General features: G+C 40.8%; 3 protein-coding genes across 5 annotated transcripts in view; 1 reads left to right on the top strand and 2 right to left on the bottom strand.

The window, feature by feature from the left end:
- The window catches only part of FBXO34 (F-box protein 34), a 54,641-nt gene extending 6,074 nt beyond the window's left edge, over window positions 1-48,567 (top strand). Inside the window, exons 2-3 of one of the 3 annotated variants that reach the window (XM_084877492.1) lie at window positions 40,673-40,764; window positions 45,379-48,567. In XM_084877492.1, coding sequence (XP_084733618.1) covers window positions 45,389-47,500 — 2,112 coding nt within the window. In that variant the 5' untranslated portion in view covers window positions 40,673-40,764; window positions 45,379-45,388 and the 3' untranslated portion in view covers window positions 47,501-48,567. Of the gene's footprint in view, window positions 1-8,793; window positions 9,179-40,672; window positions 40,765-45,378 lie in introns of all 3 variants that reach the window. The other 2 variants (XM_084877490.1, XM_084877491.1) reach the window with 2 other exon arrangements.
- Window positions 48,568-56,693: 8,126 nt separating this feature from the next.
- Window positions 56,694-86,564, bottom strand: ATG14 (autophagy related 14). The gene is made up of 10 exons (XM_084877519.1): window positions 86,311-86,564; window positions 74,492-74,554; window positions 73,148-73,190; window positions 71,693-71,774; window positions 69,392-69,629; window positions 66,380-66,609; window positions 65,276-65,393; window positions 63,794-63,884; window positions 63,628-63,713; window positions 56,694-59,877 (listed from the first exon to the last, which is right to left on the bottom strand). Exons 1-10 carry the CDS (start codon window positions 86,529-86,531, stop codon window positions 59,571-59,573), a joined length of 1,479 nt encoding a protein of 492 aa, XP_084733645.1. The 5' UTR covers window positions 86,532-86,564; the 3' UTR covers window positions 56,694-59,570.
- Window positions 86,565-88,810: 2,246 nt separating this feature from the next.
- On the bottom strand, window positions 88,811-114,245 carry TBPL2 (TATA-box binding protein like 2; the record flags this gene model as incomplete). Its single annotated transcript, XM_084877573.1, has 7 exons — window positions 88,811-88,887; window positions 96,666-96,760; window positions 102,901-103,068; window positions 106,938-107,029; window positions 109,437-109,524; window positions 110,535-110,992; window positions 114,192-114,245. 7 exons carry the CDS (start codon window positions 114,243-114,245, stop codon window positions 88,811-88,813), a joined length of 1,032 nt encoding a protein of 343 aa, XP_084733699.1.
- Window positions 114,246-144,179: the final 29,934 nt, after the last annotated feature.

Below are 144,179 nucleotides of genomic sequence, written 5' to 3'. Positions count from 1 at the left end.
CCTTGACCGGAATCGAACCCGGGACCCTTCAGTCCCCAAGCCGACGCTCTATCCACTGAGCCAAACCGGTCCCGGCTAGGGCTGTGTTCTTGACTAGGAATTGAACTTGGACCCTTCAGTGCAAGAGCTGATGTTCTAACCACTGAGAAATACAGGCCATTGTGACCTGCTCTCTTTAAGCTTATAATTTAGTTTGGGTTTTAGTTTAGGTATTGCCAGAGAAAGCTTCCTAGGTGTGGGTCTTGAATTGGGCCTTTATTTTAGGGTCCAGATTTATTTATTTTTAATGGAGTGTGATTAGAAGTTATTTTTTTAATTTTTTAATTTTTGATTAGAAGTTACGATGTAAAGGAACAGTAGTAGACAAGGGTGGGACCCAGTTTTGGGAGGAGTGTGAGCATTATGCTGTACCCATGATAATTTAAAATTTTTAATTGATTTTAGAGAGAGAGAGAAGGGAGGGAGGGAAAAGAAGAAAGATTTTAAGCATTCATTGGTTGATTGACTCTTGTATGTACTCTGTGACTGGGGATCAAACCCAAAACCTTGATGTATAGGAACAATGCTCTAACCAACTGAGCTGTTTTTTGAGGAGGGGAGTAATGTGAAAAACTGACCTTTCAGTTAAATTCTTACCTCCTTTGTCATCTTTGGGATTTATTTATATAAAAGACCTCTTCATCTTTTAAATTCTCTTCTCTTAGTTCTTTGCCTCTGATTTCTCAGTTTTGCTGATAATTCTCTTCCAGATCCAAACTATCTAAAGCACATGTGTCAAACACAAGGCCCGCGGGCCAAATCCAGCCCGCCAGGCCTTGCAATGTGGCCCGCACCGCGTTGTCATCACTGCACTCCGCTGTCAGTTTATGACATTGTCAATTTATGACTGTTCAGTAAACCATTCGGCCCGCGATTTAGGCTGGATTTTAGATTTTGGCCCCTTCTCTGATTGAGTTCGACACTCCTAATCTAAAGCTTTGTTCTTGACTCTGTGGTATTTCTTGTAATCATGCCTCACCTCTTAGGGCTTCTCCATTATAATTCTTTTCAGGTTATGCCTACATCTGTATCCATAAGCTGTTAACTCTTGTTAGGCTCCTAACTTAATACAATGTTTCTTTTGTATATCCCTGTTTACTTTAGCAAGAGCATTTGCTCTAAGAAGTTGTAGCAAATGGGATTTATTGGGAAAGGAAGATATGTAAACTTTGAGTGGACTGAATGGACAGTTTAGACTAAGTTTCTTAGAATAAGAAAGATACAGCAAAGCTTGCCTATTGACACTGTGGACTGTGTTGTTGAAGCAGAATGCTGCTGCCACCATACTTTGGCAGAAGTTTTACTTCCTTAGACAGAACCATCATTATATATTACTTTCTGTTCTCCACTGAGGTTTTATGTCATATGTAAAACCTCAGCTTCAAGGGCATCTGGAAATTGTAGTTTTTAGTTGTCCATCCTCTATGACTTATAGGAAGTCCATATGAGAATAGATTGGAGTAAGTACAGAGTGAATATTCAGTACACTCAGTTTGTGAAAACTAAACTAATTTTCCTCAGATCCCCTCAATGTGACAAAGTTAAATCTTCTATAATTTTGCTGTTTCAAAGCATAGACTTAGGTCTTTTATTCTAGTTTCTTAACACATTGTGGATGGATCATGAGAATTTGCCAGCTTTGTTTAGCTCCACTTCATATTACACAGTAGTTTACAAAGTGTCATACTTTAAAAAGATATTAGCTTGTAAGAACATGTAATAAATAACTTCAACATGTAGTAAATAACTTCAAAATGCAGTGGGTATTTAATTTTAAAGCGTGCCGTTAACATTTATGTAAAATGTATTTTGTGCTTGTTCAATAGAAACTTAACTGGCCACTGGGTAAAGCTAGCAATGAAACTACTGGTCCGCAGTATGTTAAGATAGAAACAACTGAAATTAACTGTACCATTTAGATTTTTTATATTGTGATAATAACAAAAAGCCCAACTCAACTCACTGGCTGAAAAGTCCAAAGGTGTAGCTTGATCCACTGTACTTATGTGATCAGAACTTCATCTTCTTCTTTCTGCTTCTATGGGGTGTTGGTCCCTTTGTGGTTACAGCATGTTTGTCTGCAGCTGAAGCTCCACATCCTCATGCCATGAATTTCAGAGGAGGGGAAGGAAGGGTGCTTCTATAGAAGATGTAGGGCAGGTCTCATGATTATTTTGCTCCAAACCCCTTTGGCTTATAGGACCCCTTTTCTGAGTTATATTTTTTTTAAAAAAATTAAATACACAGGACTACAAAGGAAATAGTTATATTAAATGTATATTTGGGCCGAAACCGGTTTGGCTCAGTGGTAGAGCGTCGGTCTGCGGACTGAAGGGTCCCGGGTTCGATTCCGGTCAAGGGCATGTACCTTGGTTGCAGGCACATCCCTGGTAGGGGGTGTGCAGGAGGCAGCTGGTTGATGTTTCTCTCTCATCAACATTTCTAGCTCTCTATCTCTCTCCCTTCTTCTCTGTAAAAATCAATAAAATATATTTAAAAATATATATATTTGGCTTCCCATCGAGATGGCGGTGTAGGTAAATGTGGTACTTACGTCTTCCACAACTGCATCAAAATTATAACTAATCTACAGAACAGCCATCATTCAAAACTATCTGAAATCTAGCTGAATGAAAGACCTACCACTAAAGATGTAAAGAAGAAGCCACATTGGCATTCCTCATAGGAATACTTCTTTAAAATATATATCTCCTCAACAAGGGAAACAAAAGGGGGAAAAATGGGACTGCATTAAACTAAAAAGTTTTTGCACAGCAAAGAAAACCATCAACAGAATGAAAAGATAATGCCCTGAATGGGTGAACAAGTGTTGGCAAGGATGTGGAGAAAAGGGAATCTTCATGCATTGTTGATGGAAATGCAGATTGGTTCAGTCATGGTGGAAAGTTACCTCAAAAAATTAAAAATGGAACTGTCTTATGACCCAGCAATTCTGTTTCTGGGACTTCCCCTAAAGAAACTGAAACACTAATTTGAAAGAATATATGCACCCCTATGTTCATTGTAGCATTATTTACAATAGCTGAGATTTGGAAGCAGCCCAAGTGTCCATCAGTATATGAGTGGATGAAACAGCTATGGTACATATATACACAGTGGAATACTATTTGGCCATAAAAACACAGAATATTTTACCCTTTATGACAGCATAGATGGACCTGCAGAACATTATGCCAAGTGAAATAAGCCAGTCAGAGAAAGGCAAGTACCATATGATTTCACTCATGTGGAATTTAATGAATAAACTGAACTAACAAGCAAAATAGAGATAGACTCATAGATAGCAGTCTGACAGCTCTGGTGGAGGGGGGCCCTGGAGAAGGTGGGTGGAGGGATAGCAAAACAACAACAAAAACTCATGGACATGGAATACGGCATGGTGATTGTGGAGCGGGGGTGGGTGGAGGTGGAAGAGGGTACGGGGGATAAATGGTGATGAGAAAAAAAGTACAGGGTGTTTAGAAAGGAATAAAAATTAAAGAAGAAGCCACATTGAAACTGGTACAGGGAGCAGAGGGGAGCAGGGTACATGGAACAGGCTGGTCCAACATCCACATGTGACAGGTAAAAACCAGGAGGAATATCTTGCTGTGGAGGTTCCTTGAAAGGAGCAAAAGGTCCTAGCCCCACACCAGGTCCCCCAGCCCAGAGTTCCAATGCCAGGAAAAGAAGTCCCATGACTTCTGGCTGTAAAATCCACAGTGATTGTGGCTGAATGAGATGGCAAGCTGCTGGAGTCCCAGGCAGTTTTAAAGGGTCTGAGCACAAACTTGCTTGGGCTCACTCCCTCTGAGTTCCAGCACTGGGGCAACATGTCAGAAGGCATTGGGGGCTTGTGGAGAAGAACTGTCTGGTATCAGAGCAGCTTTCTCCTAGCTGAAGTGCTGGCAGAGGCCATTGTTCTTTTGAGAACTTCCCCCACAGAGCCAGCAGGCAGGTACCAAAACTGAGACTCAATCAACATATCACTGTTTGCCTCACAGTGGTGATTCCTTGAGACCCCCCCCAGCCCCACCCAGTTTGTGGGTCCATTCACGCCATCTCCAATGGCTTTTCCATATAATGGCCTGTCTTGGCTCATGCTTCAGATTTCCCTAAATTCTCAAACAAGCAGCACCTGGCCTCAGTGTGCCCTGTACTCTCACTAAGTGGTCCCAGGCTCAGTATTAGTGGCAGCCCCCGTTGGCTGGAAGCTTTGCTTCACCTGGGCACCTCCAGCTTGCTTTCTAACTCATGCTAGGTGGTCCCAGGTAAAACAGGACTGTGGCTGACCGTAAAAAAAGACATGGAAACCATAAAAAAGAGCCAGTCAGAAATGAAGGCTACACTAACTAAAATTAGTGTTTTATAGGGAATCAATAGAATAGTTGAGGCAAAGAATCAAATCAGCGATTTGGAATGTAGGAAACAACACACAATGAGAAGAGCAAAAAGGAAAAAAATCCAAAAGAATGAGGATAGTGTAAGGAGCTTCTGGGACAACTTCAAGTGTACCAACATATTATGGGAGTACCAGAAGGAGAAGAGAGAGAGGAAATTGAAAATCTATTTGAAAAAATAATGACAGAAAACTTCTCTAACAAGTCCAGGAAGTGCAGAGTTCCAAACAACATGAACCTGACAGGCCCACACCAAGACAATCATTTAGAATTGAAGGACAGATAAAGAGCTTCCCAGACAAGAAAAAGTTGAAGGAGTTTATCACTATCAACCCAGTATTACAGTAAATGTAGGGTTGTTTTTTTTTTTAAGAAGAAGGATAAAGAAGAAATATGAACAATAAAATGGCAATAAATACATACCTATAAACAATTGAATCTAAAAAAAAATGACCAAGCAGAACAGAAACAGACTCCTAGATACAGAGAATTTTGATGGTTGCCATATCGATGGGGGATTGGGATGGGAGAAAAGTTGAAAGGATTAAGAAGTACAAATTGGCAGTTATAGAATAGTCATGGGAATATAAAGCACAGCATAAGGAATATAGTCAATATTCTAATAACTATGTATGGTGTTAGATGGTACACAATTTATTGGGATGATCACTTAGTAAGTATATACTATTGGAGTATATACCTGAAATTAATATAATATTGTATGTCAACTATAATTGAAAAATAAAAACTGATTTAAAAAAAAATCCCAATCCACACTCCAGTATAACACAAAGGATCAGATTGTCAGTTCTAATCATGAATTAGAACTCTTGCCCAGTGTCAGGCTTCACTAATAATTTCTAGGAGAGGGAATCAAGAAGCCGTTCTGTTAAATGGAGGTTGGCTCCTGCGTGACGTGATTTCCCATGATCTTATCATGGCTGACCTCTTCCGAGCCAGTGAGTTGCATGTCTATTACAGGAAGAGAGTACCTGAGAGCCATCCTTAACTATATAGTTTTTCTTCTTTGACTTATTAGTATACAAAACATTTGAAAAAATTCCTAATGATTGAACTATCTTTGATTTGTCATGATATTTACCATTTTTAGGTGTTTTGAAATTTTTAATAAAATCCTGGATTTATAGTAAAAAAAAAAAAAGGAATATATAGTTAACCAAATTATTTTTTTAATTATATGATTAATATGTGCTTTATTAAATAATATTTTAGTCCAAATAATATTAAATAATATTCTTTATTAAATAATAACTTAGGCCAAATAAGTTTAATAAATTCCAAGTAGTGATGAACCAGTCACTGAGAATATGGATATCTATTTGGTTTAGCCAGCATGGGCCTTTCCTGGAGCTGGGGATGAGGTCATTGCTACCTAAGCAGCATGTTGGGAGAGAAGTGAATTCACATCCAAGGATTACTGGATGCTGAGTAGCAAATAGTATCTGTCCATTGTGTCATACTTAGTCCCCTCTCCCTTGTACTCTTAGTTAACCAATTAAAGTTTTAGTGAGTCTTTTACTTGGATTTGTCTTTTCCTGATTAGTCACTCAGGTGGCATTCTAGGCCTCCAATATGGAGTATGTGTGATAGACTATTGGGTTACAAAAAGAAAAATATTTGAGCTGTTTATTTTTCTTGTCCTATTAGTATTGATTTTTGCTTTTGCTTATCTCTATGTAAAATATAGTGTACTAGAGGCCCGGTGCATGAAATTTGTGCACTGGGTCGGGGAGAGGGGGTCCCTCAGCCCACACACACACACACACACACACACACACAATATTTCAGAGAGGTAGAGAGTCTCTTGCATACCCCCTACTGGAGATTGAGCCTGCAACCCGGACATCTGCACCGACAAGGAATCAAACTGTGACCTCCTGGTTCACCTGGTTCATAGGTAGACCCTCAACATTTGAGCCACACCAACTGGGCCGTGGCATCACATTTAAAAGTAGCTCTTGAAACTTTTTGTAAGATCCTATACTCCATCACATGTCTGTGGGATTGTCTGTGACAAATCTGGTGCTCAATTAGGCAGTTTTCTGAGCCTTGCTTTCCCCTTTCCATTTCTCTAAGTGTAATCATCCATTATAGAAAGCCTGTTAGAGTAAAACCTCTTTGGACTCCCAGCCCCTCTACAGTCTTTCCATTTCCTGAATTCCTGTGGCGTATATTGAGTACTCGGCCAATTAGCACTTCATTATTCAGTATATTATTGTTTATTGCTCATTGCTTCATGTGTATTAGTCTTATAGGATCAGGGGGAGGCAGGGCCTCAGGGGTCACTAGGCTGGGGCTTGGCAAACAGTGATGGCTGCGGACAGCCCTCTCTGCCTTTCAGCATTTCCAAGTCCCCGTGCTCCAGTGCAGTAAACAATGATTGCTGCGCGCTCCTCTGCAAAAAAGTCACCTTCGCTTTTGGACCCGATGGCCGACAGGCCAGCTTCTCCCCGTAGGCATCTGGGTCCCCGGGTGTCCCTAGAAACTGGACTTCAGGATGATCGGGAGCTTCTTTCCCTTTTGATTGAAAAAAAGCCACGCGCCCAGTTGCCCGCCACCAGCCGGATTCATGTGCCTCCGTACCTCAGCTTTTCAGCTTTTTAGCGCTTGTGCTCCTTTCTCTTTCCTTCTCCTTGTAAGACTTCCGTTCAACCAGCTTTCCCGTGGTTCTGGGTGATAGACCACGTCTTTTAGTTGTAGTTTTGAAATTGTTGTGCATTAGATTAGTTGTTTACCTTTGCCACCACCTTGGTTTCTCCTGGTTTTTTTTATTTTTATTTTTATTTTTTATTTTATTAATTTTTTACAGAGAGGAGAGGAGAGAGATAGAAACATCGATGAGAGAGAGTCATCGATCAGCTGCCTCTAGCACACCCCCTACTGCGGATATGCCCGCAACCAAGGTACTGTACATGCCCCTGACCGGAATCGAACCCGGGATCCTACATTCTGCAGGCCGACGCTCTATCCACTGAGCCAAATCGGTTTCGGCGGTTTCTCCTGTTTTGTTTTGTTTTTTAAATTCTGTTTTGTTTTCTATTTTGCTGGTTAACTTAGACACCTTCTAGCAGATTCAGTTGTAGGAGTTTGTGTATTAAAATGCTCATTTGCTTCTTGAAAATTAAAAATATTAATATTTTTAATTTTCAAGAAGTATTATTATGAAGTATAATTTGTAATGGTAAAATCACTCTTGGAACAAAAGTATTGATTATCTGGAGTTTCTGAAGGTGAAATTTGAGTTTAACAAAGAAGTCTCAAAGGACACATTTGCTCTATTGTCTAGGAACCAGGAGAGGTAAACTTGTTTCCCAAGTAGGGCAAGAGATTTTATTTCAAGTTCAGTCATCAGAATTATTCTCTTTACTTTCTACCCACCAGTTACTTTAGTCTGTAGTTCAGGCATCTTTGCTTTGATGAAGATTTCTACCTCCATGACAGTGCTTTAGCCTATATGGGATACTGCAAATGAGTATGAAAATGGATCAATTAAGTGTTGAAAGCCATTTTATGTGTGAAATATAATTTAACAAATTCTTGTGAAAAAATTCATGACCTTTTAAACAATGAAAGCAATCTACTAAAAAAATTCACTCAAATGAGAAATATGCCAAAGAATAAAATAATACTATACATAATTTTTTATTATATTTGTAAATTGTACTTATGTTGAAATTTAAAAATATATATTATAATACTATTTTTGTGTTCTATGAAAATATTTGTTGCTCCATATAGACCAAATTTTTAATCAAGAACCCCCCCCCCCCAGGTCAATGGTGTCCCGCTTTACCAATGTTAAAATCTGGTCACCTTACCATTGGGAGTTGTGCAGAAGGCAGCTGATCGATGTTTCTCGCTCATTGATGTTTCTGGCTCTCTCTTCCTCTCTGTAAAAAAATCAATAAAATATATTTAAAAAAAGAATGGTAAAGGATCTGAGATTTTACTGTCTAAATGTATTTAGTTAGCCTGCCACAGCTTTATGGATGTTGATAGAAGACACAGATTTTGTGTTGGTGGAGGGCCCAGAGGCAGAGATGAAGTACAGTATCACTCAGAGCAATAGCAGTACCCAGAGTATTAGCATTCATTTGTGTCATTGTCCCAAGATTCAGTTCCCACAGGACACTGCAGAGAGGACCAGTTAACACTGGTTCAACTAGTAGATTTTGTTACTGGAGAAAACCCTCTGAGTTAAGGGATTTCAAATATTTTATAATGCCATCTTTTGCTCCAGCTCCAGAAGAGAGACAGTAAGTATGCCTGTTATTTGCTCTTTTTTTTTTTTTTTAATATATTTTATTGATTTTTTTTTTTTTTTTTTTTACAGACAGGAAGGGAGAGGGATAGAGAGCTAGAAACATCGACGAGAGAGAAACATCGACCAGCTGCCTCTTGCACACCCCACACTGGGGATGTGCCCACAACCAATGTACTTGCCCTTGACCGGAATCGAACCTGGGACCCTTCAGTCCACAGACCGACGCTCTATCCACTGAGCCAAACCTGTTTCGGCTGTTATTTGCTCTTGAGGAAGCAAATTTCCAACACTGTTTGCTGTATGGGCATCCGTAAAAGTATAGTCCAGAACAAAGATCAGACTGTGCCTTGCTTGCGAGATATAGAGACTCATGAAGAATTATTTCCCACCACTACTATCCTGTTCTCCACCTTCTTTCTGATACATCATTATTTTTAGCTCTCTGATTACCTTGGTAAGTACTGTGTATTTATTTTATTTCACTAACAATAGGTGATATCTTTTGACTTCCTGCTTTGAAAAAGGAGCATTTTAGTAAGGGATAATTTGGCGTGTTAGAAAACCACGTCAATCATAATTTAACTGAAAAAGGAAAATTTCCCCCAGAACTTAGAGTTCAGGAGGATTCAGGTGCTCAAACCTTGCTTTAAATAATTGGTCTTTTACTATGTCTGCTTTCTGTCTTTTAGCTTTATTTTCAGGAACTTCTCCTTTACCCTTTCTCCCACCGGACTTGATTCTAGGCTGTGTGTTTATTTCTGAACAAGTAACTATTGCAAGGTGGAAATAACTAGATTAGAATAGGGCTTGGTTATATGCCTGCCCTTGGGGATGGATGTGGGATCAGCCCCATTTGAATCAGTGTATTGGGGATGGGGAGAAGGTAGTTCTCCAAAGTTAAAACAGGATGCCGTTATCTTCCCATGTCAGAGTTCTCAGTTGTAGGATTTGTTTTTAAAACTTCCTTTATTTCTCCATTTGTATGAGCTTTGGGGACCGAACCCTCAACCTTGGCATATTGGGATGATGCTCAAACTATACAGGGCAGATATTTCATTTTTTTAAAGGTAGTGTAAAAGTTCTAGTATCTCCTGTTTTCATACTTATCTCCTCCTGATGCCCTCTATCAATCTGCGCTTTATGGAGAACTGCTGCTCAGCTGGTGTTCTGTCATTTGCTTTCATTCTCCTATCTCTCCCCCCCCCCTCCCCCACTATACTCCTATCTTACCTAATAATAGAGAAACATGTAAATTGACAGTACCTGTGCTACGCCCACAATCAGAGTGAGTATGCAAATTAGTCCAACAAAGATGGAGGTTAATTTGCATACATACCTGGGTCCTGGGAACCTCCTTGGCATCCAGGTCACTACCAGCAGGCTGTTGGAGGGGCCCAGCCTGCGATCAGAGGGGTAGGATGGGAGGAGGGGGTGGGCGCTTCCCAAGCTTAAAGCCTGGGGCTTAGGATGGGGCTGAGCCTGCGACCAAATGCAGACCATCTGGTAGTCAGCACTGGGTTGCCCAGCTGCAGCCTGGCAACCCAGCACTGACTGCTTAGGTGGCTGAGACCCAGAAAGTGAGTCAGGGTCTGATCTGTAACCTCAGTGGAAGCTGTTGATCAGTGTACTTACCTCTTTCTCTCCCTCTTTCTTTCTGATCTTCATCAGCAGCAGGCTTTTCTTTCTCTCCTAGCCTCCGGAGGCTGCTGTTAAAGCCCTGCCTCTTTGATCAGGCCCAGAGATAGGCCTGGAGATGCTGACTGGCATAGGAACCAACCAATCAGAACCAAAGTTGAGTGCTGTGGGGGACCAATGGCTGCCTAGGAGGCAGCTTCTGACACTGACTAGCATAGGAACTGACCAATGAGAACCAAAGTGGGTGCTGTGAGGAGCCATTGGCTGCCTAGGAGGCAGAGCTTTTGATGCTGACTGGCATAGGAACCGACCAATCAGAACCAAATTGGTCAGCAGAGGCGGGCATCAGGGGTGACATCAGGCCTTCAGGAGAGGGCAGTTAGGGGTGATCGGGCTGCCAGGGAGAAGCATTTAGGGGCAATCAAGCAAACAGGCAGGTGAGCAGTTAGGAGCCAGTGGTCCCAGATTGTGAGAGGGGTGTCTGACTGCCAGTTTAGGCCGGATCCCTGGGGTTGGGCCTAAACTGGCAGTCAGACATCCCGCAAGGGGTCCCTAATTGGAGAGGGTGCAGGCTGAGTTGAGGGAATCCCCCCTTCATGCACGAGTTTTGTGCACTGGGCCTCTAGTTTCCTATATATCTCTTTTTCTTTTATCATTTTCTTTTTTGCTTTGTTTTGCTGGGGTACATATTAAGGTGAGACTGAAATATTTTTATTATATTCTTAAACTGGGAATAGAATTCTAGATTGAACATAATTTTCTGTTAGAACTTCAAAGGTAGTATCCTTATTGATTTTGATGAGATGTCTTAGGCTATTTTAATTCTTGTTCCTTTGTAGATAAGCTGCCTTTTCTCTGAAAGGTTGTCTTTGTTTGAAACTTCCCAATGATATGTCTTGGTTTGGGCCTCTATTTGTTTGAACTTGGAATGGTCCCTACTAAGGGGTAGACTTCTGCAAAGTCTTCTTCTATTAATTTATTAATATTTTAGTTGTGGGAAATTAATATTTCTTTGAAAGTTTCCTCTCTTTGATTTCTGTTTTTCTTTTTGTTCTGGAGTTCTTGTTAGTCAAATGCCTTCCTCCTGGACTGATGTTGTGTTTCCTTTGATATTTTTTTCTTCTTGGTTTTGGTCTGTTTTCTTGATTTTTGTCTCCACAACTTCAAATCTTATACTGCCTTAAAATTTTTTGTTTTTCTAAGAGTCTTTTTTCATTCTTTTTTGCCTTTTCACAGCTTCCTATCTTGCTTTATGGATGTAGTATCTTGACTCTGAGGATTTCAATTAGAAGGCTTTTAACAAGTTCTATTTTATTAATTGTTTCTTTGTCAGATTCTTGTCTCTTTCATGTTTCAGATGTTTGATACTGATTTAACTAATCCAATGGAAGAATGAAGCAATATAAAACTGATTGGGACTTCAGTACCTAGATAGGGTCTCTCAACTGGTGAGCTTTGCATTAGGATAAGCAGTTAGGGAACCCCATTATTTTTGATGATGCCCATAATAGGTCTGTTAATTCTCTCTAGATAGTTTATTTTCGTTAAAACAGGACCCACCAGGTCCCCCTCTCCCCCCCCCCCCCCCAAATAATGTAAAGTCTCAAATATAATTGGGTTTGTGAAGAGGCTTAATGATCTAGGGTTTAGAATTGTTCAAATAGTTATCTTTCCTGTATTTCAGAGTAAAGTTTTAGGGTAGGGTACAGTCTAGCAGAACGCAGCCCAGACATTGGAGCTAGCTGCTTGGGTTCAAATCTGGTTTTGCCACTTAGTTACACGTAAGTTACTTAAGTTACTGAACCTCTCATCGCCCCTTTTCTCATCTGTAATTGGACAATAATAATAGCTACCTAACTGGTTGTTATGAGAATTTAGTTAAACATACATATATTAAATGCCTGGCATATAGTTAGTTCTCAGGTGTTAATTTTTTCCTTTTCTCCCTGCTAATAACAACAATTATGTGATTTGGATATGGCAGTGATTGCCCACAGCAGAAATTTTGGTACGCAGTTGTCTTTTTTTCTTTCTTTCTTACTTATGTGTTCATTGGTTGATTCCCTCCCCTTCCCCCCCAAAAATATTTTTATTGATTTCAGAGAGGAAGGGAGAGGGAGAGAGAGGTAGAAACATCAATGATGAGAGAGAATTATTGACTTGCTGCCTCCTGCATCCCCCCTATTGGGGATTAAGCCTGCAACCTGGGACTCTCAGTCCCCAGGCCACTGCCCTGTCAACTGAACCAAACCAGCTAGGGCTCATTAGTTGATTATTGTATGTGCCCTGACCAGGGATCAAACCTGCAACCCTGACTCATCGGAAAGGTGCTCCAACCAACTGAGCCACTCGGCCAGGGCAGGGTTAGGTCGTTTTAGACTGTGGTTTTCTCTTTAAAACCTCAAAAGAACACTTGGTAAGTGCTGAAATGTATATGTGCAAATGTTTTCATAAAAGTTGTTAAAGGTCCTCTTATTCCCCCACTGTCAAAAAGGATCTCAGTAAAGATAACTTGATAAAAAAAAAAGTAGTCTTGGAGCACAGCCAGAAAACTAGGAATGAAAAGTACGTGGCCAGAAACTCACACTTATAATCATACGTGCTCAAGATATTAGGGAAGTTTTGTTACCATATAAAACACACTGACAGTCCTAGTTTTGGGATTTCAGAAATGTTAAAAGTTTCTTTATAAATGGATGTTTAAGGAAGGACTGGCAGGAGGAAATTACTTCTTAAACATTTTTATTATTTTTTTTTTGCTTTGGTATGACCCATTAGGCTGGAACACGTGAGCCTTTCCTTGCCATACTCTCAACTGTCTATTTGTAAAATTTAGGTGAGTTAAAAGAGTAAAACTCTTTAGTGGTTCCTACACTCCCCTTGTTCCCCCAAACTTGACCCTTTTTGGAACTACAGGTTTTAGTTTAGATTACTTACCTTGTTTCTCCCCCTCCCTTCCCCCCCTCACATGAGTGGAGCAAGTCCTTGAAATCTATTAATGTTACTCTTTTGTCTTCAGTAGGGAGTTTTAGGTAAAGGCAGGTGGCCAGGGAAAGCATAGCCATTCTAAAGAGTTAGGTTGGGTCTGTTTGAGGGCAGCAGGGTGTACAATTTGAGCCACTTGGGCAGGGCAGGTTATGAAACAGCTGGTTACAACAGGTGAGTCATGTCACAAGTACTCATAGTTCACCATTTCTTGTTCCCCACCTCCGGTTGCTGTCTGGTAGATAGTACAGTTCAGAACATAAGCACTGGGTCAGTTCTGGGGTACAGGAAGACAGAGCGGCAGGGGGCACCATGGGGAGCTAGAGACCAAGCAAAGGGACTAGGCTAAAAGATGCAGATGTAGCTCCAGCAGCAAGGAAGGGCAAGCTGGAAGGGCAAAGTTGCATACAGAAAATCTGATAACAAAATCCAGAGACAAATGGTGGGGGGCTGAGGGTGGTGGTGTTAGAGAATAACCAAAGGACTTCTGTGTATGCATATTAGCATAACCGATGGACACAGACACCGGGGCTGTGGGGCTTGCCCAGGGTGGGAATGGCTGGGGGTGGGGGGTCAACCGGGGAAAAAGGAGACATATGTAAAACTTTAGACAATTAAAAAAAAGAAAAAGTAAAGGAGTAATTTTTAATTTCTTAAGTGATAGTTTCTTTCATGAGGCCTCAAAATGGTTTATTGCACATGTGTCAAACACAAGGCCCGCCGGCCAAATCCAGCCCGCCAGGCCTTGCAATGTGGCCCGCACCGCGCTGTCATCACTGCACTCCGCTGTCAGTTTATGACATTGTCAGTTTATGACTGTTCAGTAAACCATTCAGCCCACGATTTAGGCTGGATTTTAGATTTTGGCCCCTTCTCTGATTGAGTTCGACACCCCTAGTTTATTGGTAGGCGTATTCCCACCAAACCTTTAGGTTTGAATAACAGGATATCAAATGGAGGTGACTTTTGGAATTCCTTCATCTTGAATCAGAAGTTTGGACCTGGAAAATGGCTGTATGCTAGTTTGCTTCTGCTTGGTGCAATAGGAAGTTTGTATGATGTTAGGATAGTTAGTAGGATAGAAATTAGAATACCTTTGCACACATCAGGTGATTTGGTAGTATTTGTTTGGGAGAAAGTATAGCTGGTTCTTGAATAATGATATTTTGTTTAGTGTCTTTTTGTTATGAGATGCCATAGGAACTTAACTCTTGTTTATATTAATTAACGTATGGTAAAAGAACCTATTGAGGATGTTAAGTGTAGGAATAAAGGAGTCTTCTCAAGGAAACTCCCTTTAGTAGTTATTTTTGTCATAAGTAACGGTGAGTCTGAATACTAAAATAGACTTTATAATTAGAAAGTATGCTAACTGGTTACTTAGTAGATATGAGAAACACATTTTATGGTGTTTCTGTGGTTTAGAGATGAATTGATTATAGGCTAAGAATTTGTTTGTTTGTTTTTTTCTTAGCAAGGTTCTTTCTAAATCCAGTCTAACCACTCTGGGCAAATAATACGTCATAGTATAAGCGATTTGCCTGTGATTTGAACTAGATCCATTTTCTTTTTCTGATGAATAATGGAAGTGGTAAAGAGGTTAAGAGTTGTCAGAGCTTGTGAGTTAATCATGAGTCAAAATCTTACCATCAATATTTGCTCCTGTTTCTTAATTTAAGCAGCGTAGTTTCATGTTCCTGTTCTGGAATAAACGGAAAACAAATAGTATATTGCGCATATTGGAGCAGAGTAGAGTATAAGAAATAGTAAAAGACATTGTGCATTCATTGCCTGGAGTTAGAAGGTATCCTATACAATAGAAACCACTCTTAGGATGTGACATGGGAGAAAAGCAAAAATGAAACAATTCTTAGCTCCTTAAATTTCAGCAGTTTGTTTGGAGATACATTTATAATAGTAAATATATTTATAAGTGAATTGGACTAGCAAGTTTTTGCTTGGTTGCTGGTGCAATTCTCATGGTTCCTTTCCCTACTGGGAATATAGGTAGACTCTTGAGGAAGGGTCTTGGTTATGTCAACTGGCTTGACAACCTGCTTAAAAACACTTGAGATGTACCTAATATACCCCCATAAACTTAGGACCCTGAATATACCAGGGTTTGGTACTATGATGATATTAAATGAACTTCCTTTTGTATTAGGTTTAAAGTTTGAAAAGCGTGCTATTAATCCATTGGCACAGCTCTCTGAGGTTGAACAGTTTTTGTTGGTGGAATGACTTCTCTACCAGTAGGAGCAAATAATGACGGTAGAGAGGTTCAGACTGTGTGACCTCTTGGGGACGGGTTATAAAAAGGACTCAAATATCATATTGGAAATAAGGAAACTTCAGATTATATGCATATTCTGTTCATTTAAAAATTAAAGACTTTTGCTGAAACCGGTTTGGCTGGGTGGATAGAGCGACGGCCTGCGGACTGAAGGGTCCCAGGTTCGATTTCAGTCAAGGGCATATACATTGGTTGCGGGCACATCCCCAGTAAGAGATGTGCAGGAGGCAGCTGATCATTGTTTCTAACTCTCTATCTCTCTCTCTTCCTCTCTGTAAAAAAATCATTAAAATATATTTTAAAAAATTAAAGCCTTTCCATTTCTAGAAAAACAAAACTGAAAAATACCTTTTAATTTCTTCTCACTGCTGTCCTCATTGTTAGGTATTCATAGTTCTAATTTATCTACATTTGGAAACATGGTTACTTCATGTTAAAGTACAGAGTACTTTAAAAAGGGAGCAGTCCTCTCTTTCCCACCACCCACGGACCTTTATTAACTGTGCTGTAAATATAAATAAAGCTTACTTCCATAGAGTCCATTTCAGCTAACAGTGTAAGTCCCTCTCTATTTACCAGATAGTAATTTTTTTTAAAAAAAGGAAGGTTTTTACGTACTTGAGTGGTATTTGCATATACATTTTGTTTCTAAAATATATAACTTAATTCTAATTCATTTGTAACACAGATGTACTACTAATTATTTACATAAAGGCAAACACAGTAGTCAAATAGAACCATCCTTTTATGCCATTCTCAATTTTTGGTAGCTTTTATTCTTTTGTTTTCTGACATATTTCTGGCTATTTATGAACTATGCTGTTGTGCTAAAGTTATAAGAAACTGGCCATCTTTGGTGAAAAATGGCAGAATTCTACAGCTTTAAATGAACTCACTTAACATTTTCTGATCTCTGCAAATCTTTTCAGGAAAAAGTAGACAGATTTGCTAACATCATTGGGCAAGGGGCACAAACAAAGCACTTTACTTTGGAAGATAGTGACTGTTTTAAATCTTTGTCACTCTCTTTTGAAAATAAAGTACAAAATAGCACCTAAGAGACAGTTGCCAATGGTGCTTTGATATCACTATAGAGTTGAATGTCTCATTTGCAAACACTTTCAAGTAATGTTGTATTGTATAATGGGTTTCTCCTATTAGCTTGTTGAATGTATCTCTCTCTCTCTCTCTTTCTCTGGCTCATCAGTGTTTCTGTGAATGGCTCTGTGAACAAGACTTTACTCACTGGTGGGCCAGATTTCAGCCAGAAGTTCATGATTCCAGTGATGTATCTATTAAACAACTTTTACTTACCCCTTTATAAGTAAACTATAAGCGGCTCTACCAAAGAAAATTTGGAAAAAGTTGGAATAGGAATTTGAACCTAAGTTTTGAAAGTTTACCTTAGAAGGACTTATAAATATATTTTTTGTTTTTGTTTTTTCATGGACTAGCTTTTAAAGAAGTGTTGATTAATTAGAAACTTCAGGAAAGACCTCAGAAGAGCTGAAAATTGAAGTGGTTATAAAGCTAGCTCCCTTTATTGAGTGCTCATAGCATTTTTGCTACGCACTTTATAGTCATGTTTGTTAAAGGTAGAACAGGATCATTGTTGTCATATTATTAGACTCAAGAATGAGGTGTTATTCTTTCCCCCCCCTAAAACTCATTGTTTATTTTTTGAAAATTTTATTCATTAATATTAGAGAAAAGGAGAGAGAGAAACATCAATTTGTTGTTCTACTTGTTTATGCATTCATTGGTTGTTTCTTGTATGTACCCGGGCTGGGACCAAACTTGCAGCCTTGGCGTAGAGGGACCATGTTCTAACCACTTAATACCTGGCCCTGGCATGCTATTCTTTATTTTCCCCAAAGCTCTTGGGATGTACCAATATGCAGGTAAGGTTGAGAACAGTTGCTTTAGGAAGAGTCACAGATTTTTGATTTGGGTCTTTGGGTTGATGGGTGGTTGTGCTTTTTGGAGAGAAACTTTGGAAAAGGGCTTGGTGTGCTTATGTCTGATTGGGGTTTGCAGTTGGAATTAGGATTTGCAGCAAAGTTAGTACTAGAAATGAGTTGTGGGGCATTCTTGGCAGATAGATGGTACTCAAAAGTTTTAGATTAGGTGAAATTGCCTTGGTAGAGCTTGTATGATGAAGACTCCGAATCGTGGGGAAACTTGAAATGTTTTGAGTAGGTGGAAGGAGAGAACAGAGAACAGTGTTCAAAACATCATTTGCAGCAGCAAGCCAAGGAAGAAGATAGGTTCCAGGGGACAGATGTGCCTGGCATATGGTAGGTACTCAGTACATACTTGTTGCAAGCAGAATTTTGTGCATTTTTAGGGAGTCATAGTTTCTACTGGAATATCAGTTTAGGAGGCTGCTCGTGACCTTGGTAAAAATAATTTAACTAAAGTAATATTTCTCCTACTTTAGTCTGGACTCCTTCTGGTCTCCCTTTTAAGTACCTTATCTTCCGCTTTAACTTAGAGTTCTGTAGGGTTTTGCTACAGGCTTTTGGTTCTCCCGGTGTGGTTCCCCAGACCAGCAATATCAACATTACCTTTGAGCTTGTTGGAAATGAAAATCCTTAGGCCCACTCAGACGTACTGAATCAGAAACTTTGTGGATGGGTTTTAACAAACCCTCCAGGTAATTTTGATACTTGCTGAAGTTTGAAACCCAGTGTTTTAAGACCTTTCTCTGTCTATGCTTTCTCTTTAGGCGTTTAGTCTATTATCATGCTGTGCCCAAACTTCCAAATTTACCTCCTTGGTCCAGTTCTTCTGAGGACCAGGTCCATAGATCTAACTGCCTTTTAGTCATCTTGATTTTAATGTCTGACAGTTCTTCTAGCTCAGCTTGTCCAAAACTGAGCTCAGAATTGTTCTCCCAAACATATGTTCAGGCACTATCATCTACGCAGATGTTCACACCAGAAACCTAAGCTTGATCCACATTGTTACCCAAATACTGGTAAGTTTTAAGCACATTCCACTGTATGGGTTCAGGGAACACACACACACACACACACACACAAACACACACACACACACACACATAATTTTAATAATATAATGAGTAAACGCCCTCACTCCCACCTCCCTGTTAAGTGTGAGACAGGAAATACCTTTCAGGAAGTTTCAGTTCTCAGAGCTGCTAAGTGATCAACCTGCCTTGCTGAGTGTGATTCCAGAGATTAAAAGTATTATAAAACATGGTCTCTAAACCCACTTTATTTGCTTAATGAAATAAATTTGTGTATAATTGTGTGGTGTATCTGGTTACTGTAGAGGATGAATGTACAAAACTTTGTCTGTTGTAATTGGTAGGCAATTTCCAGGAAAAGGTGGGCGATAAAGTGTTAAGGATTGTGGGACTTTGGGGTCAGAATGCTTTGGTTTAAGCAATGATAGCACCATTTGCTGTGATCTTGGGCAGGTTACTTTCCTTTACAATGCCTCAGTTTCTTTAAATGGATAATAACCATCTATACTTTAAAGAGTTATTAGGATTAAGTATAATCATATATTTAAGGGTTTGGATAAGCAGTGCCTGGCACATAGGTAAAAGTTCAGTAAACATGAGCTATGTTTTTACTTCCTCTTCCACTCATCACTTAATGCTAGCCATTCTTGAATTCTTTTAGCTACTAGTAGTTCAGACATGCTGTGCCCTTTTTTGCTTTAAAATGCATATATATCAAGTCTTAACTCTCCTCCGATTCCCCAGATTCTGTTAGAGTTCCTTTTTTTATGTTTTCTTAATACCCTGTACTTCTTCACAGAGCTTTATAAACATTATTATTATTTTTTAGGAACAGGCTTATTAGAATATAATTTCACATACCACACAGTTAACCTATGTAAAGTGTACTGTTCAGTGATATTCAGAGTTGTACGGCCATCACCAAAATCATTTTAGAACATTTGATTCAAATCAGGAGAGTACCAGAGAGAATTCCTGTGCTATTAGCAATCACTCCACATTCCCCCCAACCCTCCCAGCCACTGCAACCACTAAATCTACTTTCTGTCTCTGTAGATTTGCTTATTCTGGACATTTCATATAAGTGGAATCATACATTATGTGTCACTTAGCATAATGTTTTTAAGGTTCATCCATGTTGCAGCATGTATAAATACTTCTTTCTTTTTTATGGCTGAATAACCCATTGTATGTATATATCATAATATGTTTATTCATTCATCAATTATGGACATTTAGGTTCCTAATTTTTGGCTTTTATGTATAATGCTGTTATGAACATCTGTTTACAAGTTTTGTGTGGACACATGTTTTCATTCTTATGAGAGCATACCTAGGAGTGGAATTGCTGGATTATATATGCTAACTCTGTGTTTAACTCTTGAGGGAATTGCCAAACTGTTTTTCCAATGCTGTACTGCACATCTTCCAACTTCAGTGTATGATGGTTCCAATTATCCATATCCTTGCCAACATTTATTATCTTTTTGATTGTAGTCATCCTCTTGGCTGTGAAGTGGTGTTTCATTGTGGTTTTGATTTGCATTTCTTTGATGGCTAATGATGTTGAGCAGCTTTTCATGTATAGTCAAGGGCATGTACCTGGGTTTCAGGTTCAATCCCCAGCCCCAGTTGGGGCACGAGCGGGAGGCAAACATCTATGTGTGTCTCTCACATTGATATTTGTCTGTCTGTCTCCCTCTCTTCCCTGCCTACTCCTTTACATTCTCTCTCTCTCTAAAAAAAAAAAAAAAAAAAAAAAAAAAAAAGAAAAAAAAAAAAAAAAAAAAATCCTCAAGCGAGGATTAACAACAAAACTATCAGTGGTTGAACATTGACTCATGAACCAGGAGGTGGAGATTCAATTCCTGGGTAGGACACATGCCTGGGTTGCTGGCTCAATCCCCAGTAGGGAGTGTGCAGTAGGCAGACAGTGATACTTTCTCATTATTGATGTTTCTATCTCTCTCTCTCTCCCTTCCTCTCTCTGAAATCAATTAAAAAAACATATTAAAAATATGAGAAATATCGTAATCTAGTGTAGTGCTTTAACTAAATGTAAATACATTGCTAGATATACTTAAATAGCATTTAAAAAATAATCTGGGTTTAAAACGGCCTCAGTAATGGGTGTTTATTAGAAATGTTTATGTAATTGTATGTATTAAACAAATTTAGTATTTTACATCAGAAAATAAATCAAGCAATCTGATACCTTGTAAGGATACACAAGGGAAAGAATAGTATTTGGATTTATTGCTTAGTTACGATGACATATGTTTACTGCTAAAGTGATGAAATTGTTTAATCTGAGTTAATGTATGTCTCAATTCTAATGAAATTGGCTCTAGGTCTATATTTATGCTTGTGATTTTAGCTTTTACTATGGTAACCTCTCATTCTGTCATTAAAAACTTTTTTAAAAAATCTGCCAGCATTGAGTGCTGTATTTTTTATTTTAAGAACAGCAGATTATCTCTAACATTTGAAACACCAGCCCCCTGTGTCATTAACACCATCATTGTCATACTCATCCATGAAAATATCCTTCAAAATGTATAAATTCGGGTACTCATTTGACATAATATTAAGTAATTTTTTTTGGGGGGGGGATAGAATCTTTGAATTCTCTATTTCTGTATCCCTATACTTACCACTTAATTTTATTATGAACTTGAGTAATTTTATGTTTTTGTATGTTCTTTTTTTCTGTGATCATAGCAGTCAGTTAATTGCAAAGCAAAAGCAACAAAACAAAATATTTCAAATTGCTCTTTTCACAAATATCAAGAGCCAGAGCTCCTGCACTTCAAAGTAGTGAGGGTGAGTTGTGAATTTGATTGAAATGAATCATTTATTAGTCTTCTGTGTTCTGTTTAATCAAGCTCCTTTCTTCTTTTGACCTTTAAGTTGGTTCCAAATACATAATACAGATTGGATTTTCTCATATTTTGTTTTAAAAATAATTGCCTCCCTTAGTATATAATTCAGAAAAGGTTTGCAGCATTCTAAATGTTTTTCTTTATTACGTATGATCATATTCTTCCTATCCTGCCTACCATAAAATCACACCTCCCCACCCCCCAAAAAAGGAAAGGGTTACATGGTCCATTTTTTAGAGTTGAAGAGGAAAATAGAAGCCAATATAAAAAAATTAGTTTTGGGCAGTTTTTTGGAAATGCCATTTTGACACAAGATAAACCTCTGTTTTGCTTTTTGCAGTGCTTTGAACGAGCGCTAAACTTCTTGCATCATTGTCACCTAATCTGCCCAATAAGTTTGAAATTATGGCTTCAGACTTAAATAATGATAAATGATTTTGCCTAAAGTCACTGTAAATAACAAGTAATTTAGGTGGCCAACCCATTTTTCTAGGGTTGGAGCTCTGTGTAGGACTGATTGGGTTTTCAAAATATTTTTATAAAGTCATTTTTTATCATTGTTTAGAAAAATATTTTTTTTGAAAAATGGTTAAAATATTTTTTATATACTTCATGACTTTTGGTGGAAATTATCATAAATGGTTTCTATTCTTAGAGCAAACTAGGGCAGTGGATGCTGAACCTATTGAAGAACTTAAAGACTTTGGGGTTCTATTAAAAATAGCCAATCTGAGAAGACCCTCCCTTTCATTTCTGTTTGAGCAATAGATTTCTCTCATACTCGCAGTGAACTAACCTAAGATATAAGTTCTAATTGCATCTGAAAAAAAATGTTTAAAAAATGAGTCTTGAAAGCAAGTTGTTGAAATTGTCTCATAATTTTTTTTTTTTACTGAATATCAATTCAGTAATGGAATTTCTCTAAGACCTGAACTTTATTTTCCATTTTTCTCCATTTACTTCTCAATGCTATATTTATTTATACTTTTGCATTGCTGTGATTAAAAAGTCCTCTCTCTGATTTTTGCCTTTAAGCCAGTCAATGAAGTATTGACTAATGTTAGTAATAGAGATTGAATGCATTTGATAAAATATTGACGTGCCTCAAGGACAGATAAAATGCCACATTTTAAACCTGTGTGGTCTAGCAGTACAGTAGCTGTAGTGTTTTATCAAATAAACTTTATATTTCAGCTGAAAAACTTACTTAAATATGTGGGCATTTGTATAATTTATAGTCCTATTTCCCCAATCATTTAAAAGACAAAATAGAGTTAATACTAATATGCTTGAGAGTAAGTCATGAAGTTGAATTACGTTATCAACATACTTTGAAAAACAACTGCTTAATGTTTTGGACTTCATTATGATTAGAGACCATGGAGACAGGAAAGCCATAAAGGAGAATAATTTGTTTTTTCAGGAACAAGAGCAGTAGAATACCCACAACAAACCAAGCACTAATCTTTATGGTATTACTTATTGCCTTTATTTAATTTTCACCTTTATTAAATGTTTGTGAAATACTTGGTTTTTCTCTAGAGTTGCAGCGCCAGTATTTAAAGGTTTTCACATAGTTGTTTCTAAAAAATATCCTTTTGAAAATTCCATGTTATCAAATCTAGTATCCAGTGCATATATTTTAAGTTTACAGATTATACAAGGAGATCATCTTTGTGCTTTAAAACAGGCCATATTTAGGTTTTAGCAAATGGAACCTTTCTTGTCCAGTGCTTTTCAAATAGTAAAAATTTGTATTGTGTTAAGGAGGAAGAGAATTTAGCATTTACATTAGGATAATTTTTTCCTATATCCTATTAGCTAATTCCAAGATTGTTTAATATGGTATCCACCCATTTCATTTGGCTGCAACCTTTGCTCTCATGAAAGTAAGACTGATTGTTCTGAATTGCTGTGTGTATGTGCTTTGGCACAGTATGAAGGTGCCCTTAATAACATTACCATTGTCTTTAAAATAGCTTGCAGTTATAACTACAAATAAAGGGTGTGACAGGAGGGCTTGACAGATAATGGTTCTTTTTTTCCACCACTAGTGTTTAACAGATCTCTTTGTACTGTGAGTCTTTTGTGTTCCCCACAGGACCTACTGTATTATATGTATATTGTTCCTAGTCAGCTAATACGTTTGCATATTTGTCACTATCACTTTGATATGTCTATTGTCCACCCCTTTGAATATTTTTCGTGGAGGCAAGCAAAACAAATTATGTGGGGAAAAGTTGAGTGGCTTTGCCTCTATTGGCATTTTTTCCTACTTGCATGTTTTAATACTTATGTGCTTAAATTATTTTGTATGACTCTTGTCCTCCAAACATTTGTTTACTTCGGTCTGGTTTAGTTATTTGGGAATGGCCTTTAGTTTTAAATCCCTTCCCTTTTTTAGTGCACAGTAGTAATGCTTTCTTTACTGCATGATTTCTTTTAAACAAGGAGTTTCTATAGAAAAAACTTGCTGGCTATTTAATGGCTCTGTTTTAGATTGCTCAGAGATTCTGTACTGACAATGAAAAAAGAATATTATTTGTACCATACTTTATTCTATTTTAAATAACTATCAAATGATGTAAGAAGAGGAAGTAAATACTCATAATGAAGAAATCAGAAAAGCTTCCTTATTACTTCATGAGATTATCTTTGAGTCATGTGTTCCTCAACACCCTCTTTAAGAGAAGGGGTCTGACAATGATCTTCATGACATTTTACTGATTCAGAAATGGAGGATCAGAGAAAACAAGCATTTTGCCTAGAATTGCAAGCACATAGCAGACCCATTTGACAGCATAAAATATTTAATCCTATCTAATAAGAGGGAATATGCTAATTTTTGCCATGCCCTCAAATATGGTGGCGCCCAGTCCCTTCAGCCACTCAGGGCTGTCGGCACAGCTGGGCCCACCCCCATGAGGGTCTGGCCGCTCTGCGTACCTGCCTTCAGAGTCCCCCAGTCCCCTGAGTCCCTCAGCCGCCCAGGGCCAGACTGAGGCTCAGGAAAGCCTTGTATGCGTCTGTCCAGCCACCCAGGGCAGACGCATACAAGGTAACCAGGGTAGGACAAGGCTTGCACTGCCAGCAGTGGCAGCAGCGGAGGTGTGATGGAATGTCGCTTTCCCCTGATCACCAGGTCGCCTCCCGCCCCTGAGGCTCCTGGACTGTTTGAGGGGGTAGGGCGGGCTGAGGGACCCCCCCTCCAGTGCATGAATTTTCATGCACCAGACCTCTAGTATATTAAATAAATCGAACTTTGATGATATTTAAAGTATACTATAGAATAAGAATAACGTCTTTAATTTATCAGGGAATTAATTGATAATAGTCTATAATTCCTTAACATGGATTTTTAAAATTTACTTTTACATTAAGGTTCTTCCATAATTGGGTTATTATCTTCATTTAACACATGATGAAATTGAAGTGGAAGCTTAAAGTGTTAAGTATTGTTAGATGTGAGATTCGGGTTTTCAGAAGAAAACTGGTTTATTGTAAATTAGTTCAGAAGAACCAAGTGATTTAGAATCAAGATACTTCAGGCTAGTAGCATCATCAATTCCTTGTTAGTTTTTTTATCTTTAAAACGAAGAGGTTGAATCAAGTGATCTCTAAATGCCTCTTTACATGCTCTAAAGTGGTAATGCTTTAAAAGCTTCAGGGGTCCATGAACTTTAATAAAAAAATATTAGATACTTGTTTTCACTTTGAAATTTATCATTTTCTGCAAATCAGCTGTCCCTGGGACTGTCATTATTGAAATCACAAATATTTTTATATCACATAGCAGTTGTTGCAGATGTTTTGAAAATACCATTTATGTTGGTCACAATTTGGAAATTATGATAGTTAATAGACTTGTTCTTAGAAATTACTTTATATATTAAAGAAATAAATGTATTTAATATTATAACTTTAAAAATATTTGACAATATGTTTTAATGTTATTGGTTTTCTTTGTGCATGGGTATCTGCTTTAAAAGTATTCTGAGAAAGTTTCTGTATATAGTTTTCATATACTGGCAAAGGAGTTTATGGTATAAAAAGGTAAAATACCCTTGAGCAGTAACTACAAAATGGCCCAAGATGATTCTAGTTGATGTGAAAGAACTTTCTGGATGCTTGGGGTTGGGGTGGAGCTGTGTGGATTGAGGAGTTGCCCCTGTATCCTTCTCTCTCTCAGGTTTCCAGTGTGATGGACTTTGATTACATGGCTTTCCGCTAATACTGAGCAAGCTCCGTAGAAGCCAAGTAGTGATGATAGAAATAGATTTATGATCACCTCTATTTTGCATATCCTTTTTGAAAGAATTAAGTTTCTAAGTAGTTGTTTTGTTTGAGGGAATAGGAAAGACCCTCTTACTTAAGGTTATCCGTTGATGATTTTCTAAGTAGGAGGACTAGCTTGCCAGGAACAAAAATTACACACACACACACACACACACACACACACACACACACTGTACAGAATATTTCTGAAACAAAAGATCAGTTGGAAGGCTATATTACCGCTGCGGTTGTTGTGTGTGTGTGTGAGTGTTTGCCTTTATTCCTTTTTGCTTGCTGGATTCTTGGGTTCTTGATATCTAATGTAGGTACTAATTGAGTATGAGGAAAGAAATACTATAGTAACAAATTCTTTATATTAGTGAGAAGTAGGAGTATACACAGAACTCATAGCTTAATTGGATCACAAAGACTGCTGGAGTCCTGGTCCAGCCCTGAGTCTGTTATTCCATTTGTAATGCATTTATCTTTGGGTAGGGTGGGATTTGCATTCCCCAAGTTACAATGAGTTTCCAGATCCTTATCAGTTAGTATTAGGAGTGACTGTTTTTAGTAGTGATAATGAGGTAGCTATTCCCAGGAGGAGATTTAGTCACTGGCAGAGTTGTCAGAACCCTGAAATAGTTTGGGAAAGCTCAGGATGGAAAAAGCAAGCTGTTTCAAAACAAAACAAAAAACCCAGGCTGCTTTTTTCGGGGGAGGATGAGATATAGGATGGATGGAGGTGGCAAGAAACCAGAAGAACTTCCGTGACGTCTGCAAGCTATGTAGAAGCCGGAAGAGATTAGTATTATTTACCTAAAGCACTCTAGTGTGAACATGAAGTTTTGAGTGTGGTAAGATTAAATTCGTTAGCAGTCACTAATCTGGAAGTATGTTCTCTGTACACTGGCCAAATTTAATTTAACTTTGAGGAAAAAAAAAAATTCTTTTGGTAGCAGCTTGTTTTTGTTACCAGTTTGAGAAAAAAATTAGTATTTTATGCCAAAAGGATATTTCACTGGTATTAGGTGCGTGTATGAGGAGTGCTCATGATCAAACAGGCCAAATTACCATGCTGGAATTCACTAATAATGAAGACAAGATCATCTTTGCCAGGACTAGGCAGAGTAAAGATGAGAAATGTAGATCATGCCTTTATGTATGTTTGTCCCATCTCATCTCAATTTTTAGTGCAAAAGGAATCTTTAAGATTAGGGTTTCTTCATGGCTGCCTGCTTGCCTGCCTACTAATATACCAAGCTGTAAAACTTTGTTTAGTTTTCCTTAAATTCAGAAATGATTCTGTACCAAATCCAAAGAAATCAAATTGATATTAGGGAGGGAGGGAGGGAGGGAGAGAGGGAGAAAAAGAGGGGGAGGGGGAGGGAAACAGAGAAACATCGATTGGTTGTCTCTTGCATGCACCCTGACTGGGGACTGAACCTGCAACCTGGGCATGTGCCCTGACCAGGAATTGAACCCTTGACTTTTGTGCATGGGACTACACTCCAGCTGACTGAGCCATACCGGACAGGGCTCAAATCACTCGTGAGGGAGTGAAAATATGTGTTAGTAAATGCCATGACTGGCTACATCTGTCTGCAGACTGGCTCAGTTCTCTGTGCGCACATTCCTCTTAACCATCCTATGATGACCATCAGCATCATCCAATCTGGAGGTGAACAAGGATATGACATTTATTTATATGAACATTTTTGTAAACTTTGACCATAACTACTTTTCTAGCTAGATAAGAGTCAATGTGAGAGCTCTATAAAGACAGAATAAAACAAATTCTACACAGTTGTGTTAGAATAATATATTGTACATTGCAGTTTATATACACTGAGTGGCCAGATTATTATGATCTCTGAATGCATAATAATCTGACCACTCAGTGTATTTGTGTCTCAACTGGGTGCCAAAAGTATTCTAGACTTTTGCTGGAGATCAACCACCTATTTGCCCTGAGCTTTCTATCAGCCAGTGCAAAGGGGAAAACTGTTCAGGTGCACGATTTATTGTATCTTTGATATCAAATAAATAAGGTACTCAAGAGAAATACACTGAGTGGCCAGATTATGTGTTCAGATATCATAATAATCTGGCCACTCAGTGTACACTGAAGGATTTTAATATAGTGTTGGGAATCATAAAGGTATGAAAGAAATTGAAGTTGTTGCTCCTTTAAGGGAGCATTGTAGAGTTTATTGTGTTTATTTATTAGATTTTCTTACGGGGTTAAATGGAAAGTCTTGCTGACATAAGAAAAGTCTAAACCTATAGAAGATTTTTGTAAGAATTTATTTGAGCCAATCTGACCCTGTGCCTGGAAGCAAGATCTTCTCAACATACTGAGAGTTTGCAGCATCTTTTATGCAACTTTTATCTACCTTCATCTTGAGGGTAGTTACTTTGAAAAAGACATTTCAGAGGTTGTTAACCTAGTTGCACAGAAATAATGGACAGGGCTTGCTTAAGGCAAAGGTAACCTTTTACTAAAGAAGGTATATTCCTGCACCCACCACGACCTGCCCAGATAGGAACTGATGATTAGATCGCCCTGTGAGGTTGAACCTGTTTTTCGTCCACGGTCTCTATATATTAATTTGAAAGAATGTAGGCTAGCAGACGGAAACCCAGTGTGACATTTTGTTCTAAACTACTGAGGGAACTCCTGGAGGGTAAGCCATGACCTTTTCCTGGGCTGGGTCAGATTTGGTATCATATGACATAAGAGAATTCCTAAATAATAGTTGGAATTATAAATAATTTTGAATATCAGATAGTAGTAAGATGATTAATAGTGATAATGAGGCAGCAATAAATGTGTACTGAAGAAAAATTGGAAAATACAATAAATGAAAAAGTTGATTGAGAATGTAATCTGAAAAAGGAATCATGAACTAACACATTCTGAACTTTTTCTGCTAGTTTTTTGTTTTTTTATTTTTATTTTTTATTTTTTAAATGGAAGGGAGAGGGACAATTGGAACAATAGTAGCTACTTGTCCCAGATCTATGGTAATTCCAGTTGTCCATCAGTGGCTTGATTTGTCCACCTTATCCTCTATGAAGCAGGCACTAATGCATCTTCCAATCTTGTGACTTTGGCTCCGCTCTTAACCTCTTCTGCTCAAATTCAGTGGCCCACCTCCATTAGACTGGATTGTTTAGACCAGGGGTCTTCAAACTACGGCCCGCGGGCCACATGCAGCCCCCAGGGGAGTCTGATCCTGCCCGCCAGGTTTTTTGGGCAGTGAGCGCAGCCAAGGTGTTACAGTAGGAATTAGTAGTTCATATAGTCCGGCCCTCCAGCTCTCTGAGGGACCGTGATCTGGCCCCCACTTTAAAAAGTTTGAGGACCCCTGGTTTAGACTCTCATTATCCTTAATTTCACACCAGGCCACCTCATAGTCCACTACATTCTCCTTTGAGAATTGATTGTTACCTTCTGATTAAGGCCAGAGTAGAAAGGTCATAGGATAACAAGGTGGCAACTTGGTAGAAGAAATTGTCATCTCTCAGAGGGGGATGTGGCTCTTCAGACACTTAAGAAACTCCAGGATCCCTCTTTTGAGGTATGTATATATTTTACGTACATTTTTATAAAAGATTTTTGTAGTTCAAGACAATGAAATAGAAATACTGTAGATATATGATAAAGTTCTATTTGACCAAGTTCTATTTGACACTGTACATGTGAAATAGATTAGATGACCAGTTGAACCTTCTTGTTCAAAGTTGTAAAGATAATTATTTCTAAAGACCTAGTGTACAGTAATATTTAATTAACTAAAGTAAACATTTCTACGAAAAGGGCTTCTGGCAACTCCTGCTTATTGCTCCTCTTTAACAGACTCTTCTTCCCTCACCAACTTTTGTGTTTCAAGTAAAGGTGTCATGCCTCCCCCTTTCCCCACACACACCCCCACACATTTTATAGGGTGAAATCCAGATTAGACTCTTTGTATGTGCTAATGGCTGATTGTTTTTTTTAATCCTTTGTAATTTCTGCTGATCTCTTGTCTGGGAAGAAATGTTTCTCTTTTTCAGGATATATGTGAGGTGCGGGTGGGGGTAGTTAGGCCTGTTTTTTTCCATATTGCTATATGCTCAGGAGCAATATTGTGAAGATTTTTTTTAACTTTATTCATAAAAAACCTTTCAAGTACAACTATTAAATCATATTGCACCACATATTTAACAAATCACCTTATGTTTTTTGTTGTTTTTTTTTTAATTCAAAATAGGATTGTCTGGATATCTAAATCCTGTCACTGTCATGCTTGCCATAATCTCTTCCTCAGAAACTGACCTGCACTTACCTTGGCATTATCCACACTATGCATTTGAAATGGGAACTCTGTAAATGAGGGGTCTTGCTGGCATGGTTTGTGGAGAATTATGGTAGAGTTAAAAAAAAAAAAAAAAAGCCCACCCTGGCAGGTGACTGTCAAGGAGATAGTGAATGCCTTCTAGTTTGGCCAGCAACCTCAGAGCAGTTCCTTTTCTCAGTCCTGGGTGGTAAAGCAGCCCTAAGATGGTTTATAGCCCTAAGGAGCTGCTGCCATGCCCCTCACATTTCTAAAATGCCCTAAACTAAATGACACGGTGAATTTTTTGCCTAACTTAGCAGCAGTTTCTTTTTTCTATCAAGGCAGTTAGGGTTTAAAAAACAAACAAGTTTTAAGGTGAGAAAATTAAAAATTATATGTACAGTCATGGTCTTGATTACAACTTTTGTTAAAACTGGCTTACTGTTGAAATAGCAGATGGCTGTGATAAAATGGGAACATGTGAACTATGAAAAAGAAACCAATGCAGATGAAATCATAATTTTAAATATCTCTAATATGATTCACTGAAATGTTTTTTTCTTTGGGTTAACTATTAATACTCTTCCTTTTATTCAGCTTTGACAAAGCCAAAGAATAAAAAAAAGGGACACAGAGCAAATGACCAGGGTGGCTTTGAAATTTACTTATTCAGAGGTTTTTGAGAAATGGATTTTTCAAAGTCAAAGAATCTTGAAAATAAGACTAACTTGAAAGAGCAAGGCTGATATGGGTTTTTGCTGTTTCTATTCACTGACTTGACAAAAATGGATGATAACTCTCGAGAATACCTGGTCCTCTTGTAATAAAAGGATTATCAGAAGGATACTATCCACAGATGCCTTAAAATTGCAAGGGCTTTCACATATATCCCTTCATACCCACTCTACTCCCTTAAAGAAAAAGAGAACAGGCGTCTTTCCTTAGATCTCTTTCACCATTGCCCAAAGTAGGTATATGTGACCTTTTGCCGAGACAATGTGGAGCATGTCTAACAGATCCCAGTGCTTAGCTCAGTGCCAGGCCCCAGTAGGCATTCAGCATTTGTTAAGTGGGGAAATGGATCAATACCTGTTTCCTAACTGGTGCCTCTCAAGTCCATTCTCTGTAAAGGTGCTCCAGGGATCTGTCAAAATTACTGACCCAACCATACTACTTCCCTTTAAAAATCCTCTAATGGTCCTCAGCTACTTAAAGTTCTGCCTCTCAGACATTTTTCTTCTAAATAATTTTTTATATTATAAAATTAATATATACTGTGGTCAGAAACTCAAACAACATTGAAAATAGATGCTTCTAACTCTCCTTCCCAAATATTTAGTTTGTTGGGCATATACTATATTGACTAGTCTCTCCCATTTACCTTTTAATTTTGATATAAATCACACCCTCCTATATAATAAAAGGCTAATATCCACCAAACAGCAGAACAACTGGTTGCTATGATGTGCACTGCCCACCAGGGGACAGGTGCTCAACGCAGGAGCAGCCTCCTGGTGGTCAGTGTGTTTCCCAGGGGAAGCACTGTTCAGCCAGAAGCTGGGCTCACTACTGGCTAGTGCATCAGTGGTGGAGGCAGTAGGACATCCCTCAAGGGCTCCCAGACTGCAAGAGGGCGCAGGCTGAGGCCCCCCCTCCCCTGTTTGAATTTCATGCACTGGGCCTCTAGTACCATAATATTCACCTTTTAAAAGTGTACAGTTTTCTAGTGTTTAAAAGTTATGCAACCATACCCATAATTCTAGGACATCTTTATCACCCAAAAAGGATCTCCTTACTCATTAGCAGTCATTCCTCTCTTTCCCCACTTGTCCTGTCCTGATTCCAATCCCAGTCTACAACCCCATCTCTACCCCTCCCACCCACATACAGATTAGCCCTGGCCAACCACAAATCCTCTTTCCTTTCCATCACTAGGTTTGCCTGTTTTGAACGTTTTCCTACAGATGTAATCATAACAGTATGTGATCTTTTGTGTCTAGATTTTTTTTTCACTGAAGATGATATTTTCAAGAATCCATATTGTATTGTGTATCCATACTTCATTTCTTTATATGGCTAAATAATAACTCATTCTATGTACATACCACAATTTATCCATTCACCCACTGGTGGTTATCTGGTTTGTTTTCACCTTTTGGCTGTTTTAAATAGTACTGTTATAAATTTTTGTGTACAAGTATTTGAATAGCTGTTTTCAGTATTTTGGGGTGTATACATTGGAGAAGAACTGCTGGGTCATGTGTTAATTCTGTTTAATGGTTTTTGTTTTATCTTAATTTTCATGTTTGGTAAATTTTTCTATTATATCAAATAATTTTGATTGTTTAACTTGAAAACCCCAGATAACATGTAGTTTGCAAATGATGACAGATTTTTGTTTCTTCCCTTTGAATATGCTAATCTTTTTGTAATAATCACTGGTATCTTTATTCTTGGCTCTAATTTAGAAATGTCTTCAATAGTTTGCAAGGAGTTTGTTTTTTTTTGTTTTTTTTTTTAAACCAAGAGTGCATGCTAAATATTATTTCTTTTTAAAAATTTGAGATATGCATCTGTTCTTTAAATTGTTAATATTTCAGGAGTATTGGGCTTGCACTACTGTTTCTTCTTTTTTTCGTGGTTACTTCAGTGGATTTTCTTCCCATCCAGATTGTTGGTCACAAAATCTGAAAAACAATCTAAGAACCAATGTTGTACACCTGTTATGCTGAGTTGAGTGATGGTGTAGAGGTGTACATGTTAGAATATAGCCCAGCATGTTTATTTACTTCAGTCCTCTCATTCCTTCTTTTTTCCCCCCTAAGCTCAACAATTTAAACTCTTGGTATTCAGATTCAAGAAACACACTCTTCTAAATGTTTATAGATATACTCCATAATTGGTGCTGCACCTCCCATCTTATTCCTGATAAAAATCAAAGCTTCAGTGAAGTAGCAAATTATCTGTGTTCATAGGGTGCTTATCACCATAGTAACAAGGAGCCAACACATAACCTTGAAGTGGGGCAAAATGCTGGTCCATTGCTTTTCTAAAGGACCTAACACAATCCAAATACCCTTTTATAGATTGGACAAGCATGCCTGCAAAGGTGTGTCTTAACATCCTCAGCATGCACAAGATAAAGCTGAGATGGTTTGTAGAGGAAGTAAAATCCCCTGAGTTGAGATTTCATAATATTACAGAGACTCCAAAACATATTTAGATTTTTTTACTTTCTGCCTGAGGATAATCGGAGTAGCTTCCATTAAGGCTAATTTAATAATCCTCTCCCCCCCAAATCCACATTAAGACAACTGGTCTGGGGAAGTAGAGAATTAAACGAGGCAAAGGTAAAAAGTGATTTTACATTTGGGTCAGATTGCATAGGACCACAGGTAATCTTTGGTTTAAATACGTTGTGGTTATATTTTGAAGTGCTTTGTGTTAGATCTTGCTCTGAGAAAAGGTTTGGAACCTAAATCTTAAAGATTTTCCTTAATAGTTGTGTTTAAAGCTAAGTAAGACTTGAGGAGATGGTTGGTGGAGAGAGAAATAGACCAGGATTTGCGATTTTTTTTTGCCTGGAACATATTCCCTGATTTTTGTAGGATGTCAAAAATATGACTAAAATTTCATGTAGCTGGTAAAATATAGAGGGCTATCTAATTTTTAGTTTAGTAATAGAATTAAAGAGCTTAGGAAAGTCAAAGTATAATTCATTTTGGACTAACCAAATAGTTTTCTTTATGAATAATGATGATTTAAAAAGCTAAATTTAATTCTTATCAGGAAAACAAGAGAGTTTGAGATGCAGGATAGAAAAATTCCCAATAATACAAACTCTGGGACATTTTGATACTAATTAGAAATCTGAGACCTCCTTAAACAATCAGTATAATTTTTATTCAACAAATATTGTGTCTTAAATATAGTGTTTTGGGCCTGGTAGATACAGCAGTGAACAAAACAAAGTCTTCTAGAGCTGTGCTCTAGCAGACAAAGATGCACCAACATGGACACATGTCAGGAGGGAGGGAGGCAGTGCTGCAGAGAATGTAAAGAAGGGAATAGGGAATTTGGGGAATGGGACTCCTTTAAGTGCGCAATCAAGGAGTGCCTCTCTAAAACTATAACATTTGAACAAAAATGAGGAAGGAAGTCAGAGTGACACAGGTAAATATCTGGGGGAAGAAGCAAAGGAAACAGAAAAAAGTGTGAAGGCTCTGAGGTGAGGTTGTGCTCTGTATGTTTGAGGAAGGGAAAGAAACCAGTCTCTCTGGAGCAGAGTAACTACGTAGTAAGCAAAGGGGAGAATGACAGAAAATGAGAAATATTGGGGCTCATCTTAGAAGAAACAAATGAGGGTGTGGCCCAGAAAATGATGTGCTGGAACTTTGTTTTTCTTAAAGGACCTTTCAGGCTGCTGAATGTGAGAGCAGGCCATATGGGGAGCAAGAGCAGAATTGAGAGATTGGTAGGAGACTAATGCCGGAGAGAAACGATAATGGCTTAGAACAGAGTAGTAGTAGTGATGGTGGTAAATGGATTCTGAATACATTTTTAAAAGTAGAGCCAGTGGGCTATAGCAATGTGGTTTGTGAGAGAGAAAAGGAGATCACGGAGGATTTAAGTTGGTTTTTTTTTTTTAGTAATTGGAAAAGTAAAGTTGTTTATTAAAATAGGGAAGATTCTGGGAGAGTGGTGATGTGATGTGCACAGGAATTGGAATTTTTATATTGGACATGTTGAGTTTGAGAAGCTCATTAAACATCAAAGTGGAAAGTTTGATTAGTCAATATTGCCGACCTTAAAAATCAAGTAGCCAGTTATTTTCCCAGCAAAAATGAGTTTATTTGGGAGTGGCAGAGGAATTACAATTTTGGAAATTCAAGCTATGGCAAACCATAGACGAGTTGGGAGAGAACCAAGCAGAGGAACATTATAGAGAAAAAAGGAGGGAGTTGGGAGAGATTCTGATAAACAAAATGTCCTTTGGAGCAGCGGTTGCCAACCTTTGGACCTCACGGACCACCAGTGGTCCAAGGACCACCGGTTGGTGACCGCTGCTTTGGAGAAAACTGGGAGTTCAAATGTAGTGACTTCATACTGGCTGATCCAGGACCATTTTCAATGCCTGAGTCTGTTACTAGGGCAAGAAAATCTCCCTCCTGTTGGAGTCTGCAAGGTGTGGTGAGTGGAAGTCCCCTTCAGGACTTCCAACTCCATTTTAAATAAAGTTTCCTTTATTCAGTTTCACAGGACTGGCCACTTGACATAGTATGTACAATAGGTTGTATTTAGAGTCGTTAGACTAGAGTGTGTAACCTAGACCTTCTGGTTTAATCATTTTAATACCAGGAAAGGGGATAATATGAATGGAAGATACAGGTATTCTAATTTCTGAGTTTGGAATTTTGATCCCTGTTATGACTTACATAGGCACACCATAGTGTGAGCTAGCTTTGGGAGCCTCGTTTACTCAGAGTGCAGTGATAAAAGTGGGTTTCTGGTTCTGCATTAGTATGTGAAATCATGGCTAGGTGGCCATCGTATGATTTCTTTATGCTTCTCAAGATAATTCCAACAGTAAGGAAGTGTCCTATTTAGGACATCAAACTTTTTTTTAATAAAAGGCATTTTGGGATACATCCTTTTTTAAGACCAAAAAGAAAATTCCACAGTAATTTGACTTTTTTTCTGATAAAATTTGCCTAATATTTAAGGAGATTTCCTTTATTCTTCATTCTATGCTAGGAAAAATAACTTCAGTATTGTTTTTCTTTACCTTATGGGCTAGCTTTTATTTTCATGTTATGTTCAATCAAAGATAATTTTTCCCCCCCGTTTGACTTGTCTGGTTTTTGTACCTCTACTAATGTTCCTCCCTCTCCTTCCCCATCTTTCCAAATGGAGCGTGTCATAGGCATTTACCTGTAGTTTTGATTTGTGTGTTTCCTGTAGCCATGCAGGAAATAGAGCTGAATGGTATCAGATAGCCAAGACATCCCCTTTTCTCTTTCCATCCAAATTTAGCTTAAGTACAAAAAACTTAAGAAATACTGTACACATTGATAACAGTGAAGTGACCTCAAGAATAATCTACCATTTTAAAATCTGATTTCTGGGTATTCCTCCTTTTCCTATATTGTCTCAGCCTCCCTTTTAAGTTTTTTTTTTGGGAGGGGACGGGAATCTACATAAATACAAGTCAATTCCTGAAGTAAGACATGTTGCAGAATGTTTCCATAGAGAGAACTTGGTGAATCTCTTTAAACCTTTACTTAAAATGTATTATGTTTTAAATTTTTAGTATGTCAGAAAATGTCAGCGTTTGAAGCAATGGCTACAATCACTACTGTGATCTTGAGCAGATTTCAGTTTCTGGGCTTTTATCTCCTTTTCAGCACAATGTTGCAGATTATGAGGTCCAAGAACATTGAGGGGTGTGAGGTTTATGGTGACATGAGGACCACAAGGGGATAGTATGCAGAGACTGGGAGAAAGGAGCAGCAAGCTGGCACAAAGGCCCAAGATGCCAATGAGCTTCGGAACAGAAAGAGGGCCAACTGAGATGTTTGTAAATACTTTGTAGATATGAAACACTCCTTCACAGCTCAGGTGCTCTTAGGGTTAGGGAAGATGAGTCTGTTTTCTTTTTCCACTGAGCTATGGTTCATTAGCTACAAGGCCACCTTGCATAGGGAGGGTGAAAAGGAGGAGTAGGGCCGAAACCTGTTTGGCTCAGCAGTAGAGCGTCGGTCTGCGGACTGAAAGGTCCCAGGTTCGATTCCGGTCAGGGGCATGTAGGTACATTGGTTGCGGGCACATCCCCGGTAGGGGGGTGCAAGAGGCAGCTGGTCGATGTTTCTCTCTCAACGACATTTCTAGCTCTCTATCTCCCTTCCTCTCTGTAAAAAATCAATAAAATATATTAAAAAAAGAAAAGGAGGAGTAGGACCCACGACTCACAAACTCCAGTTTGTGCATTATGATTACTGTTCCTTCAGTTGTACTAATGGCCTTTTTCTATAAGATTGTCATAGGAAAGAGGAATAGACTTAATGACTAGAAATTTTGGGTAAGCGAGTTTTATATAATTTCTAACTCTTATCATGTTTGGCTATGCTGTTTGGTATGTACAGTTTTGCCACCTATAAATCTAGCACCTAAATCTGATCTTCGGTGTCAGATTTTCTTTTGTGGTTTAGTTATTAACAATTGAAGTATTTAAGGGTTCTGGGTGTGAACTCTGCATGCATTATAATTAATTTGGAGCCAGGGAAGTTAGGATTTTCTGTTGAAGTAATTAATGAAGCATTGTCACTTCAAAAGAAAATTTTGTATCTGTAGAAAATTTACAGGAATAATCAAAACTTGATAATAAGACATAGTTTGTTTCTATAACCCTTAAGGATGGAAAGTATTTTTAAATTTCTTGGTGTGCTCCTCCTTTCTAGTTTAGGTGTGTAGGAATCTGTTTATCAGAAATTTTGGTAGAGCTGACTTTTTTTTTTTTTTTTTTTTTTAAATCTTTGTAAACATGACTCTAGACAGCTGTGTTTAATACAGTGAAGAGCCATGGGGAGACTTTACACTGTTTCTTGTTAGGACTTAGTATCTATGTATTTTAGTATTTGTATTTAAAGGATGTGGTTTGGAACTGAAAATGAGAGAGAGGTTGCAGAGCTGAATGGCTGCATATGTAGACTGTTCTGGCCTGGATGTTATTAAGCAACATGAACGTTGTTTTTACTCTAGTTAAACTGACTAGAGTAAAAACAGTATTAAGTATTAAGCGAAATAACTTTGTTACGGAAGTGTTTGTTTGCACATGGCTAGTGAATAGGATTTTCTTTAAAATCTGATATTGCATAGGAATGACTTAGGTAATTGAAATGCCGGGGAGAGGGGGAAGCTATTACGCAAGCCAAACTACTTTTTACTTCTAAGAAAAGTAAATAAGATTAAAGGTGACCACAGTGTCCTCTGTCACCTTCTCCACCTCCCATCTCTGAGAGAGGAGGGTGCTAAGACCAGGAAACCATGGGTGGGTTGAGTTGCTTAATTGTATCAACTTCCTAGGTTGCCTAAGTATTGATTAGTCAGACACTCATAATGTTTCACTCAAGATGATTCTTGCTGATTGGCTGGTTTCTTTTAAGTCCTTAGGTTTGACATTGATTTCACTCTAATGAATGTTTGCTATATATAAGGCAACACAAAACAAATTACTCATACCTTTCAGGAGTTTGCAGTGTAGTAGGGGAAGGGAAGACAAGATAGACCATGGTAAGTAGTGTGATGAAAGCTGTGAGCATTGAGTTCTTGAAAACCTTGCATGTGTGAGTTTCCAAAGGCCATTCTCTGTATTACTCAGTATCTTTTAACAGACAATAAAGGATTTTCCCATTAAATTGTATACTATTATACTAACCATCTGGACCTCCTGAGGAGGCAAAGTTCAGAATTCCCATGAAATAGCCTTAGAGAATATGAGAGGGGGGTGGGGGGAGGGAAGAAGAAAGGAGGAAGGAAGGGAGGGAGGGAAAGTGAACTACCTGAAAAAATGCCGACCCCAATATTTTGGAGCTCACTTTGAGAAACACCATCTTTTCTGACTTAGGCTGTGTTCTGCTGTTTTGTTAAGGTGCTTTGTTGGGTTGGATGCATTCTGTCAGTGCTTAGATGCCTATAGAAGGAAGCCTTTTTAATGCCTCTGCCTGTATTCACACCCTCCTGATCTTGGCACTTTTTTCTACTTTACTAGCTGGGAAGCAGTTTCTACCTACTTTAACATTTATATTGCTTTCTATGTGATTATGATATGACTGGTTTAATTCACAGTTCTGTGTAGAGGTTACATGGCACTTAAAAATTTGACCCGCCGAAACTAGTTTGGCTCAGTGGATAGAGCGTCAGTCTGCCTACTGAAATGTCCCAGGTTTGATTCCGGTCAAGGGCAGGTACCTTGGTTACGGGCACTTCCCCAGTAAGGTGTGTGCAAGAGGCAGCTGATTGATGTTTCTCTCTCATCGATGTTTCTAACTCTCTATCCCTCTTCCTCTCTGTGAAAAGTCAATAATATATATATATATATATATATATATATATATATTTTTTTTTAAATTTGACCCAATTTAAGAAAAATTGACCCAGTTTGAAAGATAAAGGCTCTTTGAACAGATGGTACCAGAGTTATTTAATTTTATTTAATAAATTTTATTTGTGTTGTAATCGAATCTAAGATTTTATATGCTGTTTTTTTTTTTTGTGGGTTTTTTCTTCTTCTTTTTTTTTTTTTTTTTTTTTTTTGGTAGCAAGGAAAGTATAGATCCAGAAAATTCTTACCTAATTCATATCTTAATTCCACTACTAACTAGCTGTGAGGCTTCAAGTAATTTTAGCTCTGTTATTTACTTCATTTGCAAAAACCTTTGATAGGGAAGGCACCATAGACTATGAGATTTTATATGTACATGTTGCTGGAGTTGCTATCATTTCTATAATGGTTCAGTGAAGAAGGCAGTCAGAAGATGCCCGCTAGCAGCTTTTACATTTGTAAAGAAATAGTGGATTCATTTACTGTATGCTTTCCCCCCCTCTAAAGGTATCATGGGAAGGGTCTTTCAGGGACTATTCTATTTTTATTATTCTGATTTTTTATAAATAAAGAGCAGCTGTTAATACTAATGAATGATGACTCCTTTTTTGGAATTAACAGTCCTGTACTTTTAATGTAGTAGAAAGAAACAGAAAGTGCCTTATCTTCTAAACTGTTTTGATAGGCTAGGCACCATAGACTATAAGTGACAAATTAGAAAGCAGGCATCTATCTGCCTTTCATGTTAGGCTTCCTGTTAGCTCAAAGAAATTCTGTCTTTCCCGTTGCTCGTTGATCAAGTTTATCCCTTCTCAGACAACAGTTAGTGTGGCTCCTTAGCTTTGGGGTTTATCTAAGCACTTTTTTCCCTAAGCAAAGTTAAATTATCCCCATGTCTTCATGTTGGGATTGTATACTATTTTAGTTCAAGAGTTTTTCCAGCTTTTTTGAGTTGAGAATCAGAAGTTACAGACTAAAAGGAATGCTGGAATTACTTGAAAGCAGGATTTTGGAGGAAAGTTGTTCAAGTATTAATTGATTCATTGTTATTTCTCACCTTATTCTTGGAAAGGATTTAAGGTGATAGGTGCTACAAAGACTTTCTCCGCCGCCAAGTTTTGTGAAAGAGTTGCTAAGATTCACTTTCTCACCTTCTAGTTACTCTGCCACTGAGAACTCTGGGTCTGTCTTACTCACAATACAGGGCCTCACAGCAGGGTGACCAGGGATCTCTTTCCCTGGCTAACTGGACACAGTTCTTCATTTGACCTTGCTGCAGGGCCTAACAGTGTCTGTGCCTGCCTTTTATGCACATTTTTCTCCAGATTATAACAGTGATACATTGTGAAATTTTTGGAAAAAGACATCTGTAATTTCTATCCAGAAAACCTTTTCCTCATTTAAATGTTTCTATGACAACTGTCTTATTCCTTTCCTCCCATTCTCTTGTGTTAATCTCTTTACTAGGTGGCAACAACTAAACATCATCTCAAAAAGACAGCTTCTGATCCCCCTGCTCCAGGTCTGCTCAGCTACCTTCGTTACCATCTCACCAAAAGGTACCCCTCTCCATCTAGTTGCTGAACTCTTACTCCTCTCCTTCAACCTCCATTTATAATTAGTGGCTAAAATCCCGCCTGTTCTTTCTAATTCATTTACTTGTCCTTTTTCCACTCATGACACCTTAGCTTGGACTCTGGTTATTTCTCACCTACCTCAGTTTTCCAAAAGCACCGTCTACTTCAAACCTCTTAGGAATTCATTTATCTCCCTTCAACACTTACTTAGCTTTGAAAATCAGGGCTTCTCGACCTCTTTCTACACTTTCAAGACTGAACGTGGTGCTGATAGCCCCCTCTCCTCTTCTCCTACCTTATAACACAGATCACACTCTGTTATAATCGCCTGTTCACTTTTCTGTTCCCTTAAAGGTGGCTTTAGGCCTTATTCATATTGTACAGTTGTCTCCAGCCCAGAGCATGTAATAAACTTTTCATAATAAATGGATAGAAGGAAATGGGTGGCCATTAATATGAAAGTTTTAAAGCTGTTGTTAGTTTTATGGTTCTGGATGCCTTAAAAATTGTATCTAAAAGTGGTATGATTGGCCTTTGTTCACCTGTTCCCATGGTAATGGTTCTGTGGACGAGCTTCCAGAGTGTGAAGTGTGGTGGTAGGGCACAGCAGGAGGGGGTCTGATAGGCTGGAGCTGATATTGCAGGCTGGCTGGGTGGACTCCACCACCTGGCGTTGCGGGGAAGGGTGGGCTTTCCTGTGGGAACGGCGCTGTAGCAGAGATGAGGCAGCTGTTTAAACTAGGGCAGTTGTGCAGGGATGAAGAAGAGGGAGCGTATTAGTGAGTTGGTGATTGGATGTGAGGTCAGGGTGGAGGAATCAAAGTGACTCAACTTTCTGGACTAGGTACTTGATGTAATCATTAACTAGTTTTGTTGGTTTTTGAGATTCTTTTTGATATCCAGGTGAATATGTCTGCTAGGCAGGCAATAGGATATGAAGTTTGGAAGAGCACATCAGTGGAGAGTCATCAGTTTGTGGTCATTAAAACTAGAAGAGGTCACTTAGATATATGGCTTGCGTGACAATGGTCTAGAAAAACAAAACTCTGAGCAACACTGATTAAGGGCAGGAGAAGAAGAGATCTGGAGAAAAAGCACAGTCACAGAAACGGAGGAGTTGAAGTTGAAGAGGAAATTGGGTGATAGGTCATAAAATTTTTTCAGCTTTAAAGAGAATAACAAGAAAACGGGTCTGTCTTTACCTGTCAAGATGAGTGCTTCAGGATGGACTGGCTGCTTGGCTTTTTGTTGAGCAGTTCCACCTCACCCCCATTGAGGCAGTCCAGCACCCAGCCCAGATCTGGAACCCATGGCACTCTTACACCAGATCTAACACATGACCTTTAAAGTTCCATTACAGTCAATCTAGGGTTAAAAGCAGATTTTGGACCCAACCCCAGAAATTCTGACTCAATGGGCCCAGGGATCTTAATTTTTTACAAGGACATTTCTGAGTGTCTCAGGAACAGTCTTGTGTAGGTAGGTGTTATATCTCTGCAGTTTATTTAATTGCAAGAGAGCAGGACTTTATTATAGAGAACTTTAAAAATACAATTGTGATAAAGAGATTGGCAACCATGGAAACCTGGCTGGAGCTTTCTGCAGTGTCTGTTTAAGGGAGGTAGGTGGGGGTGGGAAAAGCGCCACCGTCTGATGTAATCTATTAGAGATGCAGAGTTTTTTTCATGGATCTTTGCAGCAGATGCCATTGGTGCCCTGCTCAGATGGTGTGGTTCACCAGCGATTTCAACCAAAACCCAGAGTTCTGTTTTTTACTCTTAAGTCTTGCCAGGACAGGGTCTTCCAGGCTTGCAAAGGAGCAGAGAGGTTAATATCCTAGGCAATCTTTAACCAGTTGGGAACTCAAGCCTAAATGCCCTATCTTCAAGGGACCGATAGAATTGTCCCCCACCCTCCAGTAGTCTCCCTGATTGCATCACATGGTTTTGTTAGCTTTTCTCCTTCCATGTTGTATCTTTCCTCCCCTCCCTTTTGTTCCCTGGGATCATCTCCTATTTAATCTGCTATAAAACCTTATCTATTAGTAATATGTCATTTGAGCTGACTTTACAGGTTAAAAAATGCAAACAAAATCCTTCTGTTTCTTCTTAATGTCCCCGTCTATCAATTTAGCACCTAAAATAATGTGTGGGGGAAGAAGGCAAAGAGAACATATTGTGCAATGCAGAATGGTACACACATTGCTGAAGTTTAAATTTATCCACAGACATTCTGTAATAAGATCATTATGTGAGAATTTATTGGATTTTTTAGCAAACTCCATGTCTTTCATTTTACTTCGGAGTTGAAAGAATATGGAAAAAACCAGAAAATTGTTGACACAGAAATAGCTCTAGACGTGCCTCGTTGTTTTTTTTTTCATTTACTATTTATTAGTTTATCTATTTTATTCATATATCTTCTTATGCTTGAGTTATGGGTGGTTCTTTTAAAAAATATATATTTTATTGATTTTTTACAAAGAGGAAGAGAGAGGGATAGAGTTAGAAACATCAATGAGAGAGAAACATCAATCAGCTGCCTACTGGGGATGTGCCCGCAACTAAGGTACATGCCCTTGACCGGAATCGAACCAGGGACCTTTCAGTCCTCAGGCCGATGCTCTATCCACTGAGCCAAACCAGTTTCGGCTGGGTGGTTCTTTTATAAGACCAAATTACAGAATATATAATAGAAAACTACTAAAATGTTATGCAGAAAGGGGAAGATCTTTACAGATTTGGGATATAAATTGCCAAAGATCAAAAACAAAGATCTATTTCAGGGATACGTATCTTTTAAAAAACCGGTTTGGCTCAGTGGATAGAGCATTGGCCTGGGGACTGAAAGGTCCCCGGTTCGATTCCGGTCAAGGGCATGTATGTTGGTTGCGGGTGCATCCCCAGTTAGGGGGTGTGCAAGAGGCAGCTGATCGATGATTCTCTCTCATCGATGTTTCTAACTCTATCCCTCTCTCTTCTCTGTAAAAAAAATCAATAAAATATAAAAATAAATAAATAAAGGATACCTGGTGTGCCTTAAATGCAAGATTTCTGTTTACCTAGCTGGAAGATACTTATATCCACATTTCTTCTTTTAGCTGAGACTGGACTCTAGGAGTTAAAAGTTGAAATGAAAGGTAAACTTGTTCTGGATGATTTCATTCCATTATTAAAGCTGATATCTGAAAGCAGTTACCTCAAAGGCTGCAAAGTTATGGCGTGAATGAGAGGAATATGATGAATTGCCCAGTATGTATGTCTTAGACCGGTGTCCCCATGAGTCAGAATAGGTGAAAGTCCATGTTCTTAGACTGCTCTTGCCTCATCCACCAACTTGAGACTGCAGATGTTTATTTCGGTCTGTAGGTTTATTTTGTAGGACACCAGGCATCCCTACAGAACACTTTCTTGTATAGCAGTGGGCTATTTTAACATTTAAATGATGAGATCTTTGGATAGATAATCTGGTATTCTGACCTCTCAGTTAATGTTTCAATGCAGACTCCGAGAGTAAGTGACTTGTCCAAGGTAAAAATCATTCTGTGTGGTTAATTAGTGATATGGAAAGGACTAGAACTCAGGTCTCTGCAAGTAATCATCTTTTTGTCTAATTTTAAAAATGGTTCTCATCTCTACCCCAGATTAGAGAACAAAAACAGGCACTTTTTCTGAATTGGTTCTAAATGGCTTTTAGAATTAATAAGGATTAGATGTTCTAGATTTGATTTACAATATTCGCAGAAAAAAGCTGGCAGTGAGGAACTTATACAAATAGATTATTTAGAAAATCAAGACTAATAGATGGGCAAAGTACATAAGCAAACATTCATATAAACATGGATATTCAAGTGTGGGAATAGCTTAGAAAACAATATAATAATTTTGATAGACTTTTGCAACCAATAAAATGCTAGTTGCAAATGACTTAGAAATAGTGTTAATCGATTAGGAATTCTGGATGAGTTTCTTTCCTAGTTTCCTTTCTTCTATTCTGCCTTCTACCTACTGGAATATATTCGGTAGATTCATATTTCTTTCTTTTAAGCACTAATTTTATGTATAGAATATTGACTAAATATCAGTTTTCTGAAATTCTCTGTCCAGAGTCTAAAATTCGCCAACTTATTTTCTGGCCTATACACCTTGGAAAATGGTTAGTTTGCTTTTGTTATTCTTTAAAAATTAAAAACATATTTCTATTGATTTCAGAGAGGAAGAAAAAGGGAGAGATAGAAACATCAAGGATGAGAGAGAATCAATGATTGGCTGCCTCCTGCACGCCCTGTACTGGGGATCCAGCCCACAACCCGGGCATGTGCCCTTGACCGAAATTGAACCCAGGACCTTTCAGTGCACAGGCCAATCCTCTGTCCACTGAGCCAAACCGGCTAGGCAGCTTTTGTTATTCTTGATCTGTACATTAAAAACTAGCTGAAATGAGAGTTGGTAAAGATTTAGTGAACTGATAGAAAATGTTTCTATTATTTGCTAGAACTATCTGAGTGTAAATAAAAAATAAATAAATTAAAAAATTTAAAAAATTACCTAAAAACAAAATGAGAATCGTAATCAAATGTGTATTTCTTTCCCGTAGAGCCTCTGTTATGCACCTAAAGCCATATTGGAATCTGCAGAAGAAAGCACAACCTCTTCAAATTAGCAAGGAAACTCTGAGACCTTCCATGAGCCACCAAGAGGCTATAAATGACGAAAAATGCACAGCTAACTACATGAAATCAAGTGTCTTTCCTTCCACCTCTCCTGGGAAAGCATCATCTCGCGAGCCTTTTGGGGTCCTTTCTTCAAATGTTCTGTGCAGCATGAGTGGGAAGAGTCCTGTAGAGAGCAGCTTGATTGTTAAAACCAAGAAGAATGCACCATCTGCCACAATTCACCAGGGCGAAGAAGGGGAAGGGCCGCTTGATATTTGGGCTGTGGTGAAACCGGGAAATACCAAGGAGAAAATTGCATTTTTTGCAGCCCACCAGTGTAGCAATAGGATAGGATCTATGAAAATAAAAAGCTCCTGGGATATTGATGGGAGAGCTACTAAAAGAAGAAAAAAATCAGGGGATCTTAAAGAAGCCAAGATACAGTTAGAAAGGATGAGGGAAATCAACAGCAGGTGCTATGAGCCTGAGCCTTTTGCGTGTGGCATTGAGCACTGTTCTGTGCATTACGTGAGTGACAGTGGGGACAGTGTCTGTGCTGGGAGGCCTCTGTCGGTCATACAGATGGTTGCCTTCCTGGAGCAAAGAGCCAGTGCTGCTCTGCTGGCCAGTTGTGCGAAAAACTGCACTAACTCACCTGCCGGGGGGAGGAGTTCTGGGCAATCCAGAGGTGGGCCGCCAGCCTCGGAGCCCTTTTCTGCCCCAGGAGCTTGTGAAGAACCCACGGAAAGGGGAAACCCTGAAGTTGGTGATCCCCAGAGTGAGCCAGTCCGCGTCCTCGACATGGTAGCCCGGCTGGAGTCTGAGTGCCTGAAGCGGCAGAGCCAGAGCGAGCCTGGGAGTCTCTCGAGGAATAACAGCTTCCGTCGGAATGTAGGCCGGGTGCTACTTGCAAATGGCACTCCGGCCGATGAAGGCAAAACAAACAAAGGCGCTTTGGAGGCCCCTGTGTCTGTGGCCCGTGGCCCGTCAAGAGCTGACCATGGTTCTGCGGAGGGGAAGCAGGCCTGGGGTGGGGCTCCTCCGGGCTGTCCCTCATTGCCAGCGGGGGTGAGTTTCCACGTGGAGAGTGCGGCAACAGAGCCAGCCCAGCACCCTGCTGTGAAAAACAGCAACAGGTGTGACATAGAAATGACAGAGGAACCTGAGCCACCTTACCCTCCTCGAACCTGTCCCCAAACCACTGAGCTGCCCACAAAGGCTGTTGATTGTATGAGTCGAGAAGAGCTTGTGCCACAAAATCCTGATCCGCGAAGAAGAGAATCTGTGTGCATTAGCATCACTGTGTCCAAGGTGGAGAGAGACCAGCCTTCTCGTTTAAAGTCCTGTGGAGACCCACTTCCAAGGAGGCTGTTCTTTTTGCTGCCTGGTCAGCAGCAGTCAGACTGTTCCCAGATGAATGAAAGCACAACCCGAGAGTCTCCAGAGGCCAGCCAGCCTGAAGATGCTGCTGAGGGTGACAGTGCATCTGAGGGAAACACGGTTCCAGCCGATTCGCTCGTCCCAGCGCCCGCCCCTCCTGTGGAAAGTACAGTCCCAGTGCTCGAGGCCGCCAGTTGGAAGAAGCAGGTGTCCCATGACTTTCTGGAGACCAGATTTAAAATCCAGCAGCTCTTAGAACCTCAGCAGTACATGGCTTTCCTGCCCCACCACATTATGGTGAAAATCTTCAGGTTACTCCCCACCAAGAGTTTAGTGGCTCTTAAATGTACCTGCTGCTATTTCAAGTTCATCATTGAGTACTACAACATCAGGCCAGCAGATTCTCGCTGGGTTCGAGACCCACGCTATAGAGAGGACCCTTGTAAGCAGTGCAAGAAAAAATACGTGAAGGGGGATGTGTCCCTGTGCCGGTGGCATCCCAAGCCCTATTGCCAGGCATTGCCTTACGGGCCAGGATACTGGATGTGTTGCCATCGCTCTCAAAAAGGCTTCCCTGGCTGTAAGCTGGGGCTTCATGACAATCACTGGGTCCCTGCTTGCCACAGCTTTAATCGGGCAATCCATAAGAAAGCAAAAGGGACTGAAACTGAAGAGGAATACTAAAGTCTCTGAGAGGTGACCGATGGCTGATTTTTAGTACTGCACACCACCACCTAGACTCACTGCTCAAGTGAGTGTTGCCTCTCAGAGCGTCGCTAGGAGAATCTGTACCGGTTCCTTCAGGACTGCTGTTGCTCGGGCATTTTTTTCATTTACAAGCTGTACAGGAAAACTGGTCTCATTGTTTTACAGTGTCGCCTCCCCTTTGACCCAGGGTGAAAGCCCAGGCTGATTCAGTTGGCTGTGAATAATTATGCCTGTTTTCCCAAACAAATCCATCCTCAGAGGACGAAGACTTGCCATCATCAAAGACGGACAGAAAAGTTCACTGCAGATTGTGCTGGCATCCCCAAAAAGGGTTTCCAGAAATTTCTGAGCACTGGCGGACACCGTATTTGAAATAAGTGAGTAGTGTCCTGTGGAAAGAAGAGCAGCAGTCATGGATGAAAAGGATGCTTATGAAGGAGAGTCAGGCACCTTACCTTAGGCCTTGTATGCTTGATCCTGTGAGATTGATGTTTGTGGATGGAGATGGATTTCATGCCCTGTGGTGTTTACAGTGTATATAATGGTGGTGTTTTCACAGGGCTGTGAAAGTGCACATTAAACCCGAGCGCCTTGACCGTAGATGCGTGCTTTTGGCCCCTCTGTATATAACATGATTAAAATCCATTTGTGTGTAGTGGACTCCGATGGAATATCATCACCACAATGCAGCTAGGATAGTGTTGCGGCTACAATTGTGTGTGTGTGTTTTTTTATTGTTTCAAATTTGTATATCCTGTATAAAATATGAATGTTTTGAAAATAAACTATGAATGTTTCCTGTATAATATATGAATGTTTCTGATAAGAAATTCTAAATAGCTAAGAGTACCTGTTGAAAAGATACCAAATAATGGTTTAACTGGACAACCTTAAAATTAGCATAGAGAACAATCCTACGTTATATTTTAGTGATTCAACAAGATTGAGAGATTATATAGTAAGATTATAACATTCTTGTCTACTTTATTCTGTCTGGTTACAAATTTTTTTAATTTCAATAAAAACATGCATCTTAAATGGGACCTGAGTTGCAGATTTTTCCCCCTCCTTTTTTCAAGTAACAAATAAGGATATTGAAAATTGAGTTGTAAGAATTAAAATTATTTAAATTATTGTATGGGGGGAGGGAGAATTTTTTTCTGCTGTTGAAAAGAGACCATCTGTATATAAAAAGCCAGTGACCGTAATGCTGGACCAACCAGTTACATGACACCCACTGCAGCCAGCGAACCGGCGATCAGGGGGTGGAGCTAGCTGGCCAACCCCCTCCCCTCGCAGCCCTTTCCCCTAGCCAGCCCTGCCCCTGATCAGCCTGCAGCCCCCTCCCCCTGGCTGGCCCCTCTCCTGATCACCCCCACCCCCCAATTCCAATAGGGGCTGTCTGGCCAACCTCCTGCAGACCCGGCCCCACCCCAGATAGTCCCCCCCCCCCCCACACGCACACACACACTAATCAGGGGAAGGGCCAGCCAGCCAACCCCCCACAGCCCCTTGCCCAGGCGCAGGCCCCCTTCGACCCCCCACCCCATTTTGGGATGGGGCCAGCTGGCCCACAGCCTCTCCCCACGGCCAGCCCCACCCCTGATTAGCCCCTACCACCCCATTCAGCCTGTGGTCCCTCACCCCAGCCAGCTCCACCCCTGATTGGCCCTCCCAGACACCAGTCGGGGGTGGGGCTGGCTGGCCAACCTCCCTCCGTCTCTTCCAACCCTGATCCATCTTATTTGAGGCCAGGCTGACCTGACCCCACCTATGCATGAATTCGTGCACTGGGCCTCTGGTTTTAACATAACAAAGCTTACCTTTTTACAACCCTTTATCACTTAGAGTTTGTCATTTGCCCAACAACCACTGTATTTCCTGTTGGATGAGGTATTATCTGACATTCTTACAACTTGTCTGGGCTTAATTAGTTAATTGTTCAGAAGCCAGTCAGATGTATTCAGGCCTGTGATCATGTACTGCTAGTTGGGGCTGGGATGTTTTGGGCCCCAGACAGCAGCTGTGGAGGATCTAAAAATTGGTTGGCTTGAAATCACCCACCAAAAAAACCTTCCAACCTCTGTAAGCTCCAGGCTGTGGAAAAGTGACAAATGACCCCGGGGAGGGGCTGATCGGGAAGTGATGAGTGAGGGCTGTACTGTGATGGTCCCAAAAGAGAACGAGGGAAAGGCTGAGTAGGTGTTGGCCAGGTCTGCCAAGCGGCACCGGAGCCAGGTGGAGCAGGAGCCACCTGTGGCGGAGACTTTGGTTTCTCTGCCCTTATCCTTAGGCAGTTTCTGTTCCTCCCTGAACTAAAGTGTTTCTCGATGCTGAGCAGGTCTTCCCTGTTAGACACATAATAATGACACTTCTGATAAGCTGGATTCTGCAGGCTCACTGACTATGACAGGACGGAGGAGAGGCTGAGAACACTCCTCTGGCCTTTGGCCACACAGGAGGCCTTTGTGACACCTGTCCTTGCCCCGTGGGAAGCCCCTGCTGATGTCCACACACTGGAGGGACGGCTGCCCTGGCACCACGGTCTGCCTTTGGGCATCAGCAGTGAGAATGAGGAGAATTTTACAAACCCCAGAACCCAAGATACTTCCGGGGTAGGTCAGGGTCAAGAGTATAAAACTAAGCAAGGCACAGAACCTTTCTTGGCTTGAAGAAGGATCATGTTGTGTTTGGGATCAGATTATTTGACCAGCTCTTAGGAATCAGGAAACCTAGTCTGACCCAACCGAACCTCCACTGAACCAGCCCCTCCCGCAGAGGTGTGGGGATTTGGGGCTGATAAGCTCCATGCTGTGTCACGGCCGGTCTCTTATCGAGGTTACAGCTTTGCAAACGTGGCTGTTTCTGTTTTCGTTTTCCCACTGGGTTTTAGTAAAGTTACTGGTGAGGGTCTTTCCTCATGACTCACCCCAGCTGAGGTATGTTGGAAATGCTTTTTTTCTTTCAATTACACTTAATATACACTATTACATTAGTTTCCAGTATAAAACATTGTGGTTAGATATTTATATAGCTTATGAAGTTATATATGACTTATTTATATGACTAGGAATGTTGGAAATGCCTTTCAGCCTGAGTCCCCTGGGCTGAAGTTTCCAGTGTTTGTCCTCCTTCCCTGTGGTTTGCTCTAAACCGGCCATCTCAACGGACCTTCCTGTTAGGTTTGTTGTGATTCCGAATGTAGCATTAAAGGAGACACGCACATACAGGACTTACAGTACAGTTCGGTGTATGGTAAGTGCCCAGCAAGTTAGCTATCATTGTTGGCTCAGGCTGGACACACAGGATAAATAACACTCTTGCTTGGTTTTTCCCCCGACTCAAGCCATTCCAGATCTGGTTTTCACATGGGACACAAGCTGTGACTCTGAGGAGCTGGCCTGACCCGGAGCAGAGGTCACGGTAAGGACATGGCATGCCCTTCTCCCTTTCGAATGATGTGGCAGGACCCAGTTCCCAGCGCTCTGTGTGACCACAGAGGTGGGACCAAAGGGCAGCCCCTCCCTGGTCTTCAGTTCTCTCCCGAGGAGAAAGATGCTGTGCTTCAGAGCCCCCTAGTGCCAAGCTGGGGGAACTGGCCCAGTTTTTATTTTCTTCAACGGTCACAGGCTACCTCCTTCCTACACCTTGCTGTAGATTTTAGACTTGTACGAGTCAACAATGGCCCTGACCGGTTTGGCTCAGTGGATGGAGTGTTGGCATGTGGACGCAATGGCCCCAGGTTTGATTCCAGTCAAGGGCATGTACCTTGGTTGCAGGCACATCCCCAGTGGGGGGCGTGCAGAAGGCAGCTGATGATGTTTCTCTTATCATCAGTGTTTCTAACTCTCCCTCTCCCTTTCTCTCTAAAAACATCAATAAAATGTTGTTGTTTTTTTTAAAGAGTAAACAATGTGGAAATCAGGATCCTAGCCCTTCTCCCTTCCCCACTCAAATAAAGAAAACTTCCCCGTAGCTTTTGCTCCGAGGCTCTGATCCACTTGGCCTAGTTTTTATCTCCTATCCCCTAACTTCACCATTTAGAAGAAAAAAACGATTCAGAGAAATCTGGGAGAATCGGAGAGCATCTCCCCCATCTCTGGGCAGTTTGACTTTGTTCCTTGCCCAGGGGAGGAGGTAGCCAAGGAAGAAATGAATTGGAAATGGACAAAGGGTTAAGATTGAATTTCCCGGCCTTGTTAAAATCACTGGCTTTAAAATAGCCCTTCTGGGTTGTGCCCGCAGCCAAGGTACATGCCCCTGGCCAGAATCGAAGCTGGGACTTTTCAGTCTGCAGCCGACGCTCTATCCACTGAGCCAAACCGGTCTCGGATGATTCTTACTGCTCTTTGCCGTTTCCCACCTAGTATGAGAAACCTGAGGGAGGCTAAAGGGGTCACAGTGGCCCCATGGGAACCTTCTTAGTTAGGGATGCTCCACGGCAGCTGAGGACTTTTGGCAGTCAGTGTGCATTTGGTGTGATCTGGGTTTTGTTGTTGCCTGGGACTCCCCTGGTGGCAGGCTGCTTTGGGCGAACTGCAGAAGGTGAGGGTTGGAGATCCCTTCCTGGGCTCTATCCAGCCCTCCTCCCCTTCTAACTGGAACTTTTCAGGGCTTCCCTGCCAACTTGTTAGGACTGTCTTCGAACACTTACTACATGGCCATTCCCAGGCATTTTCCAGGGCTTTAGTTGCCTTCATTCCTTCTTCACTCAGTTGACAGGCTATTCACCCTCTCTTTCATCCCATAGCCTGCCACATACGACAGAATAAAGCCACCCTGCACCAAAACCCTTGTTGCCACATGCCGTAAACTGCATCAATAAGAGCTGGTGTTATCTAGCTCTCTTAGTATCTGTAAGGGACCACATTCCTTTAAGTGCATTCTCTGCTGTGCTCAGCACCCCACATGACACTCTGGGAACCTGATAGCTTCTAATCCGTTTTCCTTTGGGTCAGACAAGCTAGTGTTGCAATCTCTGTGAGTTGGTGAAAGTACCTGTGTGGGAAATGTGCAATCCCTTGTGTTGACATGCACACCATTCCTAAATTTGTGGCCATAGCTGGTGTTTGCACAACCTCATGGGAAGAATAAATATCACTGTGGTTATGCACCCTTGGATGACATCCAGTGTATTTATAGCTAATACGCAGTATTCTTTGGCTTAAGGAAGACCAGTTAGGCAGCACCCCAATTTTAGATGGCTTATTTGACCTTAGTGTTATTTTAGAGGAGCAGAGCCTCTTGAGTTAGTGGCTGGGAGCAGAGTGATGGCAAACATGCACTGCAATGACCCCCTCAAAGGCCCACACCCACTCTTTAATTAGCAGGGAACAGACATCAGAACCAATTAATTTTAGGTCTCTGTCTCAAATTTTCTGGATTAAGATGGACTATAAGAAAGTTACGAATTACATGGTTCTACTAAATTTTGTTTTTCTCTTTGGAATGATAAAACCCAGCAGGGATTAGGTTCTACGGTTAGCAATTTGGGGGAATGATATACCACTCAAATTACTCTTGGACATCCTGTGTGTCATCACCCATGGAGGATGACAGAGACAGCAGTGGGGAATGTGTGAGAAGTGTAAGATGGGCCACTCACTCCTGCAGAGTGACAAGCGGTGTGCAGAAACACACTCGGGGAGCAACAGACCCCACCGCCAGTTAACCGACATAGAATCACCTGTGCTATTTAAATTATTTCCCTCCTACCTGACCCACCCCCATCAGAGAATCAAACAGTTGTTTTACAAACTGGAATTTTCAGATGTCTGTTAAGTAGTATAAAGAAACTGATACAGTTCTTTAAATAAAATTAAAAAAGTGTGCAAACTTATTTGCCAGATGCCAGTAAAATTCTTTTTACAGAGAGGAGAGAGGGATAGAGAGCTAGAAACATCGATGAGAGAGAAACATCGACCAGCTGCCTCTTGCACACCTCCTACCGGGGATGTGCCCGCAACCAATGTACATGCCCTTGACCGGAATTGAACCTGGGACCTTTCAGTCCGCAGACCGACGCTCTACCACTGAGCCAAACCGGTTTCGGCCGCCAGTAAAATTCTTAATTGGATTTTAAGTTATTGGTCTTGAGTTGTATGAGTCCTTTATATAATTTAGATATTAGCCTCTTATTGGAAATATCATTTACAAATATCTTCTTCCATTTCACTGGTTGACTTTTTGTTCTGTTGATGGTTTCTTTTGCTGTGCAGAAGTTTTTTATTTTCGCCTTTATTCCTCTTGCCTTGAAGTTCACAGAACACCTCAGAAACCAAGGTCCATAAATTTAGTGCCTGTGTTTTCTTCTATGTAATTCATTGTTTCAGGTCTCACATTCAAGACTTTAATCCATTTTGAGTAAATTTTTGCATATAGAATAGGGTAGTAGTCTAGTTTCTCGTTTGAATGTGGCTGTCGTTTTCCAACACCATTTATTGAAGAGGCTTTCCTTTGCTCTTGTGTAATCTTGGCTCCTTCGCTGAAAAGTAGTTGCTTGTTTATGTGTGTGTGTGTTTATTTCTGGGCTCTCAATTTTGTCTCATTGGTCTATATATCTTTTTCTGCCAATACTATAGTGTTTTAACTTAAGCTTTGTTCTTTTTTAAAAATTGCTTTAGCTATTTGGGGTCTTTTGTGGCTCTACACAAACTTTAAAATTTTCTATTCAATAGATGTGAAAAATGCTATGGGGATTCTGATAGGAATTGTATTGAATATGTAGAATTCTTTTGCTAATATGGACATTTTAGTTAATTCCTTTTTTTCCAATTACAGTTTACATTCAGTATTATATTGGTTTTCTATGTTCCGAATACTGGTTAGACAATTATATACTTTATAAAGGGGTCACCACCCAGTGTTTCCAGTACCCACCTGTCACTATTCATAGTTATTACAATATTGACTATATTTCCTATGGTGTACTTTATATCCCTGTGACTATTTTGTAACTACCGATTTGTACTTCTTAATCCCTTCACCTTTTTCACCCAGCCTCCCAACTACCTTAGTTTGTTCTCAGAATCTATGAGTCTATTTCTGTTTGTGTGTTCATTTATTTTGTTTTTTAGGTTCTATATATAAGTGAAACCAAAAGGTATTTGTCTTTCTCTGACTTATTTCACTTAGCACAGCTGTGGATTTACTCATGCTGTTGCAAATGCTAAGATTTCATTCTTATGGCCAAGTAATATTCCATTGTATATGTGCACCACCATTTTTATCATTTCATCTATTGGTTAAGTTACTTGGGTTGCTTCCGTATCTTGGCTATTATTAATACCTAGTAGCCCTGCACACGAATCCGTGCGCCAGTAGCTTGCTGCTGCCCTCCTGTAGCTCTCTGCCCGCTGCCTGCCCTCCTCCTTCCCTCCCCCGTCATAGCTTGCTGCCCTGCACACCCCTGTAGCTCTCTGCAGGCCCCCCCCCCCCCCCCCCCGTAGTTTGCTGCCCCACCTTTCTACAGATCCTCGATCAGGTTACATGGTAGGTCGTTACATCTCACAGTGTAACCAATAATTAGCATATTCCTCTCTTTTTATATAGGATGCTGCAATGAACATGGAGGTGCATATATTCTTTTGCATTACCATTTTGGATTTCTTTGGATATGTACTCAGAAATGGAATCCCTGTTCCTAAGGCAGTTCCAGTTTTTATTTTGTGAGGAATCTCCCTAGTTTTCTATAGGGCTACACCAACCTGCACTCCCACAGCAGTGCACGAGGGCTCCCTTTTCTCCACATCCTCACCAACAACTGTTTCTTGGTTTATTGGTGATAGTCATTCTGACAGGTATAAGGTGCTCATTGTAGTTTTAATTTGCATTTTTCTGATGATTAGTGATGTTGACCATCTTTTTCATATCTTTATTGGCTGTCTGTCCTTTTTGGAGAGTGTCTATTTAGATCCTCTGCCCATTTTTTTTAATTGGATTATTTGGGTTTGGGTTTGGAAATCTTTCTAAATTTTGAACATTAACCCCTTATATGATGTATCTTTGGCAAACTCCCTTGCTGTGAAAAAAGCTTTTTAGTTTGATGTAGTCCCATTCTTAAAATTTTTTTGTTACCCCTGTGGACATATATCAGAAAAAAATACTGTTAAGAGAAATGTCAGAAATTTTACCGCTTATGATTTCTTCTAGAAGTTTTATGGTTTTGAGTCTTACATTTAAGTTTTTAATCCATTTTTAGTTTATTCTTGTATATCATGTAAGAAAGTGGTTTAGTTTCTTTTTGCATATATTTGTCCATTTTGCCAAAACCATTTATTGAATAGACTGTCTTTATTCCATTGTATGCTCTTGCCTCTTTTTTAACATATTCATTGACCATATAGGAATGGATTTGTTTCCAGGCTCTCTATTTTGTTCTATGTATAGATATGTATGCCTGTTTTTATGCAAGTATCATGCTGTTTTGATTACTACAGCCTTGTAATACAGTTTGATATCATGTAGCATTATACCTCCAACTTTTTTTTCTTTCTCAAAATTATTGTGCCTATGTTTATCTTTGTAGCTGAGATGGGTCTCCTGAAGGCAACATGTAGTTTTTAATCCATCTGGCTACTCTTCCTTTTGACTGCTAAGTTCTGTCCATTTACATTTAAGGTGATTATTGATATGAGGACTTACTATAGCCATTTTATCTTTTATTTTCTGGTTGTCCTGTGTTTCTGGTTGTGTGTTTTTTGCCCATGTGATTCATTAGGTTTATGTTAAAAATTTTTCACACATAGTCCTTTTTATTCTGATTGTATCTTATCTTTATTTACCTGAGCAAGTTCAGTCCTTTTTCTCTTCCCCTTTATTGTCCTGTTGTCACAAATTATCCCTTTTTATGCTATAAATTAATCCCTCCCTAGGGGACTATTAGAAGATACCATGTCACTGTAGAACAGCAGCATCATGTGATGGCTGCCAAAGAAAAATCCGTCTTTAGAGAAAGTATGTAACTGGTAAGCAACCAGTTTCCAAGCTTCCTAAAGATGTACCGTTATGAATACCACCATGATCAAAAATTTTTTTGAAGTATTAGCAGGCATTTTTCCTTGCTTGGCAAAAAGTCCTTTAAAAAACTATCCTATAAGTTATATAAAATTATCCACGGCTAGATCTCATTAGAATAATTAGTTTGAAAAAGACATACATATTAGCAAAATACTGGTAAAAGGTTTATTGTAATAATACAATAAAAGTTTAGAAAACATTTGTATGACTCAAACTGGTTTGGAAGTTGCAGAGCAATGGGAAATTCCTGCAACATGACACCACGGAAGAGAGTCTCAGACACTGTTCTTTTAACAGCATGCCACCAAATGCTTTTTTCCAAATTACCAACACACGAATCCTTAATGCATCCTGTCTGCTAGACCCAATGCTGACATGTTTTTCGTCTTAATGTACAGATGTGCAAAACTTTTCTTAGTCATACTCCATTACAAAAGTCTTTAGCAGACCATTTTAAGCAGCCTATTGGTGCCTCTGGATTTTTTATTAGTATTATTTTGTTTCAACAAATCATTTTAATGTGGAATAAAGGACCAAGGTCTATGGCTTTTTGTTTAAAAATAAAACCAGCTTCAATTTTTTTTTTTTTAAAAGCTGTTTACATACGGTTCTGGCACCTACATGAAAGAATTTAATGAGCAGCAAAAAGAATAGAAAAAACAGTGGTTGAAATGTATACTTAAGAATATTTACAGGGTGGATCCAGTGCAAAATAATGAAAACCAAAATACCGCAGCAGTGTAAGCCAGTATGTTGGTATTCATAACCACTAAAGGGTTTGATCATTTAACCCTAAGTAAAGTGCCTCTAGTTCATAACAACAAAATATACCCTACCATTCCCTATATTTCCCATATCCTTGCACGGTTTGTTGAATTACTCTAGTTTGTGATCTCTGGATTCTGTTCTTAAGCTTCATCTCACATTCATGGTTTCCAAGAGGCTTACTTAAGAACCATGACTATTGTGCATCTTTCAGCTGAAGTCAAGCTCTACCCTTAAGCCCCAAATCCCAGTTTTTCAGTTCTTGAGACTAAGCTCTTCTCTGTGAGGGTTGGAAGTACCTGGTAAGTCTTACCTCATGGGATTTTCCATTCACTCGGTGTTTGTTAAGTCAACCACTCTATGAATTACAGGCCTGGATGGTACAACACAAGCCCAGCAACATAAAGCTAAGCAGTTAAGAGAGAGCCTGTTTCCTCCTAAAGTGGCAAATTCATATTCAGGGAAGTTGGGACTCCTGGGTAGGAATAAACAACCCTCTGCAACTCTACCCCAAACTCTGCCAAACACTAACTATACCAATAGCAAAAGTTATGTAGCACCTCGGGTTTGGAGGAAAGACCATGTTTAATAATTACAATGAGAAAAGAAGCTAGGGCAGGGCAAACCCCCAAGTGATTTATCTGAGGTACTATCATGCTAATCACACTAATAAGATATGGTGATAATGCCTGTTAGGAATTTTTCATAGGATTTCTTTTGTAGTTACATAGGATTTTTTTTTTTTGCAGTTATTAAAAATAAACTACTTACATATTTGTACATAATGCCTCTCTACGGTTTTCTTGAAAGATTGTCACTAGAGAATGACAAGAAAATGAGCTGAAAATGGTCTGTTGGTGAGGAAACAGCCTGCCCTGGAGCGGCCCCCAGGAGAGGAGACCGGCTGTGACTTCCTCAGCTTTTCTGAGGAAGGTAGTGTCCTTAGAGCAACAAAGACTTTTAGGAAACAAGCAGGATGGTTTTCCCTGGAAAAACCTGCCGCCTACCAAATCCCTCAGGAACAAATTGGACACCGAATACTAACGGTGGCTTTTAACCTGTGCCCAGGCAGGCATTTAACCTACATTAGCAAACAACCTTACTGACTTAATCTTTCACTCACAGAAAATAAGTTTCATTTCAAACTGCACATAGTGTGCATGGTAGGAATTCAATAATCTAGGTGAGAATGAACTAAATTCCACTCAGAATGTAAGAAAATAGGTTTACAATCTCTAGGACATTATTGCAGCTAGAATTTCTCCTGTTCATGGATGTGGGTCCTAAAGAAAAGGCTTAGTTTCTTTGGTGTGTGGGGAGAAAGAAAAACAGGAATGTCTGACGAGCTACGACAGAGCAGCACAAGTGAAATAATTTTTAAACTACTCCCCCCACCCCCCCCCCCCAAAAAAATACCACCCTTCCAAACAAAACCAAAATCCTTGACCTAAAAAACAAACATGACCAAATTATTCAGAAATCAAGTATCTCAAATTGCCTGCTGGTTCTCTGTACAAAAATGATCATATAAAAACAAACTCATATTAAACAGTTTTTTATCTTTCAAGTCCTAATCATTAAGAATCAGTTCCATGAGATTCAATCTCTACGACATAAAGTGACAGTAACAGTCTCAGCATCACCAGGAACGACGTGTCGGCCACGCCTGGGTCCTCGGGCCTGTGATCAGCATCACGAGGACCAGCATGTCGGCCTGTGTCTGAGTCCCCCCGCCTGAGACCAGGGGGAGCCTAGATGAATTTCTGCCTCAACAGAACTGGCCTCGTGCACTGGTCCTCCTTCCACCAGCACTAGTCTGCGTAGAAGGACCTTTGACCCCTCTGTTCCATTATCCTCAGCATGTCTGTCACCACCATTGGCCATTTGACAAAGAAATGCCTATCTCTCTGCTTTAAACAACAACAAAAATAGTTTAGCCTTAGAGAGTTTGGCCTGTGGATTGAAGGGTCTCGGGTTCGAGTCCCGTCAAGGGCACATACCTGGGATGCAGGCTCGAGCCCTAACCCAGACTGGGGCAAGTGCAGGAGGCAACCAATCAATGCATCTTTCTCACATTGATATTTCTTTCTGCCTCTCCCCCCCTCTTCCACTCTAAAAATCAATGGAAAAATATCCTCGGGTGAGGATTAACAACATCAAAAAAAAAAGTTAAACTTTTTGTTCCAGGCATGATCTTACCTAAATACATAGTTAACTAGTTTACTTTCCTGATGCAAATCTGGCACGCTTTGATCCATGCTCGTTAACGGTGTCCAGTGTAAGCTTTAAACCAGGAGGTCACCGAGGCTGCAGCGGAGGAGATCATCCCGCCCGCACTGCTGCTGGCGATGGGCGGGGTGGCCTGGGTGCTCTGGCTCTGGGAGACCTCCACGGGCTGGGAAGGGATGTCACAGAACCGGGGGCTTGGCAAGTTCTCCCAGTCTGTGCCCAAGTCGGTTTCCTCGTCACTTATGTGCTCGTCTCCACTCTCATCTGATTCTCCAGCAACTCCGGGATCCACAAATTCCATGGACTCTTCGAGGTCTGCTCGCACTTCAAAGGGCCCCGACCTGTGTGCCGACAGTGAAGGGTCTCTAAGACACCACCATTCTCACAACACGTGACAGAAGACCTGCTGGCACATAGGAGACCCAGAGCTATCACTGCATCCGTTCCCCAAGTCTGCATGGTGTCCACTCACTGATGGTCTATAATTCAATTTTCTTTATCTAAATAACTGCCATCCAATTAATGAATAATACCACACGTCACAATTCTACCTACTTTATTTGTGAAGACCCTGGAAGACCATCCATTCTGATCCACAGTATGATTTTGTTTTAAACAACTGTACTATCTATACATTCCAATGACACAGTTTTGACAAAAACAGTCACATGATGTATATTCTGGTATATTATTGGAACAGGTATCAAATGGTACACAGAGGAAATTAATATGTTCTCTGCCTATGGAAGCCCTGTTATTAAACTCAAGACCCAAAGGGGCCAAGTGCTATGCTGTGTACGTGTTAGCAAAGCCTCCTGGGACTGGTGTCAACAGCCGGCTCCGGCGCATTTTAAGATCATCACATAATTTTCTAGGGACATGTTTATGGCATAAAATGAGATGTGATTATTTAAGATATAGTCATTTAGCATAGCGCACACGTCTCTAGGACAGAGCCCTCTAAATGGGGCTGACTCAAGGGCAAGCCCAGAGAAAACTCAGATTCCTAGGAAGTCCACCCCTAATGTAAGACTGCCAGTTTTCCTAAACCACCATCAACACCGGATATCATGTCCTTTCCTTTTGCTAACCTGAGAGATGAAAAATGGAAACCTGTTTTGAATCGCATTTTTTTATTCCTGATTGAGGCTAACCATGTTTTTCATCTGAATTTCTGACTACTTGTATTTCTTTTGTGTGAACTGCCTGCTTGAATACTTTCTATATTTTTTTTTATGAGGTTGCTTGCCTTTCTTTATTGACCTAAAAGATTTAAGGGGTCTAGCTTTTAATCCATTGTCTCTTATAGAGATTGTAAAATATATCTATTGCTTGCCTTTTAACATTGTTTATGGTATCTTTTACCAGAGACATTTAGAGTTTTTCCATAGTAAAATGTCTAACTCCTTTGCTTCGTGGTTTTTGGGTTTTGTGGCTTGCTTGGGAATCCCCTCTCCACCCTAGGATTATAAACACTGCCTTTTCTCCTACTTATAGTTTTTAAAATTAAAGTCCTTATTTCATCTGGAGTTAATTTTTGTATGTCAAATAAATCCAACATTTTCCCCAGGTGAATACCCAACTGGCCTATCACCTCTGAGCTATTATGATTCAACATGCCACCCTTATCATATATTATATTCCCACATACACAGGGTCTGTTTCTGGACTCTCTTCTATCTCTCTAATTGCTCCTCTGATTTACATGCTAACAGGGTCTTATTTTAATTACCTTTATACTATGTTTTAAAAGGGGCCAAGACCATCCCTTATTAGTCTAGACGGTGCTTCTAGTTAAACATTAGAGTCAGCCTGTCAGAGTTCCATGAAATATCTGCTAAAATTCTGATCAGGTTTCCTTTTTGGGAGAAGTAGCACTTTTACAATACTGAGTCTTCCTCTCCTAGAGAATCACCACCCTGGCCTTCTTTCATCAGTGCCACACCCCATACAGTGCTGGGCAGACATTCAAAAATTACAAGTTGAATATTTTTTTAAAGTTCCAAAATTTTCTTTACAAAGATTTGCATGTATTTTTTAAGGATTACTTCTCTATAGTTCATAGCTTTTGTTGTTAAAGTAAAAGAGATCTTTTCCCCATTACTTTTTTTTTTTTTAACAAGTTGTAGTTGGCACATAAGAAAGCAACTGTTTTAATGTATGTTGATCTTAAATTTAGATCAACAAGCATCATTTCTAATAGCTTCGTAGTTCTTTTGGATATCCAGCTTAATCATGCCATCTATAAGAGAGCAGCTTAGTTTCCCTCTTTCCAATATAAATGCACTTATTCCTTGTTTAAAATGCCTCCAGAGCCAAGTTACCACAGCAATGAAAATAGGGCATCCTTGTTTCTTCCTGACGATAGGGCACTGCCCCTAAATATCTATGTGAGCAATATGCCATTAAACACAGCTTTTGCTCAATGGTAGGTATCCTTTATTAATAATCTTTTTATTTTGATAGTGTTCTTTATTAAGGGGAGCTGAATTTTATCCATTGCTTTTCTGGCATCTATATCAGGTTAGTCCTATGTCTTTTTCTTCTTTGGCATGTTAATGTGATAAAGTTACTGTGCGTGGGTGAAAGCATGAGTACCTAGTACTTGGGAGTCGTCAGCCAGATGCATTGGGACCTGGCTCCACCACTTTTCCTGGCTCTTTGACCATGGGCACCAGTTACTTGGCCTGCTAATAAGCCTGTTATCCTGGCCTGGCTGCTGTAGCTCAGTTGGGTTAGTCAACTCATGCACCAAAAGGTCACCAGTTTGATTCCCCATGAGGGTACATTGCAGCCTCAATCCCAGTAGTGGGCATGTAGGAGGCAACCAATCGATGTTTCTCTCACGTTGATGTTTTTTCTCTCTCCCTTCCTCTCTGAAAAAGTCAATAAAAACATATATTTTTTTGCAAAGAGAGATTTAAGACATGTAAAGTGTTTAGCCCAGTGTCAATAAATATTAGTTCTTTTTACTAATAATAAATTTCCTAACATTGACCAATTTACAAATAAGGTACAGAGAGAATGGCAAGCAAACAGGTGGAAATCGACCACTAAAATTGGGATGGATTTCTAAAGGTTTTCTGTGGCTCTTAAATTGATGGAAGGGATTTGGGCTAAGGGGTTTGAAGTCCCTAAACAATGGCAAAACACTCAAGGTGAATGTGTAGTTTCCTGGAGAGAGTCCACAGCTCTTTCTAAAGTTAACTACTGTTGTAGCCAGGGGCAGGGAAGAGGGGAAACATTACAGTGGTTGAAGGCAGAGTGTCACAGGAAGTTTACTGCAATGTGAAGGAAGCCAGGCATCCTGGGCAGTGGAGGGACTCCCCTTGAGCCCTGGTTTGTGTCAAAGCAAATGAATGATGGGAAGGGACCCCACAAGAATTTTCCCCTTTTATTTGTCTTTCAAAAGTGCAAATACAATAGCCAAGCCTTATCTGCAGAAATGAATGGACAGACCTCTAAGAACAAGGAAAAAAGGTAAGCACCTAGAGAAGAGGCTCTTGGATGCGACCAAAGATAAGCCTAGTGAGTGCCCTGCTTTTTATGGGCTGAGAAACTGAAAAGACCCCCGTAGACGGTCCTGATTGGTCTTTTTTGTTATTGACACCGGTTTTTAAGCTAATGGATCTTAAACTCTTCATCCCATAAGCATCTCCTACCCTTTACCCAACAAATGGGGGCCAGATTGACTCGGTGACTAAGAGAGAACTGTGAAGAACTGTATGTGAAGGAATAAGCAGGCACAGAAGAAGATGCACAAGCCACAGGCTAGAGGAGAAACAGATGTGGATTAAAGGAAACAGCGTTTGATCTTCAGGGACAGCACAGGAAAGGCCAGGAACCCTCGGGTTCTTCTGTTTTAGGTGTTAAAATGCTATTTATTTTCTCTGAGAAATAATTATGTAAGAACCATAATGGCTCGAATAGGATTAGCCTCTGCTTCCTTCTAGACGGGACCGCATTGTTTTTGTCCGGTTTGGAGATTTGGGGCTGAGGAATAGGCCTCTCTACACTGCCCACACACACAACTCCACTTAAAGTCATCACAACAGCACCACTCCGAGAAAATCAACAAGCACCCTTCTTACCTGCCCAGGTGTTCCGAGTTCGGGCTGACCAGGTACATTAGATTCCTGAGGGTATGTAGTGGTTGTAATTGATCTAAATTTACATGCTAGAAAAAAACAAAAAGTTGATTACTATTTTCAACCATGTTAAGAAATTAAAAATTAGTTCACAGCACATTTTCCATACCTGAGAAAAGCACAGGTAAAGAATATTTGCATTCAGTTTCTTTACTGCTCGAGTAAATTTCTGTCTGCTGAGATTTTCCCCACAAAATTCACTGTAAAACAAACATAATTTGTAAAGTTGTATTTTCTTGAGGAAATTCTATGTTAAAACGTTCAGTTTGAAGAGTGTGCTTTACACTGCAGTTCAGTATAAAACTTACCCTGAGGCCTGTTAAATGTACTTAGAAACGTTTTAAGAATGAACTATTCCCCTCAAGGAACAATTTCACTAAATCTGTAACAATTACAAATACATAGACCCTTTGACTAAGCAATTCCATTTCTGAAAATGTATTCTACACTAATACTTGCAAACTAAAGGAACGATGAATGTGTAAGATCATCCACAAGTGTCAATAGAGGGCTGTACATCCAGGGACCCTTACACAAAGGAAACCTCTGCAGTTGCCCACTTTATGCAGGATGAGCGTGGAAGGCCGCACACCATTTGCACTCCTACCTTCCTCTGTGCTTGCAGCTCTCTCTTCCAGGGCTTTGCAGGCCCTCTCTGCTCACAGCCTCCTTCCCCAGGGTCCACTTGGCTTATTCCCTTCCTCCCTCAGGTTCACTCATGATCACACACCCGCCCACTCAAACACTGTAAACCCTTCCCTGCCTCCACATCCCCCTTCCCTCACCCTGCCTGAACCTTCTCCACGACACTTGTCACCATGTGACATCCTGTTTATTTGTCCCTTCATTAAAGTGAAGGGCCAAAAGGGTAAGGATTATGCTTTCATCACCATTGTGCCTTCTTAGTACCTAGAACAGTGCCTGGCACATAGCAGACAATAAAGATTTGTTAAATAAATAAAAACTTAAAAAGCAAGGTGTTTAAAACACCTTTGTACGGCATGATACCTTCTGTGTTTAAAAGATGGTAACCATATTTATACTCACTTGAAATGCAAGGATAACTAAAGGTTGGTAGGAAAGCATTAGTAGGATTTGTATAGACTGTAAACCTTTACTTTTTTAAAACTTTAAACCACATGTTTTTGTTCTAAAAAAAATCAAACAGCGTCAGCTGGGTAGCTCAGTTGGTTAGAGCGTTGCTAATTTGATCCCAATGAATTTATAAATCAAGTGAAACAACAAAGTGATGTTTTCTCTCTCTCAAATCACTTAAAAAAAAAAACACCAAAAAATTGTCAGTGTTTACCCAGTTCTTGCACATGAGCACACCCTCTGAATATCCTGGGTTTTCCTTCAGTTCTTTTTTTCAAGTGGGAGAATTCTCTGTGGTCTTCTCAAACACTTCACATGCAATTGTAAGATAGCACCAGTTTGTACCACATGAGGCTTATGGAATTAATCTCAGTATCTATGGTCATTTCTGTCTGAATAACACTTAAATTGTTGTTTTTGGTTTAATTAGAACAAATGAGAACACAAAAAGAGCATAAGAGATCCACAACGAAGAAGACATCACTGAATTACTTGCCTGTTGCACAGCTTTTTGGGAAGATTTATGTCGAGTATATGAGACAAAATGTTGGCCAGCTGAGTTGCATAGCACAGCGCAGCGCTGATGGTGTGGGCAGGATTGTTATGCTCCATGTCTAAAGTGTAAAAACAACCACCACACACTAAACAACATTAATTTCAACAAAAAATACGAATGAACCTACATTTTATGATTTCTAATTTTATCATTACATTCTTATGGTAACATTTTACTGCTTCCTAATAAAAGGTCCATGTTCCATTGCTATGATTTTCACTGAATGACACCTAAGTAGACCCAGCATAAATGACATAAAAGTCCCCACCCACAGCACACTCAGTGCACAATGCTTTTGATGACTGCTTGCTTCCTGTCCTCCCCACAGAAAGGGAAGGCACACCTGTCTGGGTGACACCACCTGTGTGTCACTAGTACGTGACAGAAAGCACATCTCACTAAATATTTGCTGAATGACTAAATGAACAATCTCACCGAAGAAAAGCTACAACAGGGGGTTAAAGGATTTCTCTACTGTGTATTCAGTCTCCATTTAGGACTGCTAAAACAGCTCTTTACAAAGTTAAAAACTATGGGATGGGACTCAGGCTAACTAGGCTCCTTTAAATAGTGAGGTCTTTTTATGTAAATAAAGCAGTATCAACTCCCAAAAGGTAAAATATCTAAAATATATGTTTCCAGCACATCCACAGATGGCGAAACAGTATGTGGTATATCCATTCAATGGAATGTCATTCAGTCATAAAAAGAATGATACATCAACAGTGCTGATACATGCAACAATGTGGACGAAAGCCAAACACAAAAGACCATGCTCAGACACAACTAGAGAAGCAGGGCACAGATTAGTGACTGCTGGGCTCGGCTCCGAGGAGGGCGCTGGGAGCGCCTGCTTCATGCCCTGGCGTTTCCTTGTGGGCTGATGAAAATGTCTGGAACTAGACAGAGGTGATGGTTTACAGCACTGTCAATGTACTAAATGCCACTTAATTGTTCACAACTGTTCATTTTGTTACATAAATTTTGCCTCGATTAAAAAAATACATGTTTATAAAAGTTTCCAAACACTATCTTGCTTCTCACCAGGCCCCTGCGTGGTTTTCTTCTCTTCCACCCAATTGTAGTAGGCAGAGTAGTCCCCGTTGTTGGGAAGGCTGATCCATGGCCCTGTGATGCTGATGCTGGTGTCCCCATTGTGGTCGTCACAGACCCATCTCCCTGAGTGGTACGTCGTCCTCCGGGCTTCAGCAAGCTTGCTCACGGTGCTGGAGGTCATGGCACTGTCACTCTCTGAAGACACATCCGCGGGGTCTCTAAAAACCAGAAGATGCATACGGGTTTCAAGGGACTGGGCTTTAAAGAGCAGGCAACATACCTGCCAGATATACAGAGCCCTGGGAAGCAGCACAGCAGCACAGGAAGTGGCGTGGAACATGCAGAGGTAAGTGACTGCTATCAGAGATGGAGATCAAACCAGCTGTGGCACAGAGTCCACATGGGTGAACGGGGGCACTGTGAGCAAGGGCCTCAAATATCAGGTTCTCCAAAGATTTGGTAGCAATATCCCTTTATATGCTTGAAAATTTCTAAGGACCCCAAAGAGCTTTTGTGTGTGGGTTAGGTCTATTGAGCTTTACTACATAAGAAATCTGAGAACATTTTAAATTATCAATTCATTCAAAAATAATACTTATTACATGTTAACATAGTATATCTTTATGAAAAATATCTGAATTTTTCAAACCAAGAACATTAGTAAAGAGTCAAATAACACAATACAGCACTGATCAAGATTTTTTTTTTTTAAAAACCTCTATAATACCCAAGTATTTCAGTTGTTCTTTCATGTATAATAGTGACCCATGAAAAAAAAAAACTACTGCTTACAATTCATTCAAGTGCTTTTCCTCAAGCCAACCACGGCACTTGGGTCTGCAGCAAAAGCAGCTTCTGCACACTTCCCATTTCATCATATGCTATCTTAAAAAGGTGTGTTTGGAGGGCAAGCCAATAAAATTTAAACAAAAATATTTCCTACTGCTTCATCAAGAACATTCTTGTTGCAAAACTGTTTTGGTTTTTTTAAAAAATATATTTTATTGATTTTTTACAGAGAGGAAGGGAGAGAGATAGAGAGCTAGAAACGTCGATGAGAGAGAAACATCGACCAGTTGCCTCTTGCATGCCCCCTACCGGGGATGTGCCCGCAACCAAGATACATGCCCTTGACCGGAATCGAACCCGGGACCTTTCAGTCCGCAGACCGATGCTCTACCGCTGAGCCAACCGGTTTCGGCGCAAACTGTTTATCTGAATACTGCAAGTACATGGCAGAATACAATGACTGTTACTGCAGCTTGGTGTCATTGCCCTGAAAAGGTTTTACCCACCATGGCTTTTGAGCCACCAGTGCCAATGTCAACATAGTGAAAAAGGAAAATAAAGTGTTAGTATTATTATATAAAAACAGTTTGACTGCATGGACGCCCTGAAAGGGTTACAGGGACCCAGAGCCCATAGACCACACTGGGAGACCTGCTGGTCTGAAGCGTGATTGGGATGAGAAGTCATAGCAGGCACAAATGCACAGGAGGGAAGAACACGGTGTGGTGGGGAGCAGAGACAGTCAGTAGGGTTGTGTAAATACACGAAGTGCCTGGAGCTGGTATTAGAAAGGTGGGTAGGAAATGGGAGACTGGGAAGGGCCTTTTGCACTGCACTAAGTTTAGATTCTGTTCTCTTGGCCAGTGGTTCTCGATCCTTTTTCCTTCAGCCACAAAGCATATAGCCTAACTCCTAACGGCTATCACGGTTAAAGCTGGGGGTGAGGGGAACCAGGACAGTTTCAAGCTGTAATGCTACTTCCTCTTTCTCCCACTCAAGGAAATTTGAGAAATAAAAATGAACACGAAATCTTATTAAAGGGATAACTTCAAAATCATCAGCTTAAAAAAATTAACAGTATATACTAATATATACTAACATAAAAGCACAGAGAGCCGAAACTGGTTTGGCTCAATGGATAGAGCGCCGGCTTGGGGACTGAAGGGTCCCGAGTTCGATTCCGGTCAAGGGCATGTACCTTGGTTGCGGGCATATCCCCAGTAGGGGGTGTGCAAGAGGCAGCTGATCGATGACCATCTCTCATTGATGTTTCTAACTCTCTATCTCTCTCCCTTCCTCTCTGTACAAAATCAATAAAATATATTAAAAAAAAAAAAAAAAAAAAAAACACAGGTAGAAAAGAGAAAGTTTTCTCTTCTGTGACTTTGTCTGCAATCGTGAATCTCCATTCCAATATTGTTGTTGCCATCTGCACACATTCATCTACCATAAGATTCATAAAGGAATCAAATCCCCGCAATATTCCTTAGACATGGCTGCCACCAGTTAATTTCTTGTCCATAAATTTTGTTAACTCGGGAGGGTGAGCTTTGCTCATGTGTCTACTCATTGAGTTCAAAGCTCTCTCCAAAAGGAATCTGTGGCCTCTTTCATGTTCCCATGGCAGGCAATTTAATTTGGCAAAATGTTTGTTTTGTCCAGCTTTTTTACCCGCTTTGGCCTGACTGGCTGTCTTTTGAGGGTAACCATGTGCTACTGCTAAGAGTAGCCTGAAGATACCCGGTGCCTGACAACAGCCAGTCAGCAGTGACTGGCTGTCACCATGTAAGACACCCCAAGCGCCAGGTGCTTTCTTCCACGTTAGTTCCTGACCCTATGTGAAGTAGGCATTTATTACCCCTGACTTTGAGGTTCAAGAACCTGCCTCACAGCATACAACTAATAAACAACCCGACTGGGACTGCGGCTGCCATCGGCCATCAGGTGGTTTTTGATCAGGGTGAGTCAGCACCTCCTCGGGAAGCTGTCAGTGTACACAAGCTCCTCCGAGGGCCACCGCCCTTTCCCTTGGCTGCCTCCCCACCTTCATGCAGTGTGCAGTGTTTGCTGAAGCAGATAAGACTTCATTCAGTTTAATTACCAGGAAAGCCAATGGCCCCAGAATGAGGTCAAATAAATGAGGTGCTGACACACTTAAAAATATTTGATTTTTGGAACCTGATCTAGAGTCAAAAGACTTGCTTACTGTACCTCGCACCAGTCTTCACTTCCTCAATTGGAAAAATGACAGAGGTGAGCTCTAATATATGAGATCGCCGAAGATCTGCCAGCCGCTCATAATGACTTTTTAAGTCGATGGTCTTTTTTTCTACTAGGTCCCCAAGTTTGCGGTTATGCCTCTGAATCTTCTCCTTTTTCTCTTGATGCCGTTGTGCTCTAGTATAAAGCTTCTGATTCTTTTCCTTGGTTTTGAGAAGGCCTTCAGAATCTAAAATAAATCAAACTCAACAATTATCTCTACAAATAGTTCCTGGAATCTATGAACTCCCTTAGGCTGTGAGCCTGGCAACGAGCCTGCATTACGTTCTAAAGAGCAGGGCTCGGGGCCCCGGCAGACCGTCAGCACCACCCGCAGCAGCAGACTCGAAGGGTGGCCTCTGCATCTGGGTCCATCTGCAAACTTTTCCCAGACGAGAGATGTACAGAAATACAGACAAAGTTTAGAAAATGTTTTCTTTAACACGGCAACTTGACATTGCTACAACATTCAAGTGTATGAACACTTTTCTAGTAATTTACCTCATTATACTTTATAAAAGTACTGTTATCAATTTATGACAGATTGGAAATCAAAGAGAAAACTACTGGTCTTTTACTACAGTTTCAGAACCACTGACCCAGTCCCCATGTATGAGAGTATATTTCCTAAATCCAGGGTGGGTCCCAAGATTCTCTCTCTAGGTTTTAAAAAGGTTCCCAGTTCTCTTTGCCAGGGATGGAAACTACTGTTTTAAGTTCACTGCTTTAGAACCATTCATTCTATTCTCTGTGGCTACTGCTTTTGTATTTTGGTGTGAGGAATCTATGAGCACTGATCAAAGTTTTAAATTTGCTCACCAGAGAAATGTACAAGGTCAGCAATTTGAGGCGGTTCTCAGATACCTGGTGGCCAAACCCTGGGGTGAACATCACGGAAGCGTGGGGCAAGAGTTCACCAGGTTCAAGGTTAAATGACAAGTCCCTACACTGCTGCTGAACCAGAGGCTCTGGAGGCTGCGTGCCAAACCCAGTGAGCAATGGGCTGTCCGCAGTCCTGGGTGCCCCTTCATCATGCTGCCCTGCTTCTCTCATTAATCCTGTGAAACTCCACAGAACTGTATGAGGAAAACGTCTTCAAAGGAAGCTTTACCTCCACTATGCTCCTCTTACAAGATACTGCTTCTGAAAGCAATGAATAGGAGAGGGATTCACAAGGTCTGATGGTGACTCATTCTAAATGTTAAACACTGATCTTCAGAAATACACATAATATTTCCAAGGATGTAAGATTTCTAAGTGAACTCTCTTAAATTTTGATAACTACCTATTGATAGAGAGTATCAGTAAAAGTATAATGTAAGATTAATCTTACATTATATACACTACATAACATACATACATAAAATACATAAAATACACTAATGGAGGAAAAAAATATTCTATGCCTCTGGTAGGAACTAATAATTATAAATGGACCAAAGGCCCAGTGCATGAAATTTGTGCATGGGGGTGGAGGGGTTTGTCCCTCAGCCCAGCCTGCACCCTCTCCAACCTGGGACCCCTCAAGGGATGTCCAACCCCGTTTAGGCTCTATCCCATTGCAGTTGGACATCCCTCTCACAATCCAGGACGGTTGGTTCCCAACCGCTCACCTGCCTCTGCCTGATTGCCTCTAACCGCTTCCGCCTGCCAGACTCATCAACGCCTAACTGCTCCCAGGCCAGCTCGATTGCCCCTAACTGCCCTTCCCTGCTGGCTCAGTCACCCTTAACTGTCCTCCCCTGCAGGCCTGATCCCACCACAACTGCCTTCCCCTGCTGTCCTGGTTCCCCACCAATAGTCATCCTCTGCCGGCCAGGTCACCCCTAACTGCCCACAACTGCCCTCCCCTGCAGGCTATCTCTTGGTGGCCATCTTGTGTCCACATGGGGGCAGCCATCTTTCACCACATGGGGGCGGCCATCTTGTGTCTTGGAGTGATGGTCAATTTGCATATTACTCTTTTATTAGATAGGATTCCAAGTTAGACTCTCAGTCCTCTTAGCTAAGGCAAATGAGAAACATATGTTCCTTAACTTTTTTAAAGTGAGAAAGGTAGCAGGTTATTTAAAGGTCTTTATATAAGAATCCCTTACACAAGTGTTTCATAAGGAGAGGAAGGTAAGCAATAACTTTTCCAGGTTGCTGTTGCCCCCGTTCCTCTCTCTTTCTCTGCCTCTCTAGTTTATTAATCCCATGAATTTCCACAAGAGCTCTTTATTAGGGCTGGAGGGAGGGGGTCCAATTACTTACTTTTCTTCATTTCTTCATTTCCTTTGCATATTGTTTGTTTCAGCTGTTCAATCCTCATCTTGCAGGACATTATTTTCCATCTCTTAAAAAGTATGCAATAAATATCAGAAATTTTGGCCTCATAATTAACATAATTATCTACCCAGTATCACCACTCATTTTTCAGGTATATCTTAGAAAATATAATGAAAACTGTTACATTTATTATAGCTTCTGTAACTATGTCAGATTACCAAAAAGAAAAAAAAAAAATGTGTTGTTATGGCTCAATGCAGAAGCTGTTAGGAAATTAAAGAGAAATTCACAAGAGAAAAATGTTGCAGTATATTCTCTTAACATGCTCTGTACAATATATAGCCACCTGTCACATGTGGCTATTTAAAAGTCAATTAAAATTTCATAAAATAACAAAATTCAGCCTGGCCAGGGTGGATCAGTGGTTGAGCCACATGAACTAGGAGATCAAGGTTTGATTTCCAGTCAGGACCCATGTCCAAGTTGCAGATTCAATCCCTAGGAGGGGGCTTGCAGGAGGTAGCTGATCAACGATACTTTCTCATTATTGATGTTTCTCTTCCTTCCTCTCTCTAAAATCAATAAAAACATATTTTTAAAAATTCAGTTTCTTACACTATCCATATGTCTTATGTTCAACACCACATGTGGCTAATGGCTACCATCCATATTGGTCTGCGTAGATATAGAACATTTGCATCAAGTTCTGTTTATGCCCAAAGGATTAACAAAACAAACAAACAAACATAAAATGTTTTCTTTTATGGCTTATCAAGGTTCTCACTCCTAGATCACATAAAAACTTTCCCCTATTTTCACATTTTTATGAGTTAACTTTTCACATTTAATCATTACTCCATCTAAAATGTGTGTTTATAATGAGTACGTTTTCTCCAAAAGGATAGTCCATTGTTCTTATATTTCTACTAGAGGCCCGAGGCACAAATTCGTTAGCTGGCCTGCACCCTCTCGCAGGTCAGGACTGCTGGCTCCAACCACTCACCTGCCTGTCTGCTGATCTCCCCTAACCCCTCTGCCTGCCTGCCTGCCTGATCACCCCTAACTGCCCTCCCCTGCCAGCCTGATTGCCCCTAACCATCTCTGCCTCAGCCCCTGCCTCCGTGGCTTTGTCCGGAAGGAGGACTAGACGACAGAAGATGTCTGGTTGACCTGGTCTAATTAGCATATTACCCTTTTATTAGTATAGATGTCACTATCAGACTTCATAACCTCTACAACAGCTCCCTAATGAACTGTCAATATCCCGTTTTTGGTAACAATAAAATATCCGAGAAGCCCATACTACAAATATGTTCAAAGAGAAGACTTCCAAAGATGAACAAAAACAAATTTAAACTCACAATGATTTTTTAAGCACCAACTTAAAAACATGTAACCTCAAGTACAAAGAATATTATTTAAATAGTTCTTACAGCTTACCAACTGATCTGTTATCCATTTTCCATCCATAGCTTTTAACACTCTGTATGGAGAAGAGAGATACTAAATAAGCCCATAAAAAATTAAATTTTATAAAGCTCAAAAATGTAAAATCAACAATTTTTAAACATAACTTCTTATAAATGGCTTGAAATAGCAAAATGGGACTGAAGCACTTAAGTGTTTTCCAAATTCTGTTCTCTGCAATTTTTTCTCACCTCCTTCTTTTTGCCCTAACACAGCCCAGAGCCTTTCTGTAGGCATTCATCATAAACTCCCTTTGTCCTCAGTCATAACTAATAATTCCCATCAGTCATAATTAATGATAGTTACAAGAGAATTCATGATTAAAAATGCTAAGATTACACAAAAGGCACAAATATTTGTGCTAGGGAGTAAAGTGCTCTGTAAAAACAGAAGTTTCTGCCTGTCCGGTGTGGCTCAGTTGGCTAGAGCACCGTCCTTTACACTGAAAGGTTTTGAACCCCGTCCTGGTGTGTGCAGGAAGGCAACTGATCACTGTTTCTTCCCTTTCCATTTGTCTCTTTCTCTCTTTCTCTTCCCTTCTTTCTTAAAAAAATAAAAAAAATAAAAGAATAAGCATGGGGTCAGGGAAGGATTTAAATATATAAACAAATAGTTTCTATGGTTGAATAATTAGAGAAATAACCAAGTTAAATTAATCCAAGCAGGTTTCTCTAATGTGAAGCATCTCAGGCTATTTAATCCACTTATGAATGTGTTTATCTGACCTGGGGTGTGTCTGCAGAACAATGTCTGGGTCAGTTTGAGATAGGAGGCTCTATAGGAAAATTCTCAAATCCAGAGTGTGAGAGATGCACCAGTGGAGCTACGTAATAACTCAGATTCCAGACCTCCCGTCAGACCTACTTAATCAGAATACCTGAGAATAGGATTTTTAAGAATCTGCATTTTAACCATTATCTCTGTTAATGAATTCTGATATAGATGATCTGTAAAAACATTGATAAAGCTAAACGGAAGCAATAACAACCTATAGGAGACACCATCACTAACTTAAGTCTAACATGCCTACTGTCCTGGACCCATCTGCCTCATACCAATGATCAGGCTGGGGGCTTAATTCATTCATCCCGTCACTAGTGCCTACTGTGCACAGGTACCGAGTCTGATCCCAATATTTTCTAGAAACTGGATAACTCTCCTATTTTGCTTCTCCAAGATGCACTCCTCTTCTGTACTTTCAGATTGCATCCTAGATTTAGTAAGTTAGCAATCCATAACTCTGCACACCACAGCACTGAATTAACCCAATGATGACTGGATAACTTCCACAACTTAAAAAGCCAAATGAAGACTCACTCTTTTTGAAATTCTTCCTGCTTGCTCTTAAGTTGGCTTAACCGTTCCTTCTTGTCTATAAACCTGTAAGAAGAAAAAAAAAATAATGTTTTATTTAAATATTTATTTTTTTCCCTTCAGTTCAATCAGATTATATGAACTCTCGGGAAGCCAATCATGTCTGCAGACTCACCTGGAAATGTCACTGAAAGTAAGTACTGTACACAACTTCTCAATGGGATACATGTGGCTGCTCACTACTTGGTTATTTTAAAGTTAAATTCAAACTCTCAGCCTCAGAATTCTGTCATGGGTTTAAAAAGTATGTCTATAGGTTTCCACCCCTAGGTTAAATTATTTCCAAACATGCAAATTGGAGTACTAATGTGAATTTGAATAAAAATTTTAAAAAAACTGAGGCTTCTATTACAAAAATTAGAGACCCGATGCACAAAATTCGTGTAAGAGCAGGCCTTCGAAGCCGCAGCACCTGCCTCAATCCTGCGGCTTCATCCAGAAGGTCATCTGGACGGACATTCGGTCTATTTGCATCTATGCTTTTATTATTATAGATAACTTTTACCCTAGGCAGTTTGGCTCAATGAATAGAGCATTGCCCCACGGACTGAAGGGTCTTGGGTTCAATTCTGATCAAGGGAATGTACTTCCGTTGCAGGCTCGATCCCTGGCCCAGGTTGGGGCAGGCAACCAACTGATGTATCTCTCTCCCCACCCTCTTCCTTCCATTCTCTCTGAAAATCAATGGAGAAAATATCCAACCGTGAAGATTAACAACCACAAAATAATAATTTTAATTATTAAGCTTAATTTAATCCTGCTCTCACCTATCAATTTGTTCCTTATATTTTTAAAGCACAATTTTTTCTCACTTATTTTATTGCTAGTAATTTGAGGTTACAAAATTAATAAGTAAAAGCTACCAAGAGGAAAGGATATTATATTGCAGTGAATCTCCTCTGTCAGTCTTCTACTCTCATACTTATTGTTTTCTTCCTGTTACCTATTTGGTGTTTAGTTTGCCCCTTTTTTGCAGGTTATGGTAAAAACTCAAATCATTGATTTTATGCCCCCCCTTTTTTTAATATAACCATATAAAGTTATAAATTTCCCCCTAAGTATTGTTTTAGCAACACTAAAAATGTTGGTGCAGAATATTTAGTTTGAAATTTCTAATTCTCCTTAAGATTCCTCTGACTCACAAGTTATTTACAAGTATATTGTTTAATTTCCAGATATAATGGGCTTTCTTAGGTAACTTACTGTTATTATTTTCTTAATTCTGAGGTGGTCAATCTCACAATATACTGTGAGATTTCAATCTTTTGATTTGAGACTGCCTTGAATTTGGTTTGCCCGAGTGAGAGTTCCACGTGCACTTGAAAGAACGTGTACTCCACAGCTGCTGGTACAGTGCTCTATTCTGTCAACTAGCTGGAGATGTCTGTCATTCAGATCTTCTAGATCTGTGCTGTTCAATATGGTAAACACCAGTCACACGTGGCTACTGAACACCTGAAATGTGGCTTGTTGCTTAATAAGGATTTGATTTTAGAATCGCATGACTAGCATTGTGCAACTGATTTTCAACCAAGTTAACAGTGGCTCACTATTTTCAAGGAAACAATGGTGCTACAGCAATATGGCATACAGCCCAAGAACAGGCTTTTGCCGGTCTCCTGAATTTCTAGCCTAAATGAAAGCCATTTAACAGAATAACAGCCCTAAAAATCTCTTTCTTACAAGTCTCTCTAAAACACTAGTTTAGTAACACCATGTTTGAAACATACCACCCAAATGGTCTAATTACGACCATTTAATAGCCACTCAAAATGTATAATACATAATATATTAAACAAAAAAGCAAATCAAGTCCAGCCAGTAGGTGAGCATCAACCAGGAGGTCACGGTTCGATTACCAGTCAGGGCACATACGCAGGTTTGGGATTCGATACCCAGTTGGGACCTGTGGCGAGCCAGGGGCGCCTGAAACCAATAAGGGTTTGCTCTCATGTCAGTGTCTGTCTGTCTGTCTCTCTCTCTCTCATCAATAAAAATATATTTTTTTAAAAATTCAGTTCCTCAGTTGCACTAACCACATTTCAAAAGCCTCAAATGGTTGGCTTCCACCATATTGAAAAGTGTAAAAACAGCCGGAAACCGGTTTGGCTCAGTGGATAGAGCGTCGGCATGCAGACTAAAAGGTCCCAGATTCGATTCCGGTCAAGGGCATGTACCTTGGTTGCGAGCACATCCCCAGTGGGGGGTGTGCAGGAGGCAGCTGATCGATGACTCTCTCTCATCGATGTTTCTAACTCTCTATCCCTCTCTCTTCCTCTCTGTAAAAAAAATCAATAAAATATATATTTTTTAAAAAAGAAAAAGAAAAGTGTAGAAACAGAACACCATGGCAGAAAGTTCTATTGGGTAGCACTGCAATGGCCAGTCAGGTGGTGAGTGCATGAAATACTACTAGAAAACTCAGACAAATGTGAAATGTAGACAAACCCAGAGATTCATCAATTAACTTAGCAGTCTTCTATTATGTGCCCGCAACTTATAACAAAGAATCTGCCACAATTATTAAGAAGTTCTGTAGCTGTGTACTCTTGGACATATTATTTATTTTATGCTTTCATTTCCTTGTATATAAAAAAGAGAAACTAATGTGGTATTTATTTCTATCTCACTAAGGCAATGTGGTGATTCATGGTCCCGTATTACTGAAGGGTATGACAAACTGACAAGATTCATCAAACCATGCAAAAAAGGACAGAGGAAGATAAAATCTTGCTTTTAGAAGTTATGGAAGTTCTCCTTTCAGATGTCATAAAATGCCCCTCCACTTTGCACTAGAACAAACTGGGAGGACAAACAACTTAGTTCAGTTTTAAAAGCTGGTTGATTCTCTTGGGCTTTGTGTACACACACACACACACACACACACACACACACACACTTATAACAAATATGCAGGAATAATAAATGGAAGATAATTCTTTCTGTACCAAATAGTTCCTGAGTCACAGTATCCTTGATGAAGGAAATTAAAACTAAATGGTGTTAACAAAGCTAAACAGCAGATGATATCAAGGAATGTGGCTGGGTCAGCATTTCAATTGCTCATCAGCACACTCATCCATTCTCTGCATTCTCCATCCCACTATTCATGGAAATAAAATAAAATAAAAATTCATTCCATAAGTCTGCGCTTTCTCAATACGGTTTCCAACAAATGGAGAGATTAACAGATGGTCATTATATTCAAACCAGACTTCACTCAAAAAGGAGCCCTGGCTAGTGTGGCTCTGTTGGTTGGAGTGTCATCACATATGCCAAAAGGTTGTGGGTTCCATTCCTGGTCAGGGCACATATCTCCTCCCTACCCTTCTCTTCCCTCTAAAAATCAATGAGTATATCCTCTGTGAGGATTTTTTTTTTAAAAGGGGGGGAAGGAATCATATTATATGTTTCTTTTGTACTTTCAAGTTGGTTTTATAACATAAAATATTCCGTATGTATGTTTTCTTCCGTGTCAGAACATATAAGTATCTCATTCTTGAACAGATACACAGAATTTCATACACTAGACATCATATAATTTATTTTTTTAATCCTCACCTGAGGATATTTTTCTGTTGATTTTTAGAGAGTGGGAGAGGGAAAGACAGAGAGAAATATTGATATTAGAGAAACACATATATTGGTGGCTTCCTGCACCAGTCTGACCAAGTACCTGCAACTAAAGTATGTGCCCTTGACTGGAATCAAACCTGGGACCCTTCAGTCCAAAGGCCGACACTCTATCCACTGAGCCAAACAGGCTAGGGCATATAATTTACTTATATAAACTCTTATTAAACATGGCCAATTTTTCACTATTATCAATATTATGAATGAATATCTTAGTGCATAAATCTTTACAAGCTTTTAAGATTCCCTATGAGAAATTCCAGTAAGTAAAATAAATTGCTAGGTCAAAATGTACAAGCAAAAATCTGGCAGTTATTTTTAAATTTCTTCTGGATCATTTAATATAATTCACAACCCCACCAGTAACAGAATCTGTTTTTTCATACTCTCCCCAAACACTGCACATTTTAGTCTTTGCTAACCTGACTGGCTTTCCCACCCCTTTCCCCCAAAGATAGTACATAATTCAAATACTTTATTTCACTAGAAATGAACGCCCTTTCCCTAAATAATTAGACACTTAGTTTTCTTTTGCTATTCCTGTCTATGTCCTTTGTCCATCTTTCTATAGTTTTTTAAGTATTAGGGAAATTAGCCATTTTCCTTTCATACATCTTGAAAAATCTCCCACCTCAATCTGCTTTTGACTATTCATGTTTCTGTTCTACAGAATTTTCCAACTTTTATGCAGATGCGTTTATCAATTTTGTGTTGGTTTGTTCAATGTCTTCAGCATTTTGTGGTTTTTGAAAGGAACCTGCCAGTGAACCTGTACTGTGCACCATGGCTTTTACAACAGTTTCCTATATTTTCTCCCAATTTAAAAAGCCTTCTACATTATTTACCAAATTTCTCCATTTATAAGATTTGTTTTCTTCCCTAAAAAAAGTACTTTTTAAAATGGATTACTGTTTCCTAAATTCTTCCATGCTTTTATAACTAATCATTTCTTTTCCATTAAAAAAATACTCCCTTAAATTGACTTCAAACCATTCTCCCTTCAATAGATGTGGATGTGCCCTCTCCTGTACCCAGAAGTACAGAGACGGCACACCCCCCAGGGCAGGCTTCCGAGGGGGCTTGTGAGCTGTGCCTATCGGGCTAAGACTTGGGATGAATGAGAGCTGGCCCTGGCAAGGGAAGGAAGTCATTAAGGGCAGAGGAAATTATGTTTCACAAGGTAAAAAATTCATCTCTACACCAAAGCGTCAACACTACCAAGTGGGATAGTGAGGATAGAAGTGGGTTGCTAATGAGTGTGAGCTCTGGCCACTAACAATCATGGGCAACTGAGAGTTATACACAGGTTAGACCATTCATAAATATCCCATATTAGCAGAAAAAACAGCACGATGGCAGGCTCTCTGTTAGGGATCCACATTAATTCTGTGCTAGGTGATAGATAATTAACATCATTATAACACCTACAACTATTAAGCCACCTACTGAGCACTTATATGTCCCAAGCACAGCACCACTCACAAAGTAACCAATCCCTCCCTCTGCCTGTCCAGTCCTTCCCTCATCCTAGGGGTATGTTTACTTTATGCCTAGGGTTATGGCAATAGAAAGGTCCGAGAAACCTTTAATGTATTATAAACCACTAATGTATTCTAGAAAGGAAAAAAATCCAAAACTTTCAAATAAGCAACTGAAGGCCTAAAAAAAAATTCTGTCTCCTTCTTTATGTATTTCTGTATGTACTTTACGAATTTCTACAATACTCATATATTCTTTTCCAATCAGAAAAAAGGTATTCAATCAATGAAAATTTCTCATGTTCACCCCCTGAGGATCACATCTACTATAAAAATCCTACCTAATAATAGAGTAATATGCAAATTAACCATCACTCCACTACATCCACAAGCCACGCCCACCAGCCCATCAGATTGAGTATGCAAATTAACCCAACAAAGTTGGTGGTAAATTTGCATATGCAGAGGCAGGGAGGAGTGAAGACTGAAAACAGTACAGAAGGAAGAGGGAGGAAAAGTGGAAAGCAAGGTGGCTGTGGAGCTGGTGGAAGGCAGCGGGCGCAGTGGGTTGGGCAGGTGGGGCGGGGCACGCAGCAGTGGTGGCAGTGCACAGGCTGTCTCAGGGGCGGTGGTGGCTGTGGGCATGGTGGGGCAGGTGGGAAGGGAAGAAAGTGCCCCGCCCATCCCCGCCCTGGCCACCACGGCAGGAGAGGTGAGGGGGCGGGAGAGGTGGCAATGGCGAAGGCATTAAACTGAACTATATATATATATATATATATTCACACACACACACACACACACAGTTCAGATCTGCAAGTGAATTTAAAAATTAGTATAGTCTAAGCACAACTCCTCTGTTTATTCACTTTTAAGACAGGTTAATAACACATGGCTTTGTGGTAGGAAATAAATGGCAGATAATAAATGGAAAGCCTTTTATAAATTTTAAGTTACAATGATGAAGCATAGCCAGTGATATTGACTGAAAACCAAACATATTTTCTTAGCAGATACACTCAAGCAGCAGTAAGGATGGTAAACTCTCATCTAAAGGTGGGGAGACCAGCTACCTGTAGAGCTTTTGTTCTGCTGAGTGAGATATACAAATGTGGCCTCAGAACTGAATTCTTAAGACAATACATTTTTATAGACAGGCTATCGACACTGAAAACCAAAAGAATACTAGAGGGAAAGAACAGAAAGATCTAGAAGACAATTTTTTGGATGTTGGTTGTGTCTTCCCCTTGAAATCTTCGATAATGTCTAAATTTCTTGCTCATCCTTTAATCCTACTTCAGTTTGTTTAGTGCCTATATTTCTATTTAGTGATAAACTGTAGTAATATATTCTTAAAACTTATTAATGAAGGTAATGCTGCATCATTCCTGAAAATGTACTTAAAAAAGCAATATCCATATGCTCATAAAATGTCTGCCTTTTTAATCTACATTTTAAAATAACTGGTTCCTAAACCAGCAGGCATCCTCATATTATGCTCCCCATCCCATCCTTACCCCTATTATAAACCAGTAACTGACTTCTTTCCAGTTTTGACTGGGAAGATGACTTTAACTTGTCAGTTCCCTATTGAGCAACAGTGCTATTTTTGGTATCAGATAAATGAATAATCCAGAAAATTATATTCCAGTTAAAAGACCTGTAATTGTAAAATATTCGCCAGTACAATCCAAGGATTGTGTTGGAGTACTGCTTAAATCACTTCTCCTCGTCTCTTAAAGAAGCACACAAGTTAAAAGGAGGGTGAAAAAGTGGAGAAGAAAGTGGATATTGTCTTAGGACTGGGGCCAAGGTGAGAGATGAGGAAAAGGACAGTGTTGGTGAGAATACTGTGGTATAAGGAAGTCTTCCCACTGAACAACAAAAAAGTAGTGTTTAGATGTTTTTCAACCAATCTATCTACCAACTCTTACTTTTCACAAAATTATATAAAGACACATGCTTCCCTCTTAGTTGTGAAAGGAACTGTTATTATGATAATTAGTCTTTAATATCTAATTTTCCTTGAATTGTTGAACTATTATATATATATATATATATATATATATATATATATATATATATATAGATTAGTGATTTTAGAGAGAAAAATGAAAGGAAGAGAGTGATAGAAACATCAGTGATGAGAGTCACTGATGGGCTGCCTCCTGCACACCGCCTACTGGGGATCAAGCCTGCAACATAGGCATGGACCCTGACTGGGAATCAAACCCATGACCTCTTGGTTCATAGATTGATGCTCAACCACTGAGCCACACTGCTGAGCCTGTTAAATTGTTAAAACCTGTACATTCAGGTAGCCCATTAATGAAACTAAACAAACAAAAAACATTTATATTTACAAGAACTTTGATATGCATGATCACATTCAAGATCCATGTAAGCACAGGTAATTGGGTAATTTATTGAAAAGAATCAGAGGTTAAACAAGGGGTTTTTTTTTAACTGTGCTGTAAATCTCCATATTTTATTTTCAAGTGATTTCCTAGAGTTAGTGAGTTTTTCATAAAGAGTATGAAAGCAAATTCCAGAGTAGAAAACTTTCATAAATACTAAAAATATTTCACAACCAACCTCATCCCCGAAATTTGAGGCTTATTAGTAATCAGGGTAAATCCTTTCTCTTCTGTAACTTGCAAGAATGTTTTATGTAGATAACTACATCCAGTGAGAGCTCATAAAAAATGATTTGGCTTTTAGCACAATGGTCCTGGGTCTCAAGAGATTGCTTCATCCTAGCAGATATTTGGCATTGTTCTGGGAATGCTGAAAACAAACTCCACTTCTTAAGGAAGACAGTTCAGAAATGGGAACAATGAAAAGTGACATGAAGCTGGCTGAGCAGACACTTTAGCAGTCTTCTTGTCCCTGAACCCTAGATTTTCTTTTCTATTTCTCAACTTGGAATGGTTCTGGTATTGGCTCTTTCTTTTTCTTGGTCAGAAAAAGAAAACCATTAGAACACACCTGTCTCCTGAAAATTCACTTTAATGCTCAAATTTAGCAACAACAACAACAAAAAATAATAATAATAAAAATTATTTTTAAAGGTTTATTGACTTTTATCATTCCTTCAACAATATGTCTACTGTGTGCTCCATGGCCACTGTGCAAAGTACTGGTGATCTGATTGAACAAAACCGGAATTCATGTCCTCATGAAACTACACTGTGAATGCAGAGCTCCTCCTCAAACAAATAATATTACACATCATGCTCTGTACCAGATGGGACTGAGTACTGTGATTGGGAATAACAGGGGAAGAGATGGAAGTGTGGCCCTACCTTAGTGAAGGTCAGGGAAAGCCACTAAGGAAGCAAGGTTAAAGTTAAGACAGAAAGACAAGATGCCAGTCAGGAAGTACAGTGTTCCAGGCAGAGAGAACAGCAAGGGGAAGAGCCCAAGGGTGAGACGTTTTAATACAGTTAAACAATTTGCAAATGAATAGCTTGAGTTAATATTTGAGTGCTTTATACTAGACTTCATGCTAAGTAGTTTAATGCATCCTCTTACGTAATTGTTACCAGAAACCCTGCCATTTTCAAAATGAAATAAACAAGCATAGGCAAAGTTAACTTGTTCAAAATCACATAGCAGTGGGGGCGCTTGGATTCAATTTAATGCAGTATGAATCCAAAGCCCACATTTTTAACTCAGCCTTATAGCCAAAGTTAAAGATAAGTAACAGTCACATCACACGGGACTTTATATGCTATGGAAAGGAGCTTGGCTTTACTTTTTAATTAATTACTTTTTTGAATTTTAAACTCAATGAGAAATCATTGAAAGGTTTAAGCAAAACAATAATGTTATATGATTTACTTTTTTTACAGTGGCTGTTGTGTGCTGGCCAGAGAGGATGGGGAGAAGTTGTATAGTTAAAAAAAAAAAAAAAAAAAAAAAAAAAGGAAACCAATAAGCCAAGAGAAAAGTGAAGGCAGTCTGGACTAGAAGTAGACAAATTCAAGATCTATTTTAGAGCAAATCAAATTAGACTTGCCAATTATTTGGATACATGAAATAATTCCCAGGCTTCAGGCTTACTAACAACCGATAAAAGGAAAATGATTCAGGATGAGACAGTTTGGGAAAGAGAGGTAGATCCATTCAATCATTCAACAAATCTTATAAATCTATCCTCTACTAGGTGAGGACATGGGAGAGTACAAAACTGATAAAGTCTTGCCCTCACAGAGCTTACATCTTTGGAGTGGAGGGCAGTTAGACAGGTAAGCCATAGATGGAGATAATTGCCATGTAAGCCAATAAAGCAGGTAACCTGGGAAAGGAGGTATTTTAATTGAGTGGTCAAAAAGAGTTTCTCTAATGAGCAGAGGCCTAAAGGAAACAAAGGCAGCCCTGACTATTTTGGGGAGAAGAGCTCCCAGGAGTGTGAATGAGACTGCAATGCCGCCAGGCAGGAGTGTTTTTTGTATGTCTGAGGACTGGCAAGGAAGCCAGGTGGTATAACAGAGTAGGTAAGGGAAAAATAATAGATCAGAGAACAGGCGATACAGAACTCGAATTAAGGACGTCAGCTTTTTTACTTTGAAATCCTGAAAGATTTCAAAGAGGAATGGAGGAGTGGTGTTACTCTGGTTGCAATATGGAAATAACACTATAAGGAAGCAAAGGTGGAAGCAGAGGCTCATGAGGCATTGTTCCTTTGGTGGGTCAGCGTAGGTGGTGAAAGGGTCCAGCTTAGGGTAGCTTTTGAAGAGTGGATAGAACCTGTTGATGGGATTAGATGGGGTAGCATTAAGAGAGCAGTCAAGGAAGACTGTTTTTTGTCCTGTACCAAAGAAGAATGAGGTTACCATTTACTGAGTTTGGCATGAGCATGGGAGGAACAGATTTATATTGGAAAATAACTCCAGTTTGCCAAGATAGATACTTATTACAAATTTAAATATAGAAGTTGGGCAGGCAGCTGTTTTCTAGATTCCAGAGAGGTCTGGTTTGGATCTAGTCTGGCAGTCTTCAGCGTATAAATGGTATTTAAGTCATGAGAATGGATGCAGGAAAACATACAGATAGAAGATTCAGAACTGAACCCTTGAACAACTCCATCAGTTAGACATTTCCATCTCATAACTAGTATTCTTAAAATTAAAAAACTGATTTAACTTTTATTTTTTAATTTTTAAAAAAATATATATTTTATTGATTTTTTAAAAATATATATATTTTATTGATTTTGTACAGAGAGGAAGGGAGAGAGATAGAGAGTTAGAAACATTGATGAGAGAGAGTCATTGATCAGCTGCCTCTTGCACACGCCCTACTGGGGATATGCCCATAACCAAGGTACATGCCCTTAACCGGAATCGAACCCGGGACCTTTCAGTCCCCAAGCCGACGCTCTATCCATTGAGCCAAACCGGTTTCGGCTATTTTATTGATTTTTTACAGAGAGGAAGGGAGAGAGATAGAGAGCTAGAAACGTCAATGAGAGAGAAACATTGACCAGCTGCCTCTTGCACACCCCCTACCGAGGATGTGCCCGCAACCCAGGTACATGCCCTTGACCGGAATCGAACCTGGGACCTTTCAGTCCTCAGACCAACGCTCTACCACTGAGCCAAACCGGTTTTGGCTGCTTTAACTTTTAAAGCTATCACTTATTAGGTCAGTTTCTAAAGTCATCAAACGGCAATGAACTGAAAAGATTATGTTCTACAAATCTCAAAACAGGAAGAAAAGAATCGAACTCCATTCACAGAGGAAAACTAGGAACTCAAAGCATTTCCAAATAAAAAGGTTGTACAAACTGGTGGTTAAATGCATGGTGTAAGAGTTCAGGATGTCTGGATCTTAATTCTGGTCCCTACACTCAACTATGTGACCTAGGGGAGGGCACTTACTATGCAGTTTACTCAGCAATAAGTTGGGAATAACTTCTTGGATTAAGCGAATTACTACCTGAACTTTTGCAATAAAAAAGCTAGCTTATCTTAGTGAAATAAAAGTTAGGAGAGAGACCCTTCAACTAAACACACCAATTCTTCAATTGCCTTAACCAAGGACTTGTAGCTCTGTTTTGATTTCAAAACTTGTTCCTAAATTTCTCTTAACTCATGCCTTAAAACAAAGCCAAAACACATGCCCAAACCCCTTAGTATCCAAAACAATCAGGGAGTAACTAGCTAGTCTCAGTTCACACAGAGTAATAAGCATGTCTGATAACAAGGTCCAGCTGCGGCTCAGGCTTCCAGGACTCGAATCCCTCAACTACTTGCTTGCTTGCTTCTCTTTTGATCTCTTCTACCTAGAGGGTGAGTGTATTTTCAAAGACAGAAAAAGGTTAAATCAAGCTTTGAATGGGAGTGCAGCAAAGAGCTGAGACTACAACTCTAAGGCAGCAACAGAGGGAGATCTCTCCAGAGTCCCCGTCTATCCAGAGTACAGTGGGGTCAGACCTCTCGGGTGGGTTAAGGGGAAACGGGAAACGGCGACCTTCCCTCATCCAGACCCCGACCCCGTTCCCTGGGAGCAAAGCAGCTTCCTTCCCTCCCTTCCCCCTCCTCTCGAGGGAGTCCGGGGTCCAGACCCGGGGCCCCGGGCTCCAGCCTCCATCGCGGAGCTGAGGAGCCACCCGGGAATGAGACAATAGGGCCGTGGCGGCCGCCGTACCTCTCCCGGTCGCGGCCGTCGAAGTAGACGAAATCGCCGTTCTGAACGCACTTGGCGCAGGTCAGCCGCCGGCGGGTGGTGTTGCACAGCGGGCACCGCTCCACCGCCACGTACAGCCCCTCCGCGTCGTCCACCGAGTCCTCCAGGTCCCGGGCGAGCGGCCGGGGCCCGCCGCCGGGAGCCTCCAGCGCCCGGGCTCCCTTCCCACTGGGAGACGCCATGATAGCCTGAGAGCGGAGCCAGTCACGTGGGATTTTGTTTTCAACCAGATGCATCCTGGGCGAGGGGGCGGGGCCTGGGCGGCGCCGGGAGCGTGGCCCCGCCCCCCGAGGGCCATGCTGCGGCTTTTCCCGTCCGCTGAGGGGGCGGGGGTCCGAAGCAGAAGTTGTCGGCCAAACAAAATGCCATCTTGGCGGGGTCATGCCAGGGCTGGAGATTTAGGCCTCTTAACTTGTGCAAGAAATAGTCATACGATGCCCCAAGGAGTCTGGGAAAACGGATTGGGAACAAAATTAGGAGCTTTAATCCGCTTGATGCTTTAAAATTTGGCTCAAACGAGAGTGAACAAGGTTGGTGAAGGGACTGGGTCTTGAAATGAGGTTTGATTTTTGGCTCACCCACTTTAATAGCTGTGTGATCTGGGGCAAATTCCCTAACCTCTTGGCTTGTGTTCTCATCTGTTTAATGGAGAAGTACCTATCTAATCAGCGTATTGTGAGAAAACTAAGCAAACACGTTTAATTAATAATAATCTGATATTTTACGGATAACAGCTAACCAGTGGAACCATAGAAGTCACTTTTATATCTTTCCGAAAAGATAATTTTAATTAAAAATAATGGCCAACATTCCTCCCCTAACTACTGGGTCTGGGCCATGCTTTGAGAAAGAATTTGAATAGATAGAAAATTACCTAAATAGGATTACTCGCAGTTTCTTCAGGGAGGGGTAAATAAGGTGGGGCATAAGATTGTTCACAGAGTAATTAGTGTTTGAATGTGCTTCTAAACTACAGAAGGGAAAAAGAAAAGTGGGTTTAGGGGTCAGATGATCTAGACCAGTGATTCCCAAGGATTATTTTGGTAGGTTGTCAACTGATAACTGCTCTAAATTCTCTCTCTAGCAGCTACTTCCCTCCCGTTCCACACCTAAATATTCATAATTGCCCGCAAGGCAGCAAGGGATGTACCATGGCCACCTGCTCAGCATGTTGGACTTGAGCTCTCTCTCCTCACAAATCTGTTTCCTCCTCTTGAGAAAGACATAATCAGTACTACTTGGGGCTGAGTCATGTTAGTCTTTTCCCTCCCTGATAACCTCCACATCTTCATCAAATGCTGATTTGGTCTTGAATCTAAACCACAAACTGATTAGGTATTGAATCTAAACCCTTTGCTCCATCCTCGTAGTCTTATCCAATCTGTTTTAACACAATTCTATATAATAAAACCCTAATATGCAAATCAACCAAACAATGACACACAGCCCCTATGACACACACTGACCACTAGGGGGCAGATGCTCAATGCAGGAGCTGCTCCCTGGTAGTCTGTTCTCCCACAGGGGGAGCACCACTCAGCCAGGAGCCAGGCTCATGCCTGGCAAGCGCAGCGGTGGTGATGGTAGTGGTGGTGGTTGTGGTGGTGGTGGTGGTGGTGGTAGCCTCTCCTGCCTCCGTTGCAGTACTAAGAACCTCTTGGGGGATGTCCACCTGCCAGCTTAGGCCCACTCCCCTAAGCTAGCAGGTAGACATCTCCCAAGGGGTTCTGGACTGCAAAAGGGCACAGGCCGGGCTGATGACCCCCTACCCCCATTGCATGATTGTCATGCACCAGGCCTCTAGTAGGATAAAGGCATACAGAAAGCAAAAATTCCCCCATGCTGTTTCAAAATAGAGCTTACACTAAATCTGAATAGTTCCTGAAAGTTTAAGATTTTTAAGTGAGATAATTTTCTCTGATCATTTCAAACAAACAAACAAAACAAAAAAGTGATTTTTCTCAAGGTTTCAGACTTCCATGTTTCTTTTATATTCTGACAGGATCCTTCACAGTGCCTATACCTGATAGCTAGAATCATCTAACGAATATTTTAAAAGGCAAAAAACAGACACATTTATTTCTCTCCTGCTAGATATTACAGATAGTATCTATTTTATGCAGTTATTTGAGATTTCTATATATCACCATGCATTTTCAGAGGACATGTTATGCTCCACATCTTTAACCAGAGCAGAACATTAAATTTTAATGATGCTACAAATCATTCTAGCAAGGCCTCAAATCTTTCACATTCTGAAACAAGTTTACTCGTTTTAAAAATAACATACAAGAGTCATTTTGAATAAGAAGCTTTCTTCATTTCACATGGAATCACCTTTTAATTGTAAAGTCAAAATGTGCATGGAACATCTACAATTAAAGGTAGAAAAATCCAGTTGTTTCTGTCCTGGGCTTATGCACATACTCATCAATATACTGTGAGATGTTGAGTGATATACTCAGGCTTTTTTAAAACCCTTTAGAATGGGATAGATGTTTTCAAATGCTTCATAGATCTCAGAACGGTCTTTGGCACCTGTAAAGAAATCCAAGTTTATATCATCTTTAAGAACAATTCCAAAATTTTCTTAAGACTAAAATTCATTGTCATCTCCAATTACTTTTAATTTTTTTAAATTTCCAAAATTTTCTTAAGACTAAAATTCATTGTCATCTCCAATTACTTTTAATACGATGACATCTTTTTAGGTGTACCTTAGAAGTGGCATTTATTTCTGTAAAGACAAAAGAATTTTTTGTTTGTTTTCATGAATTTATATCTCAGTTTTCTCAAAATCTACTAAAAGATTCATCTGTTACAGCAAAAATTCTTGAAGTAGCCCTAACCAGTTTGTCTCAATGGATAGAGCATCGGCCTGTGTATTGAAAGGTCCCAGATTCAATTTCGGTCAAGGACATGTACCCCGGTTGTGGGCACATCCACAGTAGGAGGTGTGCAAGAGGCAGCTGATTGATGTTTCTCTCTCATCAATGTTTCTAACTTTCTATCCCTTTCCCTTCCTCTCTGCAAAAAATCAATAAAATAAAATAAAAATTCTTGGATTGAATCTCAAGGATAAAAGAATTTAGTGATTACATCCACATTTCCACAAACACACACCATAGACCAGAGTTTTCTAGTACTTCCACTATGTGGGCATATCAGATCATCTTTAGCCACAAAGGACTCACAATGGAATATGGAATGTTATCTCTAGGTGTGCCATGAATATAACCCCAGAACAGGACCTTCATCAGTATCTGTAGGCATTTAGCTACCAGCAAAAAAATTTCCTTTGATCCACTTACTCTAGTTAACATTTTGATTCTCTAATGTTGACTAAGGGAGTGAGACAAACTGGAGCAAAAGTTTTAAATGTCAGTGTATGTAAGCTTATTAGAGGGAAAAATTGTACCACTATTACCCCTCAGAGTATTAATTTCCAGAGATTTTTAAAAAAATTTCTAGAGATCTTTAGTGATAACAAACTGCTCTACGAGTTAAAGAGATAAAAAAAAAAAAATTAATTAGACATGGTCCACACCCTTGAGAGATATCATTCAATCCCTATTCATCTCTCACCACCACCTACCACCTCTCACTACTTCCACTTTCAAAGCACATTGCGCTAAGGGTTATGGCCTGTTATTACTTATGTATATGGAGCTGTCAGTTAATCAGGAAATTATCTGGTATTATTGTGGGGAAAAGGCAAGGATATTAATGAAAGGAATATAAAAACTTAGCAGGAAGAGAATGGAAAATAGCTTAAGTTGATAAAGGATTCCTTGGGAGCTAAAAGGTTGAGAGGAGGAAGGCTCAGTAAGAGAACAGAAATAACCTGTGAGAAGTGACAATCTGGTTTAATAACAGGACTAATCACAGGGAATTACCAAAAGGAGGATCATCAGATTTGAGAAACAAGTAGAAATCAGGATTCAGAACCAAAGATGAGCTATCATTTTAAAAATGGCAAATGTTAGTAAGGTTATGGAGAAATGGGAGCCCTCAGATACTGCTGATGGGACTGTCAAACAGGTGCAGCCTCTGTAGAAAAGTTTGGCGTTTCCTCAAAAAAAGTTAAAATAAGAATTAGCACATGATCTGGAAATTCCACTTCTTGGTAATACCCCCAAATTAAAAACAGGTACTCAATAACACATTATAGATGCCTGTTGATTGCAGCACTATTCAAAACAGCCAAGAAAGGAAACAACCTAAGTGTATATCAACAGATGACTGGATATAAAACTGTGGTGTACATATATAACTGAATATTATTCAGCTATAAAAAGAAATCAAGTACTGATACAGTCTACACTGTACATGAATCTCAAAGACTACCTGAGGGCCCTAAACTGTTTGGCTCAGTGGATAGAGCGTCGGCCTGTGGATTGAAAGGTCCCAGGTTCAATTCCAGTCAAGGGCATGTAACTTGGTTGTGGGCACATCCCCAGTAGGAGGCAGCTGATTGATGTTTTTCTCTCATCGATGTTTCTCTCTATCCCTCTCCCTTCCTTTCTGTAAAATAAATAAATAAATAAATAATCAATAAAATATGTTTAAAAAAACACACACACACAAAACTACCTGAGGAAAGTCAGACTCAAAAGGTTACATATTGTATGATTCTGTTTATATGAAGTAGCCAGAAAAGATAATTCCAGAAACAGAATGCACATTCGTGGTTATCAGGGGCTAGTGGGAGGGAGGAATAGGGAGAAACTACTTAATGAAAGGGACTTTACTTTGAAGTAATGGAAATGTTTTGGAACTAGACAGAAGTGGTGGTTGTACAACATTATGAAGGAACTAAATGTCACTGAATTGTTCACTTTAAGATGGTTAATTTTGTTATGTGAATTCTACTTCAATAAATTCTTTAAAATGTTTTTAAAGAATCAAAGATGAAGTTTTTACGAGCTTAAGTTATTTGAGAGATAAGGGGGGAAAGTTACTTACTCATTACCAAGGAGTTTACTGTCAGTCTCCACCCTCAAGCATGTGGGGAGAGAAGAGGGTGAGTTGTTGACACAGATAACAGAAACTCTGAACCTCTGTGGTGGGAGAAACCCTGTCAGTCTCAGCAGATTTTTGTTACAATATTAAAAGTTTAGTTTCTAAAGAGAATGGCTTTGTAGACATGAAAGAGTGGGTTGGAGAAGAAATAAAACACCAGTGTATATATATTATAAGGAAAAAAAAACAAACACAAAACAAAAACTCCCTGCCTCTGGTTTGATGGACGTTTGGAGCTCCTGAACACATTTGAATAGAACAGCCTTCTTGTTAGGAGACAGTAAAGTATGTATAGCAAACACACGCCCACTCCTCCACACACCTTCCAACATACCAAAAGTAAGCTTCCTTTTACATTTCATTGAGAAATAGAGTATCTAGGTCCAGAATTTTGGATAATTATGCAATTCAGTTTTAGCATAACACTTAAAAGAGAAAAAACAACCAACCAAGCATACCTAAGAGCATTGCATTCAAGCCCAAAGACTAACGTTCTGGTAGACCCTGGTGAGCAGAAAACACTCATTGCCAAGAGAGACCAGACGTTGAGAGTGATCATTATGTTCTATCATAGGAAACTTTTAGATACAACGGGCTTTAGGGAGATTATCCAGTACAATTACTTCACTTCATACTGGGGCCCAGGAAGTTGAAGTTCCTTTGAATAATGATAGCCGCTATGGGAGAAGTTCTTGCGTATCCGGTGTTCCTTCTTTTGCACCCAAAGTCAACAAATAAACATTGCCAGGATTTGTAACTGGCAATGCTGTAACTGGGTGTTAAAATGAGCTGATTTGGTCAAATGAGTTAAATGTTTCCTCAATGAAGTTACTGGCATCAAAACTTTAAGGGAACCCAAAGCAATCTACAGATTCAGTGTAATCCCCATCAAAATATCAATGGCACTTTTCACAGAACTAGAATAAATCCTAAAATTTATATGGAACCACAAAAGACCCCAAATAGTCACAGTAGTCTTGACAAAGAAGAGCAATACTGGAGGTATCACCCTATTTGATATCAAACTACACCACAAGGCTCTAGAAATCAAAACAGCCTGGTACTGGCATAAAAACAAACACACAGATCAATGGAATAGGACAGAGAACCCAGAAATAAACTCAATCTATGGCAAAAGAGGCAAGAATATACAATGGGGTATAGACAGTCTCTTCAGTAAATGGTTTTGAAAAAACTGGAAATTCGTGGGGGGAAAAATGAATATAGACAACTTTCTTACACCAGACACAAAGATAAACTCAAAGTGGATTAAAGACTTAAATGTAAGACCTCAACCCATAAAATTTAGACTCCACAAAGGAGAACACCAACAAAACAAAAAAGCCACCCTATTTTCATGGCACCTCATAAGCAGTGGGCTGCTTCAGAATGAAACAGAAACATCTCTTTCCCAGCCACCGGTTGCCAGAAGCTCATTGAAGACCAACTACCCATGTCTCCTCCCCCTGGCCAGGCTGGCTGGACCCCCTACCCATGCATGAATTTATGCACCGGGCCTCTAATATATATATATATTATACACTGAGTGGCCAGATTATTATGCATTCAGAGATCATAATAATCTAACCACTCAGTGTATGTATACATACACATACACATACATTCACACACACACACACACACACACACGAGTCACAATGCATGATATTCATGCACTGGATGGGAGTGTCCTGGTCTGCGCCCTCTCACAGTCTGGGACCCCTCAGGGGATGTCCAACTGACAGTTAGACCCGCTCCCCACCACCGCTGCTGCGCTTGCTAGCTGTGAGCCTGGCTTCTGGCTGAGAGGTGCTCCCCTTGTGGGAGCACACTGACCACCAGGGGGCAGCTCCTGCATTGAGCGTCTGCCCCCTGGTGATCAGTGTGCATCATAGCAACCATTCTGCCGTTCGGTCAATTTGCATATTAAGGCTTTATTATATAGGAGGATGTGTGTGTATATACACACACACACACACACACACACACACACACACACACACACACAAGTATATATATCCTATATAATAAAAGCTTAATATGCTAAGTGTTCAGTCGTCTGGTCATTCATTCAACCAATCAAAGAGTAATATTCTAATGATATGCTAAGGCCGCTCAACTGCTCACTATGACATGCACTGACCATCAGGGGGCAGACGCTCCGACTGGTAGATTAGCTTGCTGTTGGGGTCCAGCCAATCGGGACTGAGTGAGACGGGCTAGACATGCCCTGGAGCCCTTCCGCGGTCCCTTCCCAGCTGGCCAACCTCCTGTGTCCTTCCCTGGCCCCAATCATGCACCAGGGCTGAGGGACCCTCCCTGAAGGCACAAATTTCATGCACTGGGTCTCTAGTATGTGTATATGTATGTGGGTGTGTGTAAACACACAAGTGAAAATATTATAAATGGGGAAAAACATCATTAAACTCCTAAAGGTATGCATTTAACTGTGTATTACTGGGAAATTACCAGTAACAACTGACAGGGATATTCTGTTCTCTCTCTGGCCTACTCACTAATCAAATCAGTCTGGCCATTTTTATGCTGCTCTTGGACTTACTCATGTCCAAGAACCGCTGACATCTAGCTAACTCAGTAATTATGACCCAACGTTTTAGTCCTTTATGCTGAAGGGAAATAAGTAAATGTGAAGCATTTTACTAAAGCCTCTTTAGATTTCATATTCCTATCATCAGGGCAAGGCTGATCTGAATTAAGGATATTTAAAGAAACTTGTTTATGTACTTATAATAGGAACTTTGTCTATTCTTGGTAATTTGCTATTTTAATAAGACTGATTCATGACACATACTACATATATGAAAGTATTCTTCCAAAGATCTTGAAAAGTTTATTTCCTATGTGGGGCATATATTGATCTCCAATATCTATAGTATTCCATTTACTTGGCAGGCTTCCCATCCTTCCTTTAGGACATACAGAGGTAAATTTAGTCACTAGAGAAGATCTCAATTATTTTAAATTCTAAATTGGTGACATCTGAGGAATTGTAGCTTTGCTGTATTCAAAAAGTTCTTGAATTCCAAATAGGCTTTCTTTACTTTGAAGATATATTCATTATTTCTTAGAGAAAAGCACACTTTGAAACTGTACTGAGAATTATAAAAGAAGGCTGAGCTGGCCAGTTTGACTCAGTGGTTGAGCATTGACCCATGAACCAGGAAGTCATGGTTTGATTCCCAGTCAGGGCACATGCTCAAGTTGCAGGCTCCATCCCTACTAGGTGATATGCAGGAGGCAGCCAATCAATGATTCTCTCTATTCATTAATGTTTCTCTCTCTCTCTCTCTCTCTCTCTCTCTCTCCCTTCCTCTTTCTGAAATCAGTAAAAACATATTTAAAAAACATTTTTTTAAAAAGAAGGCTTAAGGACAAATATTCCAAATTGCTGGATGCTGAGTAATAGTTTCATCATTTTTTTCTCAAGTTAATTCAGGTAATGCTAAAGTGTCACTATTTTTAGTTAGAGCTAGACTTTATAAAATTCTAAAATTTATTTGGAAGACTGTCCAAGAGGAGGTAAGAAATATAAAGTGAGAAGCAATTAGAGAAAACTGGCTCTACCAGATGCAGAGACCACTAGAATTAAAGAATATTTACAGCACAGTAGTAAAAATACAATAGGATTATCATAGCATAATTCTGGAACAAAGGCAGAACTGGAGAGCAGACCCATGTATAACAATAAAGGTCAGAAGAATCATCACAAATGAATAAGGAGGGAAGAATAAGTAATATTCAGATGATTAGCTAGCTATTTAGGGATGGAGTGTGGAGATCAATTTGGCTCATGCCATATAAACGCAGCATTCATTTTGGCAGAGAAGAGTAAAATGTGTAAGAAGTCAGACAGAAATAGCAAACTTCAGTAGAATGAGATGGAAAAAGGAGTCTCAACTATTTACTTTGAGAATTTAAAAAACCCTTCTTTATGTAATACCTAGAGGCTCAGTGCATGAGATTCGTGCACTGGTAGAGGGGTCCCTCAGCTTGGCCTGCACCCTCTCAGTCAGGAAGCCCTCGGGGGATGTCCGACTGAAAGCTTAGCACTGTCACTGAGGCAGGAGAGGCTCCTGCCACAGCTGCTGTGCTCACCAGCAGTGAGCCAGCTCAAGGCTTCTGGCTGAGAGGTGCTATCCTTGTGGGAGAGCAGTGACCACCAGGGTGCAGCTCTTGTGTTGAGTGCCTGCCCCCTGGTGGTCAGTGCACATCATAGTGACCGGTTGTTTTTTGCATATTAGCCTTTTATTATAGGATTATTATATAAGATAAATTAACTGGAAAAATATAACAAAAACTAATTATTTTAAATGCATATAAATCTTTAGGGGGGAAAAACTAAGTGGACAAAAGGAGTAAGTTACATACCCTCTATTTACAAAAGCTAAAATGATCTTTATGGGTACTAGAAGCCTGGTGCATGAATTTGTGCATGGGTGGGTTCCCTCAGCCTGGCTGGTGATTGGATCAGGGTGTCTTGCGCAGTCCTGATCAGCGATGATCAGGACCAGCTGGCAGGGGGGCAGGTAGGGGCTGTGGGAGGTTGGCTGTGGGAGTGCACTGACCATCAGGGGGCAGCTCCTGTATTGAGCGTCTGCCCCCGGGTGGTCAGTGTGCATCATAGCAACTGGTCAACTGGTCATTCCAGTCATTCGGTTGTAACAGTTGCTTAAGCTTTTATATGTATAGATAGTAAAAGTGATGAATTTCTATTCCTGATCACTATTGAGGTTAAAGCAGTGAGATAAGTCCCACTTGTAAAATGAAAGTTTTCTCTTATTTTGTTTTTTTTGTTTTTTAGTGCTGCTGAGGATTTTAAAAAGATACTTCTATACACTGCTGGTATGACATAGGAGAACTGCATTGTACATCTCTTCAAAAATAATTTAACCTGGATGGCATGGCTCAGTGGTTGAGCATTGACCTATGAACCAGGAGGTCACAGTTCTCTTCCTGGTCAGGGCATATGTTGGTTGCCTTCATAAAGAGTTTTTAACAAGGAGTCACTTTACATATATTGCAATGGTTAATAAAAAGGCAGGATGTAAATATGAACATTTTTATGTCAAAATGACATAAAAACATGAAAAAGTTACATTGTTTTGGGTATTGGGACTGATGGATGAAGTTATATTCCTTTCTACTCCTCCCTCCCCCAAGTATTCTATAATAGAATTATTTTATAATGGTGAACAAAGCTATTTAAAAGGAAAAGCAAAGCACACTCATAGCTATTGAATTTTAGAAAGTTGGAAAATAATTTTAGAACTTACCTGTCAACACAACTTTTCCAGATACGAAGATAAGCAGCACAATCCGTGGTTTTACCATTCTATAAATAAGGCCAGGAAACAGTTCAGGTTCGTAACTGTTAAGATATAAAAGGAAAAAGTTAAAAATAGCACTATCACTACTTCCCCATAATATTCCAGACCTGGTATATATAAAAGCTGCATATTAAAGCAGTTTTAAAAAGCTGTTTTGCCAAAAACCTTTTGGGCATCTTAATAAAGTAGTCCTGAGCATCCTAGGTAATTTCTTGTGCCAGTCAAGAACAGAATTTATTTTGAGTCATGATATTTTTTTTCCAAATGCATGTCATCCTAAGCTATTAGAAATTAAGGTAACTTAAGGTATCATATTTCATCTATTAAAACCTTGTTGGTTAAATGTTCACCATCTATCCAAAAAAGTCTGTTGATAAAAATACATAAACACGTTTTCTAAATTTTCCAAGTTCCCCCAATAATGAGCATATTTTGTATGCTTGTTATGAACTGATAAAGTTATCATTTTTAGCAGCTAGACCTAAAAATTTTTCTAAAACACTGTTATTTGCTTTTGGACAGGTACTGTATAAAGAAAGAAAACTAAGCTATTCCAGCTTTTAAAAATTCAGGATTTGTTCCTGATCGATCCTCCCTTCCCCCAACTGATGCACGGAGAATGACGTAAACTCCACCTGCAGTCCAAACATTCCTGAACACCTATATGGACTGTACATTGAACCACCAATCAGCACCTGCCAAATACCCTAAGCCCCCAATTCCTAAGCCCCTAGGTCCCTAATCATGTGCCTCACATGAAACCACCAATCAGCATGTGCTGAGTGCCCTAAGCCCTGTCCCTTCGTTTTCCTCCCCTCAAAAGTAAGGTGACCAGCTGAAACCGGTTTGGCTCAGTGGTAGAGCATCGGTCTGTGGACTGAAGGGTCCCAGGTTCGATTCCGGTCAAGGGCATGTACATTGGTTGTGGGCACATCCCCGGTAGGGGGTGTGCAAAAGGCAGCTGGTCGATGTTTCTCTCTCATTGACGTTTCTAGCTCTCTATCTCTCTCCCTTCCTCTCTGTAAAAAATCAATAAAATATATATATATATATATATAAAAAAAAGTAAGGTGACCAGATTTTAACATTGGTAAAGCGGGACACCATTGACAGGGGTGTGTGTGTGTGTGTGTGTGTGTGTGTGTGTTCTTGATTAAAAATTTGGTCTATATGGAGCAACAAAAATTTTCATAGAACGCAAAAATATTGTAATATATTTTTTAAAATTTCAACATAAGTATAATTTACAAATATAATTAAAAATTATGTATAGTATTATTTTATTCTTTGGCATATTTCTCATTTGAGTGAATTTTTTTTAGTAGATTGCTGTCGTTGTTTAAAAGGTCATGAAATTTTTCACAAGAATTTGTTAAATTATGTTTCACACATAAAATGGCTTTCAAAGTCTCAACACTTAATTGTGATTTTTCTGATGTCCACACTTTATTTACCATAGAAACAACGCGTTCAGTCGCAGCATTAGTTCCTGGTAAGGACAGCGCGTATTCCACAATTCTAACAACTGATCAACAATGCGAACTTTGATAGGCAGTTCTCGATAATCAGTTCTCAACAATTATTTATTATTATTAAAGTTTAACATTATAAAATTAACAAAAATAATATAAAACTCACATCCTGGCTAAATAGCCACATGGCCGCCAAAAAATGTATATTTCCTTCCCGTTCTCCCGCCGTTCCCTAGCTTGTCATGCATTCTTTCCAAAAATCGGGACTTTTTTAAAACACCGCGGGACTCGGGACAAATGGTTAAAAATTGGGACTGTCCTGCCGAGAGCGGGACGTCTGGTCACCCTGCTCAAAAGACATGTTCACCCCGGCACGGGTGCTCTTTCTCTTTGGAAGGTAGTTGGCAGCAATCTTCTCCACCAATAAAGCCTGTGTCCTGATCCTGGTCTCCGGCCCCACTGCTTCATCTTTCAGTTCCTATACATAGTAACTCACTGTTATTCACTACTAAATAGTAAGCTGGCTGCTCCGTGGCACAAAGGATGATAGGGCTAAAAACTGCTTCTCCACACCCCAGCACAAAGAGAAGGAGCTGCCCTGGCCAACGTGGCTCAGTGGTTAGAGCGTCAGCCTGAGCACTGAAGGGTTGCAGATTCGATTCCTAGTCAAGGGCACATAGCTGGGTTGCAGGTTTGATCGCTGGTCCGGGGGTTGGTGTGTGTGAGACAACCAATCGATGTCTCTCTCTCACATCAATGTTTCTCTCTCTCTCTCCCTCCCTCCATGCCTTCTACTCTCTCTAAAAATCAGTGTGTGTGTGGAATATATCCTCAGGCTAGGATTAACAAAAAAGAAAAAAAAAAGAGAATTGGAAAAGCTTGAGGAGTCTATAAAAGAGATGTCAGGGAGAGGAAGCTGATAAAATAAAACTATTCTTAACACAATTGCTAATGGAGAACAGATAGAAGAAAAAGAAGATATCTGAGAAACGAACACCAGAATACACATGAAAATACACTAAGGAAATCCAGATGACATGAAAACCCCCATTCCATTCTGCAAAGACCCAGTCAACAGCAGATGTGAACTCTGATTGGCTCCAGGAAGAGACATCACAGTGGCTGCCCTTCAAAGGTACACAAAGATTTCTGTGGGTGGTCTTCCCACATCACTTTGTCTTCAAAACTCCTGCCCGTTAACCACTTCCTGATACCAGGAAGACAATGAGACTAGCTGGAGCCTTGGAAAACCCAATGGGAAATAAAGAGAGAGGCTGAGGGCACAGAAGGAATGTTTTCATTTGATTTTCCAGCTGAATCTTCGGACTCTAAGAGGGAAGAGAGAAAACAAAAGTATGTAAATGATGGTGTACTGCATTTGGCTTTCAGAACCATGGTTTTAAGGTGCCAGAAAAAGAATCTTCTGATTAAAGACTTACTTCATTGTATTTATTCTCTGCCTCAATTACAAGAGAAGGTTGAGGTAGAAAAAAGAAAAAGAAGCTTTGGTTAGGGATGGAGAACATTTCATGAGGACTGAGAATAACAAACACCTGCCAATCTCTTAGCCAACCCAAATTCAACTTATTCAAATCTCAGCTTAAATGACACTTCCCTGAAGTAGTCTTCCTTGAACCATAACCAGATTGTCTCAGTGGATAGAGGGTCAGCCTGCGGACTGAAGGATCCTAGGTTCGATTCCAGTCAAGGGCATGTACCTTGGTTGTGAGCACATCCCCAGTAGGGGTGTGCAGGAGGCAGCTGATCAATGTTTCTAACTCTTTATCTCTCTCCCTTCCTCTCTGTAAAAAATCAATAAAATATATTAAAAAGAAAAAGAAAAAAAAATAAGTCTTCCTTGACCTCCACACCTCCCCAATTACATCAACCTGTTTGATGGTACCAGAGCACTCCAAGGTGGACGGGGAGTTCATCCTTCATAGTTACCATATTTCATTGTTGCCTTTGGTTTGTGTGTCTTCCCTTTTAGACGGTGATCTCCATGAGGGCAAGGGACCATGGCTGCATTGATGGTCACTGTCACCAGAGCATCTGCTAACTGGCAGCCACCTAGATTTTACTAATTTATTATCAGGATATCTTTGACTTTAAAATCAAAGAAAAGGGAAAAACGACTCAGGGAAAAAAGAAAACAATTAAAGCGTAGGAAGATTGATGGAGAAGATTCCAGTAACAAGGCAGATATCTGTATTACCAAATGCTGATACATACAAATCTGTAGAACCTGGGGAATCAGGTGAACGTGAGCCTTTAATGTAAGGCAAGCTTGATCTGATCATTTGCACTGGGGTGTGCCATGGTTGTCTGCAGGGCTATGGGCAATTAAAGATCATTTTAAAGATAAAACCTGCTGATAAAAAATTCCCCTAGGTCACAAACACACCCACTGGAGTTCTAACCCATAATCTAAGGATAGAGAACTTTTGGGAGAGGCAAGAATGAGACCAGAATGAAGTAGCCGTGGGAATACAAAGCAGGCTTCCTTGCCAAATTAAAATAAAATAATGGATGAGATCATAAAACTGGCTCAGAAGGAAGACAGGCCGTGCCAGGCCCACTCCAAGGGGCTAAAAGCAGTGCAGCTGATGAATTCTCTTCTTGCCCTGCTGGCACTTGTATCTGAGCTGCAATGTTAGTGGAAAAAGAGGTGAAATGAAGCACCCACATCATCTTAAAACCCTAACTGGCCAGAAAGGGGAACGCTAAGTCTAATTAGATTTCAAGCAGAGATCTTTCCAATGTTCAGAAAAAGTTGGTTCCAAGAAAGACAGACTGAAGGCTTATGGTTGAGAATCTGGAAGATAAGATGGTTTGTGTGTTAACAAACTCTTTAACAATGGAGGTTTTACTATGAATCTACAAATAATCACAAGAAGGAAGAAAGAAAAAGATACATAAAAAGGCAATACGTCTTGAAATGGAGCAGGGTGGGACTTCCTGGTGAACTCAGGGGTTACATCATGGGCACTCAATAGCATGTTGAAAAAAGTTCATGCAGATGAAAAAAGAAAATATTATCAAGGGGAAAGAACATTGCTTGAAGAATATTATAAAAGCTAAAACTCAGAATAGAGTTTTCTAATTTTTTATTTATTTTCAAAATATGTTTTATTGATTTCAGAGAGGAAGGAAGAGGGAGAGAGAGACAGAAACATCCATGACGAGAATCATTGATTGGCTGCTTCTGCAAGTCCCCCACTGGGGACTGAACCCACAACCTGGGCATGTGCCGTTGACCAGAATCGAACCTGGGACCTTTCAGTTTGCAGGTTGACACTCTACCCACTGAGCCAAACTGGCTAGGGCTGAACTAATTTTTTTTTTTTTTTTTTTTTTTTTTTTTTATGTTAGGGAAGAAACACTTTTAAACTTCTGTCCAGATCACATCTCAAAAGAAAGCTAACAAATACTAGAGAAAGTACAGCTGTATGGTCCCCATCCTCCATTAAACAGAAGGATAGCCCAAAGGCAAAGAGAAGGAAAAGTGTTGAAATGAAAGGACTTAAGTTCAAGCTATATAGATCAAGAGCATCTGTGATTCCAGGCCAGTGCAAGTACCCGGGGCCCATATATCCCAAGGGGAGGTGAGATTTGGTGTTGACCAGTCCAGCGGTTGTCAACCTTTCGGACCTCACAGGCCTCCGGTGGTCCGTGGACCTCTCGTTGGCAACCGCTGGACCAGTCAACCCCCAGCACTGTTCTCTAAGGGCCTGAGATGGATGGGAGAAGCCCCAAAGTAGCTTGAGGGAGAGGAGGAACAGAAGAGAGAAGAGGAGGGAGAGAAGATGGAGGAGGTGGAGGAGCAGCAGTAGCATTTGCTGGTGAGATGAAAAGTTACATTTAAAGAATCCAGGCAGGCTAGAGATACTCCCCTAAGAATATGAGTACTACAGAAGAAATTGTACACGTACACGTACACACACACACTCCAACCTTCAAACGACCCAACAGGACAAACATGAGATGGGACTGTCTTCATAGAACATGCTATGACCCTTCTTTTCTCACCTTCTTCTCTATGACCCTTTCTCCCCTCACCAGCTGTCAGCTCCTTCCCACTAGCCTAACCTATCCCAAACCCCTTCTCTACCCTCTACTGGCATCATCTCCAAGCCAGATGTACAGTTTTAGAAATCTCTACATTGAAGGTATTTTGTGGGCCACTGTCAATCAGCTCATTGGCATTGCCTGTGAAGCTTGTTAGAACTACTAATTCTAAGCTATCCAGGTGGTTACTACTCAATATAATTTAAGAACTATTACTTCAAAAGTTTGAGCATACATGGTAACTAATGAGGACTTAGGCATAGCATCTTTTTTTTTAAAATTTAAATATATTTTATTGATTTTTTACAGAGAGGAAGGGAGAGATATAGAGTTAGAAATGTCAATGAGAGAGAAACATCGACCAGCTGCCTCTTGCACACCCCCTACTGGGGATGTGCCTGCAACTCAGGTACATGCCCTTGACCAGAATCGAACCTGGGACCTTTCAGTCCGCAGACCAACGCTCTACCACTGAGCCAAACCGGTTTCGGCAGGCATAGCATCTTAACCCTTTCATATACTGGGCCTTTACATACACACACAAAAAAGGATACTTCTTCTAAAAGATCCACTGTAAAAGCAGTCCATAATATAACTTAATGTGCTGGCAAACTCAAAGTCATGTTTTATAACAATCATACCTACTGAACTGCTGATGGGTCAGCACCAAACCTTCCAGCCTGATGGGAAATCTCACATCACAGCTTCCAACCATGTTCTGAATTTTAAAATCCAGGAATCTGGCGGGGAACCCGAGCTTCTGCACCACACGAGCATACTTTCTCGCCGCAAGTCGAGACTGCTCTTCGCTGGGGAGGGGCAAACGTGTTTAAAAGATGATGAATCATCATGTCCTCTACATGACTTGAGCTGTATTCACACACTCTTCTGATTGTATTTCTACCTTTTATACCATGTTTATCTTTCAAAGTACACGATGAATCTGTAGACTTGCAGGACGAGAACTTATGTTCTCTAGTCTTGTCCCTGGCACCTAGTAAAAGGTATGGTACCAAGTACAGTTATTGAACTGAATCATAAACAGATTTTTGTCTTAATTTGTCATCCATCACATATAAGGTTTTTTGTTTTCTTCTTGTTTTCAGTGCTTTTAGATAAAACTAACTATTCCACTGGTTCTCAAAGTGTGTCCTCAGATCATCAGCAGCAGCAGTACCACCACCACCACCACCACCACCACCGCCGCCGCCGCCACCACCACCACCACCACCACCACCTGGGAACTTGTTAAAACGCAGGGTCCCAGGTCCCATCTCAGACTTACAGACACTCTGGGGATGGGGCCCTCCAGTGACTGCGATGCTCACTGAAGTTTTAGAACAGGGGTCTTCAAACTATGGCCCGCAGGCCACATGCGGCCCGCAAAGGAGTCTGATCCGGCCTGCCAGGTTTTTTGGGCAGTGAGCGCAGCCGAGGTGTTACAGTAGGAATTAGTAGTTCATATAGTCCGGCCCTCCAGCTCTCTGAGGGACCGTGATCTGGCCCCCACTTTAAAAAGTTTGAGGACCCCTGTTTTAGAACCATCAATTTGCTCTAAAAGTGTATGCCACTTAGATGGAAACAGCAACAAAAATAAGGACAAATGCAAATATATAAAAAATCAGCATGAGGAAGACTTAGGCCAATTGAACAGCACAGACATGACCCATGACACAGATCTTGGGTCTTTATGGGGCAAATTATATTTTAACAAAAACGTGAAAATACTTTGAAATACTTCAAAACCTGCCCAATTCTGCTCAGGCTTCCTCACACAATTGTCATTGAACTCATCCAATATGAGAAATAAATAAATAATATAATTCATCCAACCTTGTGGTTCTGTTCTAAGTGCTTGTCCTACTCCAACCCTAAACCCATGTCAGAGTATGTGAAATGCTGAGACCTGAGGCTTTGGCTTTCATTAGGCACTTTTCCATGGTCACTGCCCAAACAGAATAATGAGTAGCAGGGGTTGCCAAACAGGGGCAACACCTGATGGGTGAATCATTGAACTCCACCCCCTCCTATGGGTCGGCCCATCTTTAAGCTGAAACTCAGAAGCATCTGAAAGAGAAGGCAGGTTGAATGTGTTTGCTGGGCCAAAGGAAGTGTTCTATTTGCTTTCTACCCGGATTCTTCCCAACACTGCCCCCTCTTAATTGTATTCATTACTTCATCTACTTTGCCTCACTTCACGTTGATTCTCCTCACCCACTTCTAACTCCTGCAATGTCCCTAGCAAGGCCATGTCCCCAAGTTAGAAGTGAAACAAAATGTTTTCATTTTGAAAAACCACATTTTGCCTAATTGACCCCTTATATTTCCTATGTGTTTATAAGATCAGGTTTCATTACCATGTAGTTTCTTGGGATGCCAGTTATGACTATCAATAGAAATTTCCACTAAAAAAAATAAAATAAAAATAAACTAACAAAGACTACATACATGTTTCGAACAAACTTTAGAAAATATAGATTAAGAACCTTGAAATGTCGCACCAGTGGTGAAAGCCACTGATAAATTTGATCCTTCTGCACTTTTCCCTCACCATGCAAACTCTGATTATTACAACTAAAGAGAACAGGTTTGGCAAATTTGCGGAGATAATTCTTATACTAACCAAATGTTCACAACTCTCTTTCCAAAACTCAAGAACCAGATAGATTTGAGTAACAATATATATATCTTATTATCTGAATTCACTATCCTCTTTTACTACCAGATATTAGGAACAAAATAAATTCAGGTAGGGAAAGATATTAATGAATGCATGAGCATATTTTAAAGTGAAAGTTGGATAATAAACCTACAATTTAGTTGTCTGCTCTTCCCTCTCCAAACTTAACCCAATGTGACTATCCTTCCAATTCAAGATATGTGCATGGCCAAAACTGGTTTGGCTCAGTGGATAGAGTGTCAGTCTGTGGACTGAAAGGTCCAGGTTTGATTCTGGTCAAGGGCATGTACATTGGTTGCGGGCACATCCCTGGTAGGGGGTGTGCAGGAGGCAGCTGGTCGATGTTTCTCTCTCATCGATGTTTCTAGCTCTCTATACCTCTCTCTTCCTCTCTGTAAAGAATCAATAAAATATATTTTTTTAAAAAAGATATGTGCATGTATTTTAATGGCTAAATACAATTTAACTTTATGATCTAATCAAATCTCCATTCCATGTTTAATTTGTTTCTCCCCTGTTTTCAACAATACTGAAATGAACATACTTGCAGATAATCTTGCAGAGTTGTCCAATAATGACTTAACAATGGAAACTTCTAGGTCAAAGGATACACAGATCCACAAAAGAAAGAGCCTAGAAACTTACTCAAACACGTGTAAAAAAAACGTAACTAGTAAAAACAGGTTGGGGCGGGGAATGGAATAAGAATGGATTCTTCAATAAATGTATTGGGCACTGATCCTCAAAGGGTAGGTTAGCTTGTTGCTGGGGTCCCATGGATCAGGACTGAGCAAGATGGGCCAGACACGCTCTGGAGCCCTCCTGCAGTCCCTCTTCACCAGGGGCCAGACACAGTGAGCTGAGCAATAAGGAGCAGTGAGCAGGCGGGCAGGGCAGTAAGGAGTGAGGGATCCCCGACTGTGAGAGGGTTCAGGTTGGGCTGAGGGAACCCCCCTCACCTCCTGTGCACAAATTTCATGCACCGGGCCTCTAGTATTTATACAATGTTGTACATGAAGAATGCCTTCCTAAGCATGAAGACAAACATTGAAACTGAAAAGAAAAAAATTGGGTAGACTGACTATGCACAAAAATATTTTAATTGCGTAAAAATAAAACCCAAAAGTTATAAAACACCATAACATTAATTTGAGAAAAATATTTACAGTATAAAATGATGAAAATACTTAAATATCTTCATAGAATATTGGGCAAATGATAAATATCTTCAAAGAATATTGGGCAGAAAACAATGGCAGTTTATATGCTTATGAAAAATTAATCTCACTAGTAAATCAAAGAAATGTCATTAAAACAACATAGCTTTTTGCCAATCAATTTGGCAAATATGAAGCATATTAACACCAGTGTTCGTTGGAGGAAATGAACACTTAGTACATCTCTAAAATGAGGGGAAATTGGCACAGTCTTTCAGGAGGACAATTTGCTACTCTTCTTGAATACTCAGGAGGAAGAGCAGCTCTCGCTACATTTCTTGGTATCAGGCTCCATATCATCAGCACACAGCTGCCTCTGCATGAGGTCCTGGGAAGACGAGCCTTTTAAGAGATGCCTCCTGAGCTAATGCTCAAGCTAATGGTCAAGAAACATCTAATTCCTCTCCGGTAAAAAGTTCCATCCATTTATCGGCAATGTGGAAAATACACGAAAACTACATCCCCAGGTGTACAACAGGCTTTATCCCTATGGTAGCTTATTTTCTTTTTACTGCACCGTACAAACAAGCTGTAACATCCTAGTGAAGCCCCGTAGTTTCAGAGGGGACTGTAAAGTGGGATATAAGGCAGCATTATGGGGCTGAATGTTTTAAACCCCAAATTTGGCATTGCATGAACTTAACTCTTTAGTTAGCCAAGTATTTTGCTTCTCCATGTGTCTTAGGACAATAATGTTCCCCTTCCTTACTTTGCATACTGATTCTTCCTCTGGTAGGGGTGTGTGTGTCTGGGTGAGATGGGGGGGTGGGGTTCCTCATACCTTTTGGCTCCTGTGCAGACCATTTTCCCAGAGCTAAATATGAGGGCTGTTGTCCTGGGCTCTCGGATCCTCATTATGACAGCAGCAAACCTCTACACACAGAAGCCAAAAGGACAGTTAGCCTTTGCGAGAGCCAACACTGTTCCAGTTGAAAAGCTGAGCCAGGATGAAAACAGTCTTGAATAAACCGAGATTGGCTGAGAAACCTAGACAATGTCTGGGTCTATTCTGCCCACAATGAAGATTAAATAACAAAGAGGATCATGATTCTAAAATGTACTTAGAATACACAGGTAAGAATAACAGCAGTAAAGCTAAATCTGAGGGGCCAATTTGTTCCAGGCCCTATTTGAAGAGCTGGACAGGGTTTCTCTCCTTTATCCTCATAACAGGATTCAGGTAAGGCCATGATTATCCCCATTTCATACACAGGGAAACTATGTGGTTATCTAACTTCCAACATTCCACAGGCAATGTTAAAGGTGAGATCTAAAACCACCAAAAGTATTTCAAAGTAAAAGTACTTTGAACGACTTCCTTTTTATTTCAAAGAATCTTTGAAAAAAACTGAAAAGGAATGCTGCAGACTTGCCAGACTGAAGAATGTACTACATGGCAGCCAAAACAAAGAACAGAATATGTATACTGATAGGCATGCTGAAGACAAACGACAGAAAATGGATTTGTTAAGTTCTCGCCTGCCACCCCAGTTCTCGGAGTGTGGTCCAGACGCCAGGAGCACAGGCCAGCCCCTCAGGTGGGCGGATGCAGGGGAGGGCTGAGGGCCACTGGCCTGCCATACTGACATGTCACTTAGTGACCTGCTCTTCCTACTGGTCCTGTACTCCCTTGTCTTTCTATCCCTCCCTCCCCTACTCTCCCTTTAAGTTGGGAAGGAAACTGGCCTGGGTACTAAGAAGAAGACTTCAAGTTCGATGGGTCAGAGCTCCTCCACAGGACCAAGGTGGGGCTGGCAAGTTCAGATTTGCCGTGTTAGCAGATAGGAAAAGAATCCTGAGTCAGAAATACACACAGTTGATCAAGTCCTATTAACGATTTCCTGGTGTTTATTAAAAAGTTAGCATTCTTGCCCTGGCCGATATGACTCAGTGGTTAGCCTGTTGGCCTGCACACCAAAGGATGTTGGGTTCGATTAGAAGTTAAGGGCTCATGCAGGTTAAACCCCTGGCCTTGGACAGAGCACATGCACGAGGTAACCAATCAATGTACAATATCTCTCTCACATCAATGTTTATCTCTGTCTCTGTCTCTTCATTTTCTCTCCCCTTCCTTTCTTCCCTTTCACTCTCTCTAAAAATCAGTGGTGGGGGGAAAATCCTCAGGTGCCAATTAACAAACAAAAACATATAGCACTCTCGCCCAGCACCATTTTGTCACATTCTAATGGTAGCTTAAGTGCAAGACAAGTTTTTTGGCTGTCAAGTCCAAGTTTGGACAGGTCCTATACCCTGAAATAAAATGATGGGAAAGCTTCCCTAACCGGTTTGCTCAGTGGATGGAGCATTGGCCTGAGGACTGAAGGGTCCCAGGTTTGATTCCGGTCAAGGGCATGTGCCTTGGTTGTGGGCACATCCCCAGGAGAGGGTATGCATGAGGCAGCTGATCAGTGTTTCTAACTCTTTATCCCTCTCCCTTCCTCTCTGTAAAGATCAATAAAGTGTATTTTTTAAAAAAAATTTTTAAATTTTTCATCTAACTCCATAATCCTCCACCACCCGACAGTGAACTTTTTCACAGGTCTAAGCTTAGAGCACTAGTTAAGTATACAATTTTACCTATATATTCCCCAAAATTCTAGTTTAGCGCTTCTTAGTTGGGATTCAGGAATCTGTAGTTTAACAACTTCACCAGGTGATTCTCATCATGAGAGAAGTTTGGGAAACACTATCCTAGGCAAAGAGGCCACTGAATTGGGATGCACTGAATAGGCCACTGAATTGTGGCCTTAGCAGGACACAAGAAAGAATAGATTTTATTAAACTTTGAGGGGGGAAATTCCTTGAATCTCACATTAGTAAGTAGAAGCTTAAATTTTACACTTTAAACAATTTAGCTTTCCCGGAGAAGAGAAGCTGTAACTGGAAAAATACCCAAGCGCCAGCTAGGTGAGACAACATTTAGAAAAAAAAATGTTTCTAAAAATATGATATCATTTTAAGAAACTTAACACCTCCATAGTCAGGCTAAAAATAGTCATACTGAAATGAAAAAAAAAAAAAACTTTCTGGATGCAAATGGAAAGATCTTAACTTTAAAAGTTGCTCAGTTACTGCTTTATTCAGAATAGAGAAAGGTTACTTTTTAGAACTTCAAAACAGAGAATGAAGCAATTAACCTTTGAGTTACCCAAAGGTTTCTACTGACACATTTTCTCTTTTTAAAAAATAAAACAAAGAAATTAACCAATATCTTGATCACATGAAAGAAAGTCAGTCTAAGAGGAAGCTCACTGTTGAAAGGAATACTAAGAGAGCTTACCTTCGGGTTATATTCTGCATTTTTTGCATGCAAAGCTATTTTCTTCAGATCCAATTTACAGGCAAGGTTTGCAGTGGAAACTATATTCCTAAAGGGATAAGTCAACTTAGAAAGTTATATAAGATGTAAAAATTGAAAAAGAATGGAAACTAACTTCCTCACTTCATAGGTTGTTCATTAGTGACTGTGTAGAGCAGGCCCGAGAAATCATTTGGTCTGGCCAAGGCATTAGGGGTGAGTTAATGAAATGTTTGACCAAAGATAGCAGGCTGATTTTTAAGTTGATAATTTTGTATGGCCCTCACATGATATTATAAATATTCAAATAGCCCTTGGGAGATAAAAGGTTCCCCACCCCTGCTAGAGGGATAATTATTCTAATACTTACTAACATAGTAAAATGTAAAAATTTCAAAGGGAGGTACTAAAGTAAAATAATTTTTCCTAAAATTTTATGTCTTGCCGAAACCAGTTTGGCTCAGTGGTAGAGCGTCGGTTTGCGGACTGAAAGGTCCCGGGTTCGATTCCGGTCAAGGGCATGTACCTTGGTTGCGGGCACATTCCCGGTAGGGGGTGTGCAAGAGGCAACTGGTCGATGTTTCTCTCTCATCGACATTTCTAGCTCTCTATCTCTCTCCCTTCCTCTCTGTAAAAAAATCAATAAAATATATTAAAAAAATAAAATAAAATAAAATTTTATGACTGGTTGACTTAAATTAAGCTCTAAATCTTTTTCAAAACAATGTTTCAAAATAGCACAATTCAAATCAATTTGCAAATAGAATTCAGTTTTACATCTTTATATATTTTATGTTTAACCAACCACAATTTTCAGCAACTACGGTTGTCTTAGTAGAAATGCAATCTTTCAATAATGTATATATTCTTAACGCTCTCTTAGGAGATCGTGAATTAGTGCTTCATTTTACAGAAAACCAATCTGTCTAAAGCGACAATCTATTAAGAACCGATAAAACCAAGAATAATAAAATTCTCTTCCTACATTACTATCCTGAAATTAGTTGTCATGACATTCAGAAATAGAAAATATGAACCCAGAAACACCACCCATTTAAATAGCCCCAACAAACCACTTACTGTAGTTGAGGCACAATCTCAGAACCTTCGGAAACAGGGGTCATTGGTGTCATGGGAGCGATGGACGCCAGAGGCAAGGAGTCTGGCTTCTCAGGAGAGAGCTGACCAGAGTCGGCATCACCTGGCTGCAGGTGTGAGTGGGAATCTGACGAGCTGCTGCTGGTTAAGCCCAGGCCAGCGTCCTGTTGGCTGGATAACGGCAGTTTACTCTGCGGACTTTGAGTTTTACAATTTTCTTCATCCTCGCCCTTGCTTCTAATGACAGTCTGGTCTTTATTTTCTTGGGTAAGTTCATCCGGTAGGAAGCTAAGATCCACAGCTGAGAAACCACCAGTTATTTCTTTGACTTCTTCAAGATGGGAATTAAACACAGCCTCTGGGTTGGATGAATTACATACGTAGACATCGTAAGGTGCAACCGGGCTGAGCAGGGGCAACCCAGGTGGGGCGAGGTCATCCTAGGTGGTTCCCAGACAGACAGACAAAACACAACAAACAGAACAGGATGTCACACCCACGGCTATGGCCAGCATGCAGTGTATTCAGGACGAGAAGCAAGGCATTGCAGCGGGCCTGTCTCTCTCCACCAAGTCTCACTGACGTTCTATTACAGGGTTACAACACACCTGACAGAAACAGACCAGTATGTCTTAACGTCCAGAAAAGGCATTCCCTCCCCCCGCCTCCCCCCAAAATGCTTGTTCTACTTTAGTTAGGTCTGTAGTAAGTTGCCACTCTAAATCCAATTTTGTAATTGAGCAACCATGCTCTAGCCCAGTGGTCGGCAAACTCATTAGTCAACAGAGCCAAATATCAACAGTACAACAACTGAAATTTCTGTTGAGAGCCAAATTTTTTAAACTTAAACTTCTTCTAATGCACTTCTTCAAAATAGACTCACCCAGGCATGGTATTTTGTGGAAGAGCCACACTCAAGGGGCCAAAGAGCCCATGTGGCTCGCGAGCCGCAGTTTGCCAACCACTGCTCTAGGTTGTGTAGTTTGCAGAAAATAGATTTACTGTACCCCTCAAATTGGTTATAAACTTTAGTTGATTTAAATATATTTTTTTTAATTTACATTCATATTTTAAATAGAAGACCAGCTCTAACCGGTTTGGCTCAGTGGATAGAGCGTCGGCATGCAGACTGAAAGGTTCCAGGTTTGATTCTGGTCAAGGGCATGTACCTTGGTTGTGGGCACATCCCCAGTAGGAGGTGTGCAGGAGACAGCTGATCGATGTTTCTTTCTAATCAATGTTTCTAACTCTCTATCCTTCTCCCTTCCTCTCTGTAAAAAATCAATAAAATAGTTAAAAAAATAAAAGACCAATAAGTGAAAGGAAGTCTAAGATATAGCTTGAGTGCAAAACAAGGCTCCACTGGGGACTCCATGTTACTCCTTGTCAAAGGAGAGGCCAGAAAACGTTCTAGTTACATGAATTTGCAACAGGAAAAAGTTATTGAAATTTATATGGCAAAAACAGTTTAAATCATTATATTGTATTTCCAGTCGAGAGAAGGTTGCTCAATTTCCATTACGATCAACTGAGGGAATGAGGTGTACAACTGAGGGAATCGCTAGTGTAAAATTCATGGAGTTTTTATGGAAAAAATTGATTACCTTGGTATATATATTACCGCCTGCTTTGCCCCAGTTGCAGGCCGACAGTCTCCCAAACTTCTCTCATGATGAGAATCACCTGGTGGAGTTGTTAACATACAGATTCCTGAATCCCAACTAAGAAGTGCTACACTAGAATTTTTGGGAACATATAGGTAAAATTGTATACTTAACTTAGTGCTTGGGGAACATAGTATACTTAAGTATACTAAGTTAGTATACTTAACTTAGTGCTCTCTAAGTATACAGAGCACTAAGTTAAGTATACTAACTTAAGTATATTAACTTAAATATATTTACTTAAGTAATTGAATACTTAACTAGTGCTCTAAGAGCACTAAGTTAAGTATACAATTTTACCTATATGTTCCCAAAAATTCTAGTGTAGCACTTCTTAGTTGGGATTCAGGAATCTGTATGTTAACAACTCCACCAGGTGATTCTCATCATGAGAGAAGTTTGGGAAACACTGCCTTAGAAGATCTTACTCTGACAACAGAATAGTCAGGAATGCCTCCTTCATCTCTGTGGTCTCTGTGACAAAGCTACCTCAGCTAAGATACAATGTCTGCCAGATCCTATTCAACTGCTCTGGTTCCACAAGTCCAGCAGATGGCAGGGGTGACTAATTGATCAAAGAAAACACTTGGAAGAATTCGGTCATTCTCTTGAAATACATTTTGAATTGCATAATTAGCTCCAACCTCCCCCAACCCCAGCCCCACCCCACTTACTGACCCTAAGAAAAGTGAGATGGGAACCGTAACCGGTTTGGCTCAGTGGATAGAGCGTCAGCCTGCGGACTGAAGGGTCCTGGGTTCGGTTCCGGTCAAGGGCATGTACCTTGGTTGTGGGCACATCCCCAGTTGGAGGTGTGCAGGAGACAGCTGATCGATATTTCGAACTCTCTATCCCTCTCCCTTCCTCTTTGTAGAAAGTCATTAAAATATATTTTTTTAAAAAAAAGTGAGGTGGGGATGATGGCCCGGATTCCTCTCCACAGTTTCCTTCGCCTCCTCAGTCCTGGCTGGAAAGCATCTCATCAGCCAGTTTACACTAAAGCACCAATGTCTGCAGCAGTCAGTGCCTCCCCTTCTGCCCTCTGAGGCATTTTAGCAGAGGCAAAGCTCTCACCCAGAGAAACTAAACTCCAACAAGGAAACTGAAATGGATGGACGGAAACTTGACTTGGTGTTCGCACAATACAACACACAGATGATGTATTCTAGAATTGGACACCTGAAATCCACATGTTGTCGACCAATGCCACCCCAATAAATTCAATTAAAAATAAATTGATTGGAAATACTAACAAAAAAGTTTAAAAACCACAAGAAATTTAAGGCAATGGCAACAAGATTTTGAAGGGGCTGTTTTATGAGTTTACCTGTGGGAACACACCTCAGAGGATGCAATGAGAGTGTCTTCACCGCATCCTTGACTTTATATCTGAAGAAACTTATTTTTAAAACGATTTGCAGAGCCATGACTCACTCATCTTTCCTAGAACCTTTCCTGCGTGGATTCTCCTTTGCTCTGCTAAAGGCTATGGCACTATTTCTACCTCAGCCCTCTCACTGTCTACCTTAAAAATCCCCTCTCACCAGGCCCTCCTGTCCCCATAAGTTGCTCTCTTTTCTTTTCTCTTTGTTTCTTTTCTTTTTTTGAAGACTATTCCCTCTCTCTTCTACAATACTTGACTCTAAAGATTTTTTTTTTTTTTTTTTTTTTTTTTTTTTAATGGTAGAAAACAACACTTAGGAATCACAAACGGAAAAAAGCCACAGGTGCCTCCAATTCACACTTTGGATTCACGGTAGACCAGGTTCGAGGTCTGGTTAGCAACCTTCGGCAAATGATTTCACTTCTCGAAGCTTCTATTTTTCAACTGGAAGATGGAGATAATCAAGCCCATCTCTTGGAGTCGCTAGGAATTTTGTGAGATAAAGAAGGCAAAGCCCTTAGAGCGCAGGACCTGGCGCTGAAGCACTAGGGCAGACCCTGACCCTGGGACGGCGGCGGCTCCCAGGCTCACCTGGGCGGTGCACCGGTCCAGGTAGAGCTCCAGGTACCTCTCTTCCTGCTCCATGCGTGGAGGCCCCGCTCTGGGGTGGGGTTGGGGAACGGATGCGGGGAAGCGCCCGGGCCGGTCGAACTTCGGCGGAGTTCGACCAGGAGCGGGGGGCGCACGAATCATTTATCAGCCCCGCGGCCGCACGCGGGGGCGGGGCCGGGGCGCGGGTGGGGCCGGGATGCAGCCCCGCTCAGTCCGCGCTCCCGCAGCGGGCGCTGGTGAATGAATGATGGGCCAGGGCCTACACCTGGCCCACGGCCACGGGCCAGAGGGGGCTGGGGCTGGGGCTGGGGCTGGGGCTGGGGCTGGGGCTGGGGCTGGGGCTGGGGCTGGGGCTGGGGCTGGGGCTGGGGCTGGGAAGAGGCTCCTTGCCAAGGTGCCAGCACCGCACTCTGCCCACAGCTGAGAAGCAACTGGGCCTGCAAATCTGGGAGATTTTCTTCGGTACCTGCAAATGCCTCTGCCTCCTGAGGGAGAGGTCTCCGTGGTATCTTTGTACCAAGCTTTTAGATGATCAATAAAATTTATTAGGCGATGAAAATGTACTCAGAACGGAGCATGGGAAGCACATGATAGTAATCTAGACACATCACTCTAAGAATCAGATCGCAGTAAAAATCTTACAGAATTTCTAATCAAGAATAGTAAACATTTTGATAAAGCTGGAATTTTATATAATGTTTATAATGGTATATAATTTAATGATTTATGTTAAATGAGATAGCCTACAAATTTGTTTAGCACAGTACCCACCTAGCAGCTCAAATATTAGCTTTTACTTTTGTTATTAGACTGTTATGGACTGAATTGTGCCTCCCTCCCCTCAAATTTATGTGTTGAAATCCTGATCCAATATAACTGGTGTCCTAATAAGAAAGAGAAAGAGAGAGAGAAAGAGAGAGAAAGAGAGAGAGAGAGAGAGAGAGAGAGAGAGAGAGAGAGAAACAGAGAGCGAGAGAGAGACTAGGGATGTGCATACAGAGAGAAAGGGGACACATTAGGACACAGTGAGAAGGTGGCCATCTGTAACTGAGGAGAAGGACCTCAGGAAAAAACAATCCTGCTGATACCTTGATCTTGGACTTCAAGTTTCCAGAACTGTGAGAAAATAAGTTCATGTTGTTCAAGTGACTCCGTCTGTGGGATTTTGCTATTCCCAGCAAACTAACACATAGACTAAGAAAGTGTCTCATATGTGGTGGTGGAATTCTGAAATGGCCCCAAATTCCTGCCCCCTGATGCATATAACACCTGCTCCCCGTTATTCAAACGTTAAGCTACGTGCTGCTGTGAAGACATTTTGCAGAAATTTAGGTCCAAAATTAGTTAACATAAAGAAAGTGAATAGCCCTGGCCAGGAAGCTTAATTGCTATCCCAAGCTTGTGGGTTTGATCCCTGATTAGGGCACATACAAGAATCAACCAATGAATGCATAAATAAATGAAACAACAATCTATGTTATTCTTTCTCTCTCCCTCCCTTTCTCTATCTCTCTCAAATCAATACGTTTTTTAAAAAGATTAAATTAGTTGAATGGTAGTATGTGTAAACTTTTACCAGGCACTTTGCACATATTGTTTTAAATGTCTTTAAAGAGTAATACCAAGACATAGTTGGACCATGTTAATGGTCATAAAGTGTTTACTATAAGAGAGGTCAACTCTTTTTTTTTTTTTTTTTAATAAATTTTTATTGTTCATATTATTACAAGTGTTCCTTTCCCCCCCCTTCCCACCCCACCCTCTGCCCTTTCCCCACTCCCCATTGTCCTCATCCATAGGTGCACAGTTTATGTTCAGTCTCTTCCCACATTCCCCTCTCCCCTTTTCCCCAAGAATCATCAGTTCACTCCCCTTCCATACCTCTGATTCTATTATATTCAACAGTTAATATTGTTCATCAGATTTTTTTTTTAATTTCCTTGGTTTTTAGATTCACTTGTTGATAGTTACGTATTTGTTGTTCATAATTTTTATCTTTATTTACTTTCTCTTCTGAAAGAACCCCCTTCAGCAATTCATATAATTCTGGTTTGGTGGTGATGAACTCCTTTTGCTTTTTTTTATTAGTGAAGCTCTTTATCTGACCTTCGATTCTGAGTGATAGCTTTGCTGGGTAGAGTATTTTTGGCTGTAGGTTCTTGCTATTCATCACCTTGAATATTTCTTGCCATTCCCGTCTGGCCTGCATGGTTTCTGTTGAGAAATCAGCTGACAATCGTATAGGTGCTCCTTTATAGGTAACCACCTGCTTAGCTCTTGCTGCTTTTAATATTCTCTCTTTGTCCTTTGCTCTTGGAATCTTAATTATAATTTGTCTTGGTGTGGTCCTCTTTGGATTCCTCTTATTTGGAGTTCTGTGTGCTTCCTGGACTTGTAAGTCCAATTCTTTCCCCAGGTGGGGGAAGTTTTCTGTCACTATTTCTTTCAGTATGTTTTCGATATCTTGCTCTCTCTCATCTTCTGGGACCCCCATGATTCTGATGTTGGATCGTTTGAAGTTGTCCCAGAGGTTTCTTACATTATCTTCAATTTTCTGGATTCTCTTGCCTTCTAGCTTCTGCAGAGGAGTGTCTTCTGGCTCTTTATGTTCCAAATCTTTGACTTGATTCTTGCGATCTTCTATTCTGTTTTTAGGACTCTGTAGAATATTTTTTATTTCAGACAATGTATTCTTTATTTCTTGTTGATCCCTTAGCATTTCTTGTTGATCCCTTTTCATATCCTCATAGGTCTCATTTATTTTATCGGCCTTTTCTAGGAGTCTCTTGAAAAACCCCATAAATGTGGTTTTGAACTCTATATCCAGTCGCTTTTTGTCCTCCATTTCTTTCGTTTGTGATCTATTTGGTTTAGGCATTTTCGCAGGCAGCTTTTCTGATGGGGCGGAGTTTCAGGGTGGAGCCTACAGCCTTGGCTTCCGTCAGCCCCGCCCTATGCGACTCCTGAGACTCAGGGTCTTTCAGTACTTGTTGCAAGCGCCTCTGAGAGAAAGGTGCCCTCGATTTTCGCCTGCTACCAAACAGTGTAAGCTCTCCCACAATGGGCCCGAAACTGGGGTTCAGTTCAGTTGGAAGTGGAGTTGGAGGTGGCGTTCAGAGCAGTCTGGAGCCTGTCTCCTTCCCGCCAGGGCAGTCCTACGGCACAGCCGGCCGGCCCTTCTCTGCGCGCTGTGTGCGCGCCTCTGGGACCTCCTTATGCCGCTTCCCCGAGTACCGCCTTACAGCCCAGCTCCCTCTGGATGAGCCTGGGTCCCCGGGGTCTGGCCCAGAACGGGGGTTCAGAGCAGTCGGGGGCCCAGCACAGTCGGAGTGTTTATCTCCTTCCCGCTAGGGAACGCCAGCCAGGCACTCGGCCTCCCTCCTCTCCGGCTCCGTCCTCTCCGCGCGCGCCGCGTGTCTCCGTACCTTGGGCTTTTACAGCTCCTCCGCGCTTCCTTCTGGTTTTCTCCTTGCTTCTCGTTGTAGAATTTCCAGTCAGTTGACTTTCCTGTAGTTCTGGGTAATGTCCATTTTATATTTTAGTTGTATTTTATTGAAATTGTTGCGTGCGGCTGCGGCTAGGTGCCTACCCGAGCAGCCCTCTTGGATTCTCCGAGAGGTCAACTCTTTATAGAAAAAAGGTTCTTACTCTTATTTTAAGAGGCCCTGTCTCTCATCAAAAAAAATATTAAACTGAACCCACATCAAATGTAATTTATGTACAATTACTTAAAAGTGGAATTGTTTGTGATTAATTGACATGTCACATTTTGTAGATATTTAATCAAATTTACTAATTTCAGTTTTGGAACGAAAACATTTCTTGGAGCCTGTAGATTTTTCTCAGCTTTCAATTTTGTTGGTCCTTGGAAAGCTCATGGGCCCTGGGCCCTGGGCCTCAGCACCACGTCTGTCCAGGAGATTCTCTGGCAAGAACAACTGAGGTGAGATCAACCAAAGGTCTTCTATGTGTGGATATAAGCATTACCAATGGACACAGACACTGGAGGGGTGAGGGCATGTGCTGGGGGGTGGGAATGGCCGGGGAGGGGTCCGGGTGAGATTATATTGTAATAACTATTTGGGGGGGGGGGCGTGTAACTCGAAATTTCAGGGGGACCACTTTGTAAAGTATATGATTGTCTAACCACTGTTTTATACCTGAAACTAATAAAGAATACTATTGGGAAAAAAAATAAAACCCTAATATGTTTCAAAAATTAAAATAAAAAAAACACTGAGATGGAGCGTCAGTGTTGAAGGAATGTTGGGAAACATTGTTTCACTAGGGGGCGCTCGTTCCTCTCCATAAAGGAAATTATCTTCTGGGCTGGGGAGCAAACTGCTTTTGGAGCGGGCGAACAAAGGGGTCCGGGCACCCTTCAGATGTTAAAATAAAAGGCGGCGATTTCTCTGTGGCTTGTGGCTGGAGATCAGGAGGCGCTTCCAAAAGCAAATAGGATTAGTCACTGAACCAGTCCATGCAAATACATTTGTACATATTTATACAAAGAGATTCAAATGACAGTGGGTAAGCCAGCTGAAAGTGTTTGTAGAGTAATTCACCTTGTAACTCCCTTGATTGGTGTCATATGTGAAGGGCAATTTTGCTGCCTAGGGAAAAGCCGGAAGGCAAGAATTTGCGTAAACGTGATTAGATTTCTTGAGGCCACATTAGGAGAGAACATTTTTTAATCTGGTGGCAATTTTGCTAGACGCAGCCTTCTCTTTCTCTGAGGAGCCACGGACATTCATTGTGATTAATCTCTACACTGAGCTGTCAGTCTCCTGACAGGGATTTCAAACAAAAAGATTATGGAGGGGGGTTTGAGCATGGCCTGAAGGTCTTGTCTAGATCAAAATGTGATGAATTCTTGTCCTTTCAGTAATCATTTGAAATAAAAAGATCTCATAGTAACTCATTCGTCCCCTTTCAGGGACCGTGGAGCATACACGTCAGCATCTGAGAAGGAGCCTGTGGAATGGCTTAATCGGGAAGGCACAGGAGCACTGTCAAAAATAACCTCCTTAGTCACCGGGGCCATGGCTCTCCAGCCGCAGGCCTTTGAAAAGCTTGAATGGCAGTGGCACCACAGCGCCTCCGCAATAATGCCACTGACCTTCTCAGGTGGCACTGTACACTGGATATAAAGAAGACTTACTGTATTTTAATTTTCCTTGGGGCATGGCTCAACTTAACGGAAAATTAAAGACAAGAATGAAAACCCTCAAGTTCCTTTTTTCTCTTTTTGACTTAATCCCTGTTATTTTCTTCCCAGGTGGACATCAGAGAGTTTCAACACAAAAGGATACGTTATTTTGAAAAGCCATATTATCAATAGGAGGTATTATTGATGAGCACAGTTTGGGCATCTGCTCCATGGAAACAGAACCGAACCCGTCAGCACTGATTCTGGGCAGGAGAGAGCGGCTCTGCCGTTTCCCAAACTGAACACCTCCAGGGAGGCCTGATCCCGGATGAGGGCTCCCTGCTCCCTGCCCCCTGCCCCCTGCCACACTCAGCAGGTGAGGTTTTACAGTATTTGTTTGGGGAAGCACATGTAAGGACTTCAGCTTCCATCTTCCCACTGCACTGCACTTCCTGCGCACCTCACTACGAAGTGAATCTCCTACGTGTCTGCGCGTGCATGCTGTGAAATCAGAGTCAGGCCGGAATGACTCTCCAACACCATCTTTCCTCCCCAAGTGTTAACATTTAAAAGTGGAATTCTGATAGACATTCTGCGGGAACTTGAAACACATTTACATTTATTATGCAAAATCAAGTGTAACTTCCATGAGTTCAGCTGTGTACCCATATGCGAAGGGTCTGTCTCAATGTTCCCAGCCTGGGAGATGTCAGAAGAAGACTATGAATTTCGTTCACTACCTCAGTATCCAGGGGACCTCCTTTTCACAGTTGTGGGGAGAGAGCTGCCTTTCCCACTATGTGGATGCAGGTAGGAGGCGGTGGAGTACAGTGGTTGGGAGAGGGAACATGAGAGTTAGACCTCAGTTGGAATACTTGCTTAAATGCACACAAGGACTGTGCTGTTAGGCAAGTGATTTCATATCTGTAAGCCTTCACTTTCTCCCCGGTGACACGGAGCTATCATAGGTCTGCCCTGGAGCTGTGGTAGGGTCACATGAGATAACAGTAGAGCGCTTAGTCCAGTGCCCGGCACACAACAAGCGCCCAGTCAGTGGTGGTGGGAGTGCTATCAGCCACCAGGTGGGAATGACGACCAGCCCTCATTTCTAATAGTGAAAACCCTTTAGAACATTTCAGAGTATCCTTCAACAAAACACAGAACCATTGGCCAAGAGTCTTGGCCCTTCACAAGGCAACTTTGCCAAATAGCCCCGGGGTTGTGTGGAGCAGAGCGGCAGTAACACTGCAGGCCGCCACACCTCCGAGAGGCCTGGAGGGAGCTGCCCTGGAGAGGAGGCCCAGGTGAGTCGGCACACCTACCCAGTTCTGGAGACCAGGCTCCCTAGGGCCACTGAGTCACTCTTCCCTTGAACCAGGAGTCAGCCTCCTCCCCTCCCCTGTTCTCCTTTCTACTTCTTAGTCAAGCCGGTGCTCAGAGGAACCACGGGAATAACAGGACATAATTGCCATGATGACAAATCCACAAACGAGGTTCTTTATAAAAATGAATTCTCCTTTAGATACGCTGTACTTGCTCAGAAGGGCCCCTGGCGTGGCACACCTCCAAGTTATGCTTCTTGTAAGCCAAAGGGAGTTACCGCTGGCAGAAATATCCGAGGAGTGACTAAGAAGAGACTCGGCACTGGAGGGGAAGGCCCGGGCACTTCACTGCTGATGGAGAGTTGGCTAGAGGGCTCCCTCTCCTCATGACATTTCCCACCATTTCTCTGTGCGCACTGTTTTATTTCAAGATGACATGCACGTCATTCCCCCCCTCCCATGGCCACTCATCCATGACTTGTGCAAGACACTCCTTAGATTCCTCAGAGGTTCAGGCCTGTCTCTAAGGGACTTACGATATAGTAGGTAAGAAGATTACACAACAGGTTCAGGCCTGAATGAGGGCAAGGGCAGCTGGGATGAAGAGAAGGGACAGAGGGACAGTTATCTGTTAGGAATCTGAGAAGTGGCAAGCCATAGATTCTCAATCTGACTTGCTAAATCGCTTGATTCACATTTGACCTGCTATCGTTTATGTGTCTTGTCTTCGGGGCTGCATACAGCCCGTACTTTGGTTGAGCTACCGTAAGTCTTCTGGCTGACCATCAGGTTGGATTGTTAACTTGCCTGGGCTTCCTGGCAGCCAGGCTGTGTTCTACAAGGACTTTCCTTTACTCATCTTTAGGAGCGCTGTTTTTGTCTTCTCTGCTCCCATTTCTCCTGCCTGAGCTAAGCCTTTGGAGGCTGTTTCAGTCCCTCCCCCCCCCCCCCCCACCTTCTTGGCTCCTGTCCTGCCTGCTCTGGGAGCAGGGGGCAGGGTTTCAGGGCTGCTGGACTGGCCTCACTCCAGCATCCTGTTACAGATCCTATCTTGTCATTCGATGCTCAAGTGTGATGGAGGGGCAGCATTGATGAAGCCGTGACATCTGGAACAGACGCAAGCCTTAGAGCCATGTCAGATGTGGCACATTACCAATGCCCCGGAGACCCTTAATGTGGCCTGAGGCTTCAAGTCTCATTAGCATCACGATCCTCTGGTTGGTTTCTCAGAAGTCACACCAACTCTCTGGATCTGGCTTTACAGCCCAAGACCAATGGGAGGCAAGAGGAGGAACCAGTGTTCACCCAGGGCTTAGACGATGCCAGTTATCCTGCGAGGTGTTTGCCTATGTCCTCTCATTTCATCTCCATGTCAGAACGGTGAGGCAGGTGCTGCTCCCCTCAGTTTACAGATGAGGAAATTGAATCTCAAAACTATGAGGTCATACGGTGAGGAGTGCTTCCAGGATTCAACCTTGGGATTTTCCCAGATTCCACACCACCTCCTACACAGGAGGTTTTGAAAATTGTTATTGATTTCAGAGAGAGGAAGGGAGAGGGATAGATAGAAACATCAATGATGAGAGTCATTGATCAGCTGCCTACGGCACCCCCATTACTGAGGATCGAGCCCACAATCCCGGCATGTGCCTTGACTAGGAATCAAACCGGTGACCTCCTGGTTTGAAGGTTGATGCTCAGCCATGGAACTATACTGACTGGGCATCAGAGATTTCTCCCCCTCCCCGCCCCCCAGTACTACTACCAAGATGGAAGAATTCCATTTTTGGCATATATGCAGGATCTGCCTAGTGTGTGCTGGCTTTTTACTTGGTGTCTTGATTTTGTATGAACATTTCTTCTCTGGTCTCTGCTAGAGCCCAGGCACTGACCTAGAACTTCCTGGGCATCAGGACTTTTCAGATGGATGACCTCGTGCTGTTTCCCAAAAGAAAAAAGTGTGTTTTAGCGTCAGGTTGCAATTTGCAGTTTCTGGTCGCATCTCTAGGTTTGGTTGCACTGAAAGAGTGACTGCAATGGGTCCTCTAATGTGGCCTTGATCACTACATTGGTTTGGGGAAAGGCAATGGCTTTGATACAGAATCCTGGGTGACACTGTCTGCAAAACTTAAGAGGTTAGGGCTTCATTCACATTCTCTAGTTTCCTCCAGGCCAACATCCCCAGGACCCCGTGCCCACTGCCCTACCAGCCTTTGTTCATGCTGCTTTTGTCCCACCTTCCTCCTGCTCAACCCCTGAATGCACAGCTCCCCTCTCTCTGCAGTTCCAATCCTAAACTTTGTTCATGGCTCAGTCCCTGCTCACTCCCCTCATTAAGCTTCTCCAGACTGGCTTTCCTTTTCTGAGTTCCTGCAGCCCATTGGTTTACCGAAGCTCTTCACCAGCACACTCTCTCTTTCTCCCCCCCGCTTCGCCCCCCCCACTCTGGGTCTGTGCATTCTCTCTTTGTCTACATCCTCTAGAGTCTAGAGTAAAGACTGTGGCCTTCCTTTTGGCCCTGTGGTGCCTGGCAGAGTGCTGGGCCTACAAGAAGGGCATTTCTTTTTTTTTTTTTTTTAATTGAATCTGCAAATTGCAGATACACATCTGGAACACAGATCACCTTGCAAAATCTGCATTCCCCACTGTGTTTAGAATAAAGTACAAATTCCTGAGCATGGAATTTCAAAAAAAAAGAAGAAGAAAAGAAAAGTTAACACAACAACAAATAATAAAACCTCTCTGTCCACAGTTTCCAAACTACACTTCCAGGCTCTGAAAAAGCGCTAAGTTATCGGAACTCTTACATCCCATCGGTTGGAATATCTCTTCCAGCTTCTCTGCCCCTGGAAGGCCTTTAGATGCAGCCTTCTGCGTGCAGCCCTCCCTGATCTCACAAGAAACAACTAAGTCAGTGTTTCTTCTGCGTACCCATACCATGTCATTTTTGCCCAGTTTGGCCAACATTTCATTGAAACTTGTCCTGTATTTCATTGTTGACACTCCCTTCCGATTACCGACTCCTGTTGAGTCACCTTTGTGTCCAGCTAGTGCCTAACGTGGGATAGGCCGCCTTTCACAAACACCGGCTCTGCTCAGTCATTCCCATCTGATAGGATTTCAGCAGCAGCTCTAATGCTTTTTGGCAACAGCTTGCTTGCAGAGGAGCTAAAAGGGGAAGGGCTAAGAGGCAGTGTGCCTGCTCCTTCCTTAGCCCCACCCCCTGGCCAGGGTAGAGTTCTCTGGTCTCTGTCTCTGGATGCTTAGCTGGCCTTCTTTAGCAACCCAACCTCATTTCGCTGGAGAGTATGAAATAGAAATTGTTCCCAACTCAAATGCACACATCACATCACAGGCAGGCCAGGGCCCCTGTGTCTTATAAATCAGCAGGCATTAAACCAAGCTCATCTCTAAAGCCCACAAAGCAGCAAACTCATTATCGCAGTGCAGGGGATAATGAGTATTAGGCCAAGGACAGAGCAGCCTGGGCTGTGGCGGGGACTGCTCTTTTCAGGGATGGTGCAGTGAGCCATTCCCCTTTAATTGCTCATAACTTACATACTGCTCATTGACAGTGTGAACCAGAGACACCCACTTGAAAACACTAGTCGTGTGGGCCAGATGTCAGCCACTAGGTGTTTCTAACTTGCGAAGCTTGCTGAGCTCATCTGGCCCTTTGTGGTTTTGTAAAAAGTGCCTCAAATCTCTGTCCCTCATAAGTAGGCCAGTTACTTTCCCAATAGCTCTGAGAATTCCTGCCGGCATGAACGGAAGGAGCCTGTATTCCCTCTGCCACAGTTTCTGCTTCCACTGCTTTCTTGGTCTCCACTTGGTGTTCCGCTTCCTGCATGCCCTGTGCCACCACTCACCCATTCACAGCTGTGTGCATTGATGAATGCACTTTCCTAAACACTGGGGCAGCACAGAGTGGCTTGAAGAACAGAAGGTTATTTTCCCACAGTTCTAGAAGCTAGAAGTCTGAGATCAAGGTGTTGGTGGGGCTGTGGTTCCTTGGAAGGCACCAAGACAGGACCAGTTCCAGGCCTTTCTCCTGGCTTCTGCTAGTTCCTTGGCTTGTGGCAGCAGAGCTTCATTCTTTTTACACAGTGTTCTCTTTCCCTGTCTCTCTCTGTCTCTCTGTCTCTGTCTCTGTCTCTCTCCCTCTCTCTCTCCCCCTCTCTCCCTCTGCACGTGTGTGTGTGTGTGTATGTGTGTGTGTGTGTATGTGTGTGTGTCCAAATTTCCTCTTTTTATAAGGACACTGTTTCATATCTCTGGGTCCATCCTTCTCCAGTATGACCTTGTCTTAATTACAACTGCAACAGCCCTTTTTTCCAAATAAGGCCACATTCTGAAGTGTGGGGGGAGAGGGTATTGGGACATCAACATATGTATTTGGGGAGAGGGTTGCCCATAACAAGTGGATATGTGCGTTAGTGTTAGGGAGGTCAAAACACTTGCAACGGGCCGAAATCAGTTTGGCTCAGTGTACAGAGCGTCAGCCTGCAGACTGTAGGGTCCCAGGTTCGATTCCGGTCAAGGGCATGTACTTTGGTTGCGGGCACATCCCCGATAGGGGGTATGCAGGAGGCGGCTGATGGATGACTCTCTTCGATGTTTCTGACTCTTTCTTTCCCTTCCTCTCTGTAAAAAAATCAATAAAATATATTTTAATAAAAAAAACAAAGCACTTGCAATGGAATATTTAAGCATCTCATTTCAAAGTCCCTCAGCCATTCCATCCCCAGAGAACTTCCTGGGGCTGTCTTCTCCCCAGCCTCCAGCCATGCTTTGAGCCTCCTGCAACTCTTCCTTACCTCTCCCTAACTCCTCCCGGTTCCTTCAGTGACAACTCCAACAATTACTGCACATTTCCCAAGCAAAAACAGTTTAGCTATTTCCCTTTCTTCACAAACCATCCAGTCTTGGCCAAGAGAGCCATTCTAATAACTAAAACATCCTTTTAAGATATTCCTAACAAAGGCAGTCTCTGCCTGAGGAAGAATTCTGTGATTGCTGAGAGGAACAATTTGTTTTCTCCCTTTATCGGCAAATAAAATGAAATTATTGCCTTTCCAGTTTGGCTCAGTGGATAGAGTGTTGGCCTTCGGACTGAAGGGTCATGGGTTTGATTCCGGTCAAGGGCACATGCCGGGATTGTGGGTCTTGATCCCCAATATGGGGTTTGCAGAAGGCAGCTGATCAATAATTCTCTCTCATCATTGATGTTAATATTTCTCTCTCCTACTCCTTTCCTCTCTGAGATCAATAAAATATTGGGTCGGCAAGTAAGTAATTGCGGATTTTTTAAAGAAAAAGACAATTTTTTCATGGAACTAAATAACTTTATTCTGTAATGTATTGCCCATTTTGATCAATGACCTTTTGCCATCTTTCAGGCAGCATCATAATCCCATGTTCAAAAAACTTCTGGTTTTTATTAGCAAAAAACTGAATCAGGTACGATTTGACATCATCATCATTATTGAAATTTTTACCATTCAAGGAGTTTTGTAAAGATCGAAACAAAAAGTAATCAGATGGTGCAAGGTCAGGACTATATGGTGGATGTGGCAAAACATCCCAACCAAGCTCCATTAATTTTTGCCGAGTGACCAAAGATGTGTGTGGCCTTGCATTGTCATGATGGAATACAACACCTTTTCGATTTGTCAATTCGGGCTGCTTTTCTTCAACTGCATTGTTTAATTTCGTTAGTTGTTCAATGTAGACATCAGAATTGATCGTTCGGTTGGGTGGTAAGAGTTCAAAGTAGACAATTCCTTTGTAATCCCACCAAACTGATAACAAAATCTTCTTTTGATGAATATCAGCTTTTGATGTTGTTTGAGTTGGTTCACCTGGCCTGCTCCACGATCTTTTCCGCTTGATATTGTTGTAAACAACCCATTTTTCATCGCCAGTTATCAGTCGTTTTAAAAATGGATCATTTTCATTACGTTTCTTTAGCAAATCGCAGCTGCTAATGCGTTGCGTTAACTGTGATTCTTTCAGTTCATGAGGAACCCATGTATCGAGTTTTTGAACATAGCCAAGTTGTTTTAAGTGATTTTCAATGCATGTATGTGATACATGAAGCTTCTCTGCAATCTCACGTGTTGTACTGTGACAGTCCGAATTGATTATTGCTTTGATTAGGGCGTCATCAACTTCAACTGGACAACCAGAGCGTTTTTCATCTTTGAGTGAAAAATCACCAGAACGAAATTTGGCAAACCAATTTTGACACTGCCGTTCTTTTAAGGCTTCGTCACCATAAACAGCACATAACTTTTTATGAGCTTGCGATGCGTTTTCCCTTTGCGGAAATAAAAAAGCAAAATATGATGAAAATGTTCCTTTTGATTTTCCATTTTTCAACGAACGCCAAACGAAAACTACAAAACAGATCAAAAAACTTTTTTTACTGATTAACAGCTGAATAGCCAACTATCAAATAACAAAATGTGTTTTACATTTTACTACGTCTGCAAACCTAAAAATTCAACTGAAGCCATATATGTGTGAAACCCGCAATTACTTAGCTGCCGACCCAATATATTTTAGAAAATAAATGAAATAAAATGAAATTATTTATTGGTCTATCGGGTCTAGTAATAATTAATGTCGTTTTTAAACATTCGTTTAAAATCTTGCTTGGCGTTGACTTGTATAGACATAACCTTCAAACACGTGGTATCTACAGAACGTGTGAAGTGCAATTAACAAGTTTTGCTTGAAAAAGTTTGTGTTTGGTTTGGTTTTTGTTGCAGAACTAGGGCTAAGAAGATGGCAGATGAAGAGCATATTCGGCACTGCATGCTTTACGAGTTCCAATTAGGAAGAAAAGCAAGTGAGGCTGCAAAAAACATCTGTAGTGCTCTTGGTCAAGATGCAGTTAGCGCCAGAAAATGCCAGCGTTGGTTTGAGAAATTTCGCGAGGGAAATTTTTCGTTAGATGACAAGAGTGGTCGAGGCCGTGTGTCCAATTTTGATCAAGAAGCTCTTCAAGCTCTTTTGGTGCAAAATCCTCAAATTACCCAACAAGAGCTTGCGACAACTTTAAATTGTTCACAAAAAACAATTTCCAATCAATTGCGTGCACTTGGCAAAGTCCAAAAGTTTGGAAAATGGGTTCCTCATGAGTTGACCGACAACAACCATAATCAAAGAGTCACAATTTGCAGTTCGCTCCTCTCTCGTCAAAACCGTTTGCCGTTTTTAGAGCAAATTGTTACCGGAGATGAAGAATGGGTGCTGTATGTTAATTTGAAAAGGCGGCCTCAATGGTTGGACAAAAATGAGGCTCCGCAGCCCACGCCAAAACCTGACTTGCATGCGAAAAAAGTGATGTTGTGTGTTTGGTGGAATTTTAAAGGAATTCTTCATTATGAACTTTTACCATCTAACCAAACCATTACAAGTGCAGTGTATAGTGCCCAATTGGAAAGGTTAGCCCAAGCTTTAAGAGAAAAAGAACCCGCACTGATTAATCGGAAGGGCGTAATTTTTTTTTTTTTAAATATATTTTATTGATTTTGTACAGAGAGAAAGGGAGAGAGACAGAGAGTTAGAAACATCAATGAGAGAGAGTCATCAATCAGCTGCCTCTTGCACACCCCCTACTGGGGATATGCCCACAACCAAGGTACATGCCCTTGACCGGAATCGAACCTGGGACCCTTCAGTCCCCAAGCCGACGCTCTATCCATTGAGCCAAACCGGTCTCGGCGGAAGGGCGTAATTCTTCACCACGATAACGCACGACCGCATACTGCAAGAATCACTGCTGAAAAACTGCGCCAGTTGGAATGGGAAGTTCTCCCTCAACCTGCATATTCTCCTAATATTGCCCCTTCCGATTACCATTTGTTTTGTTCTTTGCAAAACTTTCTTCTTGGAAAAAAATTTAATAATGAAGAATGCCTCAAAAATGCATTGACCGAATTTTTTGCATCAAAATCACAAGAATTTTACAACAGAGGGATTAAAATGCTTCCTGAGCGTTGGGCACAAGTAGTAGAAAACAACGGCAACTATATTGTTGATTAAATTTTGTTGTATTGTTTAAATAAATTCGATTTAAAAAAGTATTAGAAAACGACATTAATTATTACTAGACCTAATAAATATTTTAGGGAACTAGCTTCTGTTTATTTCTAGGGGGATTAAAAAAAAAATGCCTCCTGCACCAATGAGAAAAATAACAGAAATGATAGTGAGCCTAGGTTGTGCCTTATAGACCAGGGATGGACAACCTATGACATCACCTTTCCGGAAGACATGCACATAAATTTACTACTCTTTCCTTCTGGGCAAGGGCATGGCTTCAGAACCCTTCTCTACAGAGTTGATTCAAGTTGTTGCTGAATCTGATAGATTTGACATGATAGATTAAGCTAATTGGCCACCACTGATCTAGACATTCTCTGGAGGGAGTATTATGCCTCTGGTGCTTCTATTTCTGTTCGTTAACAGTTGCCAGTTTGGGAGACTTGAAGAGAGGGCACAGGATATAATTTCTGCATTAGTCAGCACAAACTGGGTTAAGCTGTGGTAACAAATGACCCCCTCCTGTTGGCATTTCTTGCTCATTCTATGCGTCCTTTAAGGATCAGCTGAAGCTCTGCTCTGTGTCCCCTTTACCCAGGGAGTCAGGCTGATGGAGCAGCCTGTAGAACAAGGAGACAGGTCATGGTGAACCATGCAGTGTCTCTTAGAGCTTCTGCTTGTAACTCATGTCTCTTCCACTCACATTTCATTGGCCAAGACCTGAGGTCAGCAAACTGTGACTTGCAAGCCACATGCGGCTCTTTGGCCCCTTGATTGTGGCTCTTCCACAAAATACCACAGCCTGGGCGAGTCTGTTTTGAAGAAGTGGTGTTAAAGAAGTTTAAGTTTAAAAAATTTGGCTCTCAAAGAAATTTCAATCATACTGTTGATATTTGGCTCTGTTGACTAATGACTGCTGGCCACTGGCCCAAGACTAATGTCAAGGAGGTGGACAAGTATAATCCTCCTTTAGAGATTGGCAGCAAAAACATTAATTCAGTTTACATCAGAAACCTACTTTTTTATTGTTTTTAAATGTCTTAGAAATGGAGTGAAAGAAAATGGAGACCTTTTCTACTTATATGTTGTAATGGCTATTTTTTTTATCCTTTTTACTATATATAGTAGAAATCCTGTTATAGAGTTTAGAGAATAGAAATACATATTTGATGTGATTAACATAGGACCTTTATTATATTCAAAGTCTTTCTGCAGCTGAGATGTAATTGATTTTAAGAGAGGCTTCTTACTGTTCAAATGAGGTTTATTAATGCAGATGAAGATAATAATCTTAGTGGTAAATCTGGACTCTATCCAACACAATAGTGTTGTCTTTTATTCACCTTTACAGCAGAATGAGGTAAGCCTAACAGTATTAACTTCATGAGCCATGCCCCCTAATTTAACCTTTAAACATATGTTCTACTCTTATATATGCTTTTAATAGAAAAATAACCTTTTCATATTGAAATACATTAAAGCAGATATAAAAATAATGATCACATGCTGTGATAATTGTTCGCTTCATTCTGTTAATGTAAGAGTTTCAGCATGTGACAAAGCAGAGTTGCTAAAAGATTTTGGAAGAACGCTAGTTTAGAAGAATGTTAATAGATGTTCCACTGAAAAGGCTTAGTAATTCCAGGATTCAGAGAGTGCTCTGTTAAACACAGCACAGGCCTCTGTGGCACAAGATATCTCAGAATCTTAATGATGCATTATTAGCACACGAGCCATTTATCTGGTAATATTCTTCAGAACACACTTTGGGAAATGCTGACTCTCTCTCTTTTTGCTCAATCCCGCCCCCCCCCCCCCCCCCCCCCAGCTCTCACAATCACTTTCCAACCTCACCTGGACTCCCATCCTCTCAGCCTTCTGTTTACTTCTCATCAATCAGCCCTCTGCTTTTTTTTTTCCTTCCTCATTTATCCACCTCAGACTGAATGATTTGTCATTTTAATAACATGCTTGGCCAATTATACAAACCCCCTTATGTCTTAGTTGTACCTAGCTGGCAAAATCCAACTCTGGATGGATCCAACCTTCTGCTTCCTCAGAGCCCTTCTGGAGAAAGGCATGTGCTCATGAACTTCAAATAGACCCTTCATACCTGACACTCCTTCATACCTGTCATTTCCTGTCCAGCTCATTTCTGACGCTCCCACTCCCGGCGATACTATTTCAAACCCTTTCTTTTTCTTGGATTCTACAACCAGCTCTCTGCACTCCCACTGCAAGCCCTACTCAGTCCGCTCCCTTACAGAGCATCCATGTGCCCAGGTCTCCCATTCCTACAACTCTCCTGTAGCTGCTCCCATGCTAGCCTCTTTTCCTTCCGTTGTATGGTGTCTCTCTGCTAAGGGCAATCTCAACTTTCTAAGGACCTTGCACTATAGACTGTTCTTTGTTTTTCTTATATGGAGTCAACCTTACTTTTCAACTGGTCTTTCTCATCAACCATCAGCTTTTACATATGCTTAAATCTTTCCCATTATAACAAGGAAGGAACAAAGGCAGGCAGAAAGGAGGGAGAGAAGAACTCTCCCGTGGCATTACAGTCTGTTCTAACCAGTGCTGCCTGTTCATGGCCAAGTCCCACTCTTTCCATTTCCTCTTCTCCCACTCTTTATTTAATCTGCTCCCATTTATGTTATTTTTTTTTCTAATTTAAATTGAGATTTAACATACATATGGTAATGTGTAACTCAATGAAGTTTTACATATTTATACACCCCATGTGGATACCATTCAGATCAAGATATAGAGCATTCTCAGGAACAAAAAGTTCAAGTTATGATGATATCATAACTTGATATCATCATGTAACAATACATCCCGAAGATCACTCCATAGCAGTATATTGGGACCATCCTTATTTCCTCTCAACTGAGTAGTGCTTCACTTTGTGGCTGTACCTTCATTTATCAGTGTTCTGCTGATGGATACTTAGATCGATTCCAATCTTTTGTTATTACAAATAGTGCTTCAACAAAGTATATAGTACGGAATCATTTTGTATTTCTGCCAAGGTATGTTTGGTACAGATTCTTAAATGTGGGATTGATTGCTGGGCCAAAGGTTAAGCGCATTTGTTGTTTGGCTAGATATTGTCAAATTCCTTTCTATACAGGCTGTACAATTTGTATTCCCACCAGTATTGTAGATAAGTACCTGCTTACCCACAGATTTGCTAATATAAGTTAATAAACTTTTGAGTTTTATATGCATATCTTTGTTCCTCTTTTTATTTTCTTGCAACTTAATTGCACACAATTTGATGAGTTTTGCCATATGTATACAAATATGAAACCATCTCTACAATCAAGATAATGAATACATCCCTCCAACCACAGAGTGTCCTCGGGCTTCCTAACTAACCTAACTTTCCCTCTCGAATCCCATCTCCAAACATGAGAGGTTTCAACAATTGTACTTTCTAGGGGCATCAGGAGATACCTAGCATGAGGGAATAAATTAAGAGGAAAGACTTGGCCAGTGTCGCTCAGTGGTTGAGCATTGACCCATGAACCAGACAGTTTACAGTTCCATTCCAATCAGGGCACATGGCTGGGTTGCAAGCTCAATCCCCAGGAGGTGCGTACAAGAGGCAGCTGATCCATAATTCTTTGTCATCATTGATGTTTCTATCTCTCTCTCTTTCTCTCCCTTCCTCTTTCTGAAATCAATGAAACATTTTTTTTTTTAAATTAAGAGATAAGAAAACAGGATAGTGAATCCATGGGAGAGAAAGAGCCATTCTTGGCAGGAGAGTGAAGAGAAACCTGCTGCAATCCAGGCTGATGGCACCAGCATGAAGGGCCATCAGTTTGAACTTGGCACTGGCCATAAGGCTCTAGGACAGATGAAGAAGATAAATCAATACAAAAGTTGATATATCAAAAATTTGGAGTGGATATTTAGAGACTTAGAGAATCTGTGACTTGAAACCCAGTAGATAAAAGGAAAATTATATTTAATAAGAAATTATATTTAATAAGGAAAAGTTATCATGATATGCCTAATGGTTCAAATATGAATACCATTTACATTGTAACTGTAATGTAAATATAAAACTTGATCTAACCAAATGATGATGTGGTTCTCTCAGTGGGAATGGCAGAATGGGAGGGACAGTGCATATGGAAGGGGTGAAAGAAGGCTGACTCCTTATCTTCCCTCAGGGCAAACTGAAGGACCATTCTTACCACTGAAAGATCAAGGAGCAATGGCACCTTATTCTGGCTAATTCCTATAGAGCCTTACCTCTTGGCTTGAGTGACATGTCCATGTGTCATCCTCCTAACTGCCCTCTTTCAGGCCATTTTGTGCAGACCTCTATTAGGGCACACATGTCACTTAAAAATATTTGAACAGCATAACTTTTTATTTACTCTTCTGTATACCCAAGAGACTGTGAGCTTCTTGGGGGGAGGGGAGTGGGTAAAGTGGAGGAAGGGGAGGAGGTGGGGGGGAAGGGAAGAAGGATGGAAGAACGTATTTTATAACACCTTGATCCAACATGCAGAAAATGTTGAAATAATAAACAATCCAACATTGCAAAAACAAACATTACAGAGTCTTGGTAAAATTGAGGCATCTAAAGAGTCTGTTAGAACCAGACTCTTCTAATAAAATAAAAATCTAATCACAATTAATGCCAGGACGTAAGTGGGAATGAGGCTCTTGTGATATCTTCAGAAAATGAATTTTCTGAGATTCGCACGGGAAGACGGGATATGGAAGAAGGTTGTATTCGTGAAAAGTTACATTTCTTGGGTCCTAAAGCCCCCTATGCCAGTCCTGGACAGGCCAGCATCCAATTTCTATTCAGGTGTGGTTCAACATTCAGGCCAGACTCAAGTCCGTGCACCTTTCGGGCAGAGCCCCTCTGCAGCAGGAGCCCCCAGAGGGCCTGCACCTGAGAGAGAAAAGGGCCTGACTTCCTTGGTTTGGAAGTTTAAATATTTAGGTAACCCTGAGCTTGCAGTGGCCGTGTCCATCCCGGCCAATGACTTGTTTCCAGGTGTGATTGACAGGCTATTAGCCTTCCATGTCACTCCCTGCTTACTGGGCATGTGTATGAGCTACCTTTGTCTAGCCCCTTCCTCATCAATTAGCGGGAAACAAACTGGAGAGTGTTAAATACAACTTTTTGGCAAAGCTGTGTAAATGACATGCCTATACTATTTCCTGTTAAATAATAACTAGGTTATTACAACTGTATTGCAATGATTAAAAGACACTCATTTTACTCTTAAATTCTTAAAATATTGCAGTTTCCATGATACTGTACTGTAGTTATGTATACATCTCCACTTAACGCTTTAGGCTACCGTGACATTTTTTTTATGTGCCTCAGGCATGAAACAGCTCTGGCACCAACACAGGCATCAAGCTAGGATGAACTAAGGACTGTACGTCTGCTTTGCCTCTGATTGATATAAGAGCAACACCACCAATCAGGTATCTCCTTGCTACTGTGAATTTTTTTAAATTTTACTTAAAAAATCTTTGTTGTTGAAAGTATTACATATGCTCCTCTCCCCTTTGATCTCTTCTAGCTCCCTCTGTCCTAGGTCTTCACCACTCTGGGTTATGCTCAGGTGCATACAAGTTCTTTGATTGATCTCTTTCCACCCATCCACCCACCCTCCACCACCTTTCCTTGTGAATTTTTCTTTTTAAAAAATAACATTTTTTAAAAAATTTCTTTCAGAAAGGAAGAGAAAGGGAGAGAGAGAAACATCAATGATGGCAGAATCATTGGTTGGCTGCCTCCCGCACGCCCCCTACTGTGGTTTGAGTCTGCAGCCCAGACATGTGCCCTTGACTAGAATCGAACCTGGGACCTTTCAGTCCACAGACCTAGGCTCTATCCAATGAGCAAACCAGCCAGGGCATAAATTTTTCTTAATGAGACTGCTTAAGGCCCTTTCACAGGGACATTTAACTTTTCTCATTCATTAATGGAAAGGTTTTATATTCACATTTCTATTGCCTCCTGCTGGGATAATTTCATAAACCCTAGTTATCTCATTAGGAACAAGAAACCACTATTTCCAGGAAACATTATGGGATATTAAATTGTGGATAACAGAGCCTGTGTGTGTTACTCTTAAAACTCAATATCATACAAGGTAATGGATGAAATATATTAATTTTGCTAGAGGTGGAGAGCAGCTGGGAAAAGGAAGTTAGAGGGTGAAAAAGTGACTATTTGATTAACAAAAATAATTTTCTTTTTGCAGAACAATTTCCTTTATATTTTGAGCTCCCAAGTGCATTTAAAATACAATTCAATTTGCCACAATTTGATTAACATACAGGTTTTTCCCCCCCTATAACATGAACACATCAGTCTCTGTTTTCCTAAAACTACAATACTGTATTTTGGGCTGTGTGCTCCAATGACAAAGCAGATGGAGGCAGCACCTCCAATCATTGTGCTCTGTGACCATTTGCAAAATTTTCATTGTGCATTTCCAACATTCTGTGCTTTGCTCTGTGCCCAGGGAAGGAATGCCTCTAGCAGCAGATGCACCTGCAGTTCTAATGGATTGGAAGCTGAGGTTTCCACAGGCCACTAGGCGAGTGGTCGGCAAACTCATTAGTCAACAGAGCCAAATATCAACAGTACAACGATTGAAATTTCTTTTGAGAGCCAAATTTTTTAAACTTAATCTTCTTCTAATGCCACTTCTTCAAAATAGACTCACCCAGGCTGTGGTATTTTGTGGAAGAGCCATACTCAAGGGGCCAAAGAGCTGCATGTGGCTCTCAGAGCAGCAGTTTGCAGACCAGGACCACGGCACTAGGTGAATAAAGGAAGAGGAGTTACTATGTAGATGGAGTGATTGAGCCTGACCCCTGAGGCGAAATGGGATTGCTGCTTAGAGAACACAGGGATCTGAGTTGCCCAGGTCCCTTTGAGGGAAGGACTTGCGACTCTTGGCTGCACAGAGCTGCCTCAGCCAGGGCCAGCCCCTTCCCAGGATAGCCCATGCGGGGCAGTGATCCCTCCAGAGCTCCCCACCAGGCTGGCACACAGTTCAATTCTGCCTCTGCTCCCATAACATCCCAGGTGAGGATCGCTTCCAGAGAACCCAATGGGCACCAAGGCTCACAGTGAGGCGGAGAAGGAATATGGGTAAGGCGTCCAGGGAACCACTGGGTTGCCTTCTCAACTGCCACAGCTACTGCCAATGGTGAGAGTAAGTGGAACACTACCGTAACCTGCTAGAAACCAGATCACAAAAGGCTCAGATCCTGCTGAATTTAAGGTTTGGTTCGCTTTCATAAGGTTTGGTTTCATTTCATCCAGCCAGATGAGATGCTGATGAAAAGCCCATGAACTAGGTGGTGGAAAAATAAGTCAGAAACACCAACGTTGGTATTTATATAGCATTGCAGAAATAAGAACAATTTCAGCAACACGTGTTTTCGCTACTGCGCCACAAATATGCTCATGTACTCTAGTTCCCCTCTTCTTTCTCCCCATTGCCCCCACAGTTACATATAGAGCACGTTAGTTTATTTATTTTTATTTTATTGATTTTTTCACAGAGAGGAAGAGAGAGGGATAGAGAATTAGAAACACGGATGAGAAACATTGATCAGCTGCCTCCTGCACACCCCCCACTGGGGATGTGCCTACAAACAAGGTACATGCCCTTGCCTGGAATCGAACCTGGGATCTTTCAGTCCTCAGGCCGACGCTCCATCCACTGAGCCAAACCAGTTTCAGCACAGAGCATTTTAGTTTAAATATTAGTCTATATATTAAACACTATCGATCAGAGCTGTAATAGAATAAAAGAGAAATGGAACAGATACCCGGGACTTAAAAGTAGAGGTGGGTATAATTTTGTTTGTGCAGGATGATTTAATTTTGTTAGGTGAGAGCACTTTTGGGATAAGAATGTGAAGAAATGCATGCATTGATCTTGAGCAGTGAAGAAGTGGAATGTAAAATATTACTTTCAGATTTAACCTTCACTGAACACTTGAAAGAGCTCATTTAATAAATTAACTCATTTAATTCTCACGACAGCACTATGAGAGTGGTACTATTACCATCTCCATTTACAGATAGATGAAACTGGGGCTCCCGAAGCTTAATTAACTCGTCCACAGTTGCAGAGCATTTGCACTTTGGTGCTCTGTGTAGAGAGGGTCATGCTCTTATCTCTCTTACGTTGGATTGCCTTGTTTTACTGAAGAGGAGATCTGTCATCCTTTTAAGTGGCCCAGCATCCGAGTGCTCTTATTGTGTACGGGAAATTCTCCCCCACGTGAATCTGGGTAGGACACAGAGTCCACCTGCCACCACAAAGCTGAAAGTGCAGGTCCTCACCTCCCAGTGTCCTTTGCACCTCGGCTATGACATGTGATCGGTGCTGCAGCAAGATCATCATTCAGGAGCAGCAGTGCCAGTGATGGCCAACAGTGTCCAGTGCTGGGGGGTTGGGGTCATAAGTTGTAGCATCGGTACTTGGCCGTGGCAATAGGCTCTCCTCACTAGACTAGTCTTGCAGCCATATTTTGGATGTCTTTGGCTGTAAAGACTTCAAAGTTTCTAACTTCTCAGCAACAGCCCATAGTTGTTCAGACTTATTCTAAAATAAAATATTAGCTTGTACACTTCTAGTTCATAGCTCTTTTTCTGTATCAGGCATTATTCTAGGTGCATTACATGTGAGCCAAATAAAGTATTCAAAAATTCCAGTCTTGCCGAAACCGGTTTGGCTCAGTGGATGAAGTGTAGGCCTGCGGATTGAAAGGTCCCGGGTTCGATTCCGGTCAAGGGCATGTACCTTGGTTGCAGGTACATCCCCAGTAGGGGGTGTGCAAGAGGCAGCTGATGGATGATTCCCTCTCATCGATGTTTCTAACTCTCTATCCCTCTCTCTTCCTCTCTCTAAAAATTCAATAAAATATATATTAAAAAAAATTTCAGTCTTGCCCTGACCGGTTTGGCTCCGTGGATAGAGCGTCGGCCTGAGGACTGAAAGGTCCCAGGTTTGATTCTGGTCAAGGGCATGTACCTTGGTTGAGGGCACATCCCCAGTGCAGGAAGCAGCAGATTGATGTTTCTCTCTCATCGATGTTTCTAACTCTCTTTTCCTCTCCCTTCCTCTCTGTAAAAAAAATCAATAAAATACATTTTTTTAAAAAAATTTCAGTCTTAAGTTCAATGACTGTGCCCATTTTACAATGAGAAAATGAAGGTACAGAGAGCTAAAGGACTTGTCCAAGGTAACACAGCATGTGAATGGAGCCCAGCAGACTGTCACCAGAGTGTACTCAACTGGCCATTTTACCAGGGCCCCTTTCATTTCTGAATCTGTTGTTTTGATTCTACCCTTTAGATGTGTTAACGTAAAAAACAAACAAACAAACGAACAAAAAACAACACATTGAAACCTGTAAAGAGTTTTTGTGTTTGTTTGAGCCAAACTGTCGACATATGCTAGGAAGCAGAACCTCAACGAATTGAGATAATGCTCCGGAGATTGGCGGGTTCCATCTGTATTTATACATTGCAATCAAAGGAAAGGGATGTAGATGGGTTACATGAAATCCATCGAGAGGCAGGAGAAAGCAAAGCGGGGAAACCCCTGGGATTGGATAAAAAGTAAAATGATAGACTCAGGAACAATTTAGATGATAATGAAAGAATTTGTAGTATCAGTCCTGGCGCCTAGCACTTTAGGTTGTGCCCCAAGGGGTCCAGAAAAAGGGACAGTTACAAGTTACATAGACATTTCAAAGGGTATGTTATTACAGGTGCAAAAAGACAGATAGGCTCAGTTAAGGTAAAGGTTGACTATGTCAGTGAAGATACTGGCATAGGATGTAACTACCTACCATAACTGCTGTTAGTTAAAGTTTAATTTCAGACCATCCTCTGTGGTTACTTTAGGTCTCTGAGTTTGCAAGACTGCCATGCAGGCCTTCCCTGAGCTTGTCAGGGTAGCATGTGGCCTCTTTCCTCCACAGATGCCTGGATTTTATCACCAAAGAGCTTTGTTTTCTTTGTCCACAAGAGCTCACAGGGATATTTTGTTTGAATTCTCTCATCCTGGAGAGTTTCTGTCTTTTGTGTTTTTATATGAAGAGCAAATTTGCTAAATATAAATGTTTAGGCCACACTTTCTTACAGATCTAAGTGGTGTTCTCTGTCTGCTGGAACAGATGTTTTTTGTGGTGAAGCCTGAGGGTCGCCTCCTGACTTTTCTCTGTTGTGTGTAACTTTTTCTTTTTGTTTTGTGTGTAACTCTAGTTCCTTTAACCTTCATTAGGCTTTATCTTGGTTTGGGGCATTTTATCTCGGTTCTTCCTGGTTCATATTGTTGCCGAAGACCAAAGAAATACCAAGCAGGCTTCCTAGAGAAAGGGAGAGACCCTGTTTATTAACATTAGTGGACTCCAGGAATAATTTCCAAATCAGAGTCCACTAATGTTAATAAGAGACACACAGAGGGCTTCACTTTTTATATCCTTCTGGGGTCTTTATCTTGCAGATATGGTTCCATCCCCTTTCGTGGGCTTACAGGAAGGCCCCAGATGTCGGGAGTCCCCAGGCCATATCCTATGATCTGTCCTGGGGCCAGCAATAAACCAGTAAATGACTCTCCCCCACCAGAGCAGTGCATTGTTCACAGTTTTTATGGCCTGACACACCTTGCAAGACCAGTTTCCTCCTCAATATGGCTTTTTGACCTGAAAATTCAAATATTTATTTTGGAATAGTTTTCTTCTATTATATTTGGGGAGAAATTAAAAATTCATTTGTTTGATTCTATTCTTCAGAAATATCAATGACTAGAGGCCTGTTGCAGGAAGATTCCTGCAATAGATCTTCCTGCTTCGGTCGCTGGCCTGCCTGTTTCTCTCCCTTCTCCCCCAGCCTGCCTGCTTTCCTTCCTTCTCTGCAGCTTTGCTCTCTTCTGCAGTCCTTGGCTTCTTTCTAGCTGTCTTTGGTCTGCCCCCTGGCCTGGATATGCAAATTTTAACTGCCATTTTTGTTAAGTTAATTTGCATACTCGCCCTTATTGGCTGGTGGGTGGGGCTTGTGAGCTTAGCAAAGCTGTGATCAATTTGCATGTTTCTCTTTTATTTTATTTTATTTTTAAATATATTTTATTGATTTTTTACAGAGAGGAAGGGAGAGAAATAGAGAGTTAGAAACATCCATGAGAGAGAATCATTGATCAGCTGCCTCTTGCACACCCCCCACCGGGGATGTGCCCACAACCACGGTATATGCCCTTGACCGGAATCGAACCCGGGACCCTTTAGTCCGCAGGCCGACGCTCTATCCACTGAACTAAACCGGCTTCAGCTGCATGTTTCTCTTTTATTAGGTAGGATGTGTCTATTAGATCTCTTTTGACTTCTATATCTATAATCTCTAATATATTTTATATCATTGTCCCTTTCCATCTCTTTTCTTAAACGCCTGTAAGTTATGTCATTTATTATGGTTTTGTTTTTTCCCCCCACTTTCATTTCTCATGTAGTATTATTTTGGTAATGTTTTCACCATTAAACTATTTTTCTCCTGGGTCCTACTTGCTTGCTTGTACCCCTACTGTCTTGTTGTTGTTGTTGTTTTTAACCCTTCCTGTTTCCTTGGATAAGTCCTCTTTTGTACATCTTCTTTATCTGAAGTTTGATTACATTTCTTTATTCTTTTCTTCCTGATTTATTTTCTGACAATCTTTGGCTTCCTATATCTACTACTTCCTCTTTCCAAGGGTTTATCTCTTTAGGAGGTGAGTGTGATGTACTCACAGTAAAATCCCTTCAACTGCCTCTGGAAAATCCCTTAGTTAAACTCTCTCTCTCTCTCTCTCTCTCTCTCTCTCTCTCTCTCTCTCTCTCAATCTCTCTCTCTCTCTCTCTCTCTCTCTCTCTCTCTCTCTCTCAATCTCTCTCTCTCTCTCTCTCTCTCTCTCTCTCTCTCTCTCTCTCTCTCTCTCTCTGCTATTAGACTAGATTATAAACAACAGAAATTATTGTTACAGTAGTCTCTTCTTCAGCTGTCTCCCTGCCCTTCTCCCCCCACACCCATCCACTTTACAGTACAGAATTGGTGTCTCCCTTGGGGCACCTACTGCTTCTCCCATGGTCTCCCCATGGCCCTTGATTTGGTGCTTTAATCAAAGATTATTTGGAACTAGTACCCATTCCCAGAAATTCATACACCTGAGGTCCAATACTCTCGGGGTTCACTATTATTTCTGATCCAATTTGAAGGTGTTTGGCAGGTATTCTTCCTGGTTGTTCTTTGTGATTGTAGATTCCCCTGTTTTATTAAATATGGGATTAGGAGTGGAGGAGTGGCATAGCTGGGTGATTTAAGATCAGGGTGTTTCCTGAGGTTTTAGTCATCTCAAGGTTGGAGAATCCCCTCCCAGTCTCAGTTTGTGATTGCTGGCAGGCCTCAGTCCCTTGATGACTAATAATTGACTGGAGGCTTCCGTTCCATACCACATGGGCCTCTCCACAAGGCTGATATCACAAGGCAGCATGCTCCCAGGGAGAATGTAATGAGAGAGAAAGGAAGAACAAGAACAAGAGAGCACCCAAAAGGGAAACCTTATAATTTAATAACTTAATTTCAGAAGTGACACACCATTACCTCTGCTCTATTCTGTTGGTCACACAGGCCAACCCTGGTGCAATGTGAAAGAGATGGCACAGGATGTAAATATCAAGGTGGGGATATTAGGGCTATTTTGGAAGCTGGATACCACAAATATATATATATGTGTGTGTGTGTGTGTGTGTGTGTGTGTGTGTGTGTGTATGCATATATATATGCATATATATGCACATATTTACACATGCACGTATGTATCTCTATGCATATATAATATTCACACAAATTAACCAGAAGGATGTTTATAATAATTCTAAATTTGAATGTATATAGTAATACTAGTGCCCTGGTGTACAGATTCGTGCACATGGAAAGGAAATTAATTAGAAGGTGGCCAGTGGGGTGGGACTGGGCAAGATAAACTGGACATGCACTGGAGCTAACCTCCTGCAGTCCCTCCCTGGCCGGCTGCACCTGAGGCGAGCTGCGGCTCAAAGGGCATTTGTGGAGTGAGTGGAGTCCTTCCGACGGGTGGGGTCCCTTGGCCTGGCCTGCTCTCTGACATCCCCCGAGGGGTTCAGGATTTCGAGAGAGAAATTCTCTGGTGATGTACCCTGGAATCAGACCTGTCCTTTCTGGTTCCTTGGTGTGTCACCCAAGAACCACTGCTGCCAACTCACCTTAGCTTGGCAACTCCTGCGATGAGCATCTGCCCCCTGTTGGTCAGAGCCGTCATTGCTACCAGTTTGAGCGTCTGCCCTCTGAGGGTCATTGTGTGTCACAGATACTGGTTGGACAGTTGGATGGTCACTTAGCCTTTTCTATATAGATAGCTTCAAAATATATGAATAAAAAATAGAACTACAAAAAGAAATAGATGAATCCCTTGTCTTAGTGGGAAATTAGCTCAGTCACTCAGTAATGAATAGATCAAGTAGGTGAAAATTAAATAAAGATAAATAAATTTTAAATAAGATAGTTAACAAGCTCAAATTAATGGATACATATAGAATCCCATAATACAATTGGAGGATGCACATTCTTTCATGCCACACAGAACCTTATGAAATCTGACTACTTATTAGTCCACAATTCAAGTCACAACGCATTTTAAATAACTGGAACCACAATTCTTAACCACAATGCAGTTAAAATTCAAATCAATTTGTTAAAAATAACTATGAAAATTTAGTTGAAAGAATTTTAAAGATTGTTCACTTATGGTAAGTAATATTAAAAATTTATGGTAGTCATTTCAGATTTATAAGAGGGATGATGTATGCAATTTTTGTCAAATCAGTGTGATAATGGATAACTTGAGCTAAAGGTCACATTGTTTTCTTTTCTTACTTTTATTTCTACTCAATTAAAAAACTGAAATTCACAGTGTTAATTTTCTGAGAATAGTAGCAGTTATTGAATTTTCTTTTAGATAATTCTAGCTATTATTGGATCAATGTGGATCCCATATTTTTGAATGACAATACCTCCCATCCCACAGCCTTTTGTAGTAAGCCTTTGCTACTCCTTTCATCAGGAGTTGAAGTCCACTCTATCTTCTATGTGTTAGTTTCCTCTTGCTGTAACAAATTACCACAAACTGCAGCTTAAAACAACACACATGTATTATATCACACATGTATTGTGTCAACAGCCCAGAACATTTTAGTTGGTTCTTTCTTCAGGGTCTCATGAAGCTGAAATCAAGGCATTGGCTAGCTGTGTCATTATCTAGAAGTTCAGCCAAAGAAAGATTCATTTCAAAGCTCCCTTGGGTTGTTGCCAGAATTCATGTCCTTTTGGTTGTAGAACTGAGGTCCCCATTGTTTTGCTTTCTATTATCTAGGGGTCACTCTTAGTTCATAGAGGTCATGCTCAGTTCCTTGCTATGTACCCTCCCCTCCCCCCATCTCAGCAATGGAGAACCATCCCTCTTATTGACTTACACTCTTTCTGACTTTCCCTTATGCTACCAGGAAGAGAAAACTCTCTGCTTTTAAAGGGTTCATGTAAGGCCAGGCCTACCAGGAAACAGCTCTATCTTCAGTCAATTGATTAGCAATTCTAATTAGCAAAATTTAACTGTTGGAAGCTGCCCATTGTCTACACTATCATGAAAGTGCAGCAGGGAACACAGAAGGCTGATGGACGCTGGGCTTTAGCAAGGGCAAAAATCTATGCATCAATTGTTCTGTGGAGACAGTGATGGCTCAAGGCAATCTCCGAATCTGATCATCTTTACTGTTTACTAAATCTTACCTTTTTTCCCCCTTATTTTTTTAAATTAAGGTATTATATGTGTACAAATCTTACCAATTCCCCCCCTCCTCCCATACATGCTCTCCATCCCCAGAGTTTTGCATCCATTGTTTATGCTTATATGCATGCAAATAAGTCCTTCGTAAACCTAACCTTACCTTTGATATGTGTGTTTGCTTTGCTGAAAGGCAAATGTGTATTCTAGTAAATAAAAAGCTGATAGGTCCAGAGATTCAAGGAACCTCTCCGCTAGAAAGTATGTCTCTGCCTGGCTCCTTCCAAGCCTTATAAATTTTATTTCTTGTCTAGTATATCCATCTATGCAGCAGCCCCTTCTCTAGACCTTGAACCCTAGCCACAAATGGATGCAGCCTTCACATTTAACCAATAGTCTTAATCTACAAATTCTTTTTGCCATGTAACAAATTCCCTTTACCATGTAACATTATCATGGGAGCAGTCCTGAGGGCAGAGATCAAGGGAGGCATCTTGGAATCCTGCCTACCACACTTACTCTGGCTGGCCTTGTATACCAGAATGTGCCCAAGGTCTCCAGAAGTCTCACAGCTTTTGGT

Source organism: Pipistrellus hanaki (genome assembly GCF_964339955.1).
Source record: "Pipistrellus hanaki genome assembly, chromosome: 1".
NCBI lineage: Eukaryota > Metazoa > Chordata > Mammalia > Chiroptera > Vespertilionidae > Pipistrellus > Pipistrellus hanaki.
This window is presented reverse-complemented; position numbering and strand designations above follow the sequence as displayed.

Excerpts from the sequence above, each read along its gene's own strand:
- ATG14 (XM_084877519.1), bottom strand. The coding sequence starts at position 86,531 with ATGGCGTCTCCCAGTGGGAAGGGAGCCCGGGCGCTGGAGGCTCCCGGC. Across the intron at positions 69,630-71,692 it reads AAATGAAGAAATGAAGAAAA|ATTCTGAAGGCCTTCTCAAA; the intron begins GTAAGTAATTGG and ends GATTTATTTTAG. Across the intron at positions 63,885-65,275 it reads CCCAAAAAGCTGTGCAACAG|TGAATTTTGTGGGGAAAATC; the intron begins GCAAGTAATTCA and ends TTTGTTTTACAG.